Genomic DNA, 142,880 nt, shown 5'->3' with positions numbered 1-142,880 from the left:
TAAAACATCATGAAACCACCATAGAAAAACATGCAAAGGAGGCCTGGACAGGGCACTTTCGGCGGCAGGTTCGGCGGCCGAAAGTCCCTCCAGAGCCGAAAGTCAGGCAGGTTCGGCGGCACCTTCGGCGGCCGAAACTCCCAGACAGAGACGAAACTCATGCATGTTCGGCGGCACTTTCGGCGGCCGAAACTGCTAGACAGAGACAAAAGTCTCCTTTCGGGGGCAGGCTTCGGCAGCCGAAAGGCTTGCCTCCCCAGCCATGTTCGGCGGCCGAAAGTCCTTCGGCTGCCGAACCTGGTTTCTGCCAAAGGGCAGAAACTTGGCTCCTTTTGCACATTTTGCCTCCAAACTTTCCAAACATGCACCAAACCTATTCTACAACACACAAACACAAGCATACATGTTCCTAGGGGCCTCAAATCATCATAAACCCCATCTACAACACATCAAGCGTCCACATTTTTAATGAACATACATTTATACAAAAAAACATAACCATAACCTAAACATGCATTCTAACCCATAGATCTACTTAAAACTTACTTAAAACATGCAATGAGCTTAAGATCGGCTCTTACCTCTTGAAGATCGAGAGAGAGAGACGACCTAAACTCGGAGTTGGGAGAGATTGGGTTCTTGAACCTCCAAGCTCCAAAACTTTGCTCAAAAGCTCAAATCTTCAAAACAATGGTAAAACAAATGAAAATCTTGAAAGATCTAGAGGAAGAACATCAAAGATTGGTGAGGGACGGCGGAGAACTCACCTTGGCCGAAAATGGGGAGAAAAGCTCGCCCGTTTTCGGCTAAGGGACCCTTTTATAGTGGCTGGCCAGACCACGTTCGGGAGCCGAATGTGCCTCCACAAGCATGCCATGTTCGGCGGCCGAACCTGGACTTCCCTCACTTATGCTTTCGGGGGCCTAAAGCACACCCGCAACGCATGCATGTTCGGTGGCCGAATCTGGGTTTTCTTCCTTGGTTTTTTTCATGCAAAAACTCATTTTCTTTCATGCTTAAAACATAAAACACATTAAAACATTTTATGAAAACATGGTTTTACCCTACTAGAGACTTCCGACATCCGAGATTCCACCGGACGGTAGGAATTCTGATACCGGAGTTTAGCCGGGTATTACAGTTTCGGATCAAATTTTTCTATGTGAGTCTAGAGTTTTGTGGTTCCTAGACTTTTCTTTTTTAGCTTTAGACTCCTTCTTTGTAATATTTTTATTATGGGCTTTAAGTCTGTTAATTGTATTCTTTAAACCTTATGGCCTTTAATAAATTCTTTTATCTATTTTACTTGTGACAACCTTATTGTCATAATAATATATACTATAAATTATACATAATAATATTTTTTCAATATTTCTTTTTTTCTCATTTATATATATTATTAATTATATATTAGAAAATTAAATAAAAAAATTAAAGGACTATGTATGAAATAATAAAGATTAAGAAAAAATTATTTTCTAAAGCAACTGTTTTTATTACTGAAAAGAAGAAAAAAAAGGTTTGCATATATATGTATGGATATAAAAAAGTGAAAATTATTATTCAGTTTTTATAATATTAAAAAATTTATTAATTAAATTTTTATTTTAAAAAATATATTAAAATATTTTTAATATTTTAAAAAGTGTATTTATTAATATTTTTATTAATTTTGATTAATAATTATTTTTAAAAAAACTAATATATTTTTTATATAAATAAATTAATTAATAAACTTTTTAAAAATGTAAGATATCTATTAATAAATTTTTTAAAATTATATATTATATATTGGGTAAACTGCAATTTAGTCTTTTTGGTTTAGTGAAATATAACCTTTCGTCCCTCTGTTTTAAAAAATCATCAATTTAGTTACTGTGATTTTTAAAAACTATGCCATTGATCCTCCCGTTAGATTTTCAATTAAGTCACTGTTACTCTTTAATTTATAAATTGGTCAATAAAAAGTTAAATATAAAATTCCTAAATTGCCCTTTAACTAGTGGGAAAGATGAATATTTTTTCCGTCCATTTATAGAAGGGGCACAGACAAATTACTCAAGGATGTCTGTCACCACTTGCACACCCAATACCAGCGGCGGATGGTATTGGAGAGCACATACAGTCATTGGAGAGCCATAGAAAGGGAGTCTGAGAAGGAGGCTGTCTCCGAGGAAGAAGAGAGAAAGGTAAAAGATTAAGCTGAATAAGAGGATCTGATGAAACTCCGGTGGTAGCAGCTTCACCATGAAGGGTAGTATCAACAACTTTATCATGAGATTTCAGAGATGCAGTAAATCTAGTTGGTAATCCCATGCAAAATCCTAGATCTTTAGCAGAAACCTTAGGGGTGTGGTGAAGAAACTCGATGGACTTAGATGTATCACCAAAGCTTAAAGCAAGCTCCATTCTGTACAGAAGAAGAGAAGAGAAACGAATCCAAGAGAGCAGAAGAAGCGAAAGCAGAGAGAGTTAAAATTGGAAAACGCTATCCAATCTATTATATCTCAAGTGGGGATCACGAAATTACAAAGAAAATTTTTCGGCTTGAAGCACAATGCTTTATTTTATTTTTATTTAAATAAAATTTTGGGGTGTGGATTTTTGGGGTGTGGGTGTAAAGATTGACCTACTGAAGAAGAAGAAGAAGATAATGGGTTTTGGGTTTTTGGGGTATGGGTGTAAAGAAGAAGAAGGGTTTTTGAGGTGTGGGGTTAAAGAAGAAGAAGATAATGGGTTTTTGGGGTGTGGGTGAAGAAGAAGAAGAAGGAGGATTTTTGGAGTGTAGGTGTAAAGAAGAAGAAGGGTTGATGTGTAGGTGTAAAGAAGAAGAATATAATGATATTAATAATGGGTATTTTAGTCTTTTAATTAAGACTAACGGTGACTTAACTGAAAATCTAACGGATGGACCAATATCATAGATTTTACCGTGATTAAATTGATGATTTTTTAAAATAGAGGGACGAAAGATTATATTTCACTAAATCAGAGGGATTAAATTACAGTTTACCCCATATATTAGACAGGAAGCTTTTGTAATTTGTAGCCGTGAAGGGAAAAAAAAGTAAGTTAGCATCTTTGATTAGCTGCAGTGGTCTTTCTAGAGTCCTTCACTTGTAAAGTCTTGTGGGGTTTTTTCTCATCCTCTTCTTAATCCTTCAGATCTCTCTTTTTCTCTGAAAAGAAACCCCCAAAGCCAAATATCTACAAATATCACTATACTTATTGATTGATTTGATTTGGAATTCTCTATAATCAAAGAACAAAGCAAACAATCAAAACCCATTTGGAAATTAGATCTGAAATCTCAACAAAACCATTCACATTCCCCATTTTCATGGCATCCCCAAATCAACAAGTCCCACAGTTTGATATGCACAAATTCTTCATGCCCACAGCCACAGCCATAGCAAGCAGCCAAAACCCTTCTCCCAATCTCATCATTCCTCCTCCTACATCAATCCCCTCTTCTTCTTATCCTCCTACTGGTACCCACCCCAACTTCCCCTTCCCTTTCCCACAGCAATTCCACCATCTCCCCTCGTATTCTCCTCCCCAGGACAACCATATCCATAACCACCACCACGCTCCTCCTCCTTCTCCTTCTCCTCCTATCTCTCATATGCCGCCGCAGCGCTCTTTGTCATATCCTACACCTCCTCTCCAACCCCAACCTCAAGCTCAGCCCCAACAGCAACAGCAGCAAAACCCTTCTCCACGCAACAATAATGACCTCAGTGGGGCTGAAATCATGGCCCTCCTCCGACCTCCTTCTTCGCCGCTTAATCAAGACCCCTCACCGCCACCGCCTCAGCAGCATCAGCATACCCCGGAATTCAGCAACATTGTTACTCCTGTGGGACCCATTAAGATGCCGAGCAGCAAGTTGCCCAAGGGCAGGTGGATTTCGGGTGATCATGTGGTGTATGATGTGGATGTGAGGTTGCAAGGGGAGGTTCATCCTCAGCTTGAAGTTACCCCCATCACTAAATACACTTCAGATCCTCAGCTCTGCTTGGGCAGGCAAATTGCTGTCAATAAATCCTACATTTGCTACGGGTTGAAGCAGGGCAATATTAGGATTCTTAACATTAATACCGCTTTGAGGTCCTTGTTTCGCACCCAGTCTCAGGTATAATTCAATCTAATCTCACCATTTCTGCTTCTCTGCCACTTTTTTTTTTCTTCCCTTTCGTTGTTCGCTCGAGCGGCTGCAAAAACTGAAGCTGCATTAAACTTTTGCTGTTTCCTTTGCATGAAGAGGGTGCATGTGTGTTTATTTATTTATTTTTTATAATGTTTGAGAGGAAATCGTAGTTGATTATACTATGTTTTTCGTAGTTGATTATACTATGTTTTTACTCCGTTATTTTCACGTGGATTTAATTGGTTTGCAAACTTGAAGTTGGTTTTCTTTTGTATGAATACTGATCCTTAACATCTTAAAAGAGTAGATTGGTTGTGGGTTTCACTGTCTTGTAGTTGATAAGTTTGATTTTGTTGATTAGAGGAAGAAAGAGTGTTATTTCGATACTAAGTTTGAGTCTTATGTATGTGTGTTGTTGCCACGTGGAAATGGGTGATGCTTTGTAAGGAGTTGATATTTCTGTGCGCAGAAGCTATATTTACCTATGTTTAAGAAATTATGGAATGTAAGTGTGAATTCTGGATTTGAGTCCAGGCAAGTTGATAGACATGGTAGAAGATGACAATGCAACTCCTTACAATCAACATAATTTAGCATTTGAAGTCCATCATCTTATTCCCCTTCCCTTTAACTGCCTGACAATAATTTCTGTTCTAGAATTGAATATCCATGGATAAAAACATCCAAGCTGAATAAGACTTCCCAACTAATGTACAAACCATATTGATCTGCATCCCCATTTTTCTTCATGGCAAAATAAGTCTACAAGTTCATGCAATATTATACAAAAGCATTGAGAATGAAAATTTATCTATGTAGCATAAGAATGCAAGGGATTAGAGCAGCACTTAAAGGCATACAGCTTGCACAAAAATCAACCAGATGCCTCTAGAGGAAAATAAGGAAATTAAGTAATCTGAATTGGGTTGGGCATACAATACTCAATTGTATTATTTTACTTTATATATATGAGTTTGTTATTAAGAAATGTATCTCTCCATACTTGGAATCAAAATTGTCATCTGTTTTTGTGGACCTCTGCTGTGTTTTTCTCGGTAATAATATAACCTGGATGCTACTGCAAGAAGTAAAAGGTGTTTATGCTGATTATATTTGTTCTGATTGTCAGATGTAGAAAATATCTTTACTTCAAATATCCTTCTATCAGCCTATCACATATTTAGATTTGAAAATGATTATCATAAATGCCTTGCATCTTTTTCTACATGATCTACTAAAGGAAATACAGAAAATTGTTTTACACATCAGAATAATGCTTTTGCCATCTGGTCATCTTTTAGATCTAGAAGGATTTTGTTTGGTCGATGTTATAATCATCTCAAATAAGGTATAACTGATCATCAAATAGTCCGCCTTTGTGATATCTATAGTATAAGCCATTTTGGGGAGCTTCTTTTTGTTTTTCAGTTCTTAACTTTCTGCAGAAAGTTGATTTTGCATTTGGTTTTTAATTCACTTAGTAGACTATTTAAAGGGGCTGATAAAAAAAAAATGTTTCAGCACCTGTATTTTTGCTCCACTTACTCACCTAACTGCGTACTTTTTCTGTCAGAGGGTCACCGATATGGCTTTCTTCGCTGAGGATGTTCAACTCTTAGCTAGGTAGCTTTCTCTCTGTATTCTCAAAATTCCTATTCAGGTTTTCTTTGAGTTGGATAACATGTTTTTATACAGCGTTGGCATAGATGGACGGGTTAATGTCTGGAAAATTTCTGAAGGCCCAGATGAGGAAGATAAGCCGCAAATTACAGGAAAGACTGTTATTGCTGTTCAAATAGTAGGAGAGGGGGAAATTAAAAATCCACGAGTTTGTTGGCACTGCTATAAACAGGTACTACATTCTCTACTTTTCCCCAATGAAATAGTGTTTGCTTTCATTTTTTTTTTTCTGTTATTCCTTTTATTTTTAGCTTTCTTTGGTTATAACCTTTTATGTCATACTTTTAATAGGAAATTTTGGTAGTCGGGGTTGGTAAACGTGTTCTTAGAATTGATACTAACAAAATTGGAAAGGATGGAGTCTATTCATCAGAGGTTCCTCTTCAGTGTCCTGTTGAGAAACTGATTGATGGTATCCAGTTGGTTGGCAAACATGATGGAGAAGTGACTGATTTATCAATGTGCCAATGGATGACTACCCGTTTGGTTTCTGCTTCTATGGACGGCACGGTTTGTATTTTGTCCTTTCCTTCTGGTTGTATTTGATCCTCTTGTTTTCTTCTTGCTTTTGTTTTTTACTTTATTTTAGTTATTTCTTTGAAACTAGTTATTGATGCACATGAACTTTATGAATTCTTTTTATAATCTGCAACTTAAAATTAAAATTATTGTGGTTGGCTTGTTGAATTTTTCTATACACGTTTAAATTAGGTTATGAATGAAACAGGTAAAAAAAGAATAAAAATATGTTACTCAGTGAAGTGGATCGTTGCAGTTCTAGTTGAAATTAAAAGTAGAAAGGATCCCGAAATTGAACTCTTTTCATGAACTTTGAGTAGGGAAAACTCCAATGTGATGTAGATATTGCAATAACCTATATCTCCTTGTCAGATGCACCTGAACATTGAGTTCTTTTTGAATGCTCCTTTTCATGAACTTTGAGTAGGGAAAACTCCAATGTGATGTAGATATTGCAATAACCTATATCTCCTCGTCAGATGCACCTGAACATTGAGTTCTTTTTGAATTAGCATATATGCTTATTTCCCGTTGCTTTTGATTTAGTTACACAAATTAAACCTCTTTCAATGGTGTTGATTCAAATTTCATTTTGTAAGCAGATTAAGATTTGGGAGGATCTCAAGGCTGTGCCTCTTGTGGTATTGAGACCACATGATGGCCAGTCCGTTTATTCAGCTACCTTCTTGACTGCTACTGACCGTCCAGATCACATCATCCTTGTCACTGCGGTACATGTTGCTAATATCTTTATATTTGTTTGCCAGAGTCTTGTCATGCTTGTGCTAGCCATGTGTTGAGTAACTAAATTGCATTTGTGTAATTACTAAGTTTATTAAGTACCATTTTATTTATCAGGATGGCATTTGTTGAAGAAAATGTAAATTAAACTTTGGTCAGTATAAATATTTCATGTTCAGTTTTTCGAATTTGACTAGTCTATGTGTATGCTCAATCTTCCTAATCTGTGAGCAGGGGCCTCAAAATCGGGAAGTGAAAATCTGGGTCTCTGCCAAGGGAGAAGGATGGCTCTTACCTAGTGATGCTGATACATTGAAATGCAACCAGACCTTAGAGGTGAAGAGTTCAGTTGAACCTCAAGCTGAAGAGGCATTCTTCAATCAAGTTGTAGCTCTGTCCCAAGTGGGTCTCCTCTTACTTGCAAATGCCAAGAGAAATGCAATATATGCTATACACTTGGATTATGGTACTAATCCAGCAGTGACCCGCATGGATTACATATCAGAGTTTACCGTTACCATGCCTATATTGAGTTTAACAGGGACCAGTGATGTTTTACATGGCCAATGTGTTGCTCAGATTTATTGTGTCCAGACACAGGCTATTCAGCAGTATACTTTGGACTTATGCCAGTGCTTGCCGCCACTGTTGGAGAACATGGTTTCAGAGAAGTCGGATCCCAATGTTTCACATGATCTAACTAATGTTGAAGAAGTTGCTTATTTGGACTCACGTGGAAGTAACTTATCTGACATTCCTAAAAGCTCTGCTTCTGTTGATGTGGTCACTTCGCATCACTCTAAACCTCTAGTTTTGACCCCTTCGACTAGTGATGCTGAGATTGCTTGTGTTGCATCATCTCCTCTTTTTCTGACACATAAGGGTTTCACTGATGTTACAGTTGCAGCAAGTCTTGAGCGAGGTCCTCCACCTGGTGACCAAAGTTTAAATCAGCCGGTCATTGATTATTCAGTCCAGCCAGTGGACACTATTCAGACAAATGTTTCAGATGTTACTTCCTTGGATAGTGATTCGAGGACTGGTGAGATGAAAAGCACACAAGATGAGAATTCTGGCATCCTTAATCCGCCAGTCATGTTTAAACACCCAACACATCTGATAACTCCTTCTGAGATTTTAATGGGTGCTTCATCTCCTAGTAATAATAATAGTGAGGTCAAGACTGAGGTTGAAATGAGTATTCAAGAAGTTGTTGTCAACAATGATGTCAGTAATGCAGAGGTGGATGTTAAAGTAGTTGGTGAAACAAAATCTACTCAGAGTGATGAATTTGGCCTCCGAGGAGAACCTCAAAACCTCATTGCAGAGAAAAAGGAAAAGTATTTTTGCTCCCAGGCTTCAGATCTTGGCATTGAGATGGCCAGGGAGTGTTTTTCCATATCAGCAGAAACTTATACAATGGAGGAAACTCAGCATGTTAATGTGGCTGAGTTTATAGCCCACCCGTCTCGTAGAAGTGAGGAAGAACTAGTCCATGACTCGACCAAAGAAACTTCAGAAAAAGTTTCCAAGTCAAGTCTGCCCACAATAGTTCAACAATCAACAACTTCAAATATGAAGGGGAAGAAACAGAAGGGGAAAAATTCTCAAGCATCAGGTCCATCTACTGCTTCTCCAAGTGCTTTTAATTCAACAGATTCGTTCGATGAACCAACTGGCCCTTCAAGTCTCCCATCTACAGAAGCTGCCTTTTCTCAAATTTTTGCTATGCAGGAGATGCTTAGTCAGGTAGTGATTTCAGTTTAGGAGATATAGAACTCCTACCATATTTGTGCGACATCTTGTGCTCTAACCTTTAACCTTGGTGTTTTTTCCCCCTTTTGTTTGGATAGATAATGAGGGAGGAAGCAAGAAGAAAACATATTTTATTTTCCACTCTATTTTCTTTCACCATTTTTGGGTTGGTAGAAAATAAAAAGAGGGGAAAGGAAAATAAACTTCTTTTCCCTTATTTGAGAAGAAAAAGAAGTGAAAAGAAAATTCTATTATTTATTGAAATTACTACTTTTAATTTATTTTCTCAATAACATTAAACAAAATAAAGGACACATACATAATTTTTCAATTGAAATGATGTTTTCCCTTTTATTTTTATTTTCTCTCCAAATTGGATAGAGAATAACTGAAGTAAAATAAACTTTATTTCCCCCCTTTGTCATTTTTCCTTGCTTCCCCAAACAAAGGAAAGTATCAATTCTCAATTTTTTTCCTCAATTTAGTTTCCTTCCCTTCGACTTTCCCCATATCCAAACAGGCTCTTGAAGACTTTCAAATGTATCTTGGTTGGTTTCCTGATAGATGTTTAACGTGTTTGAGTTTGAAAACAAATTTAAGAAGGACAGTGGGATTGGGGAATGATTATAAAATTGAGTCAAGTTATTTTATGATGGTAGAACTACAAATTTATCCCTCAGTCAAAGATTTTATAAGGGTAAATTACTAGTTAATATACTTTACGCCATTTTATTCCCAAGTTTGGCAATAAAATTTCTGGTGGGCCCCATATTACTGTGTCATTTAGTTTTGCTTTTCTTTATCTCCCAAACAGGTGAAACAAAAATGAATTTTTCGGAATTTGTGTCCCTTTCTCTTTCCTCCCATTTTCCATCTACAAATGTAGCTGTATGTCTACATGCTGTGTAATATATTCAGTAGAAGTATGGGTGAGCAAGATTGGTGGCATCCTTTATAATTACTACTATTTTATCTTTAATTTTGAAGATGAAGATTTGTCTCAAAACTTCCCTGGGGACCTCTTATTCTTTCTTTTGGCCTAGGAAGGATTTTTGTTGAAGGCTGCATCTTTAACTTTGGTAAATGCATATATAACTTTCCACCAAGATTACCACCTCTCCCCCACAAATGGTTCGTGGTAGAACTTTGTTGTAGCTTGAGTGTGGAGCATTTTCTTACTATTAGTAAAAAGGATATGTGTAAATATGTCCAATTGGAATCGTATCTTCAAGTATGATATCAAAATATTTGTGTGCACTTGACCGATGTACTATCAAATTTGATTTTTGCATTCTCCTCTTTACAGCTAGTGACCACACAAAAAGAAATGCAGAAGCAGATGTCTAATATAGTTGCTGTCCCTGTTTCAAAAGAATGTAGAAGACTGGAAACAACTTTAGGTCGGAGCATTGAGAAAGCTCTAAAGGCAAATACTGATGCATTATGGGCTCGTTTTCAAGAGGAGAATGCAAAAACTGAGAAGTTATTCCGGGATCGCACACAGCAAATAACAAATATGATATCTAACTTTGTCAATAAGGACTTGACAGCAATGTTAGAGAAAGCAGTGAAGAAAGAAGTGACTTCAGTTGGGCCAGCTGTAGCTCGTACAATGTCCCCAGTCATTGAGAAAACAATATCTTCAGCTATTTCAGAGTCGTTCCAGGTTAGAAAACTGAGGTTTTTTTATGCTTATTGTATGATATTTTTTGTGGGCTTATTGATTCATTGGACTGCAGAGAGGAGTTGGTGATAAAGCAGTGAATCAGCTGGAGAAATCAGTTAATTCAAAACTTGAAGCAACTGTCGCTAGGCAAATTCAAGCACAGTTCCAAATTTCTGGAAAGCAAGCTCTCCAGGTTTGTATTTGACGAACTTGATGTAATTTTAATGAGTTGTAATTGGTTGAATAAGACATCTGAGAGGCATTATCTAGTGCAATACCAATCATAAATGCGTTTGCAACCGAGGGGTTGCAAGTCAAAGAGCATCCACTTGTGCAATCATCTGCACGAGGGTAGGACTATGTACTTGTCTTCTACCAGGACCTACTTTTGTAGGACCATTGCTTGGTAATGGCATTTTGTTGAATAAGATGTAGACCCAAGTTAACCTTTTATTTTATTTTATTTTATCATTTCGAATTGGTGAGTGATATGACTTTGAGTATCTCTAATATATTGACAATAAACCTTCTATTGTTTTACACAGGATGCATTGAAAACTGGTTTGGAAGCTTCTGTAATCCCTGCCTTTGAGATGTCATGCAAAGCCATGTTCGAGCAAGTAGACTCTGCCTTCCGTAAAGGGATGATTGAACATACAACTGCAGCTCAACAGCATTTTGAATCTGCACATTCTTCATTGGCACTTGCTTTAAGAGTGAGTATTCTTTGCCATGTTAGAGTGTTTATTAGGAAGGGGGAGGGTTTTAGGGGAGACAGGATGGGGGGAGCCAACTCATCCTTTTCTCAAGATGCCTTTGATGACAGAGTATATGGGCTGGGAGATGTACATTTTATTTTTATTTATTTTTTATTTTTTAATTGAACTTGTCTTGCTGAAATATGACTTGCATAACAGAAGTATGCAATAGTTTTGAGCATCTATTCTTCAGATGAATGTCAGTCATTATTGGGCAAATGATTAACTTGGTTATAATTATGCTTCTTGGTTATTTAACTTCTTGTATATGTGGATCTTTGGATGGTGAGTTTTCTCAATCTTCATTGCAAGTGCCAGCAAGGATATTTGAAGTTTGTTGGTTTTGGCTGGTGTTGGACTTGTATAGAAATGCAAATTAGAACAGTTGGATAGTCGCTCATTCTTTCGCTGTCGGTTTTTCCTGTCTGTTCTCTTTATGAGCACTTGTATTATTCACACTGTTGTTTTGTTAAACACAGGAAGCCATCAACTCTGTTTCATCATTGACTCAAACATTGAGTGGGGAATTGGCTGAAAGTCAAAGGAAGATGGTAGCTCTTGCTGCTGCTGGCACAAACTCGAGTGCAGCAAATCCCCTGGTTACACAACTGAGCAATGGACCTTTGGCTGGCCTCCGTGAAAAGGTTTTTTGATTATGAAGATAACTTTGTCTGTCAATTGTGATTAGATATCCTGAAGGTTTGTTATTTTTATAATTTTCTCCAAATAATCAAGGTTGAGATGCATGTGGATCCAACAAAAGACCTATCAAGGTTGATATCAGAACACAAATATGACGAGGCCTTCACCATTGCGTTGCAAAGAAGTGATGTATCCATAGTATCTTGGTTATGTTCTCAGGTTTCTATCATCCTATCTATTCCTCATTCTTTTGTATGCGATGAGATGAAACTTGTGTGCAGATGGAAGTTAGTGTTTTTGGTAATGAAGTTAGTTTTAGCAATATCAAGCTATCTTTCCTTTATGAGAACCTGGAAGATGTTTAGCTCTTCATTTTCTATGGGTCCTTTCTGATCATCTTATATTGAGTTTTCAAGAATCTTGTTAGTGCATCCTAGATATTCAATGCTATTCTAGCCTCTTTTGTTTTCATTGTAGTCTCTTCTACGTCTTGTTTGTTGCTAATCTGCCGGTGGATTTTGTATCAATTTTGAAAGCAACTTGGATAACATAGTTGTGTAATATTGCCTCTGCTTTTGCAAGGTTGATTTGCGTGGAATCTTAGCAACGGTTCCTCATATTGAGCCAAGGAGTGTTGCTCTCTCTTCTACAGCAGTTGGCCTATGATGTTAACAAGGATACAGCTCGAAAGCTGGCGTGGATGACAGACGTGGCAGCCGCCATAAACCCAGCAGACCAAATGATTGCAATGCACGTGCGACCTATCTTTGATCAAGTATCTCGTATCCTACACCACCAACGGAGCTCGCAAACGATCACTGGTTTTGAGCTCTCAACCATCCGTGTTCTCCTACATGTCATCAACTCTGTGCTGGCGACCTATAAATGATCCTCCTGTTCCAACCATTGTGAAATTTATAATCGAGTTTTGAGGTAGTAGGAACTTTGTACAAATCTTTGGTGATTCATATGAAATGTCTCAGGTCTTTTTTCCTTCTCTTGCTTTTAGGTTTTTTTACTAGATTTTATCTAGAATTATTTCCGGAGAAAACAGCTTCAGCAGTATGACCTGTTTCGCAGTCTAAAGAAAATAATTTTGTTTTTTACTTATAATTCTTGTTTTTAAAACGAGGTGAAATCAGTTTGACAGATTTTAGTCCTTACGCTTACACGTGCGCGCGCACACACCCGTATGTATAAAGATTAGCAAAAATGCCTAGAAATAGACCGGTGAAAATGATCCCTTCGGTGTTATGAAACTCATTTTACGATCATCCCATGTAGGTACAGTTTTCCGATTTCGTGATCTGGTATTTGATGTCAATATATATATATATAGACATAAATTTCAATTTTTAATTCTAACTTGTGTTATTAATTAATCTTTTGTATTTTGAAGTTAACAATTTAAGCATAATAATGTATATTTGGTCTTTTTTTCTCAAGTCTTGTGGAATTTACAAAATTGAATCGTCCTCAATCGACACGAATATTGAAGACGCTTAACACTTTGCCAACGCCCTCAATCTTTCTCTTCCACGCTGTTCGTCAATTGATTTGCTGCCATCTACAATCCTACCAATTCCCAAGCCTCAAACTTCAATTACCGATTGCTTTGCTACCATATACTGTCCAGCGAATTCAGAAACCTTAAATTTCAATTTCTCGATTGCTTTGCTGCTAATACCAATTGCTCTATTTGTTGAAAGTTCTTCCCCGCTACTGTTAACCAATTCTCAAGGTTTGGGTAAGGGTTGCTGTAGGTCTCTCTCTCATTATTTGATTTATACATGTGAACTTTTTGGGGGGCCTGTGCACTTGATTCAGTTTGTTTTGATTTTATGTTGCATTTAACTTGTATTGGAAATAGTTTTATTAGCATTAAATTTCAATTGGATGCTTTTGAATGTATAACTGGACGGTTTGAAAGATTTAGCAATTAGTTTTTTGGTTCTATGCAGATTAATATCTTTCCATAATCTGTGATTGCTTCCTATGCGTGTGGTTAAGTATTAGCAATTTTGGATCTTATCACAAATCTATATATATATATATATATAGTAAGTTATTTTTTCCAAGAGATTGATATATCTCAATTTTTATAAATTGAAAAGTGATATGTGGAATTTTATCGTGAACTCCTTTTAATTAAACTAGTTTTATTGAATGTTACATGTTTTTATATTCGTTATAATAATAGTATTATATATATATATATTATAAATTTAATTTAATTTATAATAAAAAATTAATTAAAATAATTAAATATAAATAATAAAAAAAATTTTAGAATTTGAAAGTGTAACATCTTAATATTATCCTAAAAATCTATATTTAATATCATTTTTTATGAATTTAATAAATCTATTATTAAAATTATTTAATATTTTTTCATTATCTTCTAATAAATTAATCAATTAAAATAAAAGTAAGTCTTCCTTCGCATAATATTAAATTATTACATATATTTTTATCTCACAATATTAATTATGATTTAAAATTTTTAAAACATATTAAATTATTTAATAAAAATTAAAATAAAAATAAATTTATTTATTTATTTTTACAATAATAGTTAAAATTTTTATGAGTCACAGTATATATAAATAAGTTGAACACAAAACAGTGATAGAATATATATAATTATTTAATTAAATATTTATGTTAAAATATTATATAAAATATCTTAGTATTTATTTTTTTTATTATAATTATAATATATATATTAAAGTATTAAAATTATAACGCTATAATATTATAAATGAAAAAAAATAAATATGAAAAAATGTAAATTTGATTAATAATAATAATTTTTAAAAAATTATAAAAATAATTATTACCGTTAAGGTAAAATTTAAAAATAATTAATAGTTTTTAGTTTTCATAAATAATTAATAATTTTAAATATATTATTTTTAAAACTTGAGAATGAAAGTCAACGAATGATGGAATAGTTTCTCCCAATCATATTGCTAATAAGCCACGTTGGCTTCAATGATTTGGATCGGCAAAATGGATAAAAACAGATATAAATGCCAAGTAGGATCCCAGCCGTCCTTGTGTTGTTTTATAACTTACCTGACTAAGCATTTCTTTGCTTTTTTACGAAAGGCTAACTTGTCTGACTAAGCTACACGCATGTTTCTTTGCATTCAAATCACTTTCTTATTACTTTTATCATTTATTTATTTTTATTATTTACTATATTGTTAACTTAGAAGTTAATACAAAAAAGAAATATAAAATATTTAAAAAGAAATATAAAATATTTATAGTCGATTAATAATGGAATAATTATAACATATGAAACATTTATTTCATAATATAAAAATTATTATTAATTTTATTTTTCTAATTACTTTCTAAGCGAAGAAAATTAGAAAAGAGCTAACCAATAACATCAAATTCTCATTGTTTGAAGGATAATAATTCATTTGAAAATAAGAATCCAACTCATTGACACGTCATTTTCTATCCACTCAATTTATAATCTCACCAACCGACTTCCAGGTGTTTATTGCTGTTATACTTTAACCGTTGCCCTACTGCCACGTCATAGTTGTCACGTGAGCTCCTCATGTTCCAATGTACCAGATTTTTTCTGCAACAGAACTGTCAAAATTTCCATTTTAACATAACGTCAGGGTCGGCGAGCCATATCACATAACGCATCTCCATTTACGAAGCAGATTTTTTTTTTAAGGAATTATTATTATTATTATTAATGTACTAATTGTAAATAGAGTTGATTAATTAAAACAATTTTTTAAAATAATTATTTTTACGTCTAATATATTCAAGCATATTATATTTTATTCATTATATTATTTATTCCTTTTCAATATCAAAAAATTATAGAAATTAAGTTTAAAGTAGATAAAACAGTTTTTTAAAGTAAAAATTCTTTATTTTTATTCAGATAAAAAAATAACAGACATAATAGTTATAGTAATAAAAATAATTTTTTTAAAAAAACAAGCATAATTTTGATTTTTTTTATTATACTTTATAATTATATCTCTATATTTATATTTTAATATATCTACTTTACTGTTATCTATTGCGGGTGTTACTAATGGTATAGTAGAAATAAATTATTAACTATATTATATTGTATATTTATTTTTATTAGAACTCAAATACTTTGAAATTTTTTTATTAATATTATTAATATTTAATCATTAATTTTATTATTTAATTTATGTCAATTTTAATTGTACTTTGGGATTTTTATTTTTTTGATTTTTTTTTGTTTTCTTAAGTGATTTGACCTTTGCCATCTATTTATATGTAAACAAAATGAAAGGAGAAGAAATATAGACTGAAAAATAAAATAAAACCTTAATTTTCTTTATCTAGAAAAAAAAAAGAGAATAAAAAAATAAAATAATTGTTTAACCCCTTTATAAATACATAGAAAACAATATACAAAAATTAAATATTAAAAAAAATTCCTTCTCGTATTTTTCATCCTTTCCATAAAATTTCAAAACAGTGTTATCTACTGTATTGGATAATTGAATGAAATTATTGCATCAGCAACAGCTGCAACTGCTGAATTCCTGCAATATGCATGTTCCTAATATTGTCTTAACTATTATAAATTCCAATGTATCTTGTTCAACTCCAATACATCGAAACTAGCAAATTAATCCCCCCCATTCACTTTGATATATCATATTTAAAAAATTATTTATATAAAATTATTTATTACTTTAAAAATATTGAAAAAATATTAATTAATTGTTTCATTTTATTTCTATTTCTACTACTTTTATTTCATTTAATTATTTAAATTTTAATAATTCCGTCTCAAATAATCTACATAAAAAATTGATCTCTTTCCATAATCTATATAAAAAGGTCATATAATTAAGAAAGGTAAAGAATAATTTAATCAAATTAATATTTTTGTTTTATTATAATTTAGATAATTTATTTGATGGAAAATCTTGTATGTTTTCTTACTTTTTAAACGGGAGTGCAAATGTTTCCCACGTGCAATGACGTGTAGGTTATAAGATTAAAGGAACGGTTAGGATGACGTAGTTAGGTAGGCGGCTCACATGCATGCAATGTTACTAGTATGGTCCATGTCTTGTCATAAAAAAGCTAACTAATTTACCAACTTGACAAAATATCACTATATTTATAAGCGTCAAAAACCGACGTACATTGCTTCCCGCCATGACCTGAGTCCTTTTCCCCGTAATTATTACTATAAAAATAATAGCTTTAACAAGGAAAAATTATATGATATACCAATTATTTAAAAAAAAAACATATTTAATAAAGCTAAATTTAAGTTTAAAAAAAATTAAATATTCAAATTTCCATTGAAATTTATATTTAATTTATTTTAAAAAGTCAAATAAAATTATTATTTATCAGAATTAATGATCTTTTATAATTATAATTTAAAAATAAAATAAAAATAGATATTTTTAGCTCCGAAATAAACTTATCCTGTTTACTGTATATGACTTATAAATTGGTGTATTAATTGGAATAAGTGTTAAAAGAATATAATTTGTTTAATATTTTGCTAGAAAGTGAATTTTGAAAAAAAAAATTAATTTTTATTTTTAAAAAACATAATTAGATTTTTTATATTATGCGAATTAATGACAGGGTTCAGGGTATAAGGTAAGGTACACTGATTGATTCAGATACCCTGGCATACGCGGAGCCCTGGATTGCAATATTTAAAACATTGAAATCCTTAAGAACAAATAGCTCTTCACGGTTCTTCTCTTTCTTCCTCCTATAAATACCTTCTTCTACTCTTTCCTCTCTTCATCATTGTGTCTGTACTGTAATCGCATTGCGAATTTGGGAATTTCTTTCTTTTGTTAGTCTTTGAAGCAGCTCTGCTTCTTCTTGTTTTTCTCAGCTTTTTAGGCGGCACAAGCAGAGGAAGATGACGGTGGGTGCAGGGATTACGGTGGCGGATCGGAAGTTGGTGGTTTTAGGGAATGCTGTTTTGCATGATGTTCATGATAATATTGAGATAACACCAGCTGCTGGAGATGCTTTTGTCAATGGAGCTTTCATTGGTGTCCGATCTGATCAAATTGGCAGCCGCAAGGTCTTCCCTGTTGGAAAGCTCGAGTATGTTCTATGTTTCTTCTCTTTATATTTTTTCCGTTACTTTGACTGTCTGTTTGCTTAGAAAAGAGAAAAGGAGGGGGAAATGAGAGAAAATTTTCTTTCAAGTGTTGTTGATAATCTGTGAAGTGAGTACGGGTTGAATTACGGATTAGAATATTATTATAAACTTGGCTGATTTGCTTTTGCAGAGGATTGCGATTCATGTGTGTTTTCCGGTTCAAGTTATGGTGGATGACGCAGAGGATGGGAAATTGCGGTCAGGATATCCCTTTTGAGACTCAATTTTTGATTGTGGAAGCACGGGATGGTTCTCACTTTGACGGGGGAGATGAGCAATCTGCAGTATATGTTGTCTTCTTGCCAATTCTTGAGGGAGATTTCAGGGCTGTTCTTCAAGGAAATGAGCGAAATGAATTGGAGATTTGTCTAGAAAGCGGTATGAGAAACGACTCAGTTAGACTCATGTGTTTGATGATTTTATAGAAATCTTTGGGTTGTTTCTTAACTGATGAAATTGCTCTATGTACTGCAGGAGATCCTGCTGTTGAGGAATTTGAAGGTAGTCATTTAGTTTTTGTAGCTGCTGGAGCAGATCCTTTTGATGTCATCACAAATGCAGTCAAGTAAGTTAAATCTCATATTATCCTTCTGATTCTAGCTATCCTATAATGGAATATGATATCATCTCATTATGTCTCACCAAAAGTAGCCTTAGATTGTGTGATCTGTAAATTTATTTACAATCGGATACTAAAATCTGAATATTCATGAAATCTGTACTCTATTACCAGTTATGTTATGGAGATATAACCAAGTATTAATTGCCATTTATTGTTCACAGGACTGTGGAGAGACATTTGCAGACTTTTTCTCATCGAGAGAGAAAGAAGGTAATATATATTATTTTTTACTTTTAATTCTTCGCATGCTATGTGATGAGAGTTATTCTTTTTTGTTTGTTTTTCTTGTTCTTTTGGTGTCATTATGTGTATTAATTTGGAATACCTTACTGTTTTGTGGTCCAGATGCCAGACTTGCTGAATTGGTTTGGGTGGTGTACATGGGATGCTTTTTACACTGATGTCACTGCAGAGGGTGTGAAGCGAGGATTAGAAAGGTATATGCATCTCTGTTCTTTGAATCTATTTTTTACATGCTTAATTTGAAGTATCTGAGATTTTGTACTAAACGGTGATTCTTGCAGCTTATCTAAAGGTGGAATTTCTCCTAAGTTTGTTATAATTGACGATGGATGGCAATCTGTTGGAATGGATCCCACTAGTATTGAGGCCAAAGCTGATAACACTGCCAAGTAAACACCTTCTTTTTTTTCTTCTTCTTCTTCATTGCTATTGCTTTTTCTGCAGTGGCTAACAACTTTTCCTTTCTGGTTCTCCTTTTGTCCTTCAGCTTCTCAAACAGATTAACACATATCAAAGAGAATCACAAATTCCAGAAAAATGGCAAAGAGGGTCAGAGAGTAGAGGATCCTGCTTTGGGACTTCGCCATATTGTCACTGAAGTGAAAGAACATCATCGTCTCAAGTATGATTTCTGTATTGAACCATCAATTTATAGATTGGAGCATTCTTTGATAAGGGTTCTGTGCTGATGATACTTTCTTTTGTATATCTTTAGGTATGTTTATGTGTGGCATGCAATAACAGGATATTGGGGAGGTGTAAAACCTGGTGTAAATGAAATGGAGCACTATGAATCCAAGATGACTTTCCCAATTTCATCTCCTGGGGTTCAATCAAATGAGCATTGTGATTGTTTGCAAAGCATCACGAAGAATGGCCTTGGACTTGTGAACCCTGAGAAAGTTTTTAACTTCTACAATGAACTTCACTCATATCTTTCATCTGCTGGTATTAATGGTGTCAAAGTTGATGTTCAGAATATCCTTGAAACTCTTGGGGCAGGCCATGGTGGAAGAGTGAAACTTGCTAGAAAATACCATCAAGCACTTGAGGCATCAATTGCTAGAAATTTCCCAGACAATGGAATCATTTCTTGTATGAGTCACAACACAGATGGTTTGTACAGGTAAATTCACTTGTTATATAGTTCTTATATACATGTTTTCAGTATCAATTTATTTATTAGAGGATTTGTATACTTATGCAACTTGTCTCATATATGCAGTGCTAAGAGAACAGCTGTTATAAGGGCATCAGATGATTTCTGGCCAAGAGATCCAGCATCACACACAATTCATATTGCATCAGTTGCTTATAACACTGTTTTCCTTGGAGAATTTATGCAGCCAGACTGGGACATGTTTCATGTAAGCGAACAAAGCCGAATTTCTTGTTTTTTTTTTTTTTTATGTTGAATAGATAAGATATTTGGTGTCATTGGATAGTAAATTTGAAATTAATTTTCATGGCAGAGCTTACATCCGATGGCTGAGTATCATGGAGCAGCTCGTGCAGTCGGAGGATGTGCCATTTACGTTAGGTGCGGTTTCTGGTCATGAACATAATGCTAATTCTTTACTTTCATGAAGCCAATCAAACCCATTATTATTGATATTGACTGGGTGCCTGTGTTATTGCAGTGACAAGCCTGGACAACACGACTTTAATCTACTGAAGAAGCTTGTATTACCTGATGGTTCTATATTGAGGGCCAAACTTCCAGGAAGACCCACAAGGGATTGCTTATTTTCTGATCCTGCTCGGGATGGAAAGAGGTAACGAATGGTTTTTCAATTATAAATCCATATATAGTGCGACCTAGGTCTTTAGTTTGTTTAAAATATTTATATATATTCTTGGTGGTACAGTCTCCTGAAGATATGGAATCTGAATGATTTCAATGGAGTGTTGGGTGTCTTCAACTGCCAAGGAGCTGGATGGTGTAAGGTGGGAAAGACAAACCTTATCCATGATGAAAATCCTTGTACTATTACTGGTTCCATTAGAGCTAAAGATGTTGATTATCTACCGAAAGTTGCTGATCACGGATGGAATGGAGATAGTGTTATATATTCTCATCTCAGTGGTATGTTTTCCTTGATACAGTTAAATTTAACCCCTGATTATTCCTGTTATCATATGTGGTTTTTTTGTAACGAAGCTATTCGAATGCCAAAATCTTTGCAGGAGATGTAATTTATGTTCCTAAGGATGTGACACTGCCAATTACATTGAAATCTAGAGAATATGATGTTTTCACAGTGGTTCCCGTAAAGGAATTATCCAGTGGGGCTAAATTTGCCCCCATAGGTCTACTCAAGATGTTCAATTCAGGAGGGGCTATTAAGGAGTTGAAATATGATTGTGAGACAAGTCCAGCTGTGAATATCAAAGCTCGTGGGTGTGGCCTGTTTGGAGCATATTCATCTGCTCGACCGAAGAAGATAACGGTTGATTTCAAGGAAGTGGAGTTTGAGTATGAAGAAGGTTGTGGTTTGATCACTCTTCATTTGAGAGTTCCTGAGGAAGAATTGTACTTCTGGAACATTGCAATAGATGTGTAGAAACTGAAAAGGTAAATAACTCTCGCGGGAAATAGATGGGAAGGACCAAGGGGCATCTTGTATTGTCATAATTGAAGGGGGGGGATCATGCGGACTTCTTTTTCTCTAGTCAGCACGCTTTCTCCTCTTAACATTGTGAAATAATTTTGCAGTCAATGCCATTATATTCATTTCTGTAGCAATTAAATAATAATTATATCACATGCTCTCTTTTTTGAAATAAAATTTTTTTACAAAGAATTCAATTATAATAAACTTTTTCAATCAATTTTGTTATTTAAAGTGAACAAATTTAATATTTTATTATTAAAAATATCATGTATATGAAATTCATCTAACTTCTTTTCTAAATGAAGGATAATAATTATCATTACGTAAAAATATTTATATAATTATTTTATTTATTTGATTCAGTAGTATTGATCATGAGTCTATTTTATTCAAATTCTGGCAATTTTGGTCTATGTCTTGATTCGGTCCGAGTAAGATTGTAGCGGTTCTAATTTTGATTCCGTTGTAATATGGGAGAGACAATTAAACCACTAAATTTTTTTTTTTAACGGTTCGAGCCGGATTGAACCATGGGATTGAGTCTGAGAATGAAGATCGATTCTTTATGTTTTGGTATCAAACATAACTTGGGCCTATGAACCGTTGATCTACGTTTAATGGGTCAGTTCCAAATCCCCCTAAACTATGGTCGAGTCTGATCACCTCCGCTTAAAAAAAGCCACCACTATCACCACCTCTCCATTGACAAAGTGCTGTCATCATCACCAATTCATTGACCATCATTACCACCATTCAACAACATTATTCCAGCTTGAAAAATAATAAAAAAACATAAATTTATTCGAGAATTTTGATAAAAAAACAAATATTATTATGAGTATCACCACCGTTGCCACCACTAGTGTCTCTAATAATCCATCACCACTTTTGACTGTTCACCAGCTTTTTTTGCCACTGTCAATGGTGGCTCCCTCAACAGGTTATGCCACGTGTTCAGCACCACCACCACCCCGTCCAAGCCAGTGTCTTTTCCGACAAAAAAAAAGAAAGAAAAAGCCACTATCTTTGAGTACTTATTTTATTAGAGAATGTTTAAACTGATTACTCACTTTTATTTTTGCCCTTAAAATATCATTTTAGCTTATAAATTAATTTAAAAATAAGTATATAAATTACTTAGTAAAATTACTTTACATTTTCAAGTAGTTAAGAAAAGTGTTCACCTGGGAGCCATAATTTTCAAATTTATATATTTCTATTGAAGATAAAATAAAGAGAAAGTGGTACTCTTTTAGTTAACCATTTTATTTTTTTAATTTTTGCAAATTTTTGAATTTTTTCTATTTTTTTCTCTCTTATTGGATCAATTGAAATTTTATTAAGTTGTAATTTTAATATTAATTAATTAATTTATTATTAATTATATCTTTGAAATCTAAATTCATTAATTACATCTATATTTATATAAAAAATAATAAAATTTATTATTGTTTTTATTTTTAAATATTTCAAAAAAATTAGAAACTAAGCGCCTAATGACACAAAAGACCTAACTTTTAAATTTTTTTTTTTTACCTTATTCTTTTAATTATATCAAATTTATCCAGAATTTTTAACATTAGCTACAATTTTAACCTATTTATTAGCTTGAAATTAAAATGAAAATAAATAAAACTTACAAAACTATTTTAACAAGAAAAAATATATAAATTTCTATGTTTATCAATCAATTGCAACAATAGCAATGGATAGACTGCAAGTTGCAGCTATGTAATGCAATTATTATTTATAGATAAAAATATATATATAAGCTATATTATATTTTGTATATTTTACTCTATAAAAATATTAATATTTTTAATTATTTTTTGAATAAAATATCTTTAATTTTCTAACCATTAAAAAAATAATGTTTTTTTTTAAATTATTATGCTTATTAATATTCAAATATGTAAAAAAAAAATATTTTTTATGGTATATAGTTATATAAGATTTATATGTATATTTTCTTATTAAATCAATTAGAATTGTTATCAAGAAAATAAATTTGATTAAAATTAATAAAATAAAAAAAAAAGAAGAAGAAATGTTTAGAGATTTTTATTTACTTGGTCTAAAAGAATAATAAAATATCTAATAAATATATTATATTTACAATAAATGAAAATGTTCACATATATTATATTTAATTTCACTTCATATTCATTTTTCGTAATATGTAATTTATTAAAATATAAGATAAATTTATTTTATTAATAAAATATCAATTGATAATTTATAAATATAATTATCAGTGCATAACATGAGCATTTGACTAGTTTTTTTATAATAAAATTAAACTTTTTTTTTAAATGGAATAAAACTATAATAAATTATAATATAATTTAAAAATATAATAAAACTAAACCTTATCAGCTTGTATTTTATAATAAATTTAATGATAAATTATAATATAATTTTTAAAATTTTATTTAATTACTAAAATAATTATCTAAAATAAATGCTTTTATTTTAAATATTTTCTTATTTGTTATTGTTAAACTCAAACATGCTCTTCTTGCCAATTATATAATTCTTCCTTCTCAACAACAAAATAGTGTTGGAAATTAACTTTAAAATAAATTTTAAACATTTTAACTTTTAATTAAAAATAATAAAATAATAAAATAAAAATTTAAAACTACCCTATTAATAGTATATAAAACTTTTTATTTTTTAAAATTATAAAAAAATAATTAAAACATTTCATTAATTAGATAAATAATTGATAATTTAATTTTCGGTTTTAAATAATTAATAAATAGTTGATAATTTATTTTATCAATTAATTTTTTTATTATTTGATTGATAAATTTTATTATTATTATTTTTCATTTTTTTATAACTTTATGCATATAATTTTTAATACTATCGAACATAAATATTTAATATTTTTATATATAACAAATATAAAATATATTTATTATAAATTAATTTTACATATATATACATATACTTTTTAAATATAAAGTATAAATTAAAATATTACTTTATTAATTAAATAAAATTATAGAGACTATATTATAATTTAGTGTGAATTTTTTCAAATTGAATTTATTTCCTTAACTGAAAATATTTGGCTTAATCTCCAAGTTTTAATGTTTTGGCTAAACGAAAATTAATACAAACTTTTGGATTTTTTTCATGACAGTAAGTAGTTAGTTATTGAAATAAGGATAATATTTATTATTATTATTTTTAAATATTAGGATATATAAGTTTAAAGAGTATTTTAAAATACATATATAAGCATAACCGAGTATTACTTATGATTTAAAAAATTTACAATTTAGTTATTATATTATGAATTTATTAATTAATTTTTTATTTTAAATTGATATTTTAAAAAATTTAGTGGTTAGTTTATTCATTAATTTTCACAAAAATTTAAAGAGTTAATTAATGAGTTTTTTAAAATTATAAAAATTAAATAATAAAATATTTAATTATTAAAATAAAAAAATAAATAATAAATTTTTTTAAATTATTATAAACGTTTTAATATATTTTTAAAAATTAAGTAACTAATTAATAAAATTTTCAATATCATAAAAATTAATAGTAATGTTTCCTATAATTTATTAGCTTATATTTTCTTTAACTTATATATTTAACAAAATATTAAATTAGTTATGATTTTCTCTAATAATTAAGTTTGATCAATTTATAAGACAAACTAAACATCCTTTTAATGTGGCCATCTCTAATCTCTGGATTTGCCACTTGTAGTTCCGTTGCTAATTTGTGGAAAATATAGTATAATCAGCATGTGCCCCTTCTTACATAGTACCATCAGCAAGTGACCCTTTTTTCTCCTCCCACAATAATGGTGGCTTACTCCCTAGACTCAAATTTTAGCCCTAAAAGCCACTTCTCATCCCCTTCTTCCTCCTCCACTATTCCTTCTAAGTCTCATTTTTTGCTTTCTTCCTCCTCCCCTGTGCTGCCTTCCTTCTCAACTTTGATGGTGCTCCATGGTGGCTATCTTAACCCTTGGGCTTGTGGTCTCTTACAAGCAATCACCACATATTAAAAACTTTACAACTCAAATTTCTTTGATCGATCACTAGGGAGAGGCTTGACATTGAAGCATAGTAGATTCGCCAATCAGCTTTTCGTGCAGATTTTTGACAGGTTTTAAGGTTTTTATCATGGGTATTCTGCCATTTCATTAGTATTTAATGAAAGATTTAAAGTCTTTTAACAGATGCAACAACTAATCACCTTAATTTAAACTTTACTTAAATATAGAACAGGGACTAAATTGTTTTTATGGTAAATGTCAGGGAGTTGGCTATAATTTACCCATGTAAAAACACGCAAAAGGTTTGCATTTTACTTTTAGCAGATGTCCTAATCTTGGAGAACTTTCGGCTTTGGTTGTTTTATCTCAACACTCCTAAGACTGCCCCTAAAATTTACGTCGATTTACATTCATACCAAAGTGTTGCTCTTCTCTGCGCAAAACCCCTGGAGGGTAATCATGTAACTGGGTGCGAAATGGGCTTGCTATCTCAAAACCGTCACCATATTTCAGCTTCACGGTGCAACGGATTCTACTATCTTATCTGCTTTTTAGCTGTTGAAGGTTGAGAATTTTTGGGTCTTTTGAGTTTCTTCCTTGTTTTCTTTTCTCGATACATGAATTTGTTTTTTCTTGTGAGGAATTTTATCATTTCCAAGGGGCTTTTATGCTCAATTCTGCGAGGAAACTAGCAAAACTTAAGTACATAATGCCTTTCTTGATTTTTAGTAAGCTGCTTGATGGTTTTTTTAGTTCAATTTGGACAGTGTTATTGTTTTGAGAAGCCAAAAAGGATGGGCTTCTGTATATGTTATTCTTAATGAGCAATTCAATAGTGTTGTGCCAGAATTTAGTCGTTATTGATCAGAACCCACATAGGAATTCTTTATCTTCTCATGCTTCATCCAATTGTTTGCTCAAATTCAATAGAGCTAGGAGGGGATTTTGTGAGATAGTACCAAATGCAAGAAAGAATAACAAACGCCACTCAAAGAAAAGAAGTTGGTGGCAGAGGTTCTTTTTTGATGATGATGGCAATTGGCTTGGTTTAAAAGATGACGATATGCTCGAGGATGAGATGTTAGAAAGTTCAAGTGATGAAGAGTTGTCGGAGGAGCAGAAGTTTGAGGCATGGAAGAGGAGAGCTGAGGCCATTGTGGAGTTGAGGGAAGCACAAGAAGACATGTTGAATGAGGAGAGCAGAAGGTGGGAGGATTGGATTGTGGACGACACGAATAATAATTTGAATGGTTCTTGGTGGAGTCAAGAGTTTAATGGCAATGGAGCGGCAGAGGATGTGCGGTCTGATCCCAGTGACCTGGTTCCAGTGAAAGGGTTTGTTGAGTCGGTTAGAGATTTGGTCCTTGGTAGGGAAGAAGACGATTTGCTTTATGAAGACCGTGTCTTCAGATATGCCTCCTTAAATTCGGTATACATTTAACTATAGCTTCAAGTTACTATGCCTTGTGCCATCCTGATTTTGCTTGTTGAATGATTATGGTGTGTCTCTATGCAGTCTTTTCTGTAAAATGACTGTCAAATTATATATGTGCTTAGGTCTGTACAGCTTTTTGGTTCTTGAATTCTATTCGATCACATGCATTCTCACACATAGGCCTTTCACTAACCATTTAGTTCATAATGTATGGTCTGTGGATGCACTCAACCAACCTTCTGAGAAGCTAGTGTCAACATTGTGGTTTCGTGCAATGGCTTTAGTCATAATACTGGCTGTGGATGATAGTGCTATCTATCTTGCAAAGCTGACTTTGCAGCTCTCTAGCATAATACACAAATAATGGGCAAACGAAAAGATGAGTAGTCCTAGTTCTGTAAAGCAAATAGTATATGGTGATGGGATCTCCAGCTGACCAAGACTGTATTAGCACTAACGGTAGCAAAAGTTTTACTGACTAATTAGTTGAAATTAATGTGTTTTCATTTATAGCAATAAGTGAGCATGTTTGATATAAATGGAAGCATGTTCTTAGAGCACGTGTACTCTTCTACCCTAGTATGCTTTTAATGAACTCATTTTTCTGTGTGGCAGGATTCTGAATTGCATTGAGATTTTGAATAAACCAGAGGAATTTGTCGATGAAATACTACTGAGATTGAGTCTCTTGTGAATAGAATCAGATAAAATATTATTTGCACAACTTATGTTTGATGATGTCAAATGATCAAAGTTTATGGTGATTAAACTGTTTAAAATGGAGGAAATAAAAAGGAAAAAAAAGAAATTACAATGAACAGTGTCAAATACCTATATTATTGTTAGATTTGACTTTTCTTGAACCTTTCATTTGTCACTTGCCTTGTCACATGTAACTAGATATACTTGGTATTTTTTTAGGTCTCAATTATAAAAAAAAATGAAGGAAGAAAGAAACTCCAGTTAGTGCTGTTGCATGATGGGCCAGATAATGTAACATATGACTTCGTATTTTTTACTCTTTCATCCATACTTTTCAAACCTGATTTTTTTTTATTTAGTGCTGTGAATAATTTGGTTACTCATGCACATTTATTTTCATAAAAAAAAATGACTTGACACTCTAGACTTACCTTGTTACAGGCTAAATTTCTGGCAATATTAATATTTATTCCTTGGGCTTTGGACTTTGCTGTTCATGACTATGTTCTCATGCCCTTTCTTGACAGGTAATGGTTAAGACATCATGGCATTGCCTGAAGTGAAATCTCTTATCCTTCTATTTTCCACTGCATTGATATAAATACTATTTTTTTCTTCTGCTTTTCCCCCCCTGTCTGATGCGTCTAAAGTAATGCTTATGTTGAAAGCCAACATTGTAGCTTTTTACTGTTATCATTACAAAGAAAGATAGGGCAATGCTATTCTTTTTCAGTAAAACATTCTGAGATAAGAACATACAATGAATCAATCAATTAGCCTGAAAAAATGAGACTGAATGAAACCTGAGCAAGATTATTCTCTTGCAATCATGATAAAGGAACCATATTCTGACTTCAGATTCAAATAGAAATAGAATGGCATTCTCCTGGGAAAAGAGCACTATCTGAAGTTGCACACTACATAACAAAGTTAAGACTCTATTTTATTTTGAATCGTTTTCTTTGGTTACACTATTTATATAGTTTAAAGTTAAATCCTCATCTTGTACTGTTATTAGCAATGCATGTCCTATGTTGCTTTTATAAATAGTAATATTAGTTTAGGGTTTCTTTTTTCTTTATATTTTTTTTTGGCTTGCACATATTATTTTACTTTTATAAGTAGTATAGCGATGTGCTTATTTAGTTTAGGGTATCCTTATTTTCAAATTTTAGAATATTTTTATTTTGCTTAAAGTATATTAATTTTCAATAGCTAATTAAATTTAATCTTGCATTGTAATATTACCAAAATAACCATTGGTGATTTTGTTCTTCCCATTACTCTCTCCTTCCCATTTTTTATATTTATATACGTCATAATTTTTTCTTTCATACTAAAATAATGCAAAAAATTCAAAAATAATAGTAAAATATTACTTAGAAAATCACGTTTCTTCTCTTCGCATGTCCATTGTACTTAATAGGTTAAGCAATGCATAAGAATGTGTTTTGTTAGTTGTTTAGGTATTCAGGTAATGTGCTTCTAGGCTAATCAGCCAATTTGAACATAGTACATCATGCATCTTTGGAGAATGTGCATAGAACCTTGCAGTATGGTCATAGGTGATCTTTTGAATGCTAATTCTCTGATTTTTTATTTTTTATTTTTATTTTTTATCTTTATTAGCTAAAGTGAGCGTATCTCACCTGAGAATTGATTCTTTCTTCTAGTCATGAGTGCTCCTACAGCTGTGAATTTCTTATGAGGTCTAGTGACCTACGCAATGTACAGGTATGTGAAGACTGTTCCACTTGCAGCACAGATGCTTGATGTGAGAAGAAATCAAAAACTTGAAATGGTTAAGGAACTAAAAACGGAGAGTGCAAGATTGCGGCTTGAAGTAGAGATTGGCAAATCTCCACCTCTTTCTGATGATGAGATGTGGTGGGAGTTACGGCACAAAGCGTAAGAGTAGCATTATTTCTTTACTCACTTTTGCTGCTATTCTCTATTATGCTATCCTTTTACTTCTTTAAATTATTTGCATATTTGATAAATGACATTAAATGGTTGGAACCACTTGTACATATATAACATAAATGGTAATTTACTTTACTGAAGAGTAAGGAGCACTGTTCAACCCTCAGATATCCGTGCCACTTTTGTATAAGCATTCCTATAATGGCTCAAATTTTAAGATTAAAAAATTTGACCAAAGTTATAATTGTCCCATTTCGTATAAGAAGATTTCATTAAAAAAAGGGGTAAAATGAGCTGTATTTTATTGCTGGTTTCCTTTTGCTGATGTTTTTCATTAAAATTGTTTTTCATATGTAGAAACATGTTAATATGTTATACTTTCTTGGATGGCTGTACTATAGTGAACCATTGGCAAACCCACAGATAATGATGAAAACGGTATTTAAAATTTGACAAATTGTAAACATGTATTATGATAATAAAGGAGAATAGGAGTGTATAGAGGAATATGTTGTATAAGATGAATTGTATTGTAACTGATGGGATTCAGTTCAGAATTTAATGAAACAAAAATTACTTTCTCTTAATTCTCCCTATCGTCCCTTCTGTTCTCCTCTCTCTATCTTCTCCTATTTTCCCTCCCAGCTTCTCTTCTTTTCGTCCTTTCTTTCTCTTCTTCTGTAGATTTGGTGCTTTCATAACAACATGCACCATATTATTATGATGCATTTGAAAGAATGTTTTAAGAAATGTTTTACAATATTTTCATATGTGCTTTTTGCATGTTAAGAGGAATGTGTGACTGTGTGTCTGTTGCGAAGGGGCTGAATATCCATTTCTTTAGTACTGTTAGTTCATTAGGTAAACAATATCAAGCATAATATTTGGAAATGACAGGCAACAAAGAGCAACTGTTAACAGAATAGAGGATTTTTAAATGTAGTTTTCCATTCATTTAGATAGTGAGTATGCTTGTAATATTCTTTCTTTCTGTAATTTCATCACAATTTCAAGATACTACGTACTCTGCATGTGAAGCATATTGCTTCCCACCTCCTCCCTCCCAGCAAAAAAAATGTGAAAAAAGCGGAAACAAGGTGAAGCTGTGTGAGGTGAAGAATTTTCACAATTTTATTGGAAAATTACGCATTACATATAAATCCAGTTTTTTACTCTTGTTATAAACACAATACAGTTTGTTATGCATATTTGTTATTCATAAATACTACATCTTTAGTCAGCTTTCAATATGCCCTTTCTCATGGAGCATTCTCTAGGGAGATTGGGAAGGTGCTACTCTTATTGGCTTCTCGTTTTTCTCTGCAACAGGTTGGAGCTACGGGATGAGTGGAGATTAGAAAATCGTAGAGCATTTGCCAACATATGGTCAGATATGGTATTCGGGATCTCGTTGTTCATTCTTTTATGGTTCAATCAGAGTAAAGTGAGTTACAAACCACTCTCTTTGCATAATTCCTGTAGATATGAATTTAAAGGCTTTATATAATATTTTGAAGCACATGATCCTTGCTATGGTTTAGGTGATTAATGAGAGTAGTGGGGTACAGGTGGCCTCTATCCGAAGACCCTCCCATGGTTAAGTTAGTAGTGATTCTTTAGCAGTGTTAGAGAGAGAGAGAGAGAGAGAGAGAGAGAGAGAGGAAGAGAGAGTGATGTGGAACACAATAAAACATTCCAAGGGACGAGGAACAACTCTTAATTTGTAATAGTTCTCAATCTCAATTGTCAAATTATCAATAAGGTAGAGTTGGCCTCTATCCAAGACCTTCCCATGGTTAATCAGTATAATGTGATTCTTTATTAGTGTTACAGATAATTAGGAAGAGAGGGTGATGCAGAACACAGAAGAACACTCAAAGTAACGAGAAACAATTATTGCGTGCCTAACTCACCCCAAAAGCTAGTCTGAGGGATGAGTGCTTATGGCTCAAGGGCACGTTACCTTTCCAACACACCCCTCACGCCCAGTAAAAAGTTTATTGGTACGTGGTGTGTGACATATTTATGGGAAGTCCAATATCAGATGAGAGGTTCTGATACTATGTTAAATCGGGTCAGGCCTAATTTACCTAGGAGTGCCTACCTTTTTTCCAACTGACTCACCTAGGAGTGCCTACCTTTTTCCAAACTGATGTGCGTGGTGCGTGATATATTTATGGGAGGCCCAACATTAAATGGGAGGCTCTAACACCATGTTAAATCGGTTCAAGCCTAACTCATCTAGGAGTGCCTACTTTTTTCCAAACTAATGTAAAATTCAACATATTGAATTTTTGTTACTTCTCAATATCAATTGTCAAATTATCAATAAAACTCTCATATAACATTTCCTAGATGATTCGGGTATTTATAGTATAATAATTAGCCTTGTTAGTACTAGGATTAGAAATCCTAAACAAGAATACTTGGCAACACTAATTAGGAATTCTAAACAAACCTCCTGAATAAAAGTTGCTTCTTAAATAATAATCAGAATTCGTGAACTTCATGCTACTAAAAAAAATTAATCAAAGACAATAATTTGACAACTAAAATTAAATAAAAGTAATTCCTAAATTGAATCTTCCTTGACTGCATCAGAAAGTCTGTTTTGGCATTGAGGTCATACTTGCATAACCAGAACATGTAAAATCTTCTCATATTAATTGGTTTGGATCAACAAATTCAAGATAATTCTTTTCTCAATAGAAGCTACAGCAGTCCAAACAGACCCTAAAAGGAGAGAATTTGAAGTTACTTGAATAGCATTATTAAATATAAGTGTGGAGGAAGGAATTGCTGATAAAATTATCCTGCCGATAATTCCCAAGTTCAATATTCTCCACTAGATGTAGAGCCCTTGCTAGGGAATTCAATTACAATGGAACGAATTCTCAATTCACAACCCAAGTATACTTCTATGAGAGAGAGAGAGAGAAACCTTCTCCTATTGCACCTAAAGAGCTGAAAGCTAAGCAATTTTGGAACTGCATTCTACAGTTACTTGTATTCACATCATAGATAGTGGGATGATTACTACCCCGCTACTGCTTTTTTGAGAAGAGCAAATGGCCGGTTCCATTCAAATCAAAGTGAAAAAGCCAAAAATCAAAAACCAAATTGCATTAAAATTTTAAAACTGAATTGAACCGAATTACAAAACAACTAAATCAAATTGAACTAAAATAAATCGGTTTGATTCAAATTATTGATCCATTTTATTCTCATTTTTCCTATCCTTACTTTCATCTCGACCACATAGATGCATTTAATTCAATACCTAAAACACAATCAATGAGGCAATCATCAATTCAAAATACACCATCCAATCTATCCTTATATATGTTGGAAGGGAATCTGAGTTTGAATTCACATCGGGCTCTTTTTGGAAAAAATCAGGATGTCAACCAGGAAATCATACAGTGGCATCGATAGTTAAGACCTCCATCATTCTTTGTTTTAGAAAAACTGACATCCATCATTCTTTGTTTTAGAGAAACTTTATTCTGATTTATTTTCCAAGACTCAACGTGAATCTTTAGTTTGTGATGCTTTTGAGTATGCTAAATATACAAGAACCTCTTATCGCTCCAGTAACAGTAGGAGTACGATCCCTTTTGTGACCATCCATTCTGATATTTGGGGACTACTCAAACGGTCTCATTGTTTAGTAATCGTTGGTTTGTTACTTTCATTGATTGTTGTATTCGCATGACTTGAGTTTATTTGAAAAAGGCAAAGTGAAGTGTGATGTGATTTCTTGCTTTCAATCTTTTCACAAGATGATTTGTACTCAATTTGATACTAAGATAAAAGTTTTGAGAACTGATAATGGTACACAGTACATGGATAGTCGTTTTTCTGCTTATCTGGAGTCTAATGGGATACTACATCAAACTAGTTGTCCTTACACTAGTGCCCAAAATGGTGTTGCTGAAAGAAAAAATACACCTGTTGGAAGTAGTCCGATCTCTTCTTTTCACTATGAACCTTCCAAAAACCTATTGAGGATATGCAGTCTTAACCGCAGCTTATCTTATTAATAGAATGTCTCTTAAAGCTCTTACTTTTGAAATATCTTTAGAGGTACTATAAGGGAAAAATGCTTATATTGTTCTACCAAAGGTATTTGGATGCACGTGTTTTGTTCATACTAGAACAGGTGGGAAGCTTGATCTGAGAGCTATTAAATGTGTGTTTGTTGGGCACTATCCCACACAGTAGGGTTACAAGTGTTACCACCCTTCATTTAGAAAATACTTTGTCAATATGGATATTATATTTAGAGAGACTAAACCTTACTTCAGTACTATCCCATCACCTCTTCAGGGGAAGACAATGAGAGAGAAGAGATGATTCCTTATCCTATAACTCTAGAACATTTTACTCTAGAGGAGACTACTATATAGGGGATGACTATTGTTGATTAAGAGACTATTATACAGGGGAGACTATTGGTGACCAAATTGGGCGTTTGGATAAATCAGATTTAAGGAGATACTCAAGAAGAGACAAAACACAAGCAAAAAAAGCCATTATGCAGCTTACTCAGTGTCATGAATCTTCCTCTTCCTCTTCCTCTTCTCTCTTATGATTCTTTGTCTCCATCCTATAGAGCCTTTGCCTTGTCTATTTTCTTTGTGTCTATTCCACAGGATTGGAAGTAAGCTCTTACAGATCCTAAATAGAAGGGAACAATGATTGAAGAGATAAAAGCACTGGCCAAAAATAAGACTTGAGAGCTTGTCACTCTCCCACCTGGAAAGAAACTTGTTGGCTGCACATGGGTGTTTACCGTGAAACACAAAGCAGATGGATCAATTGAATGATTCAAGGCTAGACTAGTGGCCAAGAGATACACTCAAACCTATGGGGTGGATTATCAGGAGACATTTGCTCCTACCAAAATGAACTCAATCAGAGTATTGCTATCTTGCGCTGTCAACCTTGACTGGGATCTACAATAATTTGATGTGAAAAATGCATCCCTCCATGGAGACTTGGAGGAGGAAGTGTATATGGAAATCTCTCATGGATTTGCTGATGAAAAAATACAAGGAAAGGTGTGCAGGCTAAAGAAGACTTTATATGGGTTGAAGCAGTCACCTAGAGCTTGGTTTGATCAATTTAGTAGAGCTATGATTTTCTTTGGCTATCAATAGAGCAATGTTAACCATACTCTATTTATCAGACATCACAAAGGTAAAATTATTCTTCTTATAGTCTATGTTGATAACATAGTAATGACAAGGGATGACACTGAAGAGATGACTTGACTGAAAAAACTTTTGGCTCAGGAGTTTGAAATTAAAGATCTAGGAAAACTGCAATATTTTCTAGGAATCGAGGTTGCCAGGTCAGAGAAGGGAATCTTTATTTCTCAGAGAAAATACATTCTGGATCTTTTAGAAAAAACTGGTACATTAGGTTGCAAATCAGCATAAACTCCCATTGAGAGCAATCACAAGCTACAAGCAGGGATTGGTGAATCAGTGGATATGGGCAGATATCAGAGGTTGGTAGGCAAACTGATTTATCTTTCGCATACTTGACCAGACATAGCATATGTAGTCAGCTTAGTCGGTTAGTTTATGCATGATCCTCGTGAGTCTCACATATAAGCTATTTTTTGCATTTTTTGATACTTGAAGTCTGCTCTTGGAAAAGGTCTCCTATTCTCTAAACATGGTCATCTTCGCATACATTAATTCACAAATATAGATTGCTGGATCCTTTGATGATAGAAAGTCGACTAGTGGGTACTGTACACTTGTGAGAGGAAACCTTGTCATTTATGAGAGGAAGCCTTGTTACTTGGAGCAGCAAAAAGCAAAGTATTGTTACTCGATCAAGTGCTAGGGCAAAATATAGAGCAATGGCGCAAAATGTTTATGAACTCATATGGTTGTAGAGATTGTTGGAGGAATTGAAACTATTGGAGAGGAACAAACTCTTCTTATACTGTGACAACAAAGCTGCCATCAATATAGCTCACAATCCGGTTCAACATGACCGAATGAAGCATATAGAGATTGATCGACATTTCATTAAAGAGAAGTTAATAAATAGCACTTCATTAAAGAGAAGTTAATAAATGATGTCTTAAGGTTAGATTATCTGACTTCCAATCAACAGCTAGCTAATGTGTTTACCAAAGGGCTCAGCAACAAGACCTATCATATTTTGGTTTGCAAGTTAGACATGTGTGATATTTATGCATCAACTTAAGGGAGAGTGTTGACCAACGTAGAAGGTTCCTAATTAGAAGGATTCAAATCTTTGGGATCCTATTAGGCTTGATTTAAGGGATTTTATTCTTACTATAAATATTCCTAATTTAGGTTGATTTTTTATGTATAAATACTCAAACCTTGTAAAGATCAATTCAATTGGAATAGAATAAAAAATTTCTCCCAAAATTTTTCATATATAAATGAATTTTAGTTTATTATGTAAGTGTATCCGAGTATCTGAGTACCCATGTCTGAATCAGATCCATATCCCCATATCTTCTATTAAGGAAATTCGTGAATATGAGTCCGACACACGAATATGATCCGTATCCGACACCCATATCCGAGCCCAAGTAACATAGAATATAATAAGTTAATTTTAATATGAGTTTATAAAAGGAAGAGCCATAGTTGAAGAGAAGAGTAGCAGAGAGGAAAAGATAGTGGCTAGGATCTTTGTTTGTGGTTGGTAATGTTTACGTTGTATAGGTTGATTTTAGAATCTCAAAATGAATGGCTATGATTAAAAAGTTTAAAATTGAAGAGAAGAGAAAAAAAATATATAGTTGGGGAAGAGGAAATGCAAGTCTTTACCATTATGCTATAGAGTAACTATATAACATGTTCATACGCAAAGGCACAATATATCGCCTTGTTTTTTTCGAAAATTCCAACTAAAGACTGAACCAAACCAACAAAACTAATTTTTAATTCAAAGCTGAACCAAACCGAATTATCTAATAGACTGAACTAAAATTTTAAATCAGTTTGGTTTGGTCGGTTATTTCGGTTATCCCTACCATTTTTTTCCTAAAATGGTTCTTATTCCAATTTGATCGGGTTGGATCTGCTCATCATGAGTGACCACAACTGACTGATAGTATTTAGGAAACCTTTTTGTATTTGGTTTGGCCTTGGTGGATTCCCAATTAAAGAGAAAAACAACATCAAGAGAGATGTGGGTCCTGTGGGAAGCTTTGCTGCTATATCAATCTAGTTATAGGAATCATTATGAACATTTACTGATTGGGACTTGACCTCTAGTTACCTCTCAAGTCGATCAGAACTTAATTAGTGTAAATTGGTTAGGAATCTATTCAAGTAGCTGATGGAAGAGTTGGCATAACATTATTGGTTACACATGTATCACTAACCATTGTCAAACTTTTTGTTTTGCTTTATTTTTGCTCTTGTTTTAATATTATCTATCTTAATGTTGAGCAAAAAATTTTCAGCTTTTTAAGCAAAAAATGAAACCATTTATAGTTAGCTTATCAATGAGCATAACTTGCAAATTTATACCTTATGGATAATGGGTAGACCAAATCCATTCTTAAACAGGGTTCAAATTTTGGAAAAATCTATCAACTAAGATTATATTTTCTCTGTTACAAATAGATTGCATTTGTTTAGGCGTTAATCTAGTAGTTTCCTATCTTTATCTTATCTTAATAGTTTGTTATGAGATTTCTATTATGAGTTTTCTATCTAATTATTGCATGTATTGGACTTCTACTCTAATTAGAAGTAGTATGATTGTGTGCATCTCCACTATATGAGGATTTTATTTTTATTTGATAAAACAAACAAATAAATTACAAAGACAGTTGAGATTTAGTACTCTTATTAATGAATTTGAGGTGGTAAGAGCTCCCTGCCAATGAGCTGTGTTCCTATCTATTGTCCTGTGACGAGATCCGACTCAAGTCTATAATAGCTTGGTATCAAATCGTTCGTCAGAGGTGATCCAACAATATTAGAAGAGAAGCTGAATTTTTTCATGTAATGATTCGATGCAAGTTTGAATGACTTAGTTTGACAAATTTCTGAACTAATTGGAACCTTCAATGGGGGGCGAACCAGAAGCAAGACAGAACGAGTAATGGAGAGCAAAATTTTGGTCAACAAGCTATTGAGAGAATAGAAATACATGTGGTGTCCCAATATGCCAAGTTCAACTTCCCCTCCTGTGATCACACAAATGGCCCATTGTTATCGTACATTCCCTGATCTATGAGAGTGGAGGTAGTAAATCATGCTTTAAAAGAATGTGATTTGGTTTCGAGTCCAGATGCAATCACGACAACCACAGACATGCATGAGAGAGTATTATGATAAAGAGCATAAAGTTATGGCCTTTGAACTAGGTCCCTGGGTTTGGGAAGTATTAGTCAGTTGATAAGGCTATTCTAAATCTAAAATTACATAGGAGTCTATCAATTATTTTCAGACTGCATATTCTACCTTTGAGCTAGGATAAGCTCTTTTTCCAAGAGGAGAATGATATTATGGATAATAAAAAAACCAAATCCATTCTTAAACAAAGTTCAAATTTTGAAGAAATCTATTAACTAAGTTTATATTTTATGTGCAACAAATAGGTTGCATTTGTCTGGGCATTGATCTAGTAGTTTCCTATCTCTATCTTTTCTTAATAGTTTATTATTAGATTTCGATTATCATATCTTTGGAGTTCCCTATCTAATGATTGCTTGAATTAGACTTCTAGACTTATTAGGGGTACTATGATTGTATAAACTTTCTTGTAAAAAGGGTTTGTTTAATTCAATAAAACAAGCATATAAATTATGAAAACAATTGAGATTTAATATTCTCTCTTTAACGAGTTTGAAGTGTTAAGAGCTCTCTTCAATGAGCTCCTTTCCTATCCATTATCACGTGATTAGATCTGTTACCTGGGACCATAACATATACTCAACTAAACTACTGAAGCTGCTGTCTGATGTCATGGACCTGATGCAAAGAAAATTTGTATAGCTAGTGAATATATTCCTAGTCTCATACATATTTAAACACCTGTTTTGTCTTATGATAAAATTATAATTATCTTGAACCCTGCATTCAAGTTTTGTATTTTATTAACCATCATCTTTCCCTTTCTCTTGCCTCACTCTTGCAGGTAGCTTTGCTGAAATTTACTGGATATAAGATACTTAATAATGTTTCAGACACCGGGAAGGCATTTCTTATTATACTTATTACAGACATTTTTTTAGGGTAATATTTTCTGAGCTTTACTGTTGCTTTCCATTAGCGTGGTTGGCTTGAATGGAAGTTGTATAAAATGATTTAAAACATTTAATGGCCTGATGATAGAAATTACACTGAATGTGGAGTCTGTAATTTCGCCCCTTCCACTTTGTAAATTTATTTTTCTTTTGCAAAGCCCTACTAGAACATTATTTCCCTTTCATTGCATAGTGTTTGTCTATTATGATGTTGCAGAAGAATAAAACAGGAAAACAGTGTATATCAATAAGATTCCTCATAAGTATATAGACTGACATTTGTTGCAGGAATATTTTATTGGAAAAGAAAAAGAAAATATTCATACTTATGTTTACAACTTTCAATTTTTTGTTTCTATAGTGATTTTTTTTAAAAAAAAATTGCATGCTCGCAGGTATCATTCTGAATCTGGTTGGCAAACCTTGATGGAGATAATTGTTGAACACTATGGGCTTGAAGTTGATCAATCTGCTATTACTATTTTTATCTGCCTGGTTCCAGTTGTTATTGATGCATGCGTCAAGCTTTGGGTATGCTCTACACTCAATTTATCTTGTCCAGAAAATAAATGTGGCTTGTTTTCTACCTTGTTGCTTTGCAAGACAGAAGTTGATGTAGGTTATGGAAATTTACTTACCTGGTTCTCTAAGATGCATTTTATTCTTATTTTGTACTCTTTGATCTTTAGACTTGACTAATATTAGTATATGAAAAGTTGGTTAACATAAGTTATAAAACTAATGTTGCTTCCTGGAAATACTGAAGTGGGGATGATTCTTTTATGAATTTTAAGATGAAGGCAAAGGAGAAAGTGAATGAAATTATAACCTCCAACAGAAGAATCCTTATAAATTGTAATGTCAATTATCGATCAACATGATAATGACTCTGTTGGGATGGCCCAGGATGAGCTATGGAATCAAGAAATTGGAAAACCAAAATTTAAAATTATGAGAACTGAGCCGAAATATGAATAAAATCGAATTGAAATGAACTGAAAATTTTCAGTGCAGTTCTATTCAATCCACCGATTTCTCAATACAACAGAATCTTTCTCAACATTTACATAACAAATTTCAACATATATCTTTCTTATTCTCTATGGTGTGCTTTCCAATCACAAGATTTCAGTTCTCAAACAACCAAAACAGAAACAAGCTGAACACTATAGAAGTTAAATTGAGACGCAACAACACAAAAAAAGTGAAACCATGATCAAGGGTCGAGATCTCCATAGTGTCCTTTACATGGAGCCATAATCTATTGCAAGCAGAGAAAAGGCCAACTGTTTGAAGTTGCTAGATGAGACAATATGAAAACTGTCAGCTGTGAGGCTAATAGGGAATGGACTTTGGAGAGGAACTATGACTGGTGCAAATGCAACAATCTGCGATAGAGTCGTCATGTTGACTAGTGACTACTCCACTTGTGATGGAGGGCTGCTGTGAAAGGAATTGAGAGGAGAGTCTTCAACGAGGAAAGGCAAAGGGAGAAGAAAGGAAACAAGGGAGAGGGCAGATGTGAAGGAAAAAAGAAAAGGGCGGGGAGGTAAGAACTACTGAAAAATCAAACTGGTTTTATAGTTTGGTCTTTCACTGAATTAACCGGACTGGACCACAAAACTGAAAAATTTTAAAATCACTAACCAAACTGAATCACTGAATAGTTGAATTGCAAACCGAGTGAAATAGGTTCTGTTTGTTTTTCAGTTAAGCCCGATTAGTGCTCACACCTAGGGATGATTATTTTTCTTTTTTTTTTTTGGAGGGGGGAGAGGGAAGGGTATAAGAGTGGATATAGATTTAAAAAGGGGCAATAGTTTCCTTGTTTGGGCATGAGCAAAAGGTTGTGAACATAGGATAACGATGGATTAGTTATCCCCTTAATCCATTTTGTGTTTCCTTCAAAACTGAGAGCAAAATGTTATTTCTTCGTCCTTATTAATAATAAATTTTGCTTAAGACTACTTATCCTTGATATAATAGAAAATTCTCCAAAATTTTCATCGTACTGTTAGCAAACCTATTGCCAGCATTTTTTACTTGTATCTACGCTCTGTTCCTCTTTTAATTTTCGCCATTCCTCATCATTAACATTGGCAGATCCCTGGGAGGCTGCCATGAACACCACATATCATTATCTCTTCAGAAAATAAAATAAATTGTACTTGAGGAAATAAGCACAACATATCATTAAACCTTTGGAAATAAAATAATTCGACTAATGGATTGCCCCCCACCCCAAGCAACCAAAACCCAAAAAAAGAAAAAAATTAAGACATTGTTGACTTCCTAGTAAATATTATATGCCTCTACGTTTCATTTGGGAACTCACTGTTTTGATAATCCTCCAACAGGGATTAGCTCTTGACTGTTGAATGATGAATGCAGCATTGCTTATGGTTGAAGTGCTATGATGTATTTTTATCTTCCATACTTTCTTTTCTTTGGAGTTGGGAACATTTTTGTTTTATGCTATGAAAATTTGTTGCTTTTTTTGGACACTTTCTGGGGAGGATATATGAATAATTAATGATAGGGGAGGATATATGAATAATTAATGATCTTTTTTTATTGTATGTTACTGAACATACTTTGATAAGCTGCTGCTTGTCATTGGATGCTTAAAAGTTCTTTCTTATTCTCTCGAAGCAAACATAAGTAACTGCCTCTTTTCCCCATCTCCAGTTTAAGGCATGTTCTTTCCTTTCTAATCCAATAAAAATTCCTGAACATAGTGTAAACTAAAATCTAAGTGTGCAAATAATCCCGAGTAATCAAATCCTAAATATTTGCATACAGATGTATATCTTGTTTTGGACTAGGGAAATATGTGACACATGCATAAAAGATGGAGCAGGGCGAATCATCCATTTAAAAACATGGGTCTTGAATTACTGGTGATTCTATTTGTTTTCAGCCATGTATTCATATCAATGGAAATTGTCATTCATAAGATTATAAAATGATGTATCATTAGAATCAGCAGTTTGTGCTGCTTGTGAAATAAATTGACCAAAAGTCTTAGTAACCAACCTTCAGTTGGTGCTTTTTCAACTAACCAGTGAAGAAGCTCTCACATGATATAGCGGTCTCATTCTATCATAGTTGTTTGTCGATCCTGATTTGTTGTGATTTTGTTTGTGTTTGTGTCGCAGCTATTTAAATTCCTTCCAAGATTATCTCCCAGGGTGTCGAACATCTTCCGCGAAATGGAGCGTCACTAGTGAGATTTTTTTTCCCTTCTTTTTTTTCTATTTGTTGTTCATCATCAAAATAAATACCAGTTAGATGGTTATTATTGCTAATGAAAATCATCATCATCATCATTATTATTGCCACTACAACTACAAATCTTGTATGTTCATGATTACATGCTGTGTGGTGGTGACTGATCAGATATCCATCATTTCCAGGATTTTGTTTCCTGCCCTTTCTTACTCTGTTTAGTAAGCTATAATTCATTAATTTGGTTAGAAGAATATGTTTTTTCTTTTTTCTTTTATAAAATTTTTATTCAATAAAAAAGCTTTATGTAATTTTATTCTTTTTTTTTTTTTATTTTTTTTCTGAGTGAACTTGATCAATGAATTGAAGTCAATCTTCTAAGTTGAAATTTGATGTCAATAACCAAAGGTATGGCCAATGCTTACCAATCTAATGAGAGTGCTACAAAAATGCTCAGTTTAGTCATCATGGTGAAGGCTGAAGTATGAGAGTATCGTCTGGTTCCTATCCTCTGGGCAATGGGAACCAAGTGAAAGGGACGAGCTGGTAGTAGAAATAATTACGGAAGGGACGAGCTGGCAGTAGAAATAATAATAAAATTAAAAATGGAGCACCCTACTTAAGGCCTGTGCCTAACCCTAGCCAAAGCCCATTTTTATATAGCATTCAGAGTTGTAAACTCAAAACTTCATATCAAGATTTGTTTTCTTGTTTATTTTAAATACACAGCCAATTAAACTAACTTGATATTTCAAATATTTATATGTATCTCTTAATCCACAATATTATTATAAACTTTATAGAAAAGTGTTCAAACAATATAATGCATAATTAAGAATTTCTTTGAATATGTACTAATATTTTTAATAATTATGAAATATTAATTATACTTTTTTTTTTTTGAAATGGTAATTATACATTAAACATATTAATAAACTTTATATAAATATGCATTAATAAAGTTAAAAAATAATCATTTTTCATTCATAAAATTTATTTAATCCACTGATTACAGCTGCAATTAAGTCAAAGCGAGGCAACTCTAATTAATAATTTATGTGGGGTCCATCCTGGACTAATTTCTCAACACCCTGGTTAAACAATACGTGATGTAATTCTTTTATTTATTTATTTATTTACCCCATAAATATTGGTTTTTATTAGAATATAGAAATTGCAATTCAATTTCGATGAAGTTACTGCCAAAATTCAAAAGTAGTGTTTAAATTTTAAATTTTTATATATTATCTTCCATTTAGTATAAATCATTTACCATGGAAAAATCCCATTAAATTCTTGCATAATTATATTAATTTAGTTCTTTAAAATGAGTGTTTTTAAATAAAAAATTAACAATTAATCGAGTTAAATTCTAATAACCATGTAAGATACCTTTTGTAAGGGCATGCTTGAGCAAAATTCCTTATAAAAACATACATTCAATAATTAAATTAATTTTTTTATGGCATTTAATTGTTTTCACTAAGAAATTTATTATTCAACTGATTAAATATTTAATTAAGGGTAATTAGATATTTCAATTTTTATTCCATTAACATCAAAATGGAGCCGACAAGTATGTGGTCTACGGGTGTAAAATTGGATAGAAAAATTTAAAATTAAAATATTAATATATAAATTTATTAAAATATATGGATTAAATAATAATTATCCCAGTTAGGTATACCATCACATCTCCTACCACAAGGTACGACACTTGAATCCTCTCTCTCTTATTATTTTGATATTATTGGAAAAGAATCCTTTAATGCATTTATTTAAGAAACAAACTTTAGAGAATATTGATAAGGAATGAGTTTGGTTTGGTCTTGATTGGCTAAGCATGTCAATTTCATCTCTTTCTTTTTCCAATCATTGCATGCTCTACTTATTTACTTGATAAAATAGGTGCCCTTTTCATTAAGTACCACAATAAATAAATTTCCCTTTAAACAATCATTATAAATATTAAATTTAAATTTATATATAAATAAATTTAAACTAAAAAATAAAATTTTATTATTATTGTTATATAATTTAAGGTAACTGAGAGATAATATATAGTTTTGGTAATTGAGAAGAAGGAAATTGAAATTATATTTATTATCAAATTAAGATTGTAAATAATTCCTCAAACTTATAATGACAAAGAAAAATTAGAATGAAGAAGAAAATTGAGACTTTTCAGCAACTAAATTTAACTTACAAAACAAATTTACAAAATCCCAAAACATTTATGTCCTTGTCATTCAACAACTCTATGATTGAGGTTTTTCATCTTCTAATTCAATTGAATTCACTGATTTAATTATTCCATAAACTCTTGTTTATTTTTTATTTTTTATTTTTTTAAATTTATGTGTTTGCCAAAATCAATAGTTCTTTAAATATCAAACAAAGGCTAAATGAATCATGGAATTGACAATCGTGAATGAAGTAATTGATATTTCATTTTGAAATTATTGGGGAAAAAAATCTATGTCATTTCATTTAATTTCATTGTATAATGAATTGGGTTCCATTCTAATGTATCCAACTCCAAACTAAATATAATATTGGTGCTGTACAAGTTGGGGAGAAAAAAAAAACAAAGGAGAAGAGGAAGATAGACTAAAAGCAAAGAGGTCCCAATGAAGTTTCTGTTTTTGAAAAAGACAAGTTTGTAGTTTGTATTTGTAGTCATATGAATGTGCATCTTTATAAATTCCACTAACTTTATAAATTGACCATATAGAAGAGAAGCTGCCTTCTTTGAACTACTTTTTATCAATTGCAGAAAAGAGAAAATTGATCTTTCAAGAACCATATCCCAACTTGACCAGCAGAACCCACCAGTTTGCTTCAATATTTTACATTTACCCTCTGTTTTGGGTATAAGACTAGCTATTATTTTGTTTCCGTACACTCGATCCACTAAAAACTTATGGATACTAATTTATAAATAAATTGAAACAATACTATTCAAACTGATTCAAATAATTTTTAAATTTATTTTTTATTTAATATAAAATTATTAATTCAAATTATTTAATAATTTCATGCTAATTATTATATATAATATGCTGTAATTTACTAACATCTTACCAAACATATATATCTCCTGCTAAGCATTTCACCCTCACATACATTCTTTTATTTTTAAATCTGACTTGATATATAAATATTTTTTCAATTGCATTTTTAAATATAAAAATTAAATATTTAAAATTTAATGAAGTTCAGAAATTTGGATATAAATTTCTTCATTTATATGTTTATAAAATTGACTTATACGTTTTTTATTTTCCTTTTTGAATTTGTCTCAGCCTATGAATATTTTTTCAAATATAGATATTAAATAATTTAAAATTTGACAAATATAACTTTTAAGTTTTTTATTTTCCTTTCCTTTTTTAATTTATCTCAATGAATATTTTGTCAATTGAATTTCTGAATATAGATATTATATACTTAAAATTCAATGAATTTAAAAAATTTGGATATAAATTTCTTCATTTATATATTTGTAAAATTAATCTTTTATTTTCCTTTATGAATTTTTCCATTTCATTGTCCCTCAATCTATGAATATTTTATCAAATTGTCATCTCTAAATATAGATATTAAATATTTATAATCCAATGAATTTAAGAAATTTGATATAACTTTCTTCATTTGTGTGTTTATAAAATTAATCTGTACGTTCCTTTTTTAATTTGTCCATTTTCCATAATTTATGGATATTCTATCAATTGTCTTTTCTAAATATTAATTTTTTCATACTCTGCTATTTAATTCATAATTTCTATTTATTATTGATATTGTGTTATTAAGAATTAAGAGACTTAACTTTAATTATTAATATAAAATTATTTAATTTTATTGAGAGACTTGTGAAAGTTTAACTCACAATAAATAGTGCTAAATTTAATAATATTATAAGTATTTATTTTTAAATAAATTTATACGTAAGAGTCAATTAATTTAAAATAAAAAATTATTAATTTATTTTACAAAATTCGATTAACAATGTTAAATTTATATAAACTCTTTCACTATTAATAATATAATTTTAATATATATATATATATATATAACATTAAATTTGAATATTATTTTAAACTCATTATATATATTAAACTCTACTATACGTTTGTGATATAAAAAAATTATATTTTGCTAATATGATCAATTGCTAAACTAGCGAAACATATTAATTAGTGCGTTTTATTATACTGGTATCTAGTATTTCAGAATTAAAAAATTTATTATTTATAAACAAAAAATATTCATTTTTTTCATACGGTCATCTCATAACTATTCAAACACTCCATTTATAAAATAATCTCATTTTTCCATTTAAAAATATCTTTAGCGTGAAGTACTCGGTCAATCTATCGAAATAAAACTTTATTTGTTTACTTTTCTCTAAAAAAAACTTTTAATATTATGAAATCTTTTTATAAACATATACTTATAATATTCTTTCAATAATATTTACTAAAATATTGTTACCATATAACTTTAGCCAATATGAAACTCAATTAAATTAATTTATTGAGAATTTGAATTATTTGCTTCCAGCAAATTAATTTCTTTAGCAACTATTGAATCCTTTCCTTTTAATGTTGCTTCATATAGTATAATAAATACTTTAACATACTACAAATATGGAAATGATAGATTTTCATATCATAATTATAATACTATTTTCAATATTCTTTCTATTTTCTCTATTATTCTGCACTTTTTATTGTTTTTTTTATTCACCTTTCTGTCACTTTCCGTTTCTGTCACTTTCCGTTACCAAAATATAATTTTATAATTATAATCAAAATATCTTTAAAATTAATATCTTCTTTTTTTTTCATTTTTATAATTATATTCTATCTTTTTATATTTAACCAATTTAATTCTATATTTTATACTTGTACATTACATTTTTTATTAAAGACAAACATAATAGCCACATCATCTCACATATGAATTTACTAAAATTTAAAATATAACGAGTTAAAATTTAAAACTTTATAATTTAATTCATAAATTTTTAAAGTTTAGAGTGTAATTAATTTTTTTTATTTTATTTCTTAAAATTAAAATTTATAACATTATTATAAATTTTTAGTTTTATCACATGATTCAGCATATCAATTTTAGATTAACCCGCATTTTAAATTATTTTTAAAAAATTTATACTAATTATTATTGTATTTTATTTATTTTATTATCCACTTTATTTTTTATATACAATAAGAAAGATAATTTTTATTAACTTCATAATTATATCTATTTTAAAAAATATTAAATGTTAAATGATATTTTAAATATTTATTTAAAAAAATAATAATTAATGAGGAATACTTTTAAAAATAAGATAAAATTAAATAGGGTTATAATAATTAATGTATATATTAATTATAATATAAAACAGAAAAATATAAACGAATAATTAAAAAAAATATGAAAAAAAATTATAAAACGGATAGTTTAAAAGAGTGCACAATTAACAATAGGGTTGATAGCAAAAAAAAATATTTAAAAAATAGATATAACTCTTTTATTATTTTATATTCTAAAAATAAATTATGTAAAATATAATTTTAAATTAATTTTATATTTTAAATTATTAAATATAATTAGTACATAGGGTGGATCATACATTTTTTTAAATTATAACAATAAATTAGGATGTAGGTTAATTTGAATTCAATTAAAATAAATTGAAAGCTAAATAATTTGATACAACTAAGAAATTTATAATAATAATATAAATTATTTTTTGATATTATAAATTTTAATTTTAGAAGAAATAAAAAATTTTAACTTTTAAAAAATTTATAATTGTATCATAAATTTTAAAAATTTACTAGTTAAAATTTTAAACTTTAAAATTTTAATTAATTATATTTAGTTTAGAGTTTTAATATAATGTGTTAGATGATATGATAATTTTATTAATTTTTAAAAAAAAATTTATCGTTCGAATATAAATAAAATAAATATAAAAATATATAGTTTAATTGATAAACATAAAAAGATAAATTGTAATTATAAAAATAAAAAATTAATGAATTATTTTGATCATCTAAGTCTAACAGTTTCATGACTTTGTCTATAAATATAAGTATTAAAATTATATATTTATAACAAAATAATTTTTCTAATATTCCCACGGTCACCATGTAGCTTACGGAAGTGACAGTGACCGTTCGATTCTATCAGCCAATTTTATTGCACAAGTTCAATTACAATTTTGACTAAAGAAGGAAAATAAAAATCATACATCCTACCATAATTATTACATATTTTAAGGTTTCTTGCAGTCAAGTTTAATATTTCTTCTACCTACCTTTGAATTGTAATAGGGATGCTTTTCCTTTTTTTTTTTTATTTTAATAATTTCGTAATCAATTATTATAAATATTTTAAATTAAAATTTTTTTAATAGTATAAAAGTTTATTTTATAATTATCTTAGTAATTAATGTAAATCAGTTATAGTAATTTAAATCATATTTAATTTTAAATATTCAATTCTTAATAAAGTGAATAGTAGAATTTTAATATAATATATTATCCATATTAAAATCTTATTTATATTATATTTCATATAAAGTTTTATAGATTATTTTAAATATAATTTTATCATATAATACACTTCCAATAATATTCAAATGTAATCAATATATTATATAAATAGCTACCCATCTTTATGAAGTATATTATTCTTTTAGTAGTTAATTTTATTATTTATTTTAGAAATGAGCAATATTTGATTTAAATTAAAAATATCAATCGAATCGAATTAATTTAAAATTTTAATTTAATTTTTATTCATTTTGGTTTGATTTTTAATTTAAAAATTTTAACTATTTTGATTTGATTTTAATCAGAAAAATAAAAAAATTAAATCGATTTGATTAGTGATAATATTATATTATTTTTAATAATATGGAGAGATTATATAATAATTAAAATTAAAATATTTTAATTAAATTTTAAAATACTAAAAATAGCATATAAAAAAATAAAAAGTTTATTAAAAATTTAAAATGAACGGAACCAAATTGAATCAAACTAATTTAATTCAGTTTAATTTCTAATCAAAATCGATTTGATTTAATTTTCATAAATATCAAAATTTTAAGTATTCCTCCCTTCAAACCAACTTTTTAAGTGAATTAAAAATAACCCAAATTTAATATAATATTAAAATATTTTCAACGAAATATATCACACTCTAATATATATTAAGTATCAATAAATATATCATCATTGGATTGACAAGAGATGGAGGGAAGCTATCTCACCTAATAGATATTTTAAGTCTCAAGCTAATTCTCGAATTCTCCTGCTAAAAGAATAATGTAGCAGTAAAAACAAATATTCAGGCCTGCAAATTTTTATTTTATTTTATTTTATTTTATTTTATTTTTTTGGCTTTTTAGCTTTTCTTTTGATTGTCAATTTAATTGGAAAAAATATGTTAAATAAATAAAACATTTTTATTTCATTGGATAAATTAAAATGAATAATTTTTATGAGTAATTTTTCTTGGAAAAAACAATTTACATGCACACGCCATATCAGTTACTTTAGAATTAAGAGCGTCTATTCAACCTTAATAATAATATATATTTTTGTTTTAATAATGTACACTCGTTGGTATAATATTTTAATTATTAATAATGCATATTTTTGGTTTTATTCAATTTAAAACATTAATACAGTTACTTTATTTTTGCTTTCTTTTTGTTTTTTTTAAAAAAATCTATTTTCTAAACGCCATATCAGCAGGATTTTGATTGCTTAGATCCAATGATTTACTTTGCTACAAAAAGTCCAGTCTTGTGTTCACATGCCACCCGATCTTCATAATATGGTAGTTGGTATCCTGGTTGGGTTGTGACAATCACACAAGTAAAAAAATTAAAACACAAAATTTACCCTTTTTAATATTTTTATATCACAAATATTCATCTTTTATTACATTTAATAAAATCATTCATTCAAAATTGTTTACTACTAAATATATTAATTAGTCATTATTATTCTTTAAATAAAATTATTTTTTACTCTAAATAAAAAAGTTTTTTTTTCATATTTTATAGAATTACAATATGTGAAATTTTATTCTCTTTAATTAAATAAAAGCTCTTCCTTATGATCAAAATCAAATAATTATTTTATCATAATTTTATTTATAATGTTAAACACTCCAAAATTAATCTAATTAGGAATTCATCTGATTTATTAATAATAAATAATTAGATCTTTTTCAATCCTAATTAGGAAATAGAATCCTACTAGATTGATTATCCCATTATTAGAAGAGACTCCTGCAGGGTTGAATTCCCCAATCTAAAGCTCCATCTCCATCAAAAACCTACAAGCCACACAATCAAAGTCGTGCAGAGAGATTCCTTTTGTTACTTTAAACGAATGGCTGTCTTGAGACAGAAAGCCAGCATGTCTATTGCATGATGAGCTTATGCTCCCACGGCAGGCTTTCTTTTTGTATATACTAAGATCTCTTAGCTTTTACTTCATTCGATTGCCTGCTGCGAATTGATCTCTTATCATGGCAATAGAATACTCTTCTTGTGATGATGATGGGCGTCCGCTAAGAACTGGTAAAAAAATACTTCCACAACTGTATATGTTTGTTTTCATTCAAATGCAATCTTGAATTTCTGAGGGAAACTCAACGCGCAGGAACGTTATGGAGTTGCGTGGCGCATATAATTACTGCTGTTATTGGGTCAGGAGTTTTATCTTTGGCTTGGAGCACAGCGCAGTTAGGATGGATTGCAGGGCCAGTTTCCTTGCTCTGCTTCGCAATTGTTACCTATATTTCTGCATTTCTCCTGTCAGATTGTTATAGGTCTCCTGACCCTGTTACTGGATCACGAAACTACTCTTACATGGATGCTGTTAGAGTAAATCTAGGTACTATCTGCAATTTTATCAATACCTTTCTCCCTCCCTTCACTCGTTTGGTATGATTCATTCTGTAAATAAAAATTTTTTAAGTTAAAAAAGGAATTGAATTCCTTTATAGATTTATATTCTATTCGTTTGTTGATTTGAGGTAGTGATGGTTCAGGAAGTGTTCAGACATGGTGTTGTGGTTTGCTTCAATACTTGAGCATGTATGGGACTGGTATTGCTTATGTTATTACTACTTCAACCAGCATGAGGTACTGCTTCCTCCCTGAATTTTTTCCCATTTTTTATTAATTTCTCATGCAACTCTTTCTCATATTATATATATTTAATTTCTCCACTATACTCTATATTTTTATTTTTCTTTCTAAACTAGCATAGAAGTTTTAATTAACCCAAAAATCAAGATTTTTGGGCCAAGTTTCTTTATTTTTTGATTTAGCCCCAAATTAACAAATAAATTTTTTGAATTTTAGCTGAATTTCTTGATTTATTTAGTGAAACCATAACGCAAGAAATTCAATTTAATGATTTTTCTTATTTTTTTAGACTAAATTAATTAAACATAGATTAAAACTTGTATGCTAATTTGTACAAAAGCTTGGAAATGAATTAGATTAAACATTCACGGTAAGTATAATTGGGCATTAACATAAAGGTAAAAATTTCAAATTTTTTACTTCAAATTATTATTAGCTAATAAATTTAAATAAATTAAAATATGACTGAAAAAATGTGGTTTACACCCTAAAATTCTAACAAGTAATATCCATAGTTGGTTTTTTAATGATAATTTAAAGTTAAATTTAAATTAAAAAATAAAATTAAATATTTTTAGCTCTCCATTATATAATTTAAAGGTAAATTTAATTATTTTTCGTTGGTTATGGTAATTTTGTTTTTGAGTTATTTAATTTGGTTGATGCAGAGCAATACAAATGTCAAATTGTTACCACAGAGAAGGGCATAAAGCTGCATGTAAATATGAGAATACAATGTTCATGCTTGTTTTTGGATTGATTCAAATAGTAGCATCACAAATTCCCAATTTCCATGAAATGGAATGGCTCTCAGTAATTGCAGCAATTATGTCCTTCGCCTATTCTTTTATAGGCTTTGGTCTTGGTTTTGCAAGAGTAATAGGTAAACTTTTCTGCCATATCATTTTCAAATTAAATATTTAATTTTATAATTGACTGACTTAATTTCATATTAAGTCGTGTGTTTTTCATGTTCTTTACCTTTTTGTCACTATATACTTTTTCTTAATTCTAAACCTAACATCATACGTTTGATCCAAATTCATCCATGTCATGCCATATATGTATACTCGTGGGATCTAGGAAAGACGGATCTACACGGCTTTTATTATATATATAAAAAAATAAATTTATATATAATGATATTAATAAGATACTATTTTTCTTTAAAAACAATTTAATATTTTCTATTTACTAATTTTTTTAAATATTTAAAATATCGAAAAATATAAAAAATATATTTTGAACAGAGCGAGTCGAAATATTAAGGGTTTTCAAATTAATTGATGTAAATTACAGAAAATGGGAGGATTGAGGGAAGTATTAGTGGAGTCCCAGCTGCCAATGTTGCTGATAAACTCTGGTTAGCCTTTGAAGCACTTGGAGATATTGCTTTTGCCTATCCATACTCTCTTATTCTTCTTGAGATCCAGGTTTGGCTTCACTCTCTCTCTATTTATTTTATAGAAAATTTATTATTTAGTCTTTTTTATCACTAATAGCTAGTGGGTTTATGCATTTTCGAAATTTTCCAATGAAGGACACGCTGAAGTCACATCCACCAGAGAACAAGACCATGAAGAAGGCCTCAATGGTTGCAGTATTTATTACAACATTCTTTTACCTGTGCTGTGGATGCTTTGGCTATGCAGCCTTTGGAAACAAAACTCCTGGAAATCTCTTGACAGGATTTGGGTTTTTTGAACCTTATTGGCTCATTGATTTTGCAAATGTTTGCATTGTTCTTCATCTGGTTGGAGGATATCAGGTATTACTTGGTTACTTTTTCATTACATTTATTGTCTGCTTCTTTTTGAAAGTGAAAAATTGAGAGAAGTTAAATAAATTAAATTCCATTTATTTAAAATAAAGAAAATAGTAATTTGGTTGTCTCATGATTTTGAAGTGTTGATGGCGTTGTTCATATTTCAGATATACAGCCAGCCAGTGTTTGCATTTGTGGAAGGTTGGTTTGGCAAGAAATACCCAAGAAGCTGGTTTATCAATAAATTTTACCCTTTAAAACTCCCACTGATTCCTCCTCTTCAAATGAATCCTTTGAGGCTGTGTTTTAGAACAGTCTATGTTGCTTCAACAACAGCCCTTGCAATGGTCTTCCCTTATTTCAACCAAGTTTTAGGAGTTCTTGGGGCTTTGAACTTTTGGCCTTTGGCTATTTATTTTCCAGTGGAAATGTACTTTGTACAGAAGAAAATTGGGGCTTGGACAAGAAAATGGATTGTTCTTAGGACTTTTAGCTTTGTTTGCTTTCTGGTCACGGTTATGGGCTTAATTGGGTCCATTCAAGGGCTTATTAGTGCTAAACTTGCCTAATTAAGTAGAGACTTCTTAGTCTGTCCTTAATTATATGTGTTTTAATTTCAGTAGAAAAAATATAATTGCATTATATTTTCTTAATTGCTTGTTATAGTATTTTATTGCATATAAAGAACATATTTATTCCAAAATGAAATAAAATCAGAATATTATTTTAAAAGCAGAAAAAGATACCAGAGAGAATTGCTATTTAGCTTCTTGATAGAATTCACTAATTAATCTTTTAATTTTAAAAAATATATTAAAATATTCTTGAATTATTAAAAAAATTACAAATTAGTCTATTAGTTAATTTTATCCTTTAAATATTAATAAAAATCTAAAATACTTAACTAGCATAAACAAGTGTAATAAAGAAATATGTGATTGGAATAAAAGAATGGCATAATGACTTTTAAATTGGCTTATGCAAAAGCTAAATAAGACTTGCCTGACTAATAAAACATAACATGGGCGATGATGAGATCACAACTCTGAAAACCTGAAAAGTATGAGGTTGCAACCGCACAACTGAATGGTACAGACAAAGAATAATACAGTTAATTAGTTAGTTAGTTAGTTAGACATAGCAACACATGTAGACATCCCTAAATTGCACGAATGCACAAGACCCTTACGTGCAACAACCTCAGAACCTTAAGAGTCTGCGTAACAATGGTGGGATTGTGTGAGCAAAGCAAAAAGCCACCCAAAATTTGCAAAAACCTTGTGAATGGCGAAAGCAGTCAACAAGAGAGAGGAGAGAGAGAGAGAGAGAGTTGACCGGGCGTCTTGTGGGTGAGCTACCGGCCAAGCTCTCACACGCTCAACAGCGTTGAATTCTTTAATAAAATCATGCACCTTTGATGCCAATTTTTCTCTTTCCCATACAGATGCATGCAATTTGGCAACCCTTTTCCTTATATAAGAATTAACCACTCTCCATTTCTTTTCTCACTTTCACTTGTTTTCTTTATATTCCTTACCAAAACTCTGCCACTAGACTAATTCTCTTTTTCACTTCATCCTTCTTTTCTTTTTTATTTTTTTTTTTGAAAAAAAAAAAAAAAGAAAACTACTACACTCTAGCCTAAGTACTAGGAGTGCATTTGTTAAGAAGAAGAGGGTTCTTTTTTATTTATTTGTTTTAACTTATTTTGTTAAAGAAAAAGAAAATAAAACACCCACATAAAGATGGGTAGGATTCCATGTTGTGAGAAGGACAACGTGAAAAGAGGGCAATGGACTCCAGAAGAAGACAACAAACTCTCTTCTTACATCGCCCAACACGGCACCCGGAACTGGCGTCTCATTCCCAAGAATGCTGGTTTGTTTGTCTATTAGGTTGAGATTTTAATATTCCTTAACAAATGACTAAGTGAGTTTGTGTGTGAATAATTCAATGTGTCTTTTATCTTGTTCGCATGATTTAAGGACTCCAAAGATGTGGGAAGAGCTGCAGGCTCAGGTGGACTAATTATCTTCGTCCTGATCTCAAGCATGGCCAATTCTCCGATGCTGAAGAACAAACCATCGTCAATCTTCATTCTGTTGTTGGCAACCGGTACACACAAATGTCTCCCTATTATGGAGAATTAAACAAGCAAACCTATGTTTTTTCTTCTTCTTCTTTTTATTTATTTATGACTATTTCGTAAATGGCAATTAGATGGTCATTAATAGCAGCTCAGCTTCCTGGCCGAACCGATAATGATGTTAAGAATCACTGGAACACTAAGCTGAAAAAGAAGCTTTCCGGTATGGGTATTGATCCAGTCACCCACAAAACCTTCTCACACCTCATGGCTGAGATAGCCACCACACTAGCACCACCACAGGTGGCTCACCTAGCAGAAGCAGCTCTGGGTTGTTTCAAGGATGAAATGCTTCACCTGCTCACTAAAAAGCGCATCGACTTCCAGTTGCAACAGCCGAACTCAAATGCAGCACCAGGGAACACCTCATTGCCTTACATTGTTACCAAACGTGATGACAATGAAGACACCATTGAGAAAATCAAGCTTGGTTTATCAAGGGCAATGCAAGAACCTAGCATGATACCACCAAATAAGACCTGGGAATCTGCCGGTGCAACATCTGCAAATTTTGCAGGGGAATGCAGTGGTTTCCCTGCATCAATCACTGGATTTCAATGTGGTCCGTCTTCTTTCGGCAATGAAGGGGCTGTATCAGCATGGAGCCAGAGTATGTGCACTGGAAGCACATTTACAGCAGGAGATCAACAAGGCCAATTGCATGAAAAACTAGAGGATGAAAATGGGGAGGATTCTGAAGGGAGGAAAGAGATCAGGAATGGCCCCAGCATATTCAATACAGACTGCGTAGTATGGGATTTACCATCTGATGATTTAATGAATCCTATAGTTTAAGGAAATTTAAACAGCAGAGAACACAAGACAAGCCACCCTACTCAATAAAAATAATACTATAGTGCCAACGACAAATGAAGCAGATGTAAATAAAACTCCATTTATAGATTATACAGCTTTTATTAAGAATTAATTACACAGATTCCTGCTAATCTCTGAATCATTGAGCTTGCAGTTCTTCCAATCATTGAGTTCCTATAAAATATTTTTCCTTGCCAGTAGTCTATCATATGTCAAACAAAATATGATATGGACGAGGATGTATCAAACAAAACCTGCGTGTTAACTATAACCCCAAAAGAATCCGTAAACAATACAGAGAACCTTTTCTAAAATGCTCTTAACTATTTTAGTTTGATCCCACTTAATTTATATATCTTTCTTTTTTCTCATCTATTTTAGATATGTGATTCATTGCCCACTTCACCATTTTTTTTTCTTTTATATTCTCCGATAAATTTCACAATACAATCTAGAGAATGAAAAAAGATACTAGAAGCTACTTTAAGATGAGAGATTCCATGCATCTGCATGAGTTTGACGAAACTCATTAACAGCTGTCATAACTGTGGATTTCACATGCAATGGCTCTCCTCTCCACCAAGGCGAGCCGATTAAGTAACATGCTCAGGCAGCCACCTAAAAGCAAATAATCAATAATTCATGTCAATCATTTTCAAAAGTAACAAATGAAGTTCACATACATAGCATACAATCAGCATCTTATCAAGAAGTAAATATTGGACAGCTACGAAAAGCAAATGTCTAATTTCTTTTATAAATTTATCATTAAATATCTTTAAAAAATTAAATAAATCGATTGCTTATAAAAATAAAGGGCAAGTTAAATCTCTATTTAATTTATTTAGTTTTATTTAAATATATTTACTATTTTTAATAATAATTCAGTAATTGCTTTCAAAAAAAATAATAATTCAGTAATTTTTTGGAATTAAAAATTGAAATTTAATTTTTTTTAATCGAAAATCAAATTTAATATTTTTGCCAAAAATAAATATAAATCATTGTTTGTTAAATTAACTTTAAGCATTATACCAAAAAAAAATAATAAAACAACTTTAACCATAATATTTTCATTCCTTAAGGCCATAGCCGCTAGCCCTTCTCCTCCGTTCAACAGCACAGCCGACTCATATCAGCTTCAGGCCTCCACCATCTTCTGCTTCAGCATTCATCGGCGCTACCAGCAGCAGCTTCAAGCCTCGTCGGTGCCACCAGCAACGACGCAGCCCTTGAGCGCCACCATCGCCTCAGGTCTATCCGTCGCCTCCATTGCTTCAGCAAGCCCCTTTCCCCCTCTAGCTTTCGTGAGTGCTGTGGATGATCAATGCAGTGTGTTGTTTTCTTATGTTTTGTTCTTTAGTCTCATGAGTAGAGTGCTTTTCTGTATCCACCTTATTTGCAACATTGTTAGGAATCCAAAATTTAATTCTTATTTTGCTTTTATTGTTGCTGTGTGAGATCAGTAGGCCTTGAGTGATCGATTTTTTCTGGGTATTTAGATGTTTTTCTGCTGATTTATGTGATTCTCTCCGTTATTTACAGTAGTTTTTGAACTAAAGGGGTTCTGTGAAGTTCCCTTCAAGAAATCTGTAGAAAAATATAAGTATTTATAGGATGGGCAGCAAACAGATTATCTTCAGCAAGCAAATGTTCTTGTTCTTCATACTTAGGTTTGAGTGGGTTTGGGCAGTATGCAGGTATTATTAAACCAGTTTGGGACAGGTGCAGGTAGTAAAAGTAATATGCTACATGGGTTCGGGATAGGTTTGGCTATTCCTAGCACTGGCCACAGTTATGTTGACCCGAGCCAGCCAGCTCGACCAGTGTTGTGATTTCGGTTTGATTTTAAATTTTTAAAATAAATTATTAAATAAAATTATGCCACTTAAAATTAATACTTTAATGCTTTCTTCTTTTTATTTATAAAAAATAAATAAATAAAAGGGCTTTTTTTTGGGTTTTTTTTTTGGCGTGGAAAGGGCTTTTTTTTTGGGTTTCTGTTGGGAAGTTTTGTTTACCATATCTAGTTTTCTTTCCTATTACGTGCAACCTTCCCATCATATCATGAGTTCTGACACTGGCTTGAGCTTCTTTCCATGCCTTTCTCTCTTCCTCCTTTCTGTTTGAACCCAATTTTTTTCTCGGTTTAAAGTCTGGCCTTGAACTTTGTATTCATACATACAACTGAGATAAATTAAATAAATGGCTTTCTGTCCGCTGCCGGTCTTAGATCTTACTTGCATAGTGGTGACCTTATGGCAAATGGTTTAAGTGCTGCTTGTAAGGAAAAATTTTAAACATTCTATCTGCTGATCTCCATATAAACATGTGACGTGTCATGATCTCATTTATAATTGAAACCGTTGTAACTTGGCGTTTCACTTTATTTCAATGCCCTGCATCAAACACTGAAAACAGACGCTCATGCTGGGGTATTATCCTCCAACCTTGTTAAAACTACAAAATATATGCATCTCCATTTTCATATTTGGAGATTGTTCCATAGCACTGAGTAGCAGCATAGACCAGAAGCAACAATAACTGCTAGGTTCTTTTTCTTTCCTCCTTTTTTTGAATTGCTTATGACATGCACTGCATCTGAAGTCATGTAGATGAGATAATTGATGTAACAAAGAAGCAACAATAAATTTGGAAACCAAAATGGCAAATGCTCTTCTTTGCTTGAGGTGCTACCTAACTTTTGCATGTATAATTACATGAGTTGTTCTTTCATTTAGCATGTGTATAGTTACATGAGTTATTCTTTCATTTAGCTGGCTGAATTTGAGTTGGAGGAGTTCTTAGCTTCTGATGAGAGTGAAAGCGATGAGGATGAAAAGCATGCTGCAATTGCAGAGGGTGTATCAGACAAAAGGAGTAAAAACCTGGATAAGTACCGTGCTTTTATCCAGTCTGCTGATGGTTCAGATGTAGAGAATGAGGATGAAGGCCAGGATATGGAGATTACTTTTAACACTGGCTTAGAGGATATCAGTAAGCGCATTCTGGAAAAAAGGGATAAGAAATCAGAAAGTGTTTGGGAAGCACATCTCAGGGAAAAGCACGAGAAGAAGAAGGCTCGAAAGAAGAGATCCAAGTATTCATCAGAGGATGAGAGTAGTGATGCTGACGAAGAAAAAGAAGAACCTGATGATTTCTTTGTTGAAGAACCAGCTATTAAAAAAGGAAAGAAGGAATGCCGGGCTAAGGGTGAGAAAGAAGGAAAGCAACAGCAGTATACAGATAAGGAAGCAGAAGCAAGCAGGGAAAGCTTGAGTTGTTACTTGCTGATGATAATGGGGCTAATAATGGTGTAAAGGGATAATTTGAAACATAAAACATCAAGGGGTAAAAAGGAAAAAGAAGTTCCAGAGGAGAACAAAATACCAACTGGTGACTGATGATCCACGGTTTTCTGCCCTCTTCACTTCACCTCTATTTGTTTTGGCCGTGCAATTTGATATGAGGATTATGTAAATTTTAACCGTTGTAATTTAAGGTTTATGTTATGTTTTTCATTTCAATTGAAGATTTAGAACTGCTAGGCAATTTGTGATTTAAGGACTGTTAATTTGTTGAGCTCTTTACTCGATTGGTGATTTGTGAAGTGGGGCTGTTTGCTTGCCATTGCTGGCACTGAGCTTACTTCTTCCGTTAAGTCTACTTGCTTGGTAGAAAGGGAAGACTAACAAGAGTCATTTTAATTCCAAAAGCAATTCAATTGTCAATTGCAAATAGGATGGGATTAATCCAATAGCACTTTCCAGAACTCATTTTAAAAAGATTAACAAGTCATTTTATCTAAAAATTACTTCATTTTAAAAATCCAATGTCCTACGTAAAAATTTACTTAAATAATTGCAATGGAAGTTTAAAAAATTATAAATTATCAACAAAAGCATGAAATGCATACTTTACAAAACAAAAAAGAAAGAATATTAGATACGAAAATTATTGTTTTAATGATGGTTTGTTAGTTTGGAATTTAATTTAGAAAAGGATTTGAAACGGCTAATTCTCTTTCTCTAAGAACTCATTTATAATCAATGTAAAGAGAAATAATTATCATTTATTTTTTAAATTAAAAATAAAATTTCATCCATTTTTAATTTGGTTAGACACTTTTCTCCATTAAATAAAATTAAGTGTACCATCTCATAAATGAAACAAATATTTAAAGCATTTTATTCCTTAATAAGTTTAATATAACATTTAAAATATTTTTATATTAATATAATATATATAATATTATATTATAAAAATAAAAAGTATTAAAAAAATTATTCAATTACTATTTAATTACAGTATCTAAGAGTTAAAAATATTATTAATTAAAAGACACCGGTTTTTTTATATATATAATAAATTTATATTTTATAGTATAATATTAAATATATTTTACGTTACGTTTAATTTTAATAAAATTATATTTAATTTATTAATATATTTTGTTATATTTATTATAAAATACTTAATTATACTATAATAATATATTTTAATTTATTAATTTAAAAAATTAACATATATATATATATATATATATATAAAAGCTTGCCATGCACGCTTTTTGAAGGCTGCCTGCCGTATGACAGGTTGTTTTATTTTTTTTTTGATAAAAAAATTAAACGAGGTGTCTATATGACAAACGCCAGAAGTTATATAAACGTTATGTTTAGGTCTGACCGCTATGATCAAATCACTATTTGATAAATATTTATAGATTAAACCCAAAAAGTTATATATATATTTTTTTAATACTAAAAATCCAAAAGCCCCGCTGTGAGCTGGACAACCAAAAGGCGTTATACAGCAACTCCGTTTTTGTCTGCTACAGCCTGGTTATACGACGCCGTCCTGCGAAATCTGACCGTTGGGATGAAATGTAGCCGTTGAGAATCCCAGGCGTTTTACAACAATTTAAATATCTGAAACTCTCTCACCAATCAAACAAAGCAATCTTACTATCAACATCGATCTGCAGACTGCAATCAAGCTTTCTCTCTCTGAAATTTCATCATTTCCAAAGTTGCGAAATTAGATTCCTATTCGGTTTCTGTTTTGTTTATAATCATATAATTATTTTCTAGTTCGCTTGCATTTCTTTACAGGATCTGTTCATTTTGTGTTTAATCTTGGTTCAATAATGGCTGAAATGAAAGATGCTCATATCGTAGAAATCCCAGTAGATGAAGAGCACCAACAGAAGCTTCTGTGTGCCATGAACACAGTCACAGCAATTCGGAACCACCCACTAACAGAAATCTCCCACAGTCCAGGCCATCTCCTTCTTCTCAAGCTCTGGCAAAGAGAAGAAGATATTTTCTGCCGCCGCATTGCAGCGAAAGAGTCCAGGATGGACGCTATCAAACTCGAAATCTTCCAACTTTGTTGTTTCTTTTTACTCTTCCATGGGATCTTCTTAACCATCTTGTTTACCTCTTCTGTCAACAGCAGAGAGCATACTTGCCGAAAATGGTGGATACCGTCTCTTGTGTCAGTCTCCACTTCACTGATGTTTGTGTTTCTGGTTCAGGTTAAAGTTTTCAGGTACTGGAAGGTGTGGAGGCAGTTGCAGAGGGAGAGGAATGATAACAGAGCTCTGACGAGGTGCATTCAAGAGCTGAGAATGAAAGGGACGAGTTTCGATTTGTCGAAGGAGCCACAGAGCGGGAAGAAAATGAAGAGCTCCAGTGTTGAGATAAAATGGAAACCACTCACTTGGTGTTCACAGTATCTGATTACTATCTGTCTTGTTTGCTTCTCAGGTTTGGTGTTTCCTGCCTCCAAATTCATCCTCTGCGGGTTCTAAATCAGGGAATTTGATCAAGGTAAATGCCTGAATTGTGCTCTTTCTGTGTCAATTTGAGCTTGCCTCTTGTTCTGAAATGCTAAATTCTTTGTTGAGATTATGCAGATAGATTTCAAGAGGCTGAAAAGAAATTTGCATATACAATTTATCATCAAACTATGTCATTCTTCTTAGTTTGGTGATCACAATCAGGGGGATGAAGCATCTCGGTCCGATCTGATTCTATCATTTCTTGGGGCAAGGGAAGAATGCTGCCTGCGTGCAATTTAACAACTCGTGGCTTAGAATTTTTACTTTGTATTTTTTCCTGCTCTGCAGAATCAGAACTAATAGCTTTTGAATAAGCAGCAACACACAGCTTGTGTGTTTGCCTTTTCTTGTTTTGTGAAGTGGAACTGTACAAGCTTCTGAGAATTGGAACTATTTTCACTCATCCAATGCGTCTCTAAACGTTGTAGTCCTGCCACATGCCTCCCCGTCTCACATCTCCTCGCACACATCACTCTCTCTCTCCCAGCTCAATTCACAACTTCTCTCCCACCCAAGCTCTCTTAAATCCTGCAGTTTTTTGTTGCTTATAAATATTTTAGAGGTGAGTAATTTTTATTTTGAAATATTATGATCAGATAATGTTAATATATTTTATAGGTTAAGATAAATATACTTAAGTAATTTTATTTATTTGCAAATAATTTTATTTATGTAAAAATCTATTAATTTGTTATTAATATATTTTGATGTTAAAATATATAATAAGTGTAATAAATAGGTAAAATCTTTTATTTTAAAATTAATTTATGTAAGATAATGTAAAATTTATTTTTATATGAATAAAGAAAAAATATAGTCATTGTAACACCTTAATTTTAGAGAAATAATATTTATAATTATTATTAGAGATAAAAATAAAATAATTAAGATAGAATTTAAATTAAATTTAAATTTAAATTTCTAAAAGTTTTGAGTATGAAATAAAATTTTGAATAGTTAAAAATATTAAAATAAAAGTTTAAAGGATTAAAAGGTACATTTTTCTTTAAAATGACAGCATTCAACTAACCCAACGGAACAGGGTCTCCATTTGTCTTAATTGTTCAAATGTCTAAATAAATTAATTCAAATGTACATCCGTTTCTTGGTGATTTGCAAGACTCACGATCTAATAAAAATATGAAAATGAGACATAATCTTTTCAAAATTAATAAAAAATGATATTATGGCAATATACTTCAACCAGAGAGAGCATTTTTTAGAATGAGGAATTGACTAAGGCACCTATACATTCCAAATATGAAAAACTATTAGATAGTTGTCCTTTATCAATAATATTTTTCGTCATAAAATTCTAGTAACGACAATGATCAATGAACGAAGGCACATAATGATTTAGGTATTTGATAAATTTACTAACAAATATTAAATTAAAGAAAAAGTTAGATAAACTTAAAATAGTATCTCAATAATAATTATAATTATGATAAATTTTTTAATTAAATCATGATATTAAGATAGTGTCGTTATTCTAAGAAATGAAACTGGATATAGCAACATTAATAATTAGATTCTTTTGAATTTTATTATGCAAATTCAAACGGTATTTCTTTATATGGCCATATTTCATACAATACCATCAAATAAGATTACTCATATTATTGGTTTCTACAATATTTCCACCTAGATTATTATTTTTCTATCCTCTTTTAGTAATCATTAACTTACTATAAATTGCTTACTAATAAAATACTTTAACCAATAAATAAAATTTCAAAACCAAATACAACTCAACACTAAAAAGCTAAACTAAGGAGTTGTAATCGTATCAAAAATCAAATTTAAATGAGACCCAATCAAGCAATCTCATAAATTTTATAAACTCTAACTCCTCAAAGCAAAACCAAGAAAAAGATGACAAAAATAAAATAACACGTCGGACTGAAATCGCAAAACAAGAGTAACAAAAAAATAAGCACAGCTTTCAAACATCGTGAACTCTATTGATAAGCAATATTCAAATAAAAATCTTAAAAAATTAAATGCTTTTGATACTATATAGCAAATTAAATTTATAAAAAATAATTGATATATTCTATTTTAAACGTTGATATTTATACACATATATAAAAACTTAAAAAAAAAGAGATCGTATTAATCTTATAATTGATCCTATAAATTTGCCTATAATTATGCACTCATAATTATCTTAATTCTCTGTATCTACAACTGTGTATTAAAATATAATGATGTAATGAATTCATTCTTACCTCTGTTATAAGATTACTAAATATTATAATTATTTATAAATAATTTCTTATCTTTTTATAAATTAAGCCTTTAATATTATAATTATTTAAAAATAAATCTAATGTTTTTACAAATTGATTTCTAGCAGAATGAATATTCACTTATTGAGTACATCAAATATGAAAAGCTCTTAAGACTGACTGCATGAATATGAGCCTGTTGCTCTTGGTGCAATAGGAGCTGTGGCTGTGATTATGACGTTGATATGTGATAACCGATGGGTCTCATATCCTGGGCTGAGTCAGACCCTACGAAAATATATCAAACTCAAAGTTCGGAAAGCTCTTAAGCAGGCTTTTCCAACAGTTTAGGTTTGGGCTCCGGCATGCATGGATGGGACGTGGTAAGGAATAAACAAAACTAATCCCTTCGTAACCCTATTCGCATGCGTACTGAAAAAAATTAAATGGCCGTCTGACATAGGTAAAGAGACTGACAGCCATTTCGATACTCAAATTAGTAAATTAAGGAACAGAGAAATGCAATTAATCAATTAAAACTTTAGTAATATTAGAGAATAACATATTTTTATCTTTATAATTTTTCTTTTTTTAATACAGTAATAATAAGGTGTTTATAAATATGATAGTTTTTTAATTATCTAATTGTAATGTGGCCAATAGCTTGATTAAAGATATCATCAACCAATTTTACAATTACAAATGTAATAGAGATACGAGGGGTACTTATTAATAGTAATTTCATGTTCAAATTCACATCATTAAAGAGAATTGCGAGTTTAATGATACAATAAATATTATAATATTTAAATTTTACTTTTGTTAAAATGGATTGTATTTTTCACTGAATCTATCTGGCCATAGAAATCTTTTATAATAATAATAATAATAATAAAATTTAAATTAAAGTATTAAACTGTAAATTTAACTAAATATGAGGAAATTAGTTATTACATATGAAAAATATAGTAAATAATATTTTGATAATTTTTTATTAGAATGATATAGTATGGATTAATTTGTAGATTTTTTTTAAATATAAAAAATTAGAGCTGAATTTTAAAATTAAAATGATTAAATTATTAATTTTATTAAACTATAGGGGTAAATTATAATTTGCCTTTTTTAACATCGACACAGCAATGTGTATGCTCTATACCTAATTACATAATCGCATTCTTAGAAAATAAAAATAAAAGTAAATAAAAATACTATATAAATTAAAGTTGATTTCCACCGACGCTGAATAGGGAGAGCGTCTGCTCGGCATCAATATCTACCCACCAGCCACAACCACAACCACAAGACCAAACGGCGCTGGAAATCAATACAACAAACGACTCTCTCGGTGGCCGCTTACCGGGATCTACCTCTTCTTCTGTCACTCTTTCTCTCAGCAATCCCACATCCGCAAACACGGATATTTACACAGATATTGATTGGAGCACTGATAAGATGACCACATCAGGCGGCGGCGGTGGCGGCCGCTACATGGCATATTCTCCGTCTCCGTCTGCCCCTCACTCTCCTCATCTTTCTGGCTTACGCTCTGCTTCCTCTGCTCTCGTCGAACAAGAAAAGTAACTCTCTCACTCGCTCTTTTTGAAAAGCTAATCAGAGAGAGATCTATATCATTTTCCTCACTTCGTCTTTCAGCTAGGGATCTAGCTTTTGTATTGTTGAGTCTTTGATGGGTGCATGTGTGTTTTGATTTTGTTCTGATATAATTATATTTGCTTGATTGCTGTTGGACTACACTTCTACTCTGAGTGATCTCGCTGTTTCATGTAGTATTAAGAGGTGATTTTGTTGGATTAGCCCGAATCTAGTAGATTTAATAGTTGCTCTTTTAATTTGTGATCTGTACCGATCAAACTTCTCTCCCTGTCTCCCTTTGGGTTTTTGTCTGCCTTCTCATTTCCTCACATTTTTTTCATAACTGTTATGACATGATCATGCTGTTGTTTTGTATAATAGGATGCTGAAGATTACTTCTCTATTGCATTTGAATTCTAATCTTACTTCCATTGATGACGTTTTGAAATCATACCTGGACTTATGTAACAACACTAATCGAGCGTCCCTTCCAACAATGCTTATATCATATTTCCAGTTTTCATGTTATGAACTGCAATATTGCTGCCATTACTTTTAATTTTCCCATATATGTTTATTGATTTATATGGTAATGTGATGGAATAGCACAATGTTGGGCCCCCTTTTCATGCATATGCTGTTTTCTTCCACCACGTGCAATTAACTCTATCACTTTCACTTTTATCAATTGACCACAATCTTCATATTCTTAACATGGACGTGCTTGTTTGTGTGGAACTATGGATATCACCTACAACTTCATGGTTAATTGACCAAATTTGGCTTATTTTTTTCAACTGCAGATATCTTTCAGAGCTACTGGCGGAGCGGCATAAGCTTAGCCCATTTATGCCTGTGCTCCCTCACACATATCGATTGTTAAACCAGGGTGAGTTTTGTAAAGGTCACTTGCCATTCTATTCTGGTTATAGTTACAGTAACAACAAATGAATCCAAATGTGAAGATTTCAATACTCATGTGTACAGATGGAAGTTAGGATCATTAAATGACAATACATGGTCATGATCTGCATCAACTGATAAATAGTATTTATCAGCTGATGGTTCTCTAATTTCTAGAATAAAAATATAAATTAGGACAGACACAAATGCATAAATAAATGAACTTTTGGTAAGATTGCTACACTCTGATTGAACGTATAGTGATTGGATTCAAGTCCATAATAGTTTTTCCTGGTAAATCAAAATTGAGAGGATTATAAAAGAATGTAAGTAGATCTCATGCACTAGTCTTTTTGCTGTAATGATTTTTAGGTATATAACCAGTGGCAGTGGTTCACTGTATACAAATTGCTTATAAAAGGGCAGCTATTGATAAGTTGTTGGCATGTAAAACTTTAAGGATGTTTAGGTTGCAGTGTTCTGCTCTGTTTCTCTTTCTTTCTATTAAGTTAGACAGCTATGCCTCCATAACTACACCTTTATTTTGTGAATTTTTCATACCTATAATTGTTTTTAAATATCATTTGGCAAATGGTGACTTAAATATTTACCGTCTGAGTAAAAGGATAGAAATTATCTAAGGTGAGTAGAAATCTCATCTAGGTTCCAGTTTTCCTGATCTGCATAAAGTTATTTTGTTTTTCTATCACAGTTGGGTTTGGTGTAACTTGGTGTTAATTGCATAGAAGGTTCGCAAATTGCCGTTCAAATCTATAAAACCACGAAATGGTGATGGTTTGCAGTAACCGTTAAACTGGTTTTATTGTGGGTTTAATTATCAAAGCAACATTCTTACTAAATGAAGGCCAGTATGGGCATATAATTAGACCTAGTGGAGGAGCATCAGAATTGTTTATAAACTATGCTAATAGAACTAAGTGCCAAAACAAGAAGGAATTGATATTAGACGACAATTGAAAAATGCTCAAGTTGAATCGAATGGAGTTGCATATAGGTGATTCGCTTGCAGTTTTTTGAAACTTTGGAAAATTATTTCCATATGTTGTAATCATATTTCTTGTATTTTGTTCATAGGTTGATGTGCTTGCCCAAATAGGTATTACACTGCCAATGGCCTTTTTTTAAATGCTTTTTAGTTTGTTCGTTCTTTCTTTCATTCTTTCATTTTATTTTTTATTTTTTATTTTTTATTTTTTTTTGGGGGGGGGGGTGTGGTGGGGTTCCTTGTATTTTTTTCATAGGTTGATGTGCTTGCCCAAATAGGTATTACACTGCCAATGGCCTTTTTTTAAATGCTTTTTAGTTCGTTCTTTCTTTCTTTCATTCTTTCATTTTATTTTTTTTTTTGGGGGTGGGGAGGTGTGTGTGGTGGAGTTCCTTGCCTTATTTGTTGTTTGGTTGCTTCAGTATTCAAATCCTTTGAAAGCAATGGAAGTGATAGGAGCAGTTTATTGCTGAAGAGGGTATAGTTGTAGTTGGTTGATAATTTTTTGTTTAAGAATCTTTTGGCTGTAATTCTGCAATTGCTTTTGTTTCTGACTTTCTGTTTCCATTTTGATCAATGGCATTTGTAAAGGCATTTGATTCTCTTATCCTTATAATGCAGAAGAGAACTTGTTTCTATTACTTCTCTATGGAAGAGGTAGAACCCTGTAGTCTAACCAGTTTTTGAATAAGTAGATAACGCATGCATGTAATATGACAAATAATTATACAGACAAATGTGGAGGTTTTTTAAAATCAGATTACTTGGAGATTTTCTACCATTACATCTTTGTAAATGAGTTGTTTCACAGAAAAGGAGAGAAGAAGATAATTGTTCTAAAAGTTTTATTAGGCTGGCTAATGGCTATGCTTATATTGAGTGCTGGAGAGACCAAAAGAGAATAAAAAATGAAAAGAAGAGAGGAAGAAAAGAAAATGTTAATAATGAGAGGCGCTTACACACAAGACAAAAAAAAAAAATTCAAATAACAATATTGTTTCGTTGTAAGGTTGAAGGCATCTTTGAGATATGTTGATAGGTTTATTGATATGATTTATCAGTGCTGCATCAATATGTTAGTGAGTGGATTCAAGTACTTGGAGAAAAGAGAGGAAGAGGTGGACAAAAACTGGCTTGGACTAACTTTGTAAAACTGATATAGCCATAACATACAGAAAGTTTGGCCCAGAGCAAAGTTGGGTGGAGGGAAAGGATTCTTGCTGTTGGTTTCCACTAGTCGGAATAGAGTTCTATTAAGTCTACAATGAGGTCTTGTATTTACTGCTTGGTTTGTCTGTTAAATGAAGTATTCTTCATTATGGATCCTTTCCGATACTAGAGGCAGCGAACAATCTAGGAGACTTCACTGCAGGACAATGGTAAATAGAGGTTTCAGTGTGGAATAATTTGGATGGTATAGAAACCTTCTTACTTACATATTGTAGTAAAACGAATAGGAGAATACCTCAATTTTCTCATTGAAAGAGATTGGCTTATTCAATTAGTTGGGCTATAGGCAGTTACTTGCTGGTTGGTAGACTACGCACTGTATAATTTTGGGGAGAACTTTTTGACCCTGAGAACCTTGATAGGTGATGTCAACTTGTCCTTGTTCATTTTATATGGAAGTGTGCATGAAGAATGTATTAGCAAATTCAAATGCTAACTCTGTAGCCAAAATGAAAGATTTACCTCCACAGATTTCTGTGTTGAGTGTTGACTTTTTTCCATTTTGATTTTGCTTTCTAATTCTGTTTCTCCTTTTCTCTTATGAGAGAAATGTCTGTTTAACTATTCCTGTTTCTCTGTCCCTGATGTTGTACACATGTAGAAAAATTTCATATACACGTGTGCTAACATTAAGTGGTGAGGAATTTTTGATGGTGCTTTCTTTTCTGCTGGCTGTGATGCAATTATCTTTTAATTATGAAAAAATGGGGATTATTTTTATGAATTACTTATTTTTCTGCGTTATCAAACTAATTAATCAGGTTATGTGTAACTATATTATTTTCTTATTTATGCATATAGAATAGGTCTTGACATTTTGGTCCTTAGCCTTTCATATCAGACTAAGTTCTTCTGAAGTTTAAATATATTTCATGGGGCAAGTGTTGATTTTTAACTAACTCAGTTAACAATCCGTCTTGTCTCTCCATTTTGTGGTGACTGCTAACCAATCTGTTAACAATGCTAACCAGTACATCTTGTTCTTGAAAATTGACATTTTTGGAGCAGAAATATTGCGTGTAACTACACTGTTGGGGAATGCATCAGTTTTAGGTCAAAGTGGGCTTGAACATGCTAGCCCTCTGGCTTCAGGTGGAATATTTTCAAATGGAGGAGCCGATTCAAATGGATGGGCATCACGGTTTCAATCAGAAGTACGGATACTAACCATTAACATAACCTTATTTTTCCATCTAATTTTACTGTTTTCTAGAAGCATTCCTGACTAGATGTTTTACATTATATGCTAACTTTTAACTTTGTTTGAGTTTGTACTTTAAATTGGCAAGCTTTTCATGACAGGTAGTATGAGTCTGAGGCTAACATCATCGACCAGCGAGAAAGTAGTTCTTAACTTTAGCATGCTGTCCCAGAATCTCTTTTTTAGTTGGCTGGTTCTCCTTCCCCATGCTTTTCTTAAATTTCATGGAGACCAAATTCATTATTTTTCCCCTCTAATTTTAATAGCGATATGGAGACTTATTACATGAAAATTCTTCATATCTTTTAATCAGGATGCCTGACATGCCGTGTACTAAGCTAGGGTTTGCTCAAATTAGGAGTGCTAAGACAATTGGGGTGCTAATACATTTTGTGCAGAATGATGACCTTTAGCTTATCAAACGTTGTCGTGTGATCTACAATTTTGCTGAGGTGGCATGTCAGATGCCTTGTACAAAGTAAAAGATGACATTTCTGTTCAGATTGCTAGTGGTTGTCAAATTCATTTAACATTCTGGTTCCATTACACTTCAGTATAGATTTTAAATCGTCCTTTCTTATTGCCTTATGTGGTTATGCTTGAATACAATAAAGTTCAGTTTAGTTTACAACTTTGTGGTTTTGCTTTGAGGTCTTTATTCTTTATGCATACTGTCTTGAGCTGCACCTAGGAAGCCGAAAGTGTTTTTGAGACTCTGAAGCTTCTCATCTCCTCCATGGAAACCAGACAGCTGGATTGTTATATCATTGTGGTTTGACAACATTTAGAATTTGTTGTGCAGATGTCAGGTTTATTACAGCCATCATCAGCACAAAACTGGCTGAGTTCTCAAGGCAGCTCATCTGTTCTAGTTGTTAAGAGAGCTATGAGAGTTGATATTCCAATCGACAAATATCCTAATGTATGAATTATTTCCATCCCATGTATACTTTTTTCATAGTTTACCTTTTCCTTGTTATGTGACATCAGTTTTATTGCAGTACAATTTTGTTGGGCGCCTCCTCGGCCCTAGGGGAAACTCTCTTAAGAGAGTGGAAGCAAGCACTAAGTGCCGTGTTCTGATCCGAGGGCGTGGCAGCATTAAGGATCCAGCTAGGGTAATAATAAGATTGTTCTCTCTTTGGCCGTGGTGATTATTTTTGCATTAACCTTTCTGAATATCATTATGATTTGAACATGATATATCTTTTTGGTAGCACCAATGATATTATAAATGGAACTGCCTACTTGATTTATAATTTAGAAGAACAACCTTATTCCTGAAACTACAGGGGTCATGATAAATTATCATTTTAATTTTTACAAGACAAATTAAGTCTGGCAAGTGAAAGTGCTGTATTATGATTGATGACTAAACAATCTCTTCTTTCTCATGGAACATAGTTGCAAAAAACCTTATACCAAACTGGAATTGTTGAATGTTCATGCCTACTAATGAGAATTCTACCATTGTCAAAGTCTGCTCTTCACAATATTATAATTAATGCTTTGGGAGCATCTGAGAACAGTTATTTTCACACTGCATTTGTGTTACTTGAGCTTTTTGCTTGTATGAATTATTTTCTGTCAATTTGTCTTATTATAGTAATATTTGCAATTATTTATTACTTGAAGGAAGAAATGATGAGAGGGAAACCAGGGTATGAGCATCTAAATGAACCTCTTCATATCCTAGTTGAGGCAGAGTTACCAGTTGAAATAGTTGATGCTCGCCTAATGCAAGCACGTGAGATACTTGAAGACTTGCTGAAGCCTGTGGTTAGCAACTTTATTCTTTCATAGATCGGGCTAGCTTGCAAACATCTTTCCTTCATATTGATTCACTGTTAAATATCTTTTGCAGGATGAATCTCAGGATTTCTACAAGAAGCAGCAGCTAAGAGAGTTAGCAATGTTGAATGGTACGCTTCGTGAAGAAGGTTCGCCTATGTCTGGTTCAGTCTCCCCCTTCCACAATAGCCTCGGTATGAAGAGGGCCAAGACCCGGGGGTAATGTATCCCCATGCTTAGTGGGATATTGGAGCATGTTTGTTTGTCCTGCCAGTAATCAGCAGTTCCCATGCCACAGATGTTGCTGTGTCAGCCATTGCCTCCGACTGCCGTCGGGGCACTGGCACTGTTGGGTTCCAGTTCTAACTTGTTTCTATATCAAGTGTGTTTATCTTATGTTTGGGGGAGGTTTAATGACAGTATCACATAGTAGGAGGCCGGTTGAGTTCGGGGTTTGCTTTTATATGTTGCTTTAGGCAGTTTGGACTCCAAAACTGCCCCCGTGTTAAATTAGGATTTACTATATAAGCGTGTATTGACAGTTTGGTAGTGATGGGGATTTATGTGAGAAATTTGTGGATTGTATACACATAGCAATATCTATCCTAATGCATGTTGTATGGGATGGAGTGTTATGTATTATGTATTATTATTAAGTGTAGATTGAACTTGAATTTGAAGGCATTCTTTGTTAGCTTCTAGTGCAAGATATATTTGCTTTTCTGCCTCTTCTCTCCTCCATTTTCTACTCTCTCTTCCTTTTTGTGGCATCCTATTTTTTGCTGTCTTTATGGCTGTTGGGTATATGCAGGTGCTGGAATTTTGTCCATTCGGAGATCCCACTAGTAATCCTGGTAAGGAGAAGCAACTGTCATTAAGGTAATTCCGTTACTACCCTTTTTTTTTTGGTTGGGATTTTGAAGGTTAATACGGTCTATGTAGAACACGACTGGGAAAGAAGCCTTTGAACAGAGCCCTTTCAACTCTGGTTAATTATTCATTTGCTTTTTTTTTTTTTCAAAATAAATCAAATTAATACTTAGAGAAAGTTAGTCTTTATTTATTTTATAGAAAATATTTTTAAAATAAAATATTTTTGTAAAAAGTAATTTTCCATTTCCTAGTGTTTAGAGCGTTAGAAAATTGAGTTAAAAGAAAAAAGAAAACTTAGCTCATTTAATGGATGAGCTCTTTTGAAAAATTGAACTTATTTTTCATATTTTAAATTTTTTATTAAAATTTTTATATATAATTTATTAATATATTTTATTTTTAAAATTAAAAGTAAATAATAAAAAATAAATTATTTTGTTGAAAAATATTTTTTAAATATAAGTTATTTATGTATTTTTATATTTTAAAAGAAATGAACAACTTCCATGCGTAACTTTTTTTTAATGGTATCATTGATCATACAAGCTTTCAATTATCGTTTACCATCTTATAATTAAGAAAATTGTTGTAATATTTCACAATCCTCTGAATAATAAATAATTAAATTAAAAGGTTTATGCCTCACGAGACGTCAGATTATGCAATCCATTATTCCTTGCTGCTTTTTTAATGAGTAAATCAGACTTAAAATGGTTGGCAATTTCCTAGCGTCCTGTGAACACAACTTTTTGGAGCCTTTGCAGAGATTAAATTTAAGTTTTTCATAAACATTAAGGATTTTAATAATATTCAATTTAAAATTTTCTTAGTTAAAAGAAAATTATTTAATTATTTTTAATTTAAAAAATTTTTATTTAAAAAAATGAGATCTTCTATGATATATATATATATATATATATATATATATATATATATATATATATATATATATATATATATATATATATATATATATATATATATTGTACAAATAAATTTAAATTATTATTGTAAATTCTTAATCTTGATATGAACTTAAATTACAAAATAAATTAGCATATTTACTTTAGCAATTTTTCTAAAACTTTTCCTAATGTTGAAAAATAATTAAAATAAAATAGTCATTTAGTCTGCAATACAGTCCGCTACTCTCAGAATGCCAACAGCTCAAATACATTATTATTTTTATTATGTTATTATACAAAATAAATATCAACATTTAAAATTAAATATTTTTATATAATTATAATCTAATAACTATTGAATGTTTACTTTTAAATAAATAAAAATGAATTACACAAATTTATTAACCTCTGAAGCAGGTTTAGAGGAATAAACCTGCAGACTAGATTCGAGCTCATCTGCCGAAAGAGAACTCAACTTCAAGCTAAACAAAGATGCAGCAGTGCTGAATACATTTTGAATTTATCAAGTTTAGTATTGCATTTAAGTTCTATTCTTGAAAATATTTACATCATAATTGGATATGTAATGAAGAATTAGTATCAACTTCATCATTATTGGAAATGCAAGCAAGTCCTTAGGAACCTGAGATCCAAGCTTACAGACTACTTCCGGACATTCTCTTCAATCTTCGTCTTCCTCCTCGTCATCCTCTTTGTCGTCATCAATTCCTTCGTTGTCATCATCAATACCAACCCAACGAGTGAATGCAAATAAAAATTCCTTGAAGTTCACCGTTCCATTTTTATCCCAGTCCATCTCTTCTGCAACAGTAAACTAAGTAGACTTAGTAACTTAACCCTCATGGATACCTTGTTCTCAGGCAATTTGGTGAAATGAACCCATCAGAGAAAACAATGATTCGTCATACAGAAAAACACCACCTTTAAATGCTAACCAAGTTAAATGGAACCCTGGATTCTTTTCAATTCGAAATTCATTAAAAAAAATAAAAAATTCAATCTTTAGGTGCCATTGTAGTGTAAGTGGAGCAGCATACGCAAAGAAATGAATCTTTTGTTTTTTTATTCTCTCTCATCCCTGTAGTATCTGCTAGATCATATGCACATGAATATGAGTAACCATAAAATGTAAGAAGAGTTAAGAGAGAGAAATAACCAAATCTTTTCATTGCTATTCGTCCAGAAGAGCGTTCCCCTGATTCATTTATGGCTTGAACCGTCTCATTCTTGCTGACATAACCATCCTTATTCTTGTCCAAGAAGACAAATGCATCGACCAAGGTTTCGAACGTCGCCTCCAAATTTGGCAATCCCATCCGTGATTTCTAGCATTGTCATGGAACACACGTAACAGAAAAGGCACAAACACAACAGAACAGGACCCAAAAAAAAAAAAAGAAAAGCCAAGATGACAACCTCTTCTATCTGCACATGGTCAGATCTAAGGGGATCGAAATCATCTCACAACTCTCACCAACCATGTATCTAAGGTTTTACATCCAGATGTAAAAATGTCTAACATGCAAAAAATTTAACAAGGTCCTCCACCTATTGGCAGATCCAGAAAATTTTGTCACTGAAAGTTATGCATGCAACACATACATATATATTTGTATAAACTGAAAAATAAGTAATATCTAACTAGCAAGAATCAATGAGATTTGCGTAAATAAAAATAATTACATATTCATTTAAATAAAACTTATAATAAATCACCAATAGTGTGTAGTGTGGGCAATTTAAACGACAGAGCGACGACAAGAAGTAAAATAAGAGAGCCAAAGAGAAATAATTAAGTGGCGCAAATCTGTAAAGACAAACTCTATATAGTGGAGGCAAAGAGAAATAATTGAGGGAAGCCAGTTTTTTTTGTATAAAAAAAAGGGAAAAAAGGAACTACACAGGATTTAAAAAAAGCAGTGGGGGTAGATACCCACACTGCTCCCATGGTGGACCTGCCCCTGCCTCTACTTATAGAGGAAATAGTCAGAATATGCCTGAAAAAAGCAAGATAACATTCCAGAAGACTGGTTTCAAAACGTTACGTTTAACGCTAAATAAAACACCCTTATACAACATAGAACCTAGTCACTTTCAGTCATAAAATAAATGCAAAAGCTACAGTATGATGCCAGACAAAACAAATTTTACAAAAATACTATGCAATACTTCCTATGCTAGTTTAAGAAAAGAAATAGGGAACCTAAAGTCTGGTTGTGGAACATTGGGAAAGCTATCACCACTCACAAAAAAACAGCTTGAAATGGAAGAATCAGTAAAGAACCTATGCTATTAAGTAATAAACATGTCATCAGAAAATTTGATTTTTATATATCTGCTAACTACAGATTAAAAACATGGTTGAAATATCATGTGAAGACAGTAAAGGAAGCTTAGAAATCGGATACAGCATGAAGAGAAGCAGGATCATCCTTAAGAAGATACACTATACAGAGAAGTACAATGAACTCATTGAAGTTTATCACCATATCATCATTAATATCACAGGCCTCAAATAGATCGTTAATATCCTCCTCTGTAAAAGAAATCCCCAGCTTTTGGAAACATTTTCTCAGCTCTTCTTGATCAATTGTATCATTGGAGTCCTCATCTACAAACATATATAATGAATGCTTACCTCTTGCAAGTGCTTAAAATATAAAGAGATATGTGTGCTTTTTACATCTGAATACACAAATGTCACATAAATAATGAGGATTTTGAATTTTAATGTGTATATATATATATATATAAAAGAAATGCTCATAGGATCAAAAATTTATGCCATGGTTAATGACTATTGCAGGGGAATTTTCTTGTAAAATCTAAGTGCAGAATTACTTACTCCATAATTGTCAGGTAAATTTGAGCAAAAACTGAGTACTGATTTTAGTTTAACAATATGCTGTGCACATCGGTATGTCACAGTAACTTTAAGGAAAGATTTTGATGCCTAAATTCCACATATAAAGCAAGAGCATGATGACATTTAAGTTTAATCACAGGTATTTACTACTGCTAAATGAATTGTACTAATTGGGAAAACAAAGAAGAAAGATAGATTCCTACCAAATTCTTCAAAGATATCTTTACATTTTCTTAAGTTCTCATCAATTTTTGGAAATTTCAAGATCAGGCTGTTGAATGATTTTATGGTACATCCTTCAGCTTCCCTCCTCTGCATGGCTTCAACCATTTTTGCCTCAAGCTTCGTTTCTGGTATCCACATTTGCTTTTGTGAACCATCCTTTACCACCACAGTTCCCATTGTCACTTAATAAGACAAAATGCGATGTGAGATATATGGTAGTTCAATTATGTGTCTGCCAATACCCAAATGAGGATGTTAGAGCAATACTCAAGCAAGGATGGAACAACCTAGAAGCAAATAATGAAGCATGAAGGGACAAATCGTTTTGGAAGATAAATATGTAAAAACTCTTCAATCGATGAATTATAAAAAAATCCAGAACTATATAAATACCGTGATTGATCCATTTCCAGGTTAAAATGTAAATCCATATTTGTAAATTATTGCCTTGAATTTTAACCCCTTCAAAGTCCTTTGATGGCTTATGTCCATAGTATGCTTTTATAGGAGTTATGTTAATGAATACATCAAATTGACAACCTGAACTGCAAATTACATAATTATTTGATTGCTGCAATTTATGAAGAGTATTCCCATGTCAAATCCTCGATCCATTTAATATCTGCTAAGAAGCCATGAACACGTATTGAACAAATTATAGCTTCCCAATATTCATAAATTATGTTTCATGTAACTCTCCCTTTTTGGTTCACTTGGCATCAATATTGTGTGATAGCAACCAAATTGAATATAATATAATTGACTCAATATGCAAATGATAGACGTTCAAACTTATTTATTTAGAAACTTTGAGCACACAATGATTCATCAATATTTAACTTAGGCTGCTCTATTCACACTTGTAGGTCAGCTTTCATGTGATGCATCTAAGCTGCCTAGAGCCTGCAAGAAGGAAAGACTCGTGCTCTGGAACACCCCTTTATCATATATCAAATTTAGGTATATATTTGGTTCAAATTGATGCAATTTCATCAAATTATAAATCTATCAAAGGCATATCTATCCTCTTATTAAAGCACAATTACATGTAAATGAAATGCCTCACAGAAGATCAAAAGTTGAAAACAAATCATCCTAGGTACAAAATGACAGAGTGCTTGAAACCTTGATTATTGATGAAAAATAAACAGCAAATGACTGATCAAAATCACAGATTTCCAGAGTCAGATCTACTTGGGTGAAAAAAGTCAAAACGTAGCCTTTCATTTAATGAATGAACAGGGAAGAAATATCCAAAATATACCTTTATTCATTTTTGTCCCATATTGCAAAGGGTAACTAAAATTTTCCTAGTCATTTATTTCCATTGCAGATTTACAAACAATCCCTAATAAATCATTAATCAAAACAAAACCAATCTCAATAACTAAAAGTTAAAACACAAAACAAAGACAAGGGTATGCAAGAATGAAGAACATAAACTCTACCCAGAAACAAATTAGAGCTGGAGAGGCACAAAACAACAGGACTTCGCCAAGCCTCCTCCCTGATTAAACTGTAGAAAACAAAAACTGTGAATAGAAACAAGAATCAGCAGAGCAGGAAAGATGGCAAGAGCCCTCCAAACACCAAAAAGAAAGATGACCCAGGAAAGAGAATCTGAAACTGAAAAGAATGGAAAGGAGATGTCAATGCCAAAGTCGAGGGGAATGGGAAGTGTCGTGAAGTAAGTTTGGGTCATCAACCCCAAGCTTCGTGCTACGCCCACCACGTCCTAACTATCTTTGCCATTAATAACCCACTTTCTCTGACTTCTCCATTTTCCTTGTTTTCTTTTGTTTTTGTCCTCCAAAGACTTCACTAAAAAACAAACAATTAGCAGACGAAATTGATTGGGGATATCAATTTTTAATATCAGATATGAAATGGTACAATTATTATTATTATTATAAAAAATGATACAGTTATTCATCGACTATACATAGCAAACAGGACAATACTGATTGGCTCTCTGCAATCCTGTTTAAATATTTCAAATTGGTGATCTATTTTTAAAGAAAAAATACTATTTTATTATTTAATTTTAAAAATTTTATTAATTAACTTTTTAAATTTTTAAAAAATTTATTAACGAGTCCTTATATATCAATAATATTTTAATTTTCATTTAGAAATTAGAATTTATTTTTTAAAATATTAATTTTTCAAATGTAAAGTATTAATAAAAATATATTTTATATTAAATTATTAGTTAAAATATATATTTAAATGCCGTGATAATAATTAAATTAAAAATAAGGTTGATAAATTTTAATAAAATTAGAAATAAATTAAAATATTAATAATTTTAGATTTAAATAGATTAATTTTGGCAGGTGTCTCTACACCTCTCTCTAATTGAAAATAAGCTCATTAGAATGCACAAACCTTAGCCCTTCCGCAACCGGAAAGCCAATATATTTACTTCCCCAAAACTTTTTTCAATTGTTTTTCTTTAATGGTTTCTCTTTCCTATCTAATTTTCTAATTAGAATTAGTTGGAAATTAAGTTAGTAGAGATGTGAGATTATTTAAATTTTAATACTTTATTTAATTAAATATAAATATTTAGATTTTACTTTATTTTGTTATATTCTATCGTATTTTATATTATAATATTTAAAGAAACTAAAATTTTTAGAATTTTAGCTTTTATTTAAGAATTTATTCATTTCAAATTTAATTTAAATATTTTAAAGTTTGTCAAGTATCCTAATTTTTTTTTTTTAAAATGGAGATCGAAAAAATAGAATATGAGATCTCTCATATTTACTCAGATTCACTTACCAACGGGCTTTATTATCAGATTAAATTTGTGAGTGCACCTTAATTTTTACTTAAATGTATTTATAATATTTTTATTTTATGCATAACACTTATTTCCAGATATTATATTAAAATTTATAACAAAGAAAAAAGAGAAAAAATAAGGAACTCTTCACCTTTTATTGATGAATTTCTAAAAAAAAAAAAAAACTCAATCAGATTTTGGACAGTAACTTTTTTTAACTCAACACTTGAATAAAGTGCAATCTAAAAGGGAAAAATAAGTGAAGAGATAAATTAGATTCTAGATTTTTCACTTACTTGTAGTGAGAACTAAAAATATAACTAAAACTCAATAAATTGATTAGATTTATTAAGAGGGATTTAACTTTTTAAAAATAGTTGAAGAGAAAATCTCTTAAAAGAGTCGTGTTCTATTCAAAATTTAGAAGAAGATGGGTTCTTGAGGGTGATGGAAGAAACATATTCTTCCAATATCTATTTTAATGTTTTAAAGATTGGTTCTATCAAAACAGGTAACGTTTATTACACTTTTACAAATTGAAAATTTTTATAAATTGAAAGTGATAACTTAATAAAAATAGAAAAAGTAAATAAAGAAAGTAATATAACACAATATCTAATAGTTAAATGAAAGACACTAATATTCTTTTAAATTATGTGGTAACTAATAAAATCTCCAAAATATAAAATACCAAACTATGAGCTGATTTGGTTATGATATGTTTTCAATAATAAATATTTAACTAAGGAATCTTTATAGCTAACTTACAGCGATTCGTCTTTACTCCGATTGATTCTTGTAGGTTCGATTAATATATTCTTGAACTAACTTTTGAATCTTCTTTACTATTAATCTTGTGATAGGGTATTAAAATGCTTTATTCGACTCGACTTGATCTTTATTATTATTATTATTATAGTTGAAGTAAACATTATTTAAAAAAAAAAAAAAAACTCTCATTTATGATTTTAAATCCTCAATTTGCTATTCATAAATCAATTAGAGAAACTATAAAAGTTTTCTATATTTTTGACATTCTCAAACCTTTAAACAAATGTCAAAATCTTTAAACATATTTAAAAATACTTCCAGTAATATCATCTATTACCCTATAATTTTTTTAAAATTAAAAAAAGACAAACTCATAGAAATACTTCTACATTAATTTTTATTTATACTCAAATCTATATTCATCCATCCCATTTTAACAATATTGTACATATTTATTGTTCCTTTTTAAGATCTTTCACATTATAATGTTATAATAAAAAGTAAATTTCATAATGATTATTTCATTCTACAATTACAAGTAATTATATACACATTTCAAATATTTTTACCATTCCTTATCAATTGTACATTACCAAAAAAAATTATATCTTTTCCATTTATAAAAAAATAAAAAACAACTACCCTAAAATGATGTAACTCAACTTGCTGATATAAATTAATTTTACTCTACTCTTTGGTGACTATTATTATCTATTATCTGTGTGTAGAAAAAGTTCATCGTGCTAAACAATGATCAGTACTTTTTAAATGAATAAACTATAATATACATAATTTAGTTTCACATATCAAGCCTTCAACTTCAGATTGAATCGGAAAACAAATAGGCAAAGTCGGACTAGCATTTCAATTCGGATAGGGCACAACTCATGGCCATCCAACTTGGTTGTACAGCAACACCCCTCAAGTATCGGGACAACAAGGAGACAATAAGCAATGATCAAATGTCCAGGATGACCGAGATGGATGAACTTGAACTCTGTATGTCGTCTAGCTTGAAGACGAGGAGAATTGAGATGCCCCTGGTCGGCATGATCGATGCTTGTCCATCTGACTATCGAGAGGACGACTGATCAAGCACCACTAGTCGGACCACTAATGGTTTCGCTGGTCGGAGCATCGAAAGGTCGGCATGATTAGAGCATTGAGAGGTTTGCATGGTCAAGCCTGTAGGTCGGACAATCAAGAGCTCGACAAGTCGGTTGGGTTACCAGGTCGGCAAGCCTTCATCCTCGGATTGAATAGGCCAGCTTTAGCACCAGGACACTTGATAGGAGCATCGAGGGATATGCATGGTCAAGCCCGTAGGTCGGACAATTAAAAGCTCGACAGGTTGGTTGGATTACTGGATCAGCAAGCCTTCAACCTCGGATTGAATAGGCCAGCTCTAGCACCAGGGCGTCAAGCGTTCAAAATTGGATTGTATAGGCCAACTATGCTACCCAATTGGCAGATCTTAAGAGAGGGCTGAATAAGTTGTCAACCTGCTGATTCCTCAAGCTTCATATTAGCAAGTTGGTGCGTAATAGGATTTTCCTCTGTTTTTCTCTCCTGCAGAGCCCAGAGAAACGATAACAAGAAGCAATCTTGGTCGTCTATTTTCATCATCCTTCTTGAATCGCTCCAACCCTAAAGTAGCAACTGTATACATTGGATCGACGACTATGAGTCAACCTTTTTGCAACTTTATGAGTCGATTCATAAGCTCATCGGGTCAACAACAGCAACAACAGTCTGAAGGCAGACTGAAAAAGAAAGAAAAATTAGAAGACGCAATCAAATAGAATCCTGAAATCAAAATTGAAGAAGAAGAAGAGGAGGATGGATTTCATGTGAATAAGGAGACTGGGGAGATCGGAGGGCCCAGAGAACCCAAGCCAACACGATACGGTGATTGGGAGCATAACGGTTGCTGCTCTGATTTTTGAGAACCCGCACTCATCTGAGGTCGTGCACGTCACACTTTGAATAATCATGCCAATTGACATTGAAGTAAGGTACAAATAAAATTGTCACCTGTTTGTTACTTGTCATTAGCATAAATTATGCTCCAGGCACTTTTTTTACTTTAGAATTTCGAGACTGCCTTTAGTTAGAAACAAGGCCTTAATCACTTATTTTAAATACCCATAGTATATATATGTTCCAGTCATCTAATTGCATCTTGCTGTGTATGCTCATTATTTTGCTTTAGAATTTTGAGACGGTTAGTTACTGCAATTGTTTTTTATTAATTATCGTTGAATACAAAAAATTTCATAGATTATTAAAAGATATACTTTGTATGTAAATAATAACGCTAAATTTAATTAAAGTATACTTATCTTAGTTTAGATATCTTGACAATTGCTTACATAACATTAAAATTTAAGTATTTTCATGAAAATTTTATTATTAATTAATATTAGTACATACATTCCTAAGAGAAAGATCATATATTTTATAGATTGAAAAATCTTGGAGAAATTTACACATGTAAAATATTATTTATTGAATCTCTAAATTGTATGAGTTAATATTGTTAGTCAAAGCTAATATTTACATTCATCTAAAATATGAAACTAAGTGTCATGTGTGACATATTATTTATTGATGAATATTATTGAATTAACAATGAGCATTCTCATTATATACGCTCTGTGCAAGGTCTTATTTTGTAGAAAAAAACTCAAACGAAAGAGCAAGGCCAATGAGTTTGGAAGCGATAGTAAGGCCAATTAGTCTGAATCCCGAACAAAGCCAATGAGCCTAGAAGCGACAATAAAGCTAATGAACCTGAATCCCGAGCAAAGCCAATGAGCTTAAAAGTGACAGTAAGACCAATTAGCCTGAATCCTGAGCAAGGCTAATGAGACTGGAAGCGACAGTAAGACCAATGAGCCTGAATCCCGAATAAGACCGATGAGCTTGAAAGCGACAGTAAGGCCAATGAGCCTGAATCCCGAGCAAGGCCGATGAGCCTGAAAGCGACAGTAAGGCCAATGAGTCTGGAAGCGATAGTAAGGCTAATGAACCTAAATCCATAATAAAGCTAATAAGCCTAGAAGCGACAGTAAGAGAGAAGTCTCAAAAAAGAAGACCACAAAAGTTAGGTAAAAAATAAATAAATAAATAAAAAGAGACTCCAAAGTCAAATATTTCAAAGGAAAGACTATCAAAATAAGCCTTTTAGAAACAAATGCAGAATTAGTTCATATTATATCGGTAAAATCATTCATTGAAAATTTTTTCACTTTTATAAGTATAGAATATACTCTCATAGTCCGATCTACGTTCAGTCATCTGACTCAACTGATCGCACTAGGGAGCGGGAACATTTGATAATATATAAAAAATTATAAATTTATTTTAATTAAAGAGTGGACTCCACTTAAGAATATGTTAAGATATATTCTCACGGATCTCAAAAAAGGAATAGGTTAAAAAAGAAAGGGAATCTTCTCCCAATGGATCTTCTTCTTCCTTCTTCTTCCTCTGCTCCATTTTTATTTTTTCTTTGCAACTCTTATCTATCCATACTACTCTAATTCATGAATCTGATTTGAACGTTAGAGGGTCTCCACCGAAAGCATTTTCGGTAGACCCCTTGATTATCTTTCTTCATTTTGCAGATTTTTTTTTTCAAATTGAGTATTGAAGGACTCATACCATGGAATAAAAAGAAGAAAATCAAATCTATCAAATAGAGCACAAGAAAAATCAAATCTGTTACAGGGATTCAGATAGGGAGGCAAGAAGAAAAAAAATTTATCAATAATAATAATAATAATAATAATAAAGTCCATAAGATGTCACACATCATGAATATCGTACATCGAAATGACTTCTGCCTTCACCGGAATGATTGAATTCATAGGCCAATAATTTTATTTTTATAAAATAATTAGACACAAGGTTAAACTGAAATTTTTGTTTTTATCATCTTATAAATTTCTATGCTTTATACCATGTATTCTGGTGAATTCATATGAACATACAAATATAATATATCTCATGATTCTTTATTTTATATATAAATTTGTAAAATATATTAATTTATTAGTTTTTATTGTTATAAATATTTAATATGGTTTAGTGTCCGTAATTAAACTCTTAATAAAACTTTCTAAATTAAACAAGAGTATCTATAAACTATAGGGCACAAAATGTCAAAAATTATATAATTTAAAAGTAGATATTAAATGTCAATCCTGTAGGATACTGTTATATTTTAATTCTAAATTAATTAGAGAAGTGTTAATTTATCTATAACTGTTTGACACATAATTTATTTATAAATATAATATTAAAAGTTGTATTTATTGGTAAAATGTAATAATAAATATAAAATGGAGAAGGGAATAATGATATTGTTAAAAATTATATTTAAACTTTTAAATTTTAAAATATATATTAAGTTTGTTATTTAAATTAATTTTATAGAGTTAATTAAAAAACCTTTTAGATATACATAAATTCAAAATATTATTTCTTTATAATACAAATTATTGCATTTAAATATTAGATAATTTTAAAAAGAGTATAAAATAACAAATTTATATTTTAAAGTAAATATTAAAATAAAATTTTCAAATTTAATTAATGAATTTTAAATATTTATTAAAATAATAAAGTGAAAAATAATACATTTTTAAGGTAAAATAAATATTTTTAGATGAATTTATAATTCAATAATTATTTTATTTTAAAAATAATCTTAATTTTGATAAGGTATATTTAGTAGGAGGTTGGATTGAAAATAAATATATTGCATAAATCAATTATAAAATTTTTAACATGAAAAAGAGATTTTTTTTTCCATTATTTGAATAATTTATTATACTTTTAAAAAGTTTATATTAATTTGATTTGATATTATTAAAAATATATTTTTTTAATAATAATTTTTTAAGAATAATACTTAAAATTTTTAAAATAAAGGACATGCACGTCCCTTTAAAAAATCATTTAAAATAAAAGTCTTATTTTCTTTATTCTTTACGGCTTTCATTTTTCATAATATGATAATTTAAAATTTTCTCATCTTTATCAAACTTAGTATTAAATTAGTATTTTATTATATAAATTTCTCCTTAGTAGAATGTTTAGAAATTATATATTTATAATTCAATTTATATTAAATTAATATTTTGTTATATAAATTTTACTTTATAATTCAATTTATATTAAATTAGTATGGTATTATATGAATTTCATGAAATTATATTTATTTATTAATAATATAATATTATATAAGATTATTTTAATATAAATTAAAATATAAACTCTAAAATAAATTATAAAATTTAAAATAAAAAATTAATAAAATATAAATAGGTTTCGCTAACTAATAATATATTGAAAAAACTAAAATTTTAACATTTTTTTTAAATTAAATAAATGATAATTATAGAAGGCAAAGGAAAAACAAGCAAGTGAGAAAGCGCCATGTAACCTCATTCGTGGCAAAGAGTCACCGCCATAAGGCACCTCAAGTATCTCACAGATTCTCTTTTTGCCTTTCACAAGTTAAATAAACTCACAAAACTCTCTACATCCGCTACCCCAATTCAATTTCAGCTCCCAACTAAGGCCTGCCTTCGAACCCTAATCCACAGGTAATCAAATTTGAATCCCATGTCCTCCTTTTAAAATTTTTTTTTGGTTGATCATAATTCTGTACAGATTTATATTTGAGGTTTACGTTTATGATTGTTGATTTGGGTGTTTATATTCTTTGTTTTGCATGCCCTGGATTCTTTTTTTTTTTAATATTTTTTCGCCCAATCTTTAAGGTATATGATAACATCCGGGATTATGCTTAAGAGCCTTGTGTGTTCCAAGAAGGAATTTATTTATATTGATGAATAGTAATTGGATTTTTTGTATGTATATATAAAATATTAACTATGTCATTGAAGTGATTGTGTTAATATTTTATTGACTTCCCAGTATAGATCACCAAGTTGTCTGCTTTTGTCAGTATTTCTTTTTTTTTTTTCTACTTTTTATTCTTTTTCCCTTCTTTTGACATATGTGATTATTAGCTCTCTGTTTGGTTGCTGTGAAAATTAAGGAATTTTTTTGAGGTTTTTGTTTTCCGAGATTTTGGTATCTCATGGCCAAAATTCTAAATTGGATCAAATGCTTCCACCTAAAGCTTTGACTTAGAACCCAATGCTCAGATGTGGTGATATTTCTATTTTATTATAGTCAACCAATGAATATTAGAACATTTTGAGAAACATACATGCTGATTTGCTTTATTTCTGTCTTCGTGATTTATAATACGTTTACCCTTTGGTAGAACTGAATTACAGAATTTCAGTCCAGGATGCAGCTCATCCTATCAAAATTCGTTTATGTTTTGGGTTCTTTAATCTAGTTAGGTGACATGCTATTAATATCTTTCATGTTATTATTATCTTTCATGTGTTTGAAAAAAAAAAAGTGTTTGACATTACAGAGAATTTCTAATGGCTTCAAAGCGGATTAACAAGGAACTGAAGGACCTGCAGCGTGATCCTCCAGCTTCATGCAGTGCTGGTTCGTTTCTTTATTACAACTATATTCTTGCTGAGTAGAGTTATCAGTCTTGTATTAGCATAGCTCAGATAGAATGGGTATTAACTATTTATGTATGTTTGTGTGTAATTCATTTTTTGTGATTGTATTTTGATAAATGATAAAATCAATTGTGTGTTTGTTACACTATATTAGACTATTGGCTTTAACTCAGTAAAGCCGTTGATGCCTTCATTTCAATTGTACATGGCTTATGTGAGAAACAGTTGAATATGAAGGACACGGATAATGTTGATAAGGGAGCCCTTGATTAGATATATGATTAGTTCTTTGAGCACCCATTGTCAGCTGATCATCACAAAATTTTTTCCTTATCAACCTAAAAAGAAATTTTCAATTGTTTTCGTCTGTTTTTTTTTCCTTCTTCTAAGGTGAGGCCCTAGAGAGCATAATTGATCTATTCGTAGAACTGTATGGATAAGTGGATTAGTTACTTTAAATTTCATGACTATGAGAATTGGTTTTGTTTGGCATTTTCATTTCTAATAGTAATGCCTTGTTGATGAGTCCAATTATGTTTTACCAAAGTGTGTTATTTTAGCTTGATTTGTCACTTTACAAGTGTGCACGCATACAGGACCGGTTGCGGATGACATGTTCCACTGGCAAGCAACAATCTTGGGTCCAGCTGACAGCCCATTTGCTGGTGGTGTGTTTCTTGTATCAATTCACTTTCCTCCAGATTATCCATTCAAACCGCCCAAGGTAACAAATATACTCTTTTTATCTTGCGATTCAAATTTCTTGACTTTCATACCCTCCAAAAAAAAGAAAAACTAAAAACTAAAAAAATTGCATAAATAAGCTGTTCTGTTCTTTCTGAATGCTTGGGCTTTAGATCTTCTGTCCTTCTGCTAATTAAAGGTTGAATGATTGCCTGCGGCATTATTGTTGTTACTTGAATACTTTTTGCCTAAGTACATACTTGTTCACCTGTAGTATTTTGGATTAAGCTGTTGAAAACTTGAACTAATTTTTGCTAGGCCTGATTTTGCAAGTACCTAGTTATGCTGTATGGGGAGGCATATAACTTCTAACTTGCTCGTTGCATCTCTCTTGTAGTCTTGTTTTCCTTCTAACTTTAGAGACGATCTGCATAGGTTTCCTTCCGTACAAAGGTTTTCCATCCCAACATCAACAGTAATGGAAGCATTTGCCTTGACATTCTCAAAGAGCAATGGAGCCCTGCTCTTACTATATCCAAGGTATTATTACTTTCCCTTCAAGGTTCCCCTTTTTTTTTAAAAAAAAAAAACATTTTATGGTATGACTTATTTATTTTACTCCTTTTAACCACTTCACACGGACGCCAATTGTTTTATTTCATAATTTTATTATGCTGATGTTAGATATGTATTGAAGTTCTAATGTGTTATATGAATTCTTTCTTATAGGTTCTTTTGTCAATTTGCTCACTCCTGACTGATCCAAACCCAGATGATCCATTGGTGCCTGAGATTGCTCACATGTATAAGACGGACAGAGCCAAGTATGAGACTACTGCTCGATCCTGGACCCAGAAATATGCAATGGGCTAGGACTCCACACCTGCCTCGTATGAGCGTAACAACATGCTTTGTCCTATTAGTAAATAATATAAACTTCTGGATCAAGTTTGTCTTTGTTTTTGAATGTGATATTGGAGCCTTTATGAGACTTTTAAATTAAAATAGTGGAATATTTATGTGAATCCTTGTGCTGCTTTCTTTTTCATTGGTTTAATGGAATCATATTTTTGCATAGTAATATTAAGTATATAAAGAATAGGATGTTCATGCTCCAAGTCATAGACTACTAATGGTAAATGCTGGTTTGTTTTGTGATTTGAAATCATCATCTGTTGAAATATTTATTGTTTTTCTTTTTCCTTCCCCAACCTTTTCTATGGAGACGACCTTAATTTGGAGAATTAATTGGCATTTATTTCAAAATTTTTTGATAAGAAAAAAAAGAAAAGAAAAATCAACAATGTCAAAAAACAATATAAGGGAAAAAAATAGTGAAAATATAAGGAAAAAAAAAGATGAAAAAGAAGAAAAAAAAATCAACGATGTCAAAAGGAAATAGAGAAAACATGAGGAAGATGAGGAAAGATAGGAATTTTACGTTAAGATGAGGAAATTTTTGAAAAAAATTATTATCTTTCACATCTAATTCTTTGACCAAACAGTTTAAAATGGATGGAAGGATTACGAATTTGGACGGTTTAAAATGGATGGAAGGATTACGAATTTGGACGGATGAAAAAATGAAAAACTAAAATAGAGGGATAGAAGTGTTAATTACGTTAAATTTTAGGAACTAAAAAGTAATTTTTTATTTTTATTTTTTTTAAAATATTTATATTATATTATTAAAATGATATAATATTATTAATTAATGGGTGGGTTCAGTTTTATTTTTTAATTAAAATTAAATGAAATTAAAATAATTAATTTTATTTTAAAATTAACCTGGATTTCTAAATTAATTGGATATTTCTATTTGGAAATTGGATTCGGGCGATTAAGCGTAAATTCGGGTATTGAGCCTTGAAACTTGACAGAATGTAAATGGGGTTTAGGGTTTTGAATGGGCCCTTGTGAAACAAGCGTCACCATGGACTTTGAGTTGGATGCTAACAGTGCTTGAAATCTTTGCTGTCAAAATTGTTAAAGAATAATAATGATAGGAATATTTGTTAAATTTATAATTTTAATAATTCTTTTGGTTTCAATATATAAAGAATATTTTTTTTGAACTTTTAGGAATGGAAAAGAAAAATATTATAATAATCTTCCATTATTATATCTTAAGAGTTCTCAAGTGATGGAAACATTAGGCAAAGATTTGAAGTTTATTTTAGGTGCTAATCATAAGCTTAGTAGATGTCTGTTTAGTTCTGGAATCAGCAAAAGACACAAAAGAATCCTAAGAAGAAATCTAAAGGGGCAATTGAGCCTATGCATTCAAATTTGAGTGAACAAAAACCTAAAAGTGTAGGGCCCAACACTTCTCTTATTAATGAATTATTGATAGCAAGAGAGGGAGGGGGCAGAAAGAACATGCAATGACACATCCCTATTACATATAGTTGTTGCTAAAAATTTGGAGTGTTTTGTTTGTAAGTTAGGAAACCCATTTTTGTAATGCCATTCTCTTTGCTATCAAACAACCACAAAAATACTTATATTCTAGGGCTACAGCTGCTGATATTGACTTCAGAGACAAGGGACACTGCCCTACAATATCTTCTCATTCATAATCCATTTATATTTTTCTTCTTTTCTTTTTATATAGTTATAGTAACATTACATGTTTTTATAATAATCTCTGAAATTTTATAAAAAATTATAATTTATTTTAATAAAAAATAATTTAATTTTTAAATTTTTATTGTATTAACTAAATACCCTTTTTGTTAATAAAAATATTCATTCTGCTAAGATTTATTATTATAATTATTTTAATTTTAACAATTTGTAATAGTTTAATTCTTATAATTTTACTATTTTTAATAATTTAGTTTTTCTATTTGAGTTTAATTTTATAATTTATAATTAATTAATAATAAATTTAACTGAATAATTATTTGTTAACAAAATAAAAATTTAAAGATTAAATTATCAAAAAAATAGACCAAGCAATGGATTTTGCTGAATATATTTTTTAATATTTTATGAGCGTTTCAATATATTTTTTAAAATTAAAAAATTAATTAAAAAATTTTTTATTTTATAGAAAGTAAATAATAAATATTTTAATTTAAATATGAACAGGTCTAATTTTATTTTGGTTTTGATTCTAAACCATTGCGGGTTTCACATAAATTTTAGCATAATAATATTTAAATATTTTTAAAGTTATGAAATTTTAAATTAATCTTAATTAAAATAAATAGAATTACACTAATTTCCGTTTGTTTTACATAATATATTAAAAAAACAATTTTTTTTACTTTCTAAAATTTGAGGCACTAAAAAAATTATAAATGAAGAATATTTTTTAATTAAAAAGAGTTTAAGGAAGATCATTTAATATTTTTAAAAGTGTACATCATTTTTCTAGACTTCAAAAATTTTACTTACACCACTAAATTTTTTTATAAATTTTTAGTTGTTCATGAAAAATAATTTATATATAAAAAATATTTTTATAAAAAATATTGTTGATAAATAAAAAAATATTTTTTATAAATAATTTATTTTTTGTTATTTTAATTTAAAAAATAAAGTATATTAACTAATTTATATATAAATGTATTAATAAAATTTTTAAAATATAAAAAATAAAATAATTTCATTCTTTATTCTTCTTAAACTAATTTAATTTTTTATTAAAAAAATATTTTTTATATATAAAATTTTTTAAGTGTTTCAAACACTATAAAATATAAAAAATATTTTTGTAAAATAAATAGAATTTTAATTTTATAATTAAATAGTAAATATAAGTTATTAATATATGCACGTTTTTGTTTTTAAAATTTAATATTTTAGTTCATTTATTTGAAATTTATTTCTTTAATATTTAAAAATATCATTTTATTTTAATAAAATTAAAATATAGAAACTTAAACTATTTATTTTTAAAAATCACAAATATAAATATTAATTTTAATATAATTTAATGATGAAAAGGTAACATAGTTTTATTAGTATTTTGATCATCTTTAAATATTTATTTATTCTTAGATATTTTTCAAATTCCGCAACACATGACGTGGATAGTGAATGCATGAAAAAAAAAAAAAAAAGGAAAGAAGAGGAAAAGCAACTAGGTAACTTGCAGTGTACTGTAGTGGAAGTGTAGAGCAGCGTAGACTATGAAATCAAATATGAAAGAAGCAGCTAACTTTAATTCCATGTACTGTGCAGAGCCCCAAAAGCACATGGCAGAAGAAGTAAGGGATGAATCAGACTCAGAGATTCACGGGCCTTTTCATCCGATAAAATAATCAATTCATAAGCAAATTTTTTTTTCTTTTTTTCAATTCAAGATCTCTCTGATCGCGGCGTAGGAATGAGAAATGTTTACGGGAGACGCCGACACTCCTTGAGACAAATATGTCGCTGCTGACCGCTGCAAAATAATCCAAACAGAGACGAGGATGGTGTCGGTTTCTCATGTCTCTGTCTTTTCGATTGTGACTACTCTCTCTCTCTCTCTTTCTATTTGCTTTTTTGCTTATTCCTTTTGTAATCCCTCACTCTTCTATAATTTCATGGGAAATTTACCATTGAGCCGATTTAATATAAATATATTCAAATCTCTCAATTTTTAAAATATATTAAAATATTTTTAAAATTTAAAAATAAATTTTAAAAATATTTTAATATAATTTTTTTAAAATTAAATAAATAATTAATGAGTTTTCCCAAAATTAAATAATAATTTTTTTAATTTTAAGTATTTTGAAATTATATATTTATATACATACATATATACTAATAAAGCAAGGAAAAAATAAGAAAAAAATAGATATATTTATTTCACTTATGTAATAATAGAATTTAACATTTTAAAAGTATTCCAATTAAAAAAAAATTCTTAAAAACTTATTTTATTGAACACTTTTGACAAAATTTCATAAAAATCATAAAAAATGGATGAATAAGAATTATTTATATTAAAAAATTAGCATTTTTAAATTTTACCTTAATTAATTTAGAAAGGTTGATTATAAATTTGCTTAAACTAAAAGTAATAGAAGCTGTATCACTCGTTTGATATAAATTATTTTACAATAAAAAGAATTTAATAAATTTTTATAAAATAAAAAAAAATTATTTATTATAACATAATAATTTTTTAAATTAAAAAACTTGAATTCATCTATTTCAAATAAAAAAATTGTTTGAATTTCAAACGAGGATAAATATTATCTAAACTCTTATACATCCAATAACAAGAGGATGTGTAGAATAAGCCATAAACTTTAATTATTGCAAATGCCTCATAAGAAAATATATATTCTAAACCTTTCTTTTTGTTATTGTTTCAAACCAAAAATTTAAATTTTAGTATAATTAACTAAAATTCTAAAAGCAGTTAAATATTTTATTTAATATTCTTTTGTCAATTAAATATTTTTTTATTTTTCAACTTATTTATAATTATAATTGAAAATTTAAAATTAATTTATATTGAATTTTATTTTTATAATACATAAATTAGACTTTAGTTTTTAAATTTTCATTATGCCCTGTGTACTCGGTGGATATAAAATTTTTGGTCTCAAGCCATGAGATTTTTCATGAACAGGTGTCTCCTTTGCAATCATACTAAAATCATCCTCCAAACTCTACGTCAAATGACAAAAGTCCCAAAACTATACATTGTCTCTAATTTTACGGGTATTGTTAGCGCAGCATTTGTTTAATTTAACATTGAATTGAATAAATTAAAATTTAAAATTTTAATATTTATAAAAATTAAACTGAATTGATTTTAAATACAAATTTATTTGAATTTAATCAATTTAATTCAATTCAATTTGATCAATTTAATTTTTAATAAAATTTTTATTTTTTATATTTTATTTTTAATATTTTAAAATTTCATTAAAATAATTCAATTCTTATTATAGTCTAATGCCTTTATATTATCAAAAATAATATAATATCATCATTTGTTGGTGTAATTTAATTTTATTAATTTTTTAATAAAACTTAAAGTGAATTAAAATTTTTAAAAATAAAAATCAATTTGTTGGTGTAATTTAATTTTATTAATTTTTTTAATAAAACTTAAAGTGAATTAAAATTTTTAAAAATAAAAATCAAATTAAATTAAAAAGAGTAAATTATTTAACTAAAATTTTAAATTAATTCAATTTCATTAATTTTTTTTTAATTTAATCTGATTACGGGTAACTCTAGATTCAATATGTCCCTCCACTAAATACAAGTGATGTAATTCTTGGTGCCTATCCTTCCACAACTCCGTGGCCTCCATCATCTCCCTCTCAATCAGATTTTGCATATAATTCAGTCCAATCAATCATTCTCCAACATATTCTCATGCAGTCCAAGTCCCACTAAAATTAAGAAAAATTAAAAAAAGGTTAATAAAAATTTATAAATTGCAGTTTTTATAAAAAAATATTTAAAATTTGATATTTTTATATAAATAATATATATTATTAATTTTAAAATTCCTAGAAAATCTAATAAAAAAATATATTACACCTAGGTCACCAGAATTATCTCATATGCATCAAACTTTAAGGATTAAGCCTACCATTGTTTCAAAAATTTTCCATTAAAATTTTATTTTACAACTTGAAATTTTGTATTAAATTATTAGCCTATCAAAAACAAAAAAATATTTTTAATTATTGATGTATAGCCATTATATGGGAAGCAAATAATAATAATAATAATAATAAGATTTTATAGTATTGGGACCTAATTAATTCTACAATTTAGTGTTTTGCATAGTGGTTTGTATTCTATTATTCTTCCAACATCAATTTGCATGCCCACCGTTCAAAAGTTATAACTTTAATGTACAAGATGTAATATTTTATAAAAAAAAAATTATTTAATTTCTCTTGAAAAATATCATAACATTCGATTTTTAAAAATTTATTAATTCGCATCTCTATTAATTTAAAAATAATTATTTTTATAATTCTAAAACACTTGAAATTTTGTATTAAATTCTTAGCCTAACAAAAACAAAAAAAATAATTTTAATTATTTGGAAGCAACTATGATAATAATAAGATTTTGTAGTATGTTGGGACCTAATAAAAAGACTTTATATGCACAATTTATGTATTTATTTTGTGTTTTTTTTTCAATAAATTATTCATGTCCGTATCATTTTGATATGGAGTAGATGTTATGGTTATTTCTTCATTTTCAAGAAATATAATCTCCTTTATAAATTATATCCTCTAAAATATATTTTCTTTAATTTTCATTAATAATCAGTAAAAACATTATTGCAAAGATATAATAATATAAAATTCTATATACTTCATATGTATGTTTATATCCATTAATAAAAATATATTTTTTAAATAGATATTATATTAAGAACTAAATAGAAAACGTCATTATAGACTAACTTAGTAAACTGATTAGGAGGGTTATTCTACATCTAACTCTCCAAGCAATCCAGCCTACACACTTATTTGTATTTTTTGGTATAAAAATAATAAAAACATATGAAAAATTTTTAAGAGAGATCTAACATCCAAGTTAAAAACATGAAGAGAACGTATGGATTAAAAAAATATCCGCGATCTACTTTAAGAGTTCAATTTTCAGTGACCATCGATGATAAGCATAAATCTACGCAAACACCACCGTTCAAAAGAGAGCCTTGACAATTCTCAAAAAAAATACTAATGCCCAAGGTTGATGTTTCTTGATCAAGAGACATATTACTATTGACCTGGTTTAACCTATTTGTAAATGTTCCCATCACCTTCTAAAAGAAGGAAAGTTATACCCCTGAAAACTTTTAACCCCAAAACTGAAATAACAAAAGTTTTGATGTTTCATTAATTTCTAATAACATTTACAAGTGGCCATTCTCTTAGGAGAAAAAGGAAATCCTCAATTGCAAGTGGCCATTCTCTTATCCCAACTACTATGCCCACAAAAATAAAGTGGTAAGCAACCACTACCAATATATATATATATAAAGCATGCAATGTATGGCATAACTTTGTTGAGACATGAATCTCATTTCTTTAATTATTAATATGGATTATAGCCATGCTTTCTTATGATTTTAATATCTTTAATAACTTGTTTAGTTTATTTGGAATGCAAATTTTGCAATAGGCCTAATTATATAAATTAAAACTCTATTTATTTTTTTTAAATATTTTTTATATTTTTGATATTTTAAAGCACTTAAAAAAATTAATCAATAAAAAATATTTTTCTACTCAGATAAAAATATTTATTTTAAGAAAAAATATTTTTTTTTTCAAAACAAAAACATCTTCTGCATTTTGAAAATTTTACTAACATTTTTATATATAAATTTGTTAATATATATTTTTTCAAATTAAATTTAAACAATAAAAAATAAATTATTTTATGAAAATATATTTTCTATAAAAAATATTTCATAAATAAACTGCGGCTAAATATCCATATTTGTTTGTTGAAAATAATTTGTATTTGAAAAAAAATATTCATAATGACCGAACTCAAGACATTCTGCCCATGGCTAAACCCGCGCTAGGAAAGTTGGGCCTTAGTTCTATTAATGCTCGATGTATGAGTCTACTCCATATGTAAGTTTTGACTTGTTTTGACAAGTTGGATCGGGTGCAGACCTACACGCAGAGTATTGGCCTTGAATAATTCATTGGCCTCGTTGGACAATAAACTTCGTGATGTTTAGAATTATGTTCACATAGTGTCAACAATTAAATGGCAATCTGATAATAAAAAAGAATACAGTACGTCCATATGTACGACCAACGTGACTATAACAGGAAAATATGAATGTAGAGCGATGGTCTCACCTCCATGGAGAACAAAAAAGAGAAATAATAAAAAGATAGGAGAAGAACAAACCAAACTTATCAAAATATATTATAACATCTAATTTTTACTGGATCTCATACATCAAATATTTTTTATGAAAAATATTTTTAAATAAAATTTTTTATTTTTTATTATTTAATTATAATTTAAAACATAAAATATATTAGCAAAATTTATATATAAATATCTTAATAAAATTATGAAAATGTGAAAAACAAGGAAATTGTTTTCTTAAAATATCTTAATTTTTTACTTTAGAAAAATATTTTTTATTAACTAATTTTTTAGTGTTCAAATACTAGAAAATGTGAAAAATATTTTTGTTTATTATAAACAAAGTTTAAATTTTTTTTATATTTTGCCAATTTAATTTAAATGTTTAAATTTTGACATAATTTGTCAAAATTTTATCTATATTTTTAGAAATTGTAAAATATTGTTATTATTCTATACAATTTTTTTACCATATACTTTTACTTATTTTCTAGTTGATTCAATTATATATTATTATTATCAACTATTTTTAAATTTTATTTTGATATTCATGATTGATAAATTTTTTTAGCAATTTAAGCTTAATTTGAAAATATATATTTTTTTAAAAATAACTTATTTTTTATTGTTTTATTTTAATTTAAAAAATAAAATATATAATAAATATATATATAAAGATCTTAATAAAAATTTTGAAACGTGAAAAATAACTTCTTATTTTAAAAAGAAAAGTCATTCTTCTTTAAAATAATTTAAATTTCCTTTTTGATTACAGAAAAAATTATTAACTAAATATTTTAAATATTTCAAATATTAAAAAATAAGAAAATATTTTATTAAAAAATATTTTTCCTCAAACGAGCCTTAGTCAAATTAGGTGGTTTTAATTACATATTCTCTCTGCCAAATAAACTGAATCTTATCACTGTTTGATACTATTAATTAGAAAGTGTACACTACACTTTAATTTTTGAGTTTTTGTGTAATTAATAAGTCGATTTCTCAATTTTTAAAATTAAATATTTAAATTTTTAAATTTTAATTATATTCAAATCATATATTCTTTTATCCATAACATTTGTCATTCAAGTATTTAAATACAATAAAAAGAGAGATAAATCATTTTAATACAAGAAATATTCCTTTGTCTCTTTCTTTAAGTGATATGACTTCCAATATTAAACCCTCATCAATCTTCCACAATCACAACAATATTCTTTTAACAATTACAATATTATTCTTTCAAAAATCACAAAATAACCTGTCAAAATGATTCTCTAAAAATTAATATCCGAGTATTTTTATTTGACAAATCATTAATTATGGTATTTAGGTCATTAAAGAGCTTCTTCTCCTTCTTCTCATTCTTTTCACGGCACTCCTCATAGGCACTCCAACAATAAAGATGGATCGATTCCCCTCAACAAAGATGGACCCATTTCTTCTCTTTAAATACTCTTTTTTCCTATTTATATATTTGATATACTTGCTTTAATGATTATTGATTTTGAGATTAGGAATCTAAATTTACAGTATAATATTAAGTGTTTTTTCAATCTTGTAATTTGAGGCATATATTCTTTGATTATTGAATTTTTTTTTATTTAAATTTTTTTTAATTTGAATAGTTTAGATGAAATCTGAAACTTGGAATTGATTTTGCTTCTGAGTGTTGCTAGAATGGTTTAGGTGAATCTGGAAGGGATGCATTCAATACTTCTTGAAATTGAAAATTAAAAATTGAAATTTTTTCGCCATCTTTACTACTCCCATTGTTTAATTTCTCCACCATCTTAAATTTCGAGCATTTTTATTATGCGAAATTATAATCTCCCATTGTGGAATGTTGAGAGATGAGGTGTGGAAGATCTATGAGACACGAGTGAAGATGAACTTTGATTTAAATTGCCGATCTCAAATTGAAATGAGCGAAAAATTTATTTGTTATTAGAATTTAATAAGAATATCAAATTTTGTTTGGTTCTGGTTTTTGTCGGAAAACGATAAAGAAAAAGAGAGTAGATATTTTTATTATTTTACGTTTCATTAATGAAAAATTGATAAAATTATTAATGGAAGGATTTTTACTTGAATAAATTTAAAATTTAAAAATTTAAGTATTTAATTTTAAAAATAAAAAGATTGATTTATTAATTATACTATAAAAAAATAAACTCAAAATTTATTGTAATTAGACTTTTGATTAAATAAAATTTCAAAAGGAGCAGATTACATTGTATTAAAAAGAGATAAAAGATTAATTACGTACAATATTGTTTTAAAAGTAAAGGTCAAAAATTTTTTATGGAATATTAGAATGACTTAAAAGAACACGTGCACCTATTTTATTATAGAATGCAAGGACAAGACACTCTTTTGAGTAATATCATGATAATTTTGTAAAGACTGAAACTCACCGCTCAATCCGTCTAAAAATACTTAATTTTGGTTCCAAAATAAAATGGTGAAATTTGGTGAATATAGCCAACTATATTTGGAAAAATGGTCAATTGTCTAGAAAACTTGAAATGATTTGGGAAGCAAATTTAAAGAGAGTGAAAGTTGCCTTAAATGGAGTAGGTGGAGTATGAGGGTGTGCCATTAATGCAAAGAGAGGAGGATAGTGACTCTTGCCCAATTGTCTTTAGCATTTTGGAATTTTAGAAGCAACCCACTCAACTTTAAATTTTGTTTATTTTTCCAAATTCCATTCCCCCAAATTTTACATTCAAAGCTCAGCTAGAATGGTGATTCCATATCAGTAATTCTATATAAATTCAAAACTCAACTTTTTTTTATTTAAAATGTTATTTTTTTAACTTACATATGTTTTTACTTTTGAATAAAAGTAAATCATATATAATTTTAGAAGAATTTATTTATTTTTTTATAAAATAAATTATAACAAATGAAAGAACAATGTTAAATTAATTAAAATATTAGTATTTTGATGATTATGAATCTAACAAACATGAAAATAAACCTCAAAAAGGAAAACTGCTAAATAGTTTTTAATTAATATATATATTTATTATGTAACAAAATGAATTAATTTTTAATGCGCCTTGTCATTATGCGGTCTTATGAATATTAATTAATTAAGAAAATGACACGTAAGCAGAAAAGCGCCATAAACCAGCGGTGAATAACCTGAGCGAAAAAAAGCGAAGCAGAAGAAGCTAAGACAAGAGATTAGAGAGAGAGAGAAACTCTTCCCTACAAACTTCACCACTTAGCAAACTAAAATATTTTATATATTATTTATTTAAAAATACTTATAAAATTCTAGAGAGAGAAAAACCAGTAGCAGTAAGCAACCAAATAAACTCCACCTCAACAGAGAGAGAGAGAGAGAGAGAGAGAGAGAGAGAGAGAGAGAGAGAGAATAAAGGAGAAAAAGAGAAGAGAAGAAACTTAACTTGCACAAACACTACATTTTCCTTTTTAATATTCCCTTTCTCTGCAATTTTTTGCACATTTTCTCGGGAAAATCTTTCGTTTCTCCTCCTCCTCCTTCACCGTGTTTCCCGAGAGAGATTCTTCACTTGTTTGTTGCTTTACTTCTCTTCTTCGCGTGAATCGATGCTTGTTTGTGTAGTATCCCCTCAGATTTGGAGTTTTTCGTGATTCGGTGCGTTTTCTGTTTTTCATTCAAAGCTATTCAAGTTCCTTTTTCTTTTAAATGTTATTTTTTCCTTTTTGGTTTCATTCATTAATGATATAGTATGGGTGAGATGCGTACGGTTAGCGTCGGCATTGGTGAGATTTAATGCATTTTCAGGTTTGAGAGCTTTACTGTGGTATAAATGTGACAAGTGATGATTTATATGCTATGGGTTTTAACGGTTTTTACAGTTCTCGATTTTTGAGTTTTCGAGCTCATTTTCATTTTTCTTCTTTGTGACTTTTCTGGGTTCGTTGCATGATCATACTAATGCAAACTTTGTTTCTTCTTCTTCCTCTTCTTCTTCTTCTTCTCCTTGTGTGAACTCTGGATTGAAGCCCATGGAAACTATTTAACAGAGTATGATATGGTTTGTTTAGCAATAGATAAATGTGTGCACCCTTTTCTTTTCTCTTTCAAGATTTAGCTGATTCAGATCAGTTTATTTTTATTTTTATTTTATTGTAAGTATTGAGAATTGTAATGGGTATTATTAACATGATTTTAGAGATTGCTTAACATGCGAGGGCTTTGTGAGCAGAGCTGGAAAGTGAAAAGTCTATTATTCTCGTAAATTTTACGTTCCATATGAATCTGGAGAGCCCCTTACAGCTAAAAGGGTTTCTATAAAAATTTCGTACTGTGTTTGGGTACTTGTTGCTTATGGGTTTTATATATTTATTCTTTTTTTTTTTTTTTCAAATTTCCTGGGGGCATGATGCTGGTTAATCAGCCAGTGACTTCTTAACTATTCTTCTCTGGAAGCCTGCAGAGTATTCAATAACATTTTTTTATCTTCTTTTCTGACAGTTTAGAGCTGCATATATGTCTAAGATGTTACTGTGAATCTGCTTCCCTAGTAAAACAAGGGCCACCTTTTACATCTCGCAGAAAATGTCAGGTATTTGCTTGCTGTTAGTTTGTTTGATCCTTTAAGTATTACTTACACAGCACACAACTCAGAATTATATGTTTGATGCTTTAGATAATCTTAAAACTAAGTGATGGGTGTTTAACTACTTATTCTCTTATTGAAGGCGTAGAAGGAATTGGGGCTAATGATGAAATCCGAGAGAGAAGATCTGATTTTGAGAACTCTGAAGACGAGAGACGCCAATCAAAAATCGGCACCCTAAAGAAAAAGGCATTAAATGCTTCAAATAAGTTCACCCATTCTCTTAAGAAAAGAGGGAACAGGAAAATTGATTATAGAGTTTCTTCCGTTTCTATTGAGGATGTCAGGGATGAAAAAGAGGAGAGTACTGTATTTGAATTGAGGCAAAGGCTTCTCGAAAGAAATTTGTTGCCTCCTAGGCATGATGAGTATCATACTTTATTAAGGTCAGTTGGTTACTGCTTTGAGAATTCAGCATAAATCATTTATGTACTAAAAATCAGTGCTACGCCTGGTAGCAGCAAAATGCATTTTACTTGCTGTTTGATTTATTTTATTCTTGTAGATTTTTGAAAGCTAGAGAGTATAATATTGAAAAAACAATCCAGATGTGGGAAGAAATGCTTCATTGGAGGAAAGAGTATGGAACAGACACCATATTGGAGGTATTGAATATTGATATTAATTTATGCCACTGACCTTGTTGCTTCTTTTTAAGTTATGCAGTGGTGCTTTAGTCTGTTATAAGAATTAGTTTATTTTTGCATAATTACCAAAGTATTATAATGTATCCCTGTGAGAATTACGATATCTTTTAGTTCTTTTGTCGTTCAACTCTAGCAGTATACTCAGTTAACAATCACTTCTTAGGATTTTGACTTTGAAGAGCTAGAAGAAGTCTTGCAATATTACCCTCAGGGTTACCATGGAGTTGATAAGGAAGGCCGGCCAGTTTACATCGAAAGGCTTGGAAAAGCTCATCCAAGTAGGCTTATGCGAATTACCACTACGGATCGATATCTGAAATACCATGTCCAAGAGTTTGAGAGGGCTCTACTGGAGAAATTCCCTGCAAGTTCAATTGCTGCAAGGAAGCAGATGTGTTCAACTACAACGATATTGGACGTACAGGGTTTGGTACGTTGAATTGCATCCTAGATAAGTCTTCAAATTGAATTTGGCCCTCATGAACTACATATTTTATCCAAGTTTTGCTTTTATTGCCGGCATTGAGCAAAGTCTATAGTTATAACTTCTTTTGCTTCTTGCATGCACCTTGAAGAGTTGAGTGAATTCCAAAATCTAGTTCTGTTGCATTGGAAACGTGTATCATATTAAATTCCATTAATCATTCTTTATGGAGCCAATGGAGTTGGGACAGGATAAGTGAATCAAGTGTTGTAGTTCATTGTATTCTGAAATCTCATTTTCTTGCTTTGCATAACCCTCGCATCTTAGATTATGGATTCAGTGGAGTTTTTGGGAAAGATAAGAGAATTGAGAGCATTGATCTAATATTGATCTTCCTCCACTGTCGTACCTGGTTGATTATGATTCTTGCAACTGGTTCTCTTTAGAATTTGAACTGGTCATTGTTTTTATGTTAAAAACAGGGAATTAAGAATTTCACTCGGACTGCTGCAAATCTCTTGGCTGCAATGACAAAGATAGATAACAGTTACTACCCTGAGGTAATAAAATCTTCCACAAATGTCTCCTTTACACTGTTTAATTGGTTTCTGAAAGTTAACCATAATTTTACAGACATTGGATCGGATGTATATTGTTAATGCTGGCCCTGGCTTTAGGAAGATGCTTTGGCCTGCAGCTCAGAAGTTTCTGGATTCAAAGACTATTGCAAAGATACAGGTACAGGATATAGCTGTAAGCATATAGATCCTGATTTTCTTTTTCCTTCAATATGTATTACTCAGAAATAATTTCAAAAATTGCAGGTTTTAGAGCCCAAGTCTCTGCCCAAGCTACTGGAAGTTATTGACTCAAGGTTTGTCCGTTTCTGTTAGCTCCGTCACATTTCCTTTGTAACATCTACAATTTGTTTGCTTCTTTCTGTTCAGTCAATTGCCAGACTTCTTGGGTGGTTCTTGTACATGTTCTGCTGAAGGAGGGTGTCTTCGATCAAATAAAGGTCCATGGAATGATCCTGATGTGATGAAGGTAGGTAACTGTAGTATTTGATTTTTGGTTACTAATTTACATGTTGAATTCCTTGACCATGAAAGTGAGAGCATGAACCTTACGTTGAACTTGTAATTGGAAATTAACCAATGTCTTACATTTATAGCTTGTACATAATGCTGAAGCAGCATTTGTGAGGCAAATCACCAGAGTGCCTAGTAACCAACTTAAATTTGACACACACATTCAAATGCCCCTGCAGAAGGCAAGTTTCTGTCTCAGGTCTGAACACTACATTGATGTTATTAGTATATCTTTTCCCTGGATATTTGATATATATATATATTTTTTTTTGTTGTGTAGGGAAGTAGCGACACATCAGCAGCTGAATCAGGTTCTGAAATTGATGATCCTTCTCCAATCAATCCGAGTTATGTGTTTCCACGTTTGGCCCCCGTTCATGAGGAAGTAATTGTTGCTTGTTACTCAAAGTTACCATAATTGGTTTGACCGCTTATAGTCTCACTCATGCATGTGTTGTGTTCTGATTTTGTATGTTTATTGTGATTTCTTAAGGTCAGAGCCTCAGATCCAAATGCCTACTACAGTAGTGATGAAAATTTTCCTCTGGTTGAAAAGGCTGTTCAAAGCAACCTAGGGGCGGAACATCCTCAAGATCGATTCCTTGAAAGCAATGACTTGGGGGACCTTCCTAGTGAAATACTATCAAGTGTGGAGGGTACGTATTGATGCTTTCTTTTTGTGGATTGGTTCCTGTAGGACATCTCGGATCCAAATTTTTGTGTGCAGTCAGTTAAGTGCAAGAGGGTGGGTTCAGTGTAATGGTATGGGAACTGCCTCTCTGCAAAGCAGGGGTTAGGCTGCATACATCCACCCTCATATTCTGAGTATGGGATTCTTTTTATCCCAGATCATCCTTCTTTCGGTTAAGCGGAGATTGCAAGAACTTTATTATTAGACATTACCCTTTTTTTTGTGGATTCAAACTCTTATATGTGGAGTGCCATATGCTATTGCAATCTTTGGAACTTGAATAGTAAACTCATGTCTTGTTTCAGGAGGTCTTGCCAGCTATTGGTTGGAGATTATCAAGGAAAAGATTGGAAAAAGGCATAATGTGGCTAAAATGCTGATGTCATTTATGGTCAAACTAGTAGCATTTGCCTGTAGTTTAACCCTCAAATTTTGGACGAGGCAGAACAATATTCATCCATCTAACCTTGTGGAACATAATGCTGATGGTCATTCAACAGCCGTAGGAACTGTGAGTGAAGACCTTGTCCGTCCATGCATAGAGCGTCTACAGAGCCTGGAAAAATTAGTTGAGGAGCTTAGCAACAAACCTGCTGCAATCCCATTGGAAAAGGAGCAAATGCTCATGGAATCTCTGGAAAGGATCAAGTCTGTTGAGTTTGACCTTGAAAAAACAAAGAGGGTATGTCTTATTCTACTTAATTTAGAAGCTTCAGATATCTGGAAGTTGGACAACTGATTGTACCAATGGTTACGTTATTGGTTATCCACAAATTATGTTGTTCTTGCAGGTACTACATGCTACAGTAGTGAAGCAACTTGAGATTTCTAAGTTGCTAGACGATTTACGGGAGTCCAAGCGTCGTGTGAGTATCTTTTATTGATTTTTTCAGTTCAATTTCATATTGAATATTATCAAGCAAGACTAGGAATGTGACCCATCAGACTTGTTAGTCTGTAATGAGGTTGCTACACCCTACTTTGTCCATGACATGCACCACAATTACTTTGTCCATGACATGCACCACAATGCATGAAGGTTTGAGGCTCGAGCAGATTTGTTTTAGAAATTCTCATTATCGTTACATGTGATACAGTATTCATACTATATTGCTTTCTTGGGCCAACATGACCCTGATGGGAATCTTTCTTGCAGCGAAGAAGATTATTTTGTTGAGGACCTGAAGTGTTAACAGTGAGATTAGCTAGAAATTTGGTGAAATTGGGGATGACAGGAGAGTGATTTTCAGAGATCAGGAGGGCATCAATGGCAACAACCATACTTAGAAACAAGGGGTGGACGCCTCTATTTTTAGCATAACATGAGTTGTACAAGAACAAGTTCAATCACCTCCCTTTCTCCCTTTACAGAAATTACAGTTTAGCTGAGCCGTTGGTACTGATCTTTAGCTTCGGAACAGTGTAGAGAAAAAAGAGTAAATGAAATGCATTTATAAACAAATGCTTACTTCTTCCTCTCTTTTTTTTTTTTCTTCAAACGGTAAAGATGGAGTTCTACTTGTATGACCTCTCTTGCGAGTATATTGAAAACTGGCCAAGGAAGTTCTATAGGCTGTCGCAGGTGAGCTTCTTCACTGGCTGTGACTGGAGCATTCTGCACCCCCACTTTTGTTTTGTTTTGTTTTGTTTTTTTTTTAAGACACCAAGTCTCACGCTAAGCCTGATTATTCAAACAATGATTAACAAATTGTAACTTGGGGCAGGATTCTAGAAAGAAGATGAAGAAAATGAAATAAATGCTTAGGTCTATGAAATCAAGTGGCTCTTGCATGAATTGTTTTCAAGAGTACAACGTCATTGAGTGGGGTATGCTATCAGCCAAACCATGAAGCTCTATGAAGACTGTCTTGTTTACTTTTGTATCGCTCAATAAAAATTTAGTATTAATTTGGTTTACTTTTTTGCCATGTGCCCTTTGTTAAATCCTTGTTTAGAACAGCAGATTTCGAAGAAATTATTTTTTTTTTTAAAAAAAAATTGTATTTGGCAAAACTAATATCATAAGAATTCAATTCTCTTTAAATTTTCATGAAAATTAATTTTAATTAAAAGAAATTTGGCCAAAATTATTAAGATTTTACAAGAAATAATCTCATTTAAATATATTTACATCAAAATTATTTAATTAACTCTTAGCCCTTAAAAACCTTTTTATTTTTCTTTTTCTTTTATCCTTTATATTTTTTTGTTTGTTTTAATTTTAAATTTATTTTTTATTTTTTTAATTAATAACTACTCTTTAAAAAGTTAATTTAATTTGATATTGATAATTAATATTTAATGTATTTATAATTAATATTAAGAAATTTATTATGTTATTTTTTAATTTTATTAAAAATATTAATTTATACTTCTAATGATAAAAAATTATGTAAAATTTAGATTTTAAAGATTGTAAAAATATTAATAATGATTTTTTAATTAATATGATAAAAATGATTGTTATTTATAAAAATAAATATTCATGTTTAATTTAAAAATAATAAGAATGATGATTATTAATTATTTATTTAATATAAAATAATTCAATTGAATTTTATTATATTTAAATTAATAACAAATAAATACATTTTTTATGAATAAAAATAAGATTTAATTTTGAATTCTCCAAAATGAAATAAGTTATTTAATTTCAGTAGCAGAAGCAACAAGAAAATTTTTAATTTAGTAAGATAGCAGCAGAGAATTGAAGAACAAAATGGCTAACTTTTATAGCGGGAAAGACATTTGCTGGGACTTATTAGAAAATCTTAGAATGATTTTCTCTCAAATATAAGCCAAAATAGATCAACCCTGACTGTCTCAACTTCTATAATCAAAGTGTCTAAATGCCCAAGTCCATCTCTTCAGGCTATTGCGAGTCCTACAGTCGATATCTTCTGCAACTATGTTCAATGGACGACGGTTTTATACCAAAATCTACTATCATTTAGTTGAAATAGAGCTCCTTCTTCAAGCAAGCCAGCATGGCCACAAAATTCACTCATTTGGATGAATCCCATCTGCAAGCTTCTTCTCTGAAAGTTCAGCCTATCCATAGATGGAAAAATTGTAATTCACCATGCTTGGCATACTTGTCCATGAGAGCAGAACTAGGTTTAGTACTCACCGTAGCCTCAGTTTTACCAAAATATGTATTTATACATCTTCCTTGATGCAGCGACCCTAAATATGAAGCTATAGATAACAAGCGCATCCGTGTTTCATGTTTCATGATACTGTGTACAATTTTTTAAAATCTCGAATTAAACTTACAAACCATATTAAATCATATCGAGATAAGAAAACAGATATTATAAAAATTAAATCAAATATATTTATACATTTGATTCTAGTTATGATTTTTTGTCAAGAACCGTACCAATATCAAATTAGAACTAAATCGAAATTATATAAAGTTAGAACAGTATAAAAAAATATATATTTTTAATAATTTTAGTGATATTATTTTATTATATAGTTTTAATAATGTATTTTATATCTTTTAATATAATCTAATAAATTATATTATTTAAATTATATAATTATATTTAAAGAATTTTAATTTTAATTTTAAAAATTTTTAAATAATATATATTAGAAAACCATAAACAAGAATATAAATAAAATAGTTGTGTATGAGTTATTTAAGAGTTAATAAAAATTTAGGTCACTATGTATACACTCTCTTTTTATTATTTTTATATTTAATATTTCCTAACTACTTTTATATATTAAATTATTCATATAATTTATTGATGACTCTTTAATTATTAAATAATTATTAATAATATTATAAAATAATTATATGTTCTAATCAGTTATTAAGATTTTTTAACAATATGAGTGAATCACATATTACTAATTTAATATATCTTGTCATATATTAATTACATATTTTTTAATTAAAATTATATAATTAATAACTATATAAAAATAATATAATATTCTTCCTAAAAATTGTATGTAACATATATTAATATTATTACTGTTATTTACTTATTTAATATTTTAAAATAAGTGTATGAATATTGAAATTTTATTTGTAAAAAATTTAACATTAAAATTAAAACTAAAATTAAAATAAAAAAAAAATCAAAATCAACCTAAAAACGTAACAAAATTGTTTAGAAACATACTAAAATTTGATTTCAAACATGTTTCAAAAAATTAAAAAATTAGAGGTTTGATTCCGATTTTAATTTTTAGTAAAAACCATATACCGAAACCGAAACTGAAGAATCCTAGTGTTGCATCATTATTTGGACGAGTAGGCGAAATCATCATATCTTGAAAGAGAGGTAATGCTGCAGTATGCATACCATTCTTCGTCCATTCTGCCTTCATTGCGTTCCACAATGCTTGATCTTTCGCTTTTATTTCATCAAACATTGCTCTGGCTTTGTCTACTATATCTTCACTCAAGTACTTACAAATCATGGAGTTCTTAGAGACTCTGCTTTCTTCTAATAATTCCTGAGAACATGTTCTGCATTGCTATCTGAACTTGCATACACATGAACTAAGGAGCTATGGGTGTTATATCAGGTGCACTTCTGCCTTGCTTATCAGCCAATGAACTTGTTTATCTTCAACAAGAGCTTTCTACTGGTATCCAGTAATGGTTCATTGTACAGTAAAATAGAATCACTGAAACATGAGGGAAAAGCCATGCAGTTACTGATGCTGGAGAGTTGCTTTAAAGCAAGAGAGCAGCAAGAGTCCATTGCAGCTAGTTAATGTTGGAAACATCTTTCTTTTGGCATGAATTCTAAAGGTTAAAAATGAAAATATGATCACGATAACACAAAAAATACCCAAGAAATATTGGTACAAATATATGATGACAAATACATGTAGGTCTAAGGATTGAATCGTTCATCAATCAATACAACCAAGCTCTACAATCAATACAACCAAGCTCTAATCGTTCATCAATCAATACACAAATCACAAACCTATGTTAAAAATCAATTTAGGAATCCCTAAAGGATGCTTTTAACTCTAGCACAATAAAATTACAACGCATAGAGCTCTGCCATAGCTAATAATTAAAAAAAAAACCTACTACAGGAACATTAAAGAAGAATCAACATTTGGAGCCTTCAAGACAAGTGTAAGTAACAGCACTAGAAATATAGATGTGAGCATCAGTAATAAGGATGGCCCACAAATAATCTGACTCTCACTAGTATTAGCTGACTGTGATGGTGGTGTTGCAGGGCATGCAAGCCCGTCCTTGCCTTCCCGGCATTCACTGGCAAAAAGGCCAGAAGGATAACTCCCATTGAGGCCAATATAGGTGAACATGTTATCAGCACAATCACTGGTCAAGTCATTCAAGATATCTGCATAAGGGCAAGCGAAGTCCTTGAATGCTTTACAACAGCTATCAGGAGGATACTTGGGTGCTTTACATTGGCTTGTAATGACTGTATAGTTCATAAACTCAAAGTTTACAGGACAGGCTGCAGATAGGGCAAGACAATGTTTCATCATCAGAATGCAGCATAATTACGCGCGGAACAAAATTTGGCAATGGGTTTAAGGAGATGACTGTTTTCGTGTTTTCTAAGCATATCCTAGAAACACACAAGAAGGCCCAACTCTCAAGGCTCAAGAAACTAAAATATAAGTTCTTTCTTGAAAGTGCACAAATAAATCAAAACTGTATAGATGCATATCAAAGATAAGCATTGCCATAATTTGCATATATATATAACTGAGCTATTATTGTGACAGTAAGAGAAGCAAAATCAACATATGCAAGAGTACAGATTAAATTCATAGCTTAAATTGGATGATGCTTTATCTTTTCTTGATAAGCTGGTAAATTAGATACTGTTACTCGGCATTTCTTTACTTTTATTACTCAATTAACATTGTGTCATCAACAAAGATGGGTGCACGAAAATAAGAACTAGTCAAATCATAAAATAAAACAATCATTATAATATGAAGATTGGAAAAACATTGGAAATTCTCAAGCTACAAATGCAATGCATAACTCTCCAAAATCATAGAATTGCCTTTTAATTTTCACAAGATCATTTAGGCTATGTTTGAAGAGGGAGTAGAGTTGCTCATTTTGTGAACTAGAGGTCATGGTTTCAAGCAATGCAAAGAGCCGATCTATAAAGCAGAGGCAAGGCTGCAAAGCACACAAGTGTGGGATGTTTCGTGCTCACCCTTTTTTGGGAGGAGTAAAATGGAGGGAGAGATGGAAGGAAAATGGAGAAGAGGGACCAGTATCACAAGCAACAAACTTGTGGATCTCACATTCTAGTTGCTTTCCATTTTCCTTTCCTCTCATATTCCTCCATATTCCACAAAAAGCCTTAATAAAATTCAGTATTTGTAAGGTCCTAGATGATCCTTTGGCTTCATTAACAAGATATATCAATTGGAAGTGTTCTTGATGGGAAAAAGACGTTCGCCTGCAGGTAGAGAAGTCCAAATCATACTTTCAAATATCAAACATGCAACTGTATTGAATGTTTATCTGATCAATGATACTTCTTGTGAATTGACAATGTAATTTTAGACAGATAAGGGATGAGTTGACTAAGAGGACATGAGCTCATTGAAATAGGCAGGAATAGGCAGAGTAGTTATTCTGTTACAAGTGGGAGTTACTATAAATAGGAGTACTTGTATTGGGTCATTTTAGAAATCACTAATAATGCTAAATTCTTCCTTTCTCTCTTCTTCTATTCAATTTCTCCTTTCTTTATTTCCTTTCTAATTTCTATGCTTTTCTGTGAGTATAACCTGGTCACATAACACTTTCATGTCACAATAATGGAACATGTCATCCTAACTGATATAGGACATGTTGAGAAACCATCCTCTCAGTTCTTTTATTACAAGGGATTCTCAAACAAATCGGAGATTGTTGCGGTTGCAAACATTATCTGAGGTACTTTAGCAGCAGAGAAGTCGGACGGAGAGAGAGAGAATAGTAGGAATCAGACCTTTTAAATCAAATATTTATAATATCAAAAACCTACACAAATAATAAATTCATATAGATATTTTAATGGTAAAATTATTCTATCTATTAGTTGAGGTTATGAGTTCGAGCCACGAGAAGATGCACCACAAGTATGGGTGTTTTTAGATCAAAATAATCCCTAAATCTAATTTCACTTGAGTGCATCACTAAAGTTAAGCATGTTAATTACAAATTAACTGAAATGTAAAGAGAAGCAATGAGCTCACAACCTCATGATTGGTGGGCAAATGAGCAATGTTCAAAATGAATTGTCACTTGAGAACAAAGCTCATTTTTTAACAAGTGTTTTCATTGAGTTTAAATTGGCTGATAAAAGCATTGAAGCAATATCTATAAAATTGAAAGGCATGTCATGTTAATTAAGTCATAGCCTTGAGGTTTTAAATTCCATTTCAACAAATATCATGACAGGAAAGCTTACCATGTAGATAGGAAAGATTAAGAGAAGAATGCTCTAGATGAGCTAGCAACTGATCAGATATCCCAAATAATTCTCAATACAATTTAGAAGGCAATAAATTAATTTTTACTAGAACACAAGAGAAACAACAAAAAGGGTAATAATCTTGGAGGCTTGAACAAAGGCATTCAGCTTTACAACAGTTTATCTCATAACAAGCAGTGGCATTAGTTTTCAAATGAATCATACAAGTCTTAATTGATTTCAACCAAAAATTAGGTAAAGTCCATCAAAGAATGTGAAAAAGAAGAAGAAAAAGAAAACCTTTCTTAGCCTGAAGCAGATTCCTGCTGGTAGAAGGATGGGATTGGAAAACAGAGTCTGGATTGAAATCACAATAAGCAACAAACCATTAAACAGAATTCCAGAAAAACAAAAAATCAATTAGCAGCAAAATAAGCATTCCTTAAATTCAGAAGACCTGAAATAGAAGTGGAGGCAGAAGAAGGAGCAAAGAGAACCACCAACAAGAGGAAGAAGACCACCATCTTTGCTTATTATATATGAGAGGGAAATACACTTCTTCTCTCTTCTCTTTCTTTTCTTGTGGGTTATACGCTCAGCTGATGTCATGAGCGCGTAGATACTACAAGCTTGGACTTTTAAAATCGGAACTTTTTAGATTTTTGTTTGAAGACCATTTCCTACATAAGCGTCCAGATAAGGACATAAGGTTACGCTCTACAAAGCTAGACTTGTCATCTTTTATAGATTTTTATAATTTGTTTTATTTTTTAGTAAGAAATGAATTTTTTTTAATTTTTATGTTATAAAAAAAATTTATCTAACACCCCTAGAAAATATATAATATTATAATAAGATATTATTTAATTTTATGATATATAAAATTTATTAATTAATTTATCGATTTTAAAAAATATATTAAATATTTTTAAATTTTAAAAATTTATTAATTAATTTATTTATTAATTTTATTTATTAAATATTACAGCTTTTATAATATAAAAAATTTATTAATTAGTCAATTAATTTTAAAAAATATATTAAAATATTTTTAAAATTTTGAAAAATATAACTAATTAATTTTTTTATTAATTTTAATTATTAATATGAAGAGACTAATTAATAAATATTTTTATAAAACTGAAAGAACAATTAATAAATTTTTTTTGTTATAAGTACTAAATAATAAGATATTTAATAGTTAAAATAATAAAATAATTAATTAGTATATTATTTAATATTTTAAAAAAATTTTAATGTATATTTTAAAATTGAAGAAACAACTAATAAGTTTTTTTATATTACAAATATTAAATAGTAAATACTTTTTATAAAAAAATAGTCAATAAATATTTTTACAAAATTAAAATAAATTAATAATTTTTTATATTATAAAAATTAAATAGTAAAGTTGTTCTTATAATAATAAAATAAAAAATATTTTTATAAATTAAATAAAGGAATATGTATTTTAAAAAGTTAAATTTAATTGATGAAGATGAAAATTTGAAATTTTTAATGATAATCTAATAAAATTGTAAAGAAAAATAATAAAATTTAGTAAAAATATTTTATAAGAAAATCAATATTTATAGTTTTGAATTTTGAATTTTTTTAATTTAAAAATATTTTCTAATAAATAGTAAAAATAAAAAATAAAATTTTTTTTATCAAATAAAAAGAAAAAACAACCAAAACAAACCCTTTAGCAAGAGCAAACCTGTCTTCTAATAGTTTCCAAGTTTGGGCTATTTTCCGCTGTTCTATTTAATACATGGATGCTTCTTAAATTTTAAGATTCTGTTTTTATTTTAAGAAAAAATTACTGTGAAATCTTCAATTTTTTAAAAATTAATTACTTTATCTTTATTTTAAAATTAGAGGTTGCAACTTTGTTATAATTTATAAAATTAAACTCATTAATCCTTCGATTATAAAATTATTATTCAATTTATTTTAATTTTAGTTAAAGGAATTAGATAAAATAAATATTTAAACTAAGAACTAAATTATACATTTAATTAAAATTATAGAAATTAAAAAAATATAAATATTCAAGACAATTGTTATTTTTTTAATAAAATAATTAAAGAATTAAATTTTATAAAATATAGATAATTTCCTGAAAATTCTGAGACTGAATAATAATTACCAAAAAAAATCCTAAAATAATAACCCTTTTACTTCTTATATTACAAAAAATAACTAAAGTATAGTCTTTGAAATAAATTTAATTCCTTTTTCAGCTGAAACTAAAACTGATATGATATAATTAATAAATTTATTTCTCAATTTTAAGAGTCGAACGCTTTAATTCCTAACTTTTAATTTTATCTAAAACGACAGTCCCTCCATCATTTTCTTCAATTAAATTAATGAAATTAGAGATAAGAGATTATATTTTATTTTTCAAAATACCTTTAGTTTATTTCATTTCCTCTCCTTTCCTCTTGTTTTTTTCTTCTTTTCTCCTTCTCCTTTTAACTTTATATCAATTATTCTACTCGGTCCTCCTCTCCTCCTCCTATTTCTTCTTTTTATTTTTCTTTTTTACTCAAAGTCATGACCAATAGGCTTCAGATTCACTCATAACTTTACTGATTGATTTCATTATCAACAAGCTCTACTCTTCTCCGCTCCTGTCTGGTGAAAAGAAGAAAACTATTTAACACGCATATATTCAGCTTTTCTCCGAGGAGAAAAGTGAATGCCTTTTTTCTTCAAACGCTGATTTGCTTCTGCCTGTAATATGATTGATACAATCTGACAAGTCGATTCGATTTTTGAACGAAAATGTAAGATAGTGATTGGATGATTACTTTATAGACGCCAGTCAATCAAGCTATTTTGAGAGTGAAAATTTATTTTTTTATTATTCTTTTGATTTTTATGAAATTGAATTTTGTAGGTCGATTGTGATTACTTGATAAATCAAGTTTGCTACCTATCTATGAATTGATTTTTTTTTTATTTCTTTTTATTCTTGTGAAATTTTCTTTTAAATTATTGTGAAATTAATTATGGATTGATTGTAATTTTGCCTATCTCTTTTAAGATTTGAATTATGTCGATAGTAAATAATCATCAAAAAATTTCTAAAGTTAATCAAAAGTTTTTTGGTATTTTTCTTCTCATGGCTATTTTGAAAAGGGGACATTCAATTTGAATGTATTAAAATTTAGAGACCAAAATACTCAATTCTAAAAATTAGAAATAAATGTACAACTAAAAAATAATTTTTTTATAATTCAATTAGTTTGCGCTTACACATGTGAACACGTTTGGTTAGCTCATCAAATGGAATAACTATTCCTAGTTATAATTTAAATTTTAAACGTGAAATAAATAAAACTAAAAATCTCAAACCATCTTTTTATTAAAATTTAAAATATAGAGATTATACTGAATAATTTTCAATTACAAGATCCACTCATAAGGGAGGAAATAGCTATTTTGTAATTGTTAAAATTCATTCCATTCTTCTAGTATACCATTCATGAACCAACCAAACAAAGATTAACAATAGAAGTGATAGAGATGGCTATGATCACCCCTTTGATAGTTTGATATCTATACATACAAATACAAATGATGGGCCATCCCATCAGGATCGTCTACCCTCCAATAGGACATAACAACTTAAGAATATAATTACAGTAGCACTGGAGTTCATAGCATACTTGATAAATTTTTGTATGCATATATTATTTGACAATTTTTGTCATGTGAATCTGGGCTTTCTCCATGAAAGTGCTCTCCATCTGGGCAAAAGCCTCTGTAGTTACCATGCCAGATTGAATCTTGATTTCCGTTTGAATTGCTTCTTTGTCACACACCATGTTCCAGGGAAGGTGCTTAGCTGTAGAAAAGGAAGGGGGAAAAAAAAGGAAAAATAAAAGAAAGGAAAGAAAGAAAGAAAAGGACGAAGGTGAGCAGATGGAATGGTTTATGGCCCATTTTGAGATCATGCCAAAAATGACATTTTCCACATTAATTGAAATATAGATCATGTACATAAATCAACTTAAAATCCTGAAAACCTATACTGCCATTGGTTTTAGAAAACAAATTAAGTTCAATTCAGCAAAATTTGATTGATTAAAGTTTCATAGTACCAAAAAACCATGCAGTAGCTGGCTAGGCTACTAGCTAATTCCAGTTTTGCATATCCAAAAACTGGCTGGTCAAGTAGCTTACGTTGCTGATGACTTTTGCTCCAAACCATGCAGTGTCTGCGCCATAGGGAGGAGGAATGACTCTTATTCCACTGCAAACTGATGCGGGAAGAAGTCCATGCAGTTCTTTCTCTAGCCTCTCTGAAAGCAGTTAAAAAAGCAACAGAGATTCATATGCTCAAGTCATGCACAGACCCATTCACCAATTCAATAGAACCAGTCATTTTGTCATGTGCGTTGCACATCAACACCTCCCCCCTCCCTCTTTTTTTCTTTTTTCAGTTAACTCATAAATATATTTATTCCAGTAACACTATAATTTAATCCTCAATTTATAAATTGTAATAATCAAATATTATTTTCGGAGTTCAATACACCATTAAAATAATCATAGTGAAAGGTCAAAGGTCCATATATTAATTATGTTTTAAACATCTAAATCCACTCAATAATACAAACGGTATTAGAATTATTCAAATGAATAATTTATCTAAATATATATCTTAACAAATTTATAATAAGCTGATCTCATTTTCTATTTAACACTTCCTCTTATATTTGAAGTTTGCTCATACATTTATTAAAAATAACAGCAATTACAGAAAAATACAATAACACCAGGATGATAACAATGGAGGAAAGGTAAAAGTAATAATAGAAGATACATTTAAAGGTACGGAGTGATACCATAAGAAACAAAAGCCTACCTATATTTTTTTAAGATTTTCTTATATAAGCAGGATTATGTTCGAGGCAATGAAATATTGGAGGTTTAGGTGATAATTAAATTTGTCATATATGAACATATATATATATATTAAAAAAAACACCTTTTATTATCATTCACATTTTGCCTCTTCATCTACTTATTTATGTATATTTTAGATATATTTCGTAAACCTTTTTCATGTCATTTCTTTCAATCACACATTTCAGGAAGTGTTTTTTTTTTTAAAGTTTATCTAACCTGCTAGTCCAGGCATACAGGCAGTGCCTCCTGACAAAACCACAGTCTTAAACCAAGCATCATCGCCAGTCAACTCAGCAGCATGACAGTGGTCCATGCAAAGTCCGACTGCTTGGTGCAAACCCATTGCACGCCTATATCATGAACCAAATGAAGTCTTTTAATCAACAGCATGGGGTTCATGATTTAGATAGCGCAACACATAAAAAAGAATGTAGTTTGTTGAATTGGGTGAAGAAAAACATGTAAAGGATTCACCCAAAAAAAAAAAACGTGTAAGGGGAAAATATGGGGTTGTATGCTGTAATTAATTTCCTAACACATGCATTTACGGGGTCCTATGAAGAAACTTCTCCTCCCGATATATTTGATTAGAAACATTTTGCAAGCCTCTGATGAGAATTGGTATACCTTCAAACATGTTTCATGGTCATCCAACTTTATCATAAAAGAATGTCAGTATGAGCAGTATTCAGCAAACAATATCAAGACATATTGATGGAACATTTAGACTTACACTCCTGCAATTCGTGGCTGGAATAAAATCTCCCCCGTCTTAAAGCGTGCTTTTGAAAGGGTAAACCATCCTTCGCCTGGGACTTCTAGAGATGCTTTTGTGTCTTTACATAACTCAGCATCGTAATCAGCAGCAACATAACAAAGGTTCTGAATTTCCAAGAAGCCAACAGACAAAATTATATCCCATTAAGTCAATGTTGATAAGCAGAAGAGTACAAAAATTATATTTTGGACCCGATACATGTAAAACAGAAACCATCTTCATTATTCAATTAATAGTACAACCTAAATATCCATAGGATTAAGACTCAACAATTCCGAGAGACGGAGCAGCTTAAAGGCTGTTTCCTTTGTTCTCGCTTTTGGGATCTTTGCTTGCTTTCCATTTTCAATCTCCAACATTTCTGTAGTTTTTCAATTTCCATCATTTTGTAGATACTGAATGCATGATAACTGATTTTTTTTTTATTCAAAATGCTTCTTCCAAGTAATGCACTTAAAAGAGCAAGTAAAAAATACTACACGCAATTTTCAACATGATTTTCTTAACTTCCATGATGCCAACAGAAATTAGGAAATCTTCCACGAAATCAATGCTGATAAGCACAATGGAAGCGAATTTGTAGTTTTGAGTCCAATATGGAAAACAGAACCAACAACATTTTCAAATAGAAATACAGCGTTCATAGGAGTAACAATGACTAACTGGGACATCATCAGATCAATGTTGAAGGAAGCAAGAAGCAGCATTTTCTACATGCTTATGGTAGAAGATAATAATCTAATATATATTCATATAAATAAATGAAACGTATTTATATACATGTTCTTTCACTGAAAAAGGAATATAAACCCAATTGAATCCCTAGAATCAAGCCATCTAACAAAGGAAAGAATATACAACATATTTAAATTTGATGTCAACACTCTCTATCAAGTTGGAGCATAAATATTTATCATTGCCCAAACACTTGTTATAAATGTAGTCAATCCAGACTCCATTAAGAGCTTTAGTGAAAATGTCTTCCAATTGCTCCCTAGTTCTAATGTGTTCTGATGAGATGAGCTTCTGTTGCATCTTTTTATGATCAAAATGATCAATTCTGTAAATTTAGTTCGCTCATGAAACACATGATTAGAAGCAATATGAAGAGAAGTTTGATTGTCACACCATAGTTTCACAAGCAGTGAGGTTTTGACGCCAACTTCATCAAGTAACTGAAGTATCCTCATCATTTCACTCACTGATTATGCCATGGTCCTATATTCTGATTTTACACTAGATCGAGAGGCTATATTCTGCTTCTTACTCTTCTAATATATCAAATTGCCTCCAACAAAGATACAATATCTTGCAGTTGATCTTCTATCAATCTTATATTCTGCCCAATCAGCATCTGAGAAACATGCAATGTTCAAATACCCATGATTACTATATACTGTATACAACATCAGGCCGAGTTATTGTGAGATTGTTTAATTTGCTAGAAGTCTTCTACATTTCTCCGGATCTTTAAATAACTCACTATCTCCTACTGTCAACTATAAATTCGCCATCATTGGTGCATTGCAAGGCTTTGCCAATAGATGAAGAATAAATTCATATTTGGAGCGTGGTAGATTTGTTGCTTCTATATTTCATTTCTCACATGGCTGATTGGAGGCTGAAAATCAATTTTGTTCCCATGGTATTTCTTTCAATCCTTAGCTTCCTATCATGGTTTCTAGTATTCAGTATACCATTTTATCTTGTCTATACAATGGAGAAAGGAGGTTGGGCATTGATAAAATCAATGACCCCTATAGTTATTGTCATGATAGTTTTTAATTTTACTTTAGTGGGAATTGGGGCATTGATAATGAGACCAAAGTGTTTGATGAATCAACCATTGAACCCATTATTAAAGCTACAAGCATGTGGTGCTTCTTCAAGGTCATGTGTCAAACCTTAAGTCTTGTTGAATCTTATATTTGAGGACTATAGACAGCAGCTTTGCAAGCTACATTACCCATGACAAGAGAAGGTGGCGACAAGGCTTCCAAGGTTCTTTTTTGGACTAAGTGTCAAAAAGCGAAAGTGGTATTTGAGAAAACCAATGAGATTTATGAAGTAACATGTATGAACTCTGATTATTTCAGCCTTGAGGACAAGGCTGGTCTTCAAGAGGTTGGCAATGATAGCAACATAACAAGGAGTCTTGAAGCTAGGAAATTAGGGTTAAAAAAAATAAAAGGACATGAGCTGAAAACAAAGAGAGAGGAAAGATATACGGCTGGAAGAGGGTAGCAAAGAAATAAATCAGTTAGAGAAAAATGTGGGGATGTTGCCATCTGGAGATACCAACAAAAAGGGATTTAAATCTATTATATATAGAGGCTATTCTCATCAGCTAGGGCATGCTTGTTCTTACTTTTTCTTTCGGCTATTGCTGGACTAGCTATACTAGTACGAGAAGTGTTTTCCTAGGGATTGCTAATTAACCATTTTTCTCCTTGTTTCTTTCTTTATATTTCAGAATACTCATTGTAGTTGAAATAATGAATGTAAAAAAGGACTTTCTGCCATTATTACAGCAATACTGAGTCTCAGTTTTCTTTTACAAATTCTCTATTTACATTTTGAATGCTTCCTAACTCTATCAATTCTTCTGTTTGATAAATCCAAATACTTGAATTGATTACATCATCCAAACCCCTTCCAAATGAACCTCACCTCTTGATGTGGGGCATAATGAATAATGAGTCTATGGGGAGAGAGAAGGCTTCAAAGGGCAGAAGGGCATAATTCAGTGGCTGGAAAAGACCAGCAACATGCTAGACAGCATGCCACAAGCTCTACACTCTACAGCAAGCCCCACGGCATGTGCAAGGCAAGAACCCCAGTCTGCCTCCAGCATTCCCTAGGGCGTGTCCTGCATAGGGGAGAACGGACTTTCTTCTATTTTGTTCCAGTCTTCCAGATATGAGTCTTGCTTCCCATTCTTGACATCAAAGATATTGCCACGTACAATTTAAGAGTTGAGTTTAAGTCCATCATTATCTTGAATAGCAAATGTAAAATCAGATTCTTCGATTACCCCATTTCCTTCATGTGATAGAGAGGTAACTTTATTTCTGAAATCACCTTTAAGCCCTAATATCAAAGACTTAATTCCCCAATTACATTGTTCAAAGAATTTGCAAAATTCTTGAGTAACTCATACATCACTTTTAACACCATTTTGTAGATTCTTGAAGTCATTTTTCAATAACTCCACTTCCTTCCTCATCCCACGAGGCTCAAGCTGGGAGGCTCTCAACTGTTCCTCCATTTTATATCAGCCTAGCTGACTACAGACTAACCACAATAGATCTTGCCATAATTGTGACCCCAAAAGAAGCTTATTACAGGTAATGTCCACCCACAATAAAGAGATTTTGAAATTTGCATCATAGAAACCCTACGGACAAGGTTTCTTCCTTCACAAGCAATAAACGAGAAAAGAAATTTGAGGAAAACTAAGAAAGAAATATGGAAAGAAGGATATCAAGAAATAAAGAAAGAAAGAACTAACAAATAGGATTCAAGGGAAAGAACCTAGTGGATGAATTGAGAGAGAGAATAAACTTTCTTTATTTCTCGGAATTCTTCAAAATTTTGAGGTTTCATAACCTAATAGAGCAAAAATTGGGAAGAAAACAAATATTTTGTAGGAAAGAAAACGAGGAGAAGAGAGAAAATCTTTGTTTTAGAATTTTATGGATTTTCAATTTTATCAGAAGAAACCCTAACAAATCAAGAACAAGAATGAAGAAGAGAAATAGGGAGGACTAAAGAAATTAGAGGAAGAAGAAGTGGAAAGATACTGATAAGAACCACAAATCTTATCACGGATTGCAGCTGCAAAGAACCCACACACAAACAGGCTCTGGTACACTTTCCTAGCAGACTCTCAATGCACCAGATATTGTAGAAGAAAGAAAGGTGAGAAAAGCAGAGGGAAGAATAGAAAAGAACAAAGAAGGAAGGGATCAAGAAGAAGAAGAAGGAAGAGGAAGAAAATAGAGAGCAGAGGGAGAAGAAGAATAATAGAGAAATACTTGTATTGGTAATTCTTTGGCTGACCCCATCAGTTACAATGCTCCTTATTCATATGATATTTCCTCCTACGCATTACCACAAGTCCACAACTCTCTCTTATTATCATGACATAACAATAACCCAAATTAGGTTGTAGATTTGACAAGGCAAGTGCTGATTTTCTGGTGACAAAACCATGAAAAATAACTAGCATAGTAATAAGCTGCTTCCATTAATGTATGACATCTGCCTACGAGTATTGCATTACAACCCTACATATAGCATAAAATCGTAAGTCCACTTAGCCACTCCATTTTTAAGGACAAATAAATTAGTCCCAGAGGAATGTTTGTATTAACAAAATATTCTCCTTGAAAATAGAGAAACTAAGTTGTGAATCTGTCCTATTTCAAGGATTAACTTGTAAATTACCCAGTTATAACTGCTAAAGCATTGTGAATAGGTATTACTACAAATCCCTGAACAATAATTTAATTCATAACATTTTCTCCTACATCAATGAGGGGAGAAGAAAAGGATACCAATAAAATTAAGTCAATCAGAGATAGATTAAAAATTACACAACTAAACAATATGACCATGGTCAGTATAAATAACATAGTATCAGTAAAAAAAAAAGAACAATTATTGATTGCCTACCTCCTTTAACGCGCGAACAGTATACAGCGATTCAAAATTGATATTATTTTGTTGCATTTGTTCTCTAAGGAATCCAGTAACCTTTAATGCTCCTATCCCGACAACTTCCACGCCCACCTTGCGCATTACTTTGCCATGTAAAACTGTAAATTGCAGCAGTCATATTTCACAAGTCCTTAGTTCCCATATTTTAAAGCCAAAAAAGCCACTAAAGGCTTACAAAATGCTTACTAGAAAGGATAGACATGAATAGGGAAAAAGAAAATAGTTAAAGCTGTAAACATGAAACATACTACAACTTACTTACGCCACATAAAAAATAAAATGGTTTCATGAAATGAACAAAGACCAGAACAGTTCAGAAGAAATACAGAAAATTATATCATATATAAGCGCAATGATGGCCTTAGCATAGTTCAATGCCCATGAAGATCACATCATAAATAAGTGCAAAGTAGGTTTTCCGGAGGGGAAAAATAAGACAATCACTAACTTGGAACAACAGAAGTGACTTGAAAGCCAATATTAACAACAATTCCTGAAGTTCGCCGAGCTGCATATAGTGCTAGAGTTGCCTGTGGAACATTGTGAAAGCATTAATGCACAAAAAAAGGAAATGAAGACGGTGGAAGCTCATAATTGCTCTATATTGAAATGAGAAAAAACATTTAAATTCACAATGCAAAACTCAGATTAAAAGTTTTTCCCACATTTCAAGATAGTATGAACCGTCTAAGCATACAAATGCTTGGAAGAAGCTCCCTGGTTTCTCATATTGAGATGCAGATTAGATTAAGTTATGTTCTTCCAGGGCCCATTTACTATTAAAAGGAGGGAGTGCTATAAGTTTTTAAGTTTTTTCCTTAAAAGAAAAATCACCAATATATTGAAACCCAAAGGAATAAAATGGTAAGTGGAAAAAAAAATACCTGATTAATAGCACATACAGCTGGAGCATTCATGTCAAAGAGAGCGCTGTACATAGCTTCTTTTAGCTGTCTTCTTGATGCTTTAGCAGATTCAGTATCTGAAATTTCAAGGAAAGAAAGCCATAAATTATAAATTATGTTTCAATTATTTCCAACGGATTTGGGTGTCTGCAGATGCAAACATACCCAATGTAACCCTAAGAGTGATTAAATACTACTTTTAGAAAATATGGATCTCAAAAGTACTTTGAAGATAATTTTGGAAAAATGGCCCACTGTAATTGCTATTAGAGCTTAGGTGGCGCTTGCTTCTTTCAAATCTACAAGTTTTTGTCCATATTTAGCTTTAATCTTTATTAAAATATAGGATACGAATTATATACAAGTAAAACAAAATCAATAAATTAAAAACCAAATTACAACATAGGATACAATTGAAGATGGACACAAAATTCAATATTGTTTAAACCATTAACCATCTTTTGTTATGATCACATAATTTCCTTTTTGGGAACAATTATGACCATATAATTGAAACCTGAAATTATGACCATATAAGAATATAGTTTAATTTCTTTCATCAGATCTGATCAAAGAGTGAACATCTTTTCAACATTATGTGGATATTGGAGATTTCAACAAGAAGTGAAACCTTATTTTTTTCATGAAAAATGAAGTTGAATGCATATTGTGTTTAGACTTCTTACCATAAATAAATATGGCACGTAGTGGAGCCAACAAAGCAAACGGAAGAATATTAGAGATTCCTAGGGGGGGTTAATCTAAATAAAATATACTATCTAATTCAAATGAATGGGGTACCCAGAACACCTGAAGAGATTGTCAGGCTCATACATCACACACTTGCACAAGCAGATGATGATCCAACATTCATGAACACTTTAATGGCCACATCACCAGCATATGATAAGAAAAACAATGGTAAATTAGCTGAATCTGACCATCATAATGGCAAATTGGAAGGGACACCACAATTGGCTGTGCTGATGGTCTTACCTGCATCCTGCAAGGAGATATTATAAGCCCATTTAAATACTAAGATGCAGAAGATAACTTCTTGAGAGAGGTAGAGAGAGGAAAGAGAAATGAATTTGGTTAGAACAAAAGAAAAGGAAATGGACATACCTGCTATAAATAGTAGCAAAAAAATGTCGAAGCCTAGAATACATTGGAGACTCAATGTTACCAAATTCCTGCACAGCAGATGATTCCAGAATAGATTTTCTATCTTCCCAGAGAAAAGATAAAAACCAAACTTGGTAGTTTTAAGTAGAGATAATGCCAAGGGAAAAAAATGATCAACAGCAAGTATAAAAACAACAAACTTCTTAATTTTCCAAGAGATGAAGCCCCCTTCCCTCCACCCAACAAAAAAAAGGAAAAGAAAAAGAAAAAATTCCTAACTCACGGGAATTTGCTTCCACAAACCTCTAAACTGCCATTTAAAAGCAAATGCTCACCAAAAATGTTGCTGAACGCCCAGATGGACAAGCATATTTGCTCCAACCAAACTTGCAATAGCCTGAACCTCCTTTTCAACAGAATTTTAAGCAGAATGAAGAATCAAACAATTTAGAATAATAAGATTGTTTATTAGAAGACTTTGGTATATTATAAAAACCTGCAGATGCACAAATTTAAAACCCAGTGAAATAGTACTAATGTACTATGTTTGTTCTTCATTTGATTTGTTAGACATAAATAACAGAGACCAATGTGATATCTAAAATACTGACCATCGATAATAACACTACCAGGGACTTGTTCCCGCTCGCCATATATACGCATGAATGACAACTCTGTCGTGATGTGACTAGCGTAAGCCCTGCAAGTAAATCACATATTCAATCTCATGAATAACGAAACCAAGGTTCCATTATTCAATTATAAGGAAAAATATAATAATTCAATCTCAAAATGTAATTGTTTCCTAACAAATTCACTTCTAGACTTCGTTTGACACTACTAAAAGGGCATATTTACATGCAACCTGTGTTTGTTACTAACAGAAACCAACTTCAACAGTAAAAAGTCCTTATTTAGTAGCAAAGTATCTTAATTATAAACAATAGCTGGACAATTTCCTTTCCTCAGCTATCAAGCAGTCAAAATGAAGAGCACAATTTTTCTGTTTCTGTTTCTCTTTTCGTGCACTTACTCAGCACCCAAACGGAGCTTAAAATAAGCCCAAAAAGAAAGGAAACTCACTGGATAGGATAACCGGATCGGAGATTGGTTTCCGCAAAGAAAACGGAGTCCCAGGAGTCATGATAGTTCTGAAGGAAGTAAATCCAGAGACGATTATCTGATACGAGTGATCTCCATGACTTACAAACGACGCTCAATCGGGCCGCATCTTTTGGCCCCAACAATCTCACTATTTGCATCACTACGTCTATTGGTATTCGATCAAAAGCTCCTAATGAAGATAACAGGGCGTCACCCGGTGGATTCAAGGACTCATCGCTCGAACTCGAACAAGAACTTGCTCGGTTCGACACAGATTCCCACACCTTCTTCAAAAGCATCGCCATGATTGAGTACACTTCCCTCTCGTTCTTGCTCTTCCGCTCTGGACTACCTCATGATGGGAAACTAACGAATAGGTCCTTTTTTTTTTCTCCCGGAAAAGCGGAAAGGTAAATTTCTATGGAAACAAACAGAGAAGTGAAGTCGGGAAGGCAAGAAAAGCGCGTATTATGGTGGACTTTGAGGTTTGGGCAGCAAAGGGGGCAAGGATGGGGATGCTGACGTGGGAGGAAGTGATAGTGGCACGTGTCGAATGAAGATTGAAGAAGCCATAGATTTGTTGTTAGTTGTCTCGTGCATCACGTGTGAAGCAAAATGGCGGACTTGGATCAGGTGAAGTAGTGCTATGGTAGATTGGATCAGCCATCGGTTTTGTTTCTTTTAAATCGAAGGATAGTATTTTTTCTTTGACCATGCAATATGCGGTTGCATTGAAAAGTCCATTGGACTTAACAAGTCAAGAGACCCAAACCCATAAGAAAGTCCAATTCACCCAACCCACAACCCATTTTCGCTCCATAGTAGATGCATCAGCGCTCTGGGTTTCTCGTTAGCCACTGTCATCGCCAGGCTGTAAGTTCAATTGGAAAAAAAAAGGGGCAACCGACAATTCTAGAGATTCATTGCATGCCTAAAACAAGCAACATCAAGCAGCTATGAGGCATGCAACACCACTCAGACCGCAATTGGTAAACCAACAAAATACAAATAGAATAAAGAGCACCACCACGAAATCCATTATAAAAAAAATTAAAATTTAAAATTAAAACTATCACTCAATGAAAGAGAACGCAAACAGATCGCTAGAGATAATGGCGCAGTCCCTGAATAGTCGGCATCAACGAGTGAAAACTTTTTTCTAAGCGAAAATAATAAATATTTAAAATACACCTGAATAATATTTTGATTTAAAAAAAATAAAAATATTTAACTATTAAAATTTAAATGAAAACACCTGAATAACATTTTGATTTAGAGAAAAATAAAATAAAAACTATATATAAAACATGAATAGAAAATGCTTCAGTATAATTATAATTATATGGCCTAAAATTTTATAAAAATCGTAATCATCAAAATTTAAATTTTTATATGAGCAATAAATCACATACAGAATCGGAATTCAAAACTAATATTAAGGATATTGTACAAAACTAATCCCTTAATAGATTTGCATATCCACCACAAACTATTACATAAAAATTGAAACTCTTCGTTCTATATCTGATCTTGTAAAATTGAAATTAGAAAAAAAGAATAAGTTATGACTGCATGAATAGAAAAATGCACAATAAAATCAGTTTATAACAATTCAGTTCCCTGAACATTATTCAGACTCAATTTAACTCCGACCTAAAATTTATTAATATTTTTTTGAGTTTAATTTAAGCACAAAAATTAGATTTGATTTAAGATTATCTTTGTTGGTTTGATCTTAAATATATGAAATATATTTAAAAAATAAAAATAAATCATATTATTCTAAATTTATTTCTCATAAATTCTTAAATATAAAATTCTTGAGGTTCCCTTATGTTTTATTATAAATTACAATATTTATTTAATTTAGGGATTACGGCCAATTACTTAAGATATAATTTTTAGAAGGGTAATGATTAGGGATCTAATAGGGTTCAGTTTAGTAAAAACTAGTTGACATCTTGCGCATTGCGCGTATATTAATTTTATTAATAAAAAATAAATTTAAAAAAATTAAGATAAATACTATCGAAAATTTAAATAACATTTATCTATATATAAAAAATATATTTTATTATTTTCTTTAATAAAATAATTTTAAATATAATTTTTTTCAATTATTATTTTATAATCATTTTTTAATATTTATTTCGAATAATAATACAAATAAAATTTATTATTAATTAAATCACCCTTTTAATTTATAACATTATATTAATCTATAAAAATTAGTAATTTTATAATAATAATTTTTAATTAAAAATATTTTATACGTTTGCTCATTATTTAATAAATATTTTTAAGTTTCAACATTTATAAATTTGTTGTTGTTTTTACTACGAGAAATTTAAATATTTTATTTTTTTATAAATAAATACACTTTTATTTAAAAAAATATACTTTAAAATTATATCAATCCAACGTAAAAACGTAAATATATATTTTTTAGAATAAAATTAATAAATATAAATTAATTTTTATTAAAAATTTAAAAAATAAATTAAACCAACATGAATTGTACACAAAAATTTAGAAGATAAATTAAATGAATCTAGATTATAAAAATATAAATTGTATAAAAAAACTCAAGACAAATTAAATAAATATAGATTATCTAAAAAAAATTCAAAAAACAAATTAAATGAACTTAAATTATAAAAGTATGAATTATATAAAAAAATTTAAAAGATAATTTAAATAAATTTAAATTATAAAAACAATCAATTATTAACAATAAATACAAAATAAGAATTAATAAAAATTTAAAATTATTAAAATAATTCCAAATATTAGAAAAAAAGTATTTTTTTATTCTCTCAACTCTCCAACCGTTTACTTTTGATGACTGTTAGACTGCGGCCGCCTAAAAACAGGGCTAAGCCCAAAGAAAGAAATCAAACTCAAAATTTCTAAAGTTTAGACAGACTGATCCAATACATTCAGTCCTGATTCAAGCACGTGGAACAAGTCGGATCACTCACAAGTCCGAATTCAATAGAAAGAATTTTGGCCCGTTAACGTGACATGAAAAATGACAATAATTTCAGTCACTTTGCAGCCATATTCACATGTGCGCCGAGAGAAATTAAATGATCGTCTGGCACGGAAGGGACTCTGACGCTTCCATACATACGAATCTAAACGATAGGGACATATAATATTATAGCAGAAAGACCATTAGGGACAAACTTTCCTCTCGACCTTGTTTTCTATTTAAACTTATGACCACACTGTAAATCCTATTTTCTAAATTTCAAAACATCAACTTTATATAGATATAATAGATAATAGATTGTTAATGGATATAGTACAATTTTTTTCAATATGTCTATAGTACTGTATAATTGCCAAAGCAATAATTAATTAATTGAATTTAAAATCACATACCATTTCGTCAACAATCATAATACATTTTAATTTACCAAAATTCAAATCACGTCACTCTGTTTTATGTGATTTTTTAATTAATATGTAAATATTTACATATATATATTTTTTAAAAAAATTAATTAGCAAATGCCTTGCACATGCTTTGTCCTGCTGATGGAAAAAAAATGCAGTTGCTCTAGCCAAGATATCACTTAATAAATTTTAAATTCAGTGACATGTCATCATTTATGTCATGTAATAAATAAAAATAAATCGAATTAAATTTCTAATTTTTACTAAAAAATTAAATAAGCTTAATTTAAATTTTTTTTACTATTTAAATCTTTATATTTTTATTTATAACTACATGAGTTTTAATTCAATATAATAATATTTTTTAATAATAATAATTTTTTTAAATTTAAAACATAAAAGATTGGGTATTTTAATTAACATAAATATTTAAAAAACAACAATAGTAATTAATTTTTAAAAATACAAAAATAAATTTTTATTATATAAAATGTTTTATTATTAAAAAATAATAAAATAATATTGTATGATGCCAGGACTAATACAAAATTTTAATTGAGAAAAAAAAATTAAATTCTACTTATTTGCAAATTAAAATTGAATGTTCTTGGATTTCAATGGCTAAGGGATCGTTAACTGGATAATTGAACTCGGACATGAATTTTGTCGTGTTTGGCCAGACCCATTTACATCGTTTCAAAAATTTCTGTTTAGTCTATTTAAAAGTTAATATATATATAACATAACTTTGTTGTTTTCATGGTTTCATCATAAAAAAAATTTGTAAATTTATATAAGTAGCGATTTATTTAAAAATAAAATTTATTTAATTGCACTATAATATTTAATATATTTATAGTTTTTTTTAAGATTGATAATTATAAAAATTATGTCATCATTATTGTAATTTGAAATAAAATAACGATATAGAGCTAATTAATAATACAAAATTTTATATAAATAATTATTTTCATTTTTATATATTTCTAACTTTAGATAAGAATATGGGTATCTCCTTAGTAAAAATATAAATGAGGAAACAAAATATAAATAGAAAATAAAGTAATATGAAAAAGCTATTCATACATAATTACAAATATAATAACATTTAAAAATTTCCAAATATGATATTGGAAGTAGCATTTCAATCTTACAATATTGCCTTTGATCCAAAACCTGGCAAACAAATTTCTGGGCTTTTGTGCTTTCTCACTTCCATCTTTAATCGGAATAAGCTTGAACATTTTCTTTAATCTCTCTGTTGTTATTGTTCAGAAAATCTATTAGGCTAAATCTTTCTTTACCTCTCTTGTCTTGATCAAAAACAATGTCCACCCATAAACCAACTGCTGCAGTTATTTCAGCACAACCAGAGTCAAACGGTGAGACAAGAAACGGCCAATCCTTCAAGTCTTATCCTCCAGCAACCGCCCAGTTTGAAGATATCGTTCGAAGCTCAGACCTTTTCTGGGAAAAGCTCAAAGCTTTCCACAAATCCTTTGGTACCAAATTCATGTAAGTGGGTTTTTCTTTAAACCCTTTTCTCAGACTTCCTTTCTTTGTAATATTCAGTTTTTTTTCCCTTCTGGGTCCTTATTTTTTTCATGGTTTCTTGTGATTTTTTTTTTGAATTAATGGGTTTGTCTTATTTTTTTTATTTATTTTGCTGGTATTTTGATTTTAGCGGCTCAGTTACCAGTATTTCTTTTCTATTGTGAAATAAATCATTATTTTTGCTAATTTCTAACCGTGGGGAGTGACCTTGGCACTCAATATTAGACGGTAGGTTTTAGATAGCTGGTCTAGTTTCTTACATAGAATTAAATGGTGAGAATCCGCAAATTATTTCTTTCTCCTGGAGTCTCGAGTTTCTGAAATTTTTGAAGGATGTGGCAGCCTTTTCGAGGTTCAATGTGCCATTGATATGTAATTGAAGTTAAGATTTAAAAGGTTGGTACTTTCGAATGGGGATTGAATACAAGCTCTTTGTCTTTTTTGTGGAGTCTGAGTCTGCCATGAAGCTTGTCTGTTGGTTCTGCAGATTTGATTCTTGAGATGCCTGAACCATAATATTATGTTACTTTTGTTTAATATAGGTGTTCTGTCATGTTCTGTTAAGGTTCAGTGGTTTTAGCAACCTCGTTTAAAAGGAGTTGCTTTATAAGCATTGTGCCGCATTTATGGGTAATGATATTGGCGTTTAGGCCTAACCTTGGATCTGAATGATGGATTCATTGATTAATGATGTTCCTCAGACACTGGCATGATTATCTTGTTGAAGAAATACATAGAGAGCAAAGATCTTCAAATTTTTAATACATTAATGAGTGATTGGTCCATTATTATGAGATACTGAATAGGCAGGTGAATCTTCCATCCATAGTTATGGAATCGAGAATCAAATCAAATCGTAAGATTCGTAAAAATTCTAAAAATCAATTAAAAATAATATATGTTCTGAAAATAAGTAAAAAATATATCATAATGATATATTTTGATAAGTATAGAATTATCATTTATCTAATTAGAAATATTCTTTATAATAGAATAGTATGCATTTATTATGTAAATTAATGTCTAACAAACTCTTTATAACTAATTAATTGAATTGGGTAAAAACTTGATCGATTTATATTGATTCATTTGATTCACTATGGATTTTCTTAATTTAGTCACAATTCACGTTTACCCTATAGCTTTGCATGTCTAAGATATGGAATCGAATTGAGAATCCTAAAATTCAGGTACATTTAATATTCACCCTATAGATTCAAATTGATTTGTAGGAAAATTGATTCAAATTTATGATTCACCTTATAGATTCGAATCTATTTATCAGAAAATTGATTTGAATTGTAGGATTCTAACAACAGTACTTCTATCATTTTTTTTTTTTTACTTTACATGGAAGCAGAGGGTTCCTTCCCAAGTGGCTATGATAGAAAAAAATTTGATCAGGAATCTTAAACTCTTTAACCTTATGGAGACATTTGTCTATTGCTTGACAGAAATATTGAAACATTAACTCTATCTTTACCTAATCTGACTTTTGGCTTTAGTGATATTCACAGTGCCACTGCTCAATCTTATTTATTGTATACCTGGACTAAGAAACTAACTGCATAACCTTTTCCCTTGGCTTTTGTTTCTTTTCATTCTTATTTAATGCTATGATGTCATCATATGCTTGTAGACATTGATTTTCTATTTTGATTATGGCCTTTTCTTTTTGAAAGATAAACTCTGTGTGAATGTATGGAACTATGGATTACATAATTTTCTTGCTTGCACAGGGTTCCTACTGTAGGAGGAAAGGCTCTTGATCTTCACCATCTTTTTGTGGAGGTAACATCTCGTGGTGGCCTTGAGAAGGTATGAAATTTTTTTTTTTTTTTTATCTTTGATCTGTTTATCTGATTACTTCATGGCAACCCTCTTGTAAATGGCTTTGGAATAAAAGAATATGAAGGGAATTTTTTAGTGAAAAACTTTTTTCAACTTGAGATTTTCCCGAAGTTTTTTGTACTCTGACAAATAACCTGATTCATGTCTTGTATTCAAGGTAATTAAAGATCGTAAATGGAAGGAAGTGATAGGAGTCTTCAGTTTCCCATCAACAATTACCAGTGCCTCCTTTGTCTTAAGGAAGTATTACCTATCATTACTATACCACTTTGAGCAGGTCTATCTCTTCCAGAAACAAGGCCCTTCAGTCTCAATTCCAGGTGGACATAAGATTCATGGTTTTTCAGTAGCATATATGTGTATGTCACCATGTGGATTGGACATATATACCTTTTTTTTTCTTTTTTGACAGATGCTATGAATGGGAATTTTGTTAATGGGTCTGCAGCTCAAGATGAAGGTGCCACTGTGAATCAGTTCCCAGGTGAGGACAAGTGTTACTAGCTTTAAGTTTTATTTACTTGTCTTCGTTTTTGTGCGGGTTGTTAGTGTTTCTTCTTTCTTGAACTAGCAATAGAAAGTAGAGATCATATTTTGCTTTGATCTCGAGAACCTAGCCAATATATTTTGAGATTATTTGGTAATAATAATTTCCAAAAGAAATCTGTAGCTTTCGAGTCAGTTGTGGCATTTGACTGAATGTGTACAAAGATTTCCGTGCTCATGTCTGTTGCCCCGATCAAAAGTCATTTCGAAATGTTATCTTCTTTCAGTAAATTTTCAATGTGGTTTGTTTTTTTCTTTTTGGTTTTTGCTAGATATCCTTTGAAGTTGCAATATAAAGCACTGAAACAAGTGTACTGTTCCAACCATTCATATTTATTTGAGTTGCTGAACAAATAAACAGATCATCAACCTTTCATTTAGCATGATTTATTTTATAAGAAAATAATTCAAATGAATTCTTGCAAAATCAAACATGATTTTAAGTTCTTTTTAAAATGAAAAATTTTCAAGTGAAACAGAATTGAATTCATTTCTTCCAAACAAGAGAATTGTTAGAAAAGAAATCAATTGAATTGAATTATTGCAAAATTATTTATTCCCAACAGATAGTAATGGTTTGAACATGTGCTATTTTCCTTCTACTTTTGAACTCCCCACCTACGATTGTGTAGCAAACATGTTGGGATTTTGTTTTTGAAGCTACCTCTTTACCACTATCAGTTAACCATGAAATTACTGATTTGTTTCAATAATCTATATCTATATTTCTTCCTTTATTGATATACAACTGCAGTATTTTCTTGCATGAGAATTCCTAACAATTTTTGTTGCAGGTCCAGAATTGCAGCTTGGCACCTCAGTGACTGGATATATTGATGGGAAATTTGATGATGGATATCTGGTAACTGTGAACTTGGGCTGTGATCAACTTAAAGGGGTCCTGTATCATATTCCTCAGGCATTTGTGTCTCAGGGTTCTAACAGTTCAGATGTACCTCCTCGCCGGCGCCGAAAAAGATCTCGGCTATCGTTACATGATCCCTCTCAGCCCAAGTCTTACAGAAGTGGTTATAATTTCTTCTTCTCTGAACATTATGCTCTGCTTAAGCCTCTACACTATGGGGAAGAGAAATTAATCTGCAAGAAGATTGGCATGCTATGGAACAACCTCACAGACGCAGAAAAGCAGGTATGTTATCAAACATTCGTTTCTCTTTTATTTTCTTAAGTGATCTCTTTGTTATGATCTTGACTCCCATGATTTCGGACTATGTACGTCTTTTAATCTTATTCTCCTAGTGCATGCAGATAATGATCTCATGATTTCTGTTTATAAACAATTTTTCAAAATTGTGCTATGACTAATGACAGTGTGACTGTAGTCTTTGTATCAGTTTGTTCATTCTTATTGATTTAAACAATCTCCGAAATGGCACGGAAAAGTTTTTATTTTTTTCTTACTGTGTTTTCGGGTTTCCTTTCACTTCTGAAATGCTGGTTTTAGTCTTCTTGCCATTAGTTCTACTCCATTACTATTTCATCAATACCTTTTAGTTGTTCCAGTAAGTTGAGGGTGAAATCCTTGAATAAATTTTTTATTTACTATTTTTTGGACTCGTTTGACAAAATTCATTTCTAAGGAAATGAATTCTTACACAATCATGCATGTCTTTTCTTTTTTCTTTTAAAATTCTTATGAAATCCTTAATTTCAAACCGGGAATTTATGTTTGCTACTGGTTTTCAAATTGTTTAAAGAACATCTGAAATATCATGTTGAGACTAGGCATATGCGTGTGACACATTTATCTAATATTGCTCGATCCATAACACGCAACAATGCAGAAACACACTCAATGAACTTGGGGAGGGTGCTTTTTGTGATTTTAGTATTCACTCGGAACACTTAACAATTTGCATTGTTGCGACCCAGGTTTATCAGGAGAAAGGTTTGAAGGACAAGGAGAGATACAGGACAGAAATGTTGGAATGCAGATCTTCTGTAGCTCAATAGCCAACAATGTTCTTCTAGTTAGGACATGAAATTTTCCATCTTCTCTGGAAGTAGCTGCTTCTCTGTTTTGTTCCATCTTTTCCATTTTGTTCGAATCAAAGATTTTCCGACAGATAGGCTTCCTATGAAACTGGAATGTAAAATGCTGCAATGTTGCTGCTGAATTAAAGTATCTAGTCTTATGGCTTGAAATGGCTTTTGCTTTTCTCCATAGATGATGAATATAGGGCTAACAAAAGAGTTTCTTTTGTGTGCTGTGCCTGAATGGCCTCCAGGCGTGACCTGGCCCACAAAACGTGGACTATAGCTTGGCCTGATGGTTTAGCAGTAGATGCCTGGGCCTAGAATGGCTCTGGCCCAGGATACATGGATCAGAGACTTGCCCTGCTGGACTGGGAAGAAGAGTGCAGCTGCTATTTTCTAATTTTTTAATTAATATGTTAGTTGATATTTTTTAACAATAACTATATTCAAAATGTTCAGTATATATATATCTGGAAATATTAAAGAAAATATACATTTCAAGGTCTAGATATATATGAAACTAAAAAAATTTTATTTTCTTATATGTCAAAATTATATTTATTTTTAAATTATTTTACACCTTAACTTGTAACAGTCAAATTTGATTTATCTGTTGAAATATTATGGTTGTTATATGGATTCTTTTAACTTTTGCAATCTGATTTTTCTTAACAGCCTATCTTATTTTCCTCAACCACCTGCAAACCTCTCCTGCAAATACCATCTGCTTTTGCCTTTTTGTGATACAACCTCTTCTCTCTTTTTCTTAACTCACATTTTGCTCTCTGCTGGTTTGCTTGCTGTTCTACTCTAGATAATTTAGTCCTGAGGAGAGTTGCCAAATAATCCTTAAATATAGTGCTGCTGCTATACTAAACAACATTGTTGAGCTGTGCTTCTTGCTGCAGCCAACTTGCCTACTGCTACTATAACCACCATTGGAATGAAGGCTCCCTTTTGCTTGTTATTCCCTGTGTTAAGCCTTTTTCCAACATCTCAAAATGTTATTTTTAGGTCATAATTTTAAAAGATAGTACATGATGTAGTCGTAGAACTCGTAGAATTGAAACTAACTTATGCATGCAGCTAATCCAAAACAATAAACGCTACTTTCAAAATTATTACCAAACAAAACCGTATTAATAATTGATAGTTGTTATAGTATGGTTAACAAAATATTTTAAGAAGTAATTTTTTAAAATTATTACCGAACAAAACCGTATTAATAATTGATAGTTGTTGGTATGGTTAACAAAATATTTTAAGAAGTAATTTTTCATAATTCACTCTCTCAATTTTTAAACACTAAATATTATTTTTAATTGATTTAAAATACTAAATATTATTTTTAAAATTATTACCGAGAGATAAATTGGATATATTTCCTCCTCCTTTTGAAAAGCTACTATCTTATGCTTCCTCCTTTCCTATTACAACTTTCTCTCATTTTGTTAACTGTAATTTTCTTAATTTATATACTAAATATGTAATTTTCCTATTACATACTTGTATATTTAATACCATAATTGCCCTTGAAAAGGCAGGCTTTTCACCGTAAACTCTTAACCACTTGATATATATATATATATACAGAAAGCCTTCAAGATTTTTCAATGGAGTGGAATATTATTATTCTTCATTTTTCGTTGATGATATAATTTCTGTACGGTTAATTACTTTTGGCAATGCATGCACGGAGTGGACATTGTTGAGGACAATGAATGGTGAGGATGGGTCCAGTGCATCAAAGAGGTTATAGGTAAGCTTAGAATTGGTGTCTGAATAGGAAATCAAACGAGAAAGTGTAGTAACGGAGAATTCAAAGTAGCTTTCTAAAATTTAGTTATAATTGGATTTGACATTTTATAACTCTTTCACAATTGATTCCTCAAAATCTAAATCATCAAATTCTGAGTACCAAAAAACTTTATAGCTGACCATAATCTTCAAGTCATTAAATTAAAATTCCAAGTCATATGCAGACTTGTCAGCTTATGATGATGCTCTCCTCAAAAGAATTATTAAAACAGATAGTATTACAAATGTGCACAACAGAACCTGAAAACTTTGTTACAACTCCAACCCCTCCAATCACCCATAGCATGAAAAAGAGAAATCTATCAACAAAATTCAGCATTCAGATTTTTTCCTACAAATGCAGAAATTTCACAAAAAAACAAAAAAAATAAAGGTTTCTATCTTCCTCAAGTACTTTAGGTGGGTACAACATCCCCAGAATGGGGTGATATCTGCAACACTAATAACCAAAACACCAAGATAAGCAAACTCAACTGGATAAAGAAACATGAAGTAGCCTTGCATACTCTCCTCTGCATCTTCAACACCTCTTCAGTCCCTATAATATCTCCGCGGTATTTCTCCACCTCTTCCGCTTGTTTCTTAAGCATAGAGGCCTTCTTCTCTGCCTCCCCAAGCTTGTTCAGCACTTGCGCTTGCTCACCAGCCAGGGCTTCCTGTTGTTCAAACAGAGCGGGTTGATCGCCTGCAGCAGCTCTCACCTTCTGTATCATTGTTTTCAGGGTCAAATACTCAACCTCGGCCTCGACCTTTTGCTTGAATAGACCCTCAAGCTCAGTTTCAATCTCTCTCGATTTCTCATGCTGCAACTCTGCGGTGTTTCCTGATTCTTCTGTTGGTGACTTGGCACTAATCAAGGTATTTTCGAGTTCTACAATCCTGGATTCCTTTACAGTGAGCGTAACGTTTGCGTCCTCTAGTTTGCTTTCCAAATATTTTACATTTTCTGTCAAGCTTAACACTTGAGATTCCAAGGAACTTGATTGTCTGACATTTTCAGAATCAAACTGGTCAGATGAGCTTGACTCATGGATTCCCCTGTCAGTAAAAGTGGAATCTAGAGGAATGCTGGTAATCTTCCCAATTTCCTCAAATTTTCGAACCTCTGCAACAGAATTCCTAACTCAGTTAGATCAAATATATCCCCATACTTCATTAATTATGGCACCTCAAGTAGCCAGTTTCATTTCACCCAAAGCGGTTCCAAATGAAATAATCCTTATGTTGCACAGCAGAAACTGAAATACAAAAACTGTAAAGACACAAAGAACCCCCACTCATATGAACAGATGAGAGTGAAATTACAGCCATGTAAAATAAGAAAACCAGCTTAGAATAAAGGCCAGATGAGTCAAGTCCCATAGCTTCTTCCTGAATAACATCCTTAATTATTGAATCTACTATTTGTAATACCAGTCATTTGAGACACCATTAATAATTGTGAAAACTCTACTCAAGAAGATAATTTGTTAAAGAGTGAGATTATTCTACTACATATCAGATCAGATCTACAAAATCTATCTTTCACTTTGAAAATATTCCATGGTTTTGCAATGAAAATTCCAGATCACAGACCACTAAGATTTTGGAAGGGCCAAGCATGCATCTGGCCTATCAAAACTTGATTCTAAGGGACTTCGATTTGCATTCTTCACAATATCATCTAGCTATAATATAACTAGGACAAGCCTACGAAGTCGAATAACTACAAAGTCAGAAAGAGACGGACCTAATTGAAAGATAGAGCTTATTGAAAAAGTTAATCTCATATTACTAACACTGCAAGACAAGAAAGAGTCTACTCAGGCCAAGCATGCAAAGCAAAATCGCACATGGGCATTCGCAGTTTGAACCAACCTCAGCTGAATCTTGGTTTCTCTCAGGGATTCCAGATTAAAATTTCTACAGATGGTACTATTAAAAGAGTGAAGGCATAAACAACATTCAGATCACTTCTCAACTCTCATTTTATATCTTCAATTCTCAAAAATAGTAAAACTTATATCAATCCAGGAAATGATAAAATCAGGTCATCATTTTTTTAAAAGAAAGAAGAATTTCTTCATGTAAAAGGACAGTTGGCTTAGAGAATAAGGTTTCCTCTTTTACAAAGTAAAATGCAGCTAGCAAAGCCTCTCAATCCTGCTGAATTTTAGCAAGATCTACTCTTCTACTTCAGAAGGCCCAGTGCAAAACACAGAGACAAGCCGAGAAACAATTGTAACACAGACTGACACCTTAAGGCACCCCTGAAAATGATTCAATCCTCACAAAAAAAACTATAGCTTTTGCTAACAAGTAACAACTATATAGCTCATCTGTGAAATGGTGAATCACCAAACTACAACATTTCAGCCACCTAATTAAATGGCCTGGAAATAACATTAATAAGCATCAAGTCAAACATCACATTTGCATAAACCACAACAGTTCAGCCACCTAATTAAACAGCCTGGAAACAATATCACTAAGCATCAAGTCAAACATCACATTTGCATAGGTCCAACCTGGAAACAATATTAATAAGCATACAGCACGCATCCAGATCATTCCATATCCTTCCCATTTTAAGCCCCAAGGACAGTTGGCCTTTTATCAATGGCTTCTCAATTTTTTTGCTCCGACATCAACTTTTATTCACATGCCAAAAGGATCTTTATCCAAATATTCACAATCTTGGTAATAATTAAAAAACAAGAAGACAATGGTAGGTTATCATTCTAAACCATCTTTAAGAACCACAATTTCCAGCTTTTTTCATTTGAATTTGTTATACTCTGTATAACCACCCAAAGCTGCAAATCTCTTTAATTGCAATTACAATGAACTAAATGCTCAAAGTTATGGCATTACAACATAGATTTTCTCCCCTTCAGCATGGATATTTTACCACTATGACTTCAGACAAACCAAGTAAGGTAAATAATTTGATATCCCTGTTATGGATAATAATTTCTATGCTTTTCCACAATGTGTAGCAGGACAAAGGTAAACTAAATATTCAGATACTTGCAACAAATATTTGTTGGAGCACCACCAACATAAAAACTGTCAATGACAGCAAACAATAACGTCAAGCTTGGATAACACCAAAAAATAACAGCATGAGCAAAAATCATAGAAGATTTAACAGAAAATCAAAGTTTATAGGAAAGGGTTATAGAAAGTTGTAAATAGAGGCACACTGACCACTTTCAAGGACTTCCTGCACTGTTTGGAGGGTAATAAGAGACTCAACCAAAGGATCTTGATCTGCTGAAGGCTGATGGCTCTTACTTTTCTCTTCCTTGTCCTCCCAAGAAGCGTCTGCAGCTAAATCATCATGTGAAGCATTTTCAACTTCTCCTACATTCCCTTGGCCATAACCAGTCTGAACTTCCTCACTAAATTGTTGCTCACCTGCATGGCCATCATCACTGTTTTCTCCATCATAATTTTCACTTTGAATTCCATTACTGGTCACAGAACAAACACCCTGCAGAAAGACAAAGTTGGAGCTCCTTGAGTCAGATTCCACACTGGAATGAGAGTTTTCCTTCTCAATTTTGACCTTTTCTCCTCTATGCTTCTTACTACTTTCTGCCTGTCCCTTCCCTTGTGGAATTCGTTGAGTTGAGCTGGAAACACTCTTCCCGCTCAAATTCTTGATTCTGTTCCTCTCCCGCATGTATCCCAACACTGCAGGAAGATCATGCCTCAATCTTGGAGCACTGGCAGCTGTCGAAGACTTGCTACTTCGATCATCACTATTCTCAGAATCTATGCCTAGAGAAAAAGCAGAGCCCACTGCAAATCTAGATTCCAAACTTGGACCACGAATTGCCAACCCATCAATTACACCCATATTTTTTAACACATTAGCAGATCCAGTAGAAACCTCATTACTTTGCTTGATCTCAGCTGACAATAAGTTTGCTGGTCTAGTCCCGGAAGTAGACAATCCCCGCTTCAAAATTTTACTGTTATCAGCACTGGCATTAGCATCCTTAACAACCTCTCTTTTAAGTCGCCTCCACTTTCTCAACCCATATCCTTTAGTTGCAGTTGGTGACCCTGCAACAGGAGATTTAGCCGTTGAAGGCTGAGAATTCACAGAATTCTCACACTCTAACTGCTCACTCCTTTCACCTTCTTTAACTTGTCCATCATGATGCTCAGTACTTGCATCAACAATGCTATTAGTATTCATGTTGTGAATCTCATTTGAACAAGACCCATTAGCCTTAAGCTTGCCCTTATTCTGATCAAGATTTGAAACACTATCCAGATTGGTTGTCAAGTCATTGTCTTCAACAGATTCAAGAGCAGAATTTTCACCTTCCAAATCCATAAATCTGAAAAGGGTCCCTTTGGATCAAGATCGAGAAAAACAAACTATCATTCCAGTAGCCTAATGTTCAAATCAACCCCCAATCTGGAACACAAAAAGTAAAAATCAAGCACACTCTAATTGAATCACTTTCTTACATCAAACTCAAAACAGTTTTGTTTTCTTCAAAACAAGTTCATTATCATAAAGATCATATCTCTATCAAATGAAATCAGGATTTTGGAAACTAAAGCAATATAACTGCAATTGACCCCAGAAAACGAAAGAGAGTAAAATTTAAGAATACAAGAAATAAAGGACGCACCTTTTATAAGTATCCCTAAACAAAAACGGAAGCTTTGAATTGAAGACTGAAACCCGGTGATTAGATGATGATTGCTGATACCCAAAATCATAAAATTCGAAGGGAATGGGAACCCTAAACTACGTTTGGATTTGCAGTTTTATAGGCAATATATTATTTACTAATTTATTTTGAACAGTATTATAATACCCAATAAAACATTTAGGAAAAGGAGAGAATTGAAGGTGGGCAAGATGTGATGGGCCAGAGAGAGGTGGTGGCCCACAGCCTCAAACCGCCTAGAAGTGGAGAGCAGTAGCCATTGCTGGCCATCTGATCTGGAATACAACTACACATGACAAGGTTGCCTTTGTACTGTTTCTTTAAAGTTACCGTATTACCCCCACTATGTATCCCGCATTCTCTAGCCTCCTGATTTGTTGGTTCTTTGTATTTAACATTCGTTGATTTTAAATGGAATTGAAATAAAAAAATTAAAATATAATTTATTAAAACAGAATCAAATTAATTTTAAAAGATTATTAAAATTAAATCACATATAAATCAATTTAATTTGATCAATCAATTATGAAAATAAACATATAAATTTTATTTTTTTATATACCTTAAAAACTGATGAAATCAAGTTTTTAAAATTTTATATAAATCTCTCAAACGGTTCCAAAATTATAAAATAAATGCTAACCAGGACGGTACACACTTCTAAGAATTCAACAGAAAAATTTTTCCTCTGTTTTTCACTCTCCCTTTATCAATCACTTTTTATTCTCGCTTTAAACTTACTTTCCTATTTTTAAATATTATTTTATAAAAAAAGTTGTATTAAAAGACGTAAAACATTTATTTTAACTTTTTTTTATTATTAAATTAGGTTAAATGAATCAAGTTAACATGTTTTATACATTTTAAACATTGTGGTAAAAATTATATTAAACTTACATATAAAAATATAATATTTTCATTCATATTAATTTCCATCTTCAAATATTTTTAAAATCAGTTGAGAATACACAAATTCAACTAAGAAAACCAATTTCATTATTTCAGCAAAATCTTTAAATATTCTAATGTGTTATCTTTTGAAAAGTCATTACCCATAAAGTAACTTAATTAAATTGAAATAAGTAATGGAAAAGAAAAACTCTTGTCAACCAAACAGAAATAATAAATAATTTTCACATTTCAAATTCAAATTTTCTAATTGAGTTACTTCAATCAAAGAGTGCAAAAGCATGTGCCGCATGATTTCCTGAGCATTTAACATACATGAATATTACATTCAGAATTTAAATTATTAAGATTTTAAAATCATTAACAATGCGTTTAGTTCGCACTAAATAAAAAAAATTTTAGACTATTTATGATAACTCTGAGATTTTACGGACGCAAGATGTTCAATGGCCCTGATTAGTTGGAATGAGAGTTAATAGGGATGATTTTTATGTTTCTTGGTGATTGAAGTTGTTTAAAGGGATCAAAAGATTCTTGAATATGGGATTGATTAAAATTGTCCTCCAATCACAACTAATTCAAGGGTATTAATAACTTAACATTATTGTGATATTCTGATGGATTGTATATGGTGGTGGAATATTGTGATAGAAATATCAGGCCGCTTATTAATGGTGGATAATCGGTTAATAAATATTGAACCGTTTTACTTATATTTTATCCATCACACACATCTTTTCTGTCAGCTCTATTGCATACATAATTATGACTCTAAAAAAAAATTTATGTGTTTTAAAGAAATTGGCATGCCCGTTCCACACATCGGTGAAATCGGCTTGCATATTAATATTGATAAGGTCGGCGGAGTAGGAAGTTTGATTTGCATATATGTTGGTCAAACTTTTAATTGTCCACTCAGATCTGAGTGTCCTAATTTCTTTTATACATACGTCTCAATCTCAGTGAAATCTATCAGTGCGCATTCCCGGTAAGATATTTATCGGCAGGAGGCTTTTTATCTCGCCCTACATAAGTACACAAGGAACTCAAGGTTTGGAGTCTAAACTCAAAATAAGGAGGACACGAATATTATCTTTCTTTTGCTATGTCCTAAATATAGGAGGGTCCTTTCCCAAGGATGGTGCCTTGCTGGCTCCATCGCCTTCCTTTTCAGTTTGAATGACTAATAACACATCTCCTTTCGCACATACTGCAACAAGCTTTTTGTTAATTGCCATAGCCAAGGCCTCTCTACATGCTATTTGTCCATATCAATTAAATA

The 142,880-nt window shown here is 30.9% G+C and overlaps 13 protein-coding genes and 1 pseudogene across 24 annotated transcripts; 10 read left to right on the top strand and 4 right to left on the bottom strand.

Annotated features, from left to right (window-relative positions):
- The first annotated feature begins 3,070 nt into the window (after positions 1-3,070).
- Positions 3,071-13,021, top strand: LOC110614365 (annotated as a pseudogene).
- A 4,633-nt stretch (positions 13,022-17,654) lies between these two features.
- On the top strand, positions 17,655-21,710 carry LOC110614315 (probable galactinol--sucrose galactosyltransferase 1). Its single transcript, XM_021755826.2, has 13 exons — positions 17,655-18,022; positions 18,211-18,458; positions 18,555-18,645; positions 18,864-18,912; positions 19,048-19,139; positions 19,227-19,334; positions 19,433-19,567; positions 19,661-20,071; positions 20,171-20,312; positions 20,418-20,485; positions 20,586-20,720; positions 20,814-21,031; positions 21,133-21,710. The coding sequence occupies exons 1-13, from the start codon at positions 17,832-17,834 to the stop codon at positions 21,507-21,509; spliced, it is 2,265 nt and encodes a 754-aa protein (XP_021611518.1). The 5' UTR covers positions 17,655-17,831; the 3' UTR covers positions 21,510-21,710.
- A 3,643-nt stretch (positions 21,711-25,353) lies between these two features.
- On the top strand, positions 25,354-42,251 carry LOC110615660 (chloroplast envelope membrane protein). 3 transcript variants are annotated; one of them, XM_043956632.1, is made up of 9 exons: positions 25,354-25,702; positions 25,847-27,013; positions 27,941-28,012; positions 28,163-28,248; positions 29,456-29,629; positions 30,974-31,088; positions 38,798-38,895; positions 39,302-39,437; positions 42,065-42,251. In XM_043956632.1, exons 2-9 carry the CDS (start codon positions 26,393-26,395, stop codon positions 42,131-42,133), a joined length of 1,371 nt encoding a protein of 456 aa, XP_043812567.1. In that variant the 5' UTR covers positions 25,354-25,702; positions 25,847-26,392; the 3' UTR covers positions 42,134-42,251. The 3 variants fall into 3 exon arrangements, with proteins under 3 accessions (XP_043812567.1, XP_021613349.1, XP_021613350.1); XM_021757657.2 differs by having other exon boundaries at positions 25,354-27,013; XM_021757658.2 differs by lacking the exon at positions 27,941-28,012 and having other exon boundaries at positions 25,359-27,013.
- Positions 42,252-50,467: 8,216 nt separating this feature from the next.
- LOC110614531 (probable amino acid permease 7) lies at positions 50,468-53,739 on the top strand. The gene is made up of 7 exons (XM_021756087.2): positions 50,468-50,748; positions 50,831-51,064; positions 51,222-51,315; positions 51,990-52,204; positions 52,621-52,754; positions 52,862-53,089; positions 53,254-53,739. Exons 1-7 carry the CDS (start codon positions 50,697-50,699, stop codon positions 53,653-53,655), a joined length of 1,359 nt encoding a protein of 452 aa, XP_021611779.1. The 5' UTR covers positions 50,468-50,696; the 3' UTR covers positions 53,656-53,739.
- A 906-nt stretch (positions 53,740-54,645) lies between these two features.
- LOC110614440 (transcription factor MYB80) lies at positions 54,646-56,086 on the top strand. Its single transcript, XM_021755974.2, has 3 exons — positions 54,646-54,964; positions 55,072-55,201; positions 55,307-56,086. The coding sequence occupies exons 1-3, from the start codon at positions 54,832-54,834 to the stop codon at positions 56,025-56,027; spliced, it is 984 nt and encodes a 327-aa protein (XP_021611666.1). The 5' UTR covers positions 54,646-54,831; the 3' UTR covers positions 56,028-56,086.
- Positions 56,087-60,986: 4,900 nt separating this feature from the next.
- Positions 60,987-62,293, top strand: LOC110615083. The gene is made up of 2 exons (XM_021756788.2): positions 60,987-61,879; positions 61,966-62,293. The coding sequence occupies exon 1, from the start codon at positions 61,195-61,197 to the stop codon at positions 61,858-61,860; it is 666 nt and encodes a 221-aa protein (XP_021612480.1). The 5' UTR covers positions 60,987-61,194; the 3' UTR covers positions 61,861-61,879; positions 61,966-62,293.
- Positions 62,294-65,355: 3,062 nt separating this feature from the next.
- Positions 65,356-72,575, top strand: LOC110615081 (KH domain-containing protein At5g56140). The gene is made up of 7 exons (XM_021756787.1): positions 65,356-65,701; positions 66,521-66,606; positions 69,865-70,010; positions 70,860-70,979; positions 71,059-71,175; positions 71,693-71,836; positions 71,922-72,575. Exons 1-7 carry the CDS (start codon positions 65,577-65,579, stop codon positions 72,069-72,071), a joined length of 888 nt encoding a protein of 295 aa, XP_021612479.1. The 5' UTR covers positions 65,356-65,576; the 3' UTR covers positions 72,072-72,575.
- Positions 72,576-73,964: 1,389 nt separating this feature from the next.
- LOC110615694 (probable calcium-binding protein CML21) lies at positions 73,965-78,558 on the bottom strand. 3 transcript variants are annotated; one of them, XM_021757726.2, is made up of 5 exons: positions 78,187-78,558; positions 76,717-76,920; positions 76,056-76,258; positions 74,804-74,972; positions 73,965-74,448 (listed from the first exon to the last, which is right to left on the bottom strand). In XM_021757726.2, exons 2-5 carry the CDS (start codon positions 76,913-76,915, stop codon positions 74,309-74,311), a joined length of 711 nt encoding a protein of 236 aa, XP_021613418.1. In that variant the 5' UTR covers positions 76,916-76,920; positions 78,187-78,558; the 3' UTR covers positions 73,965-74,308. The 3 variants fall into 3 exon arrangements, with proteins under 3 accessions (XP_021613418.1, XP_021613417.1, XP_043812996.1); XM_021757725.2 differs by having other exon boundaries at positions 76,717-76,970; positions 78,187-78,556; XM_043957061.1 differs by lacking the exon at positions 78,187-78,558 and adding an exon at positions 78,003-78,027.
- A 7,200-nt stretch (positions 78,559-85,758) lies between these two features.
- On the top strand, positions 85,759-88,572 carry LOC110614415 (ubiquitin-conjugating enzyme E2-17 kDa). Of its 2 annotated transcripts, none has more exons than XM_021755940.2 (5): positions 85,759-85,915; positions 86,764-86,843; positions 87,460-87,587; positions 87,983-88,087; positions 88,277-88,572. In XM_021755940.2, the coding sequence occupies exons 2-5, from the start codon at positions 86,774-86,776 to the stop codon at positions 88,418-88,420; spliced, it is 447 nt and encodes a 148-aa protein (XP_021611632.1). In that variant the 5' UTR covers positions 85,759-85,915; positions 86,764-86,773; the 3' UTR covers positions 88,421-88,572. The 2 variants fall into 2 exon arrangements, with proteins under 2 accessions (XP_021611632.1, XP_021611633.1); XM_021755941.2 differs by having other exon boundaries at positions 85,783-85,915; positions 86,749-86,843.
- An 11,098-nt stretch (positions 88,573-99,670) lies between these two features.
- LOC110615862 (phosphatidylinositol/phosphatidylcholine transfer protein SFH13) lies at positions 99,671-105,624 on the top strand. Of its 4 annotated transcripts, XR_006350846.1 has the most exons (16): positions 99,671-100,004; positions 100,848-100,938; positions 101,075-101,378; positions 101,498-101,597; positions 101,803-102,069; positions 102,546-102,623; positions 102,697-102,801; positions 102,888-102,937; positions 103,011-103,110; positions 103,238-103,336; positions 103,435-103,539; positions 103,648-103,810; positions 104,151-104,527; positions 104,637-104,711; positions 105,002-105,427; positions 105,570-105,624. XR_006350846.1 is itself a non-coding variant. In XM_021758040.2 (15 exons), the coding sequence occupies exons 2-15, from the start codon at positions 100,932-100,934 to the stop codon at positions 105,020-105,022; spliced, it is 1,851 nt and encodes a 616-aa protein (XP_021613732.1). In that variant the 5' UTR covers positions 99,671-100,004; positions 100,848-100,931; the 3' UTR covers positions 105,023-105,624. The 4 variants fall into 4 exon arrangements, 3 of the variants coding, with proteins under 3 accessions (XP_021613732.1, XP_021613733.1, XP_043812990.1); XM_021758040.2 differs by having other exon boundaries at positions 105,002-105,624; XM_021758041.2 differs by lacking the exon at positions 99,671-100,004 and adding an exon at positions 100,033-100,397 and having other exon boundaries at positions 105,002-105,624.
- A 3,035-nt stretch (positions 105,625-108,659) lies between these two features.
- Positions 108,660-111,902, bottom strand: LOC110615865 (GPI-anchored protein LLG1). The gene is made up of 3 exons (XM_021758046.2): positions 111,742-111,902; positions 111,585-111,641; positions 108,660-109,313 (listed from the first exon to the last, which is right to left on the bottom strand). The coding sequence occupies exons 1-3, from the start codon at positions 111,806-111,808 to the stop codon at positions 108,913-108,915; spliced, it is 525 nt and encodes a 174-aa protein (XP_021613738.1). The 5' UTR covers positions 111,809-111,902; the 3' UTR covers positions 108,660-108,912.
- A 2,816-nt stretch (positions 111,903-114,718) lies between these two features.
- Positions 114,719-125,313, bottom strand: LOC110615864 (actin-related protein 8). 3 transcript variants are annotated; one of them, XM_021758043.2, is made up of 12 exons: positions 124,824-125,313; positions 124,352-124,440; positions 124,076-124,137; positions 123,741-123,808; positions 123,557-123,618; positions 122,595-122,692; positions 122,159-122,240; positions 121,666-121,808; positions 116,944-117,092; positions 116,427-116,560; positions 115,482-115,600; positions 114,719-115,143 (listed from the first exon to the last, which is right to left on the bottom strand). In XM_021758043.2, exons 1-12 carry the CDS (start codon positions 125,147-125,149, stop codon positions 115,066-115,068), a joined length of 1,410 nt encoding a protein of 469 aa, XP_021613735.1. In that variant the 5' UTR covers positions 125,150-125,313; the 3' UTR covers positions 114,719-115,065. The 3 variants fall into 3 exon arrangements, with proteins under 3 accessions (XP_021613735.1, XP_021613734.1, XP_021613736.1); XM_021758042.2 differs by having other exon boundaries at positions 124,076-124,146; positions 124,824-125,312; XM_021758044.2 differs by lacking the exon at positions 116,427-116,560 and having other exon boundaries at positions 124,076-124,146.
- Positions 125,314-129,382: 4,069 nt separating this feature from the next.
- Positions 129,383-134,363, top strand: LOC110614403 (high mobility group B protein 10). Its single transcript, XM_021755926.2, has 6 exons — positions 129,383-129,761; positions 131,540-131,618; positions 131,809-131,971; positions 132,064-132,135; positions 132,992-133,347; positions 134,091-134,363. Exons 1-6 carry the CDS (start codon positions 129,574-129,576, stop codon positions 134,169-134,171), a joined length of 939 nt encoding a protein of 312 aa, XP_021611618.1. The 5' UTR covers positions 129,383-129,573; the 3' UTR covers positions 134,172-134,363.
- A 1,824-nt stretch (positions 134,364-136,187) lies between these two features.
- Positions 136,188-140,924, bottom strand: LOC110615543 (WPP domain-interacting protein 1). 2 transcript variants are annotated; one of them, XM_021757446.2, is made up of 3 exons: positions 140,648-140,924; positions 139,203-140,347; positions 136,188-137,118 (listed from the first exon to the last, which is right to left on the bottom strand). In XM_021757446.2, the coding sequence occupies exons 2-3, from the start codon at positions 140,341-140,343 to the stop codon at positions 136,409-136,411; spliced, it is 1,851 nt and encodes a 616-aa protein (XP_021613138.1). In that variant the 5' UTR covers positions 140,344-140,347; positions 140,648-140,924; the 3' UTR covers positions 136,188-136,408. The 2 variants fall into 2 exon arrangements, with proteins under 2 accessions (XP_021613138.1, XP_021613137.1); XM_021757445.2 differs by having other exon boundaries at positions 139,203-140,427; positions 140,648-140,920.
- Positions 140,925-142,880: the final 1,956 nt, after the last annotated feature.

Source organism: Manihot esculenta, chromosome 5, assembly GCF_001659605.2.
Source record: "Manihot esculenta cultivar AM560-2 chromosome 5, M.esculenta_v8, whole genome shotgun sequence".
NCBI lineage: Eukaryota > Viridiplantae > Streptophyta > Magnoliopsida > Malpighiales > Euphorbiaceae > Manihot > Manihot esculenta.
This window is presented reverse-complemented; position numbering and strand designations above follow the sequence as displayed.

What these genes read in the sequence shown, in the direction of transcription:
- LOC110614315 (XM_021755826.2), top strand. Translation starts at nt 17,832, where the DNA reads ATGACGGTGGGTGCAGGGATTACGGTGGCGGATCGGAAGTTGGTGGTT. An exon ending in CTCATCGAGAGAGAAAGAAG is followed by an intron (nt 18,913 to 19,047) that starts GTAATATATATT and finishes TTTGTGGTCCAG; the next exon opens with ATGCCAGACTTGCTGAATTG. An exon ending in GGATGTGCCATTTACGTTAG is followed by an intron (nt 20,486 to 20,585) that starts GTGCGGTTTCTG and finishes GTGTTATTGCAG; the next exon opens with TGACAAGCCTGGACAACACG.
- LOC110615660 (XM_043956632.1), top strand. Translation starts at nt 26,393, where the DNA reads ATGTTATTCTTAATGAGCAATTCAATAGTGTTGTGCCAGAATTTAGTC. An exon ending in TGCATGATGGGCCAGATAAT is followed by an intron (nt 28,013 to 28,162) that starts GTAACATATGAC and finishes ACCTTGTTACAG; the next exon opens with GCTAAATTTCTGGCAATATT. An exon ending in ATGCATGCGTCAAGCTTTGG is followed by an intron (nt 39,438 to 42,064) that starts GTATGCTCTACA and finishes TTTGTGTCGCAG; the next exon opens with CTATTTAAATTCCTTCCAAG.
- LOC110614531 (XM_021756087.2), top strand. Translation starts at nt 50,697, where the DNA reads ATGGCAATAGAATACTCTTCTTGTGATGATGATGGGCGTCCGCTAAGA. An exon ending in TGGGCGTCCGCTAAGAACTG is followed by an intron (nt 50,749 to 50,830) that starts GTAAAAAAATAC and finishes CTCAACGCGCAG; the next exon opens with GAACGTTATGGAGTTGCGTG. An exon ending in ATCTGGTTGGAGGATATCAG is followed by an intron (nt 53,090 to 53,253) that starts GTATTACTTGGT and finishes TTCATATTTCAG; the next exon opens with ATATACAGCCAGCCAGTGTT.
- LOC110614440 (XM_021755974.2), top strand. Translation starts at nt 54,832, where the DNA reads ATGGGTAGGATTCCATGTTGTGAGAAGGACAACGTGAAAAGAGGGCAA. An exon ending in TCTCATTCCCAAGAATGCTG is followed by an intron (nt 54,965 to 55,071) that starts GTTTGTTTGTCT and finishes GCATGATTTAAG; the next exon opens with GACTCCAAAGATGTGGGAAG. An exon ending in CATTCTGTTGTTGGCAACCG is followed by an intron (nt 55,202 to 55,306) that starts GTACACACAAAT and finishes AATGGCAATTAG; the next exon opens with ATGGTCATTAATAGCAGCTC.
- LOC110615083 (XM_021756788.2), top strand. Translation starts at nt 61,195, where the DNA reads ATGGCTGAAATGAAAGATGCTCATATCGTAGAAATCCCAGTAGATGAA.
- LOC110615081 (XM_021756787.1), top strand. Translation starts at nt 65,577, where the DNA reads ATGACCACATCAGGCGGCGGCGGTGGCGGCCGCTACATGGCATATTCT. An exon ending in ATATCGATTGTTAAACCAGG is followed by an intron (nt 66,607 to 69,864) that starts GTGAGTTTTGTA and finishes TTTTTGGAGCAG; the next exon opens with AAATATTGCGTGTAACTACA. An exon ending in GCATTAAGGATCCAGCTAGG is followed by an intron (nt 71,176 to 71,692) that starts GTAATAATAAGA and finishes TATTACTTGAAG; the next exon opens with GAAGAAATGATGAGAGGGAA.
- LOC110615694 (XM_043957061.1), bottom strand. An exon ending in ATCCTGCTTCTCTTCATGCT is followed by an intron (nt 74,973 to 76,055) that starts GTATCCGATTTC and finishes TGACAATGCTAG; the next exon opens with AAATCACGGATGGGATTGCC. An exon ending in AATAGCAATGAAAAGATTTG is followed by an intron (nt 74,449 to 74,803) that starts GTTATTTCTCTC and finishes TTACTGTTGCAG; the next exon opens with AAGAGATGGACTGGGATAAA.
- LOC110614415 (XM_021755940.2), top strand. Translation starts at nt 86,774, where the DNA reads ATGGCTTCAAAGCGGATTAACAAGGAACTGAAGGACCTGCAGCGTGAT. An exon ending in ATCCATTCAAACCGCCCAAG is followed by an intron (nt 87,588 to 87,982) that starts GTAACAAATATA and finishes CGATCTGCATAG; the next exon opens with GTTTCCTTCCGTACAAAGGT. An exon ending in CTGCTCTTACTATATCCAAG is followed by an intron (nt 88,088 to 88,276) that starts GTATTATTACTT and finishes TCTTTCTTATAG; the next exon opens with GTTCTTTTGTCAATTTGCTC.
- LOC110615862 (XM_021758040.2), top strand. An exon ending in ATAACAGTTACTACCCTGAG is followed by an intron (nt 102,624 to 102,696) that starts GTAATAAAATCT and finishes ATAATTTTACAG; the next exon opens with ACATTGGATCGGATGTATAT. An exon ending in ACCTTGAAAAAACAAAGAGG is followed by an intron (nt 104,528 to 104,636) that starts GTATGTCTTATT and finishes TTGTTCTTGCAG; the next exon opens with GTACTACATGCTACAGTAGT.
- LOC110615865 (XM_021758046.2), bottom strand. Translation starts at nt 111,808, where the DNA reads ATGGTGGTCTTCTTCCTCTTGTTGGTGGTTCTCTTTGCTCCTTCTTCT. An exon ending in TGCCTCCACTTCTATTTCAG is followed by an intron (nt 111,642 to 111,741) that starts GTCTTCTGAATT and finishes ATTTCAATCCAG; the next exon opens with ACTCTGTTTTCCAATCCCAT. An exon ending in TCTGCTTCAGGCTAAGAAAG is followed by an intron (nt 109,314 to 111,584) that starts GTTTTCTTTTTC and finishes CCCTATCTGCAG; the next exon opens with CCTGTCCTGTAAACTTTGAG.
- LOC110615864 (XM_021758042.2), bottom strand. Translation starts at nt 125,149, where the DNA reads ATGGCGATGCTTTTGAAGAAGGTGTGGGAATCTGTGTCGAACCGAGCA. An exon ending in TGGTAGTGTTATTATCGATG is followed by an intron (nt 124,147 to 124,351) that starts GTCAGTATTTTA and finishes TCTGTTGAAAAG; the next exon opens with GAGGTTCAGGCTATTGCAAG. An exon ending in TCCAATTTGCCATTATGATG is followed by an intron (nt 122,693 to 123,556) that starts GTCAGATTCAGC and finishes TTGAAATTTCAG; the next exon opens with ATACTGAATCTGCTAAAGCA.
- LOC110614403 (XM_021755926.2), top strand. Translation starts at nt 129,574, where the DNA reads ATGTCCACCCATAAACCAACTGCTGCAGTTATTTCAGCACAACCAGAG. An exon ending in TCCTTTGGTACCAAATTCAT is followed by an intron (nt 129,762 to 131,539) that starts GTAAGTGGGTTT and finishes TTGCTTGCACAG; the next exon opens with GGTTCCTACTGTAGGAGGAA. An exon ending in CACTGTGAATCAGTTCCCAG is followed by an intron (nt 132,136 to 132,991) that starts GTGAGGACAAGT and finishes TTTTTGTTGCAG; the next exon opens with GTCCAGAATTGCAGCTTGGC.
- LOC110615543 (XM_021757446.2), bottom strand. Translation starts at nt 140,343, where the DNA reads ATGGATTTGGAAGGTGAAAATTCTGCTCTTGAATCTGTTGAAGACAAT. An exon ending in GCAGGAAGTCCTTGAAAGTG is followed by an intron (nt 137,119 to 139,202) that starts GTCAGTGTGCCT and finishes ATTCTGTTGCAG; the next exon opens with AGGTTCGAAAATTTGAGGAA.